The sequence below is a fragment of the Abramis brama genome, assembly GCF_963993115.1.
Source record: "Abramis brama genome assembly, chromosome: 16".
Classification (NCBI taxonomy): domain Eukaryota; kingdom Metazoa; phylum Chordata; class Actinopteri; order Cypriniformes; family Leuciscidae; genus Abramis; species Abramis brama.
Window position 1 is genome coordinate 17,135,391 of NC_139978.1, and position 144,179 is coordinate 17,279,569.

General features: G+C 38.1%; 1 protein-coding gene and 2 long non-coding RNA genes across 5 annotated transcripts in view; 1 reads left to right on the forward strand and 2 right to left on the reverse strand.

Annotated features, from left to right (window-relative positions):
* Window positions 1–4,266: 4,266 nt before the first annotated feature.
* On the reverse strand, window positions 4,267–121,260 carry ncor2 (nuclear receptor corepressor 2). Of its 3 annotated transcripts, XM_084086868.1 has the most exons (47): window positions 120,783–121,260; window positions 86,035–86,225; window positions 83,568–83,698; window positions 73,326–73,503; window positions 60,426–60,611; window positions 57,821–57,934; window positions 53,015–53,071; window positions 52,043–52,095; window positions 50,797–50,863; window positions 50,346–50,518; window positions 50,138–50,228; window positions 49,780–49,794; window positions 49,213–49,391; window positions 48,261–48,315; window positions 48,030–48,128; window positions 42,958–43,097; window positions 39,045–39,202; window positions 38,314–38,376; window positions 29,658–29,800; window positions 29,418–29,556; window positions 27,178–27,601; window positions 26,646–26,751; window positions 25,187–25,427; window positions 23,691–23,738; window positions 23,196–23,357; window positions 22,756–22,868; window positions 22,499–22,601; window positions 22,320–22,418; window positions 22,095–22,198; window positions 20,755–20,902; window positions 20,544–20,666; window positions 20,350–20,424; window positions 20,043–20,257; window positions 19,423–19,783; window positions 19,131–19,340; window positions 17,813–18,058; window positions 17,423–17,518; window positions 17,080–17,316; window positions 15,344–15,530; window positions 14,856–15,250; window positions 12,558–12,673; window positions 11,266–11,597; window positions 9,830–9,966; window positions 9,665–9,718; window positions 9,308–9,526; window positions 8,167–8,334; window positions 4,267–7,114 (listed from the first exon to the last, which is right to left on the reverse strand). In XM_084086868.1, exons 2-47 carry the CDS (start codon window positions 86,128–86,130, stop codon window positions 6,918–6,920), a joined length of 7,053 nt encoding a protein of 2,350 aa, XP_083942994.1. In that variant the 5' UTR covers window positions 86,131–86,225; window positions 120,783–121,260; the 3' UTR covers window positions 4,267–6,917. The 3 variants fall into 3 exon arrangements, with proteins under 3 accessions (XP_083942994.1, XP_083942995.1, XP_083942996.1); XM_084086869.1 differs by lacking the exon at window positions 49,780–49,794; XM_084086870.1 differs by lacking the exons at window positions 23,691–23,738; window positions 49,780–49,794.
* A 3,109-nt stretch (window positions 121,261–124,369) lies between these two features.
* The window catches only part of LOC311066515, a 54,731-nt gene continuing 34,921 nt past the window's right edge, over window positions 124,370–144,179 (reverse strand). The window contains exon 4 of the long non-coding RNA XR_014603095.1: window positions 124,370–124,590. This is a non-coding gene — a long non-coding RNA (uncharacterized lncRNA). The remainder of the gene's footprint in view (window positions 124,591–144,179) is intronic.
* LOC311065897 lies at window positions 128,637–137,533 on the forward strand. Its single transcript, XR_014602991.1, has 2 exons — window positions 128,637–128,925; window positions 137,340–137,533. It is a non-coding gene; the product is annotated as an uncharacterized lncRNA (long non-coding RNA).

Sequence of the window (144,179 nt, forward strand, 5' to 3'; positions counted from 1 at the left end):
CTAGATCCAGCCCACATCTGGTACGCGTGGAATCCACATGTACCAGATGTGGCCCGGATCTGGGCCGACTCTATGTTGCTGTCTGGGATAACTGATAATACTTTTTTTTTTTTTACGTAGCATTTGGATATTTGTCTTCTTTGAATTTGCTTTACATGATAGAGACTGCTCTTAAAAGTGTTTCCACTTAAATTTATTACCCATTTTATTATTGCTTTTAAGCATAAAATGTTTCATGTTTTTACTGTTCTGTGAACGGTAAGTTACATAAACACAAAACCTAGCTAGTAGGCTGCTAAAACAGACATTTCCCATTAACGCCGAGAAGAACAGTCAATCAATCAAAATGTGATGTGTTTACAAGGCTTACAGCTGATATATTTCCCTTCCGATGCAATATAACACATGCATTTGTTTACTGGACCATATTATATTTCTTTCTTTTCATTGAGCTTCCATCATAATGCAAGAAAACGTTAAACACAATTAAAGAAATATGAGGCTTTACTGCCTTGAAGAATGTTGACAATAATTCCTCTTTAGCTGCTTTTCATTCTTTCAGCTCAGCAGCATAAAACTTGTCTGTTAAGTGTCCGTTGTCATAAATTAAGATCTGCATGTAACCTGTGGTCATATGAAAGTGAGCAGCGCCCCCTCGTGGTCAACACTTGTCCTGTTGGATACAAAATACGTGTGATTAGACTGCAAAGAAAACATGTTTATTGCCCTAAAGTTTGTATATTGAGTATACTGGTGCTTCTAGAAGGTTAAACGTGGACAGAATTGCACTACTTTTTGACCAATGAATTGGCATTGGCTGGTCAAGCCTGAAAAACAAGCTTTTTTAACACTATTTTAACATGAGAAACGACATGTATGAGACAACTGTTGTCAGATTTCGCTCATTGGTGATTTCAAATATGAAATGTAATAGTAAGCTTGGTGAACAGCTGTGGAGAATTTGATGTTTCCCCATTCAAAGATAGGAGCTGTGTTTGCATGACTGAAATAGTTGCACGAGAGCCGTTGTCACCATGAAATCAAATTAGATTTTTTTTATTGCAATTTAATAGTTTTTATAAAATTACATTTTAAAAAATATATATAAAATGACTCATATCATGAAATGATTTTGGTCATATCACCCACCCCATCCCAACCTGTTCATAATTGTGAAAGGTTAGCAAATGTTAACATGATCGGTAATGTGATTGTTGCAAACAATCTGTAAGGACATTCACACTGTGGCATGTCATTATTATTATTTTTTAAATATAGGGGAGGGAATGGTCAAAAAGCAGGGTAGGAACACTTCAAGTGAGTTTATTTTTATTTTTTATAAAACAATGAATTTTAAGTTTCTTTCATATTATTCAATTACTTTTAGTGTTTTAGTTTTTTTCCCGTGGTATCGATTCAGTATCGGTATCGAAGTCATAATTTTGGTATCGTGACAACACTGGACTTTTAAAAAGTTATAGTCAACTGGGTTCAAAACCTGTCTAAATATGTTCACCTTGGTCCATTTATGTACATAATAGAGTATAAACTATAGAAAATTGCACCTTGGTAAGATGTCAACATCTATATATATATATATATATATATATATATATAATTTGTATCATTAGATACATTATATTATTTGAGTAAGTTGAAACACAATATTAGATTTAAAAGCGTAATACAGCAATTTCTCTAAAAAAATCCTATTGTCCCTGGCGCACAATGAATTTTGGGATAGGCTACACTGCGAAGGATCCATCCTTTCATTGCCTTCGAAACGAAGGACGTATTTTGAGGCCATGTTTGAAGGAGTCTTCGAATTGGGACAGCCTTCGTCACGCCTCGGAGACGCAATAGGCCAGAGGTCTTCAATCCTGGCTGCAGGACCACTGTCCTGCAGAGTTTAGTTCCAACCTGCTTCAGCACACCTGTCTTTGAATATTCAAGCGATTCTGAAGAGCTTGATGAGCTGATTCAGGTGTGTTTGATTAGGGTTGGAACTAAACTTTGCAGGACAGCGGCCCTCCAGGAGCAGGATTGAAGACCTCTGCAATAGGCCTTCGAAGGATGCAGCCACTGAATTGGGAGGCAGCAGCCATTTAATAGACTTTAGTCGAAATAAACTTCCCTCGTCCTCTTGACGAAGTTGAACACGCTTCAAAATGGCGGCGGAGATTCCCCAGAGGGGAAGTGCTTAGGGAAGTTCACGAGTTCATCCACTAAAAGTAGAGTTAAACAAAGCCTGGTAATCCTGAAGAAACTGATTATCTTTAGACGTGTTTGATTAGGGCTGGAGCTCAACTCTGCAGGACAGTGGCCCTCCAGGACCAATGTTGCCCATCCTGTAACTCTACAGTACCCTTGCTTCATTTAGTATTCGTGGATCAATTCAAATGCAAATTAGTCCCCGTCTCCACTCAATCACAGCAGCTCAGGCAACCTGATCCACTCGCATTGTAGTAAATGCTACTCAGTGGCAAGTGGAAATATTAGTTTCATTCAGCCATATATGTTTTACCAAAAACTGATTCATAAGTGGAAGCGTGAATTATACAGGCTCGTAAACAAGTCGATGTATCAGAATGGTAATGCGCTTTATGTATTGTTCTCTACAACATCGGACACATAACGGTAATTTATCTGATTACCCTTTTGCTTGACTACGTTGTCAATCAGCTAATAGAGTAGTCAAAAAGTACCCGGATGACCTACTTCTTCTGACGATTTGGACACTTCACTATCCCCTTGGGAAATATGGGAATCCGGCCACGGGAGAGGATTAATGAATGGCAGTGAAGTGACTCAACTGACGCTGGTAGGTCACATGATAATTACAACATGGTGGATATAGTACGTCAAGATTACATTCTATCTACACACAGACTCATATTATTTAAAACATACTTTTTTACCGGTCGTGGAGTAATTACTTATTCAAAATAAGTACCTATTTTGTCTACGCGCAACCACTGTGTTTGGTTTACTGCAGTTTTCAGGAGAAATGGTTTGTCTTAAAGCATATTAAAGGTCCCGTATTATGCCCCTTTTCACAAGATGTAAAATAAGTCTCTGATGTCCCCAGAGTGTGTATGTGAAGTTTCAGCTCAAAATACCCAACAGATCATTTTTTACAGCATGTTTAAATTGTCATTTTTTGGGGCTCAGAAAAACGCGCTGTTTTAGTGTGTGCCCTTTAAATGCAAATAAGCTGCTGCTGGACGACCCAGGGGGCGGAGCTTCATGAGCTCGCGCTCAGTCTCTCAGGACAATTTCATCTCACGGAATGATGATAATATCAGAAACTCTCAGTAACGGTGTTCATTTCGAGTCGGACAATAATGCCTACAGAGTCAGAGTGCTGTATAGAGATGAAACAGGTATAGTTTAGTAGTTTAATTACGGTTATTATAACGTATTTGTCATCTGCTTGTATGTATCCATTATTTATTAATAGCCTACAAGTCTGCTGTTTCGGACCAGGTCCGAATGATGATCAAACATATACTGATGAGTTTAATAAAGTTTATTGTACATCACACAAAAGATAAAGCGTCAGTTTTACTTAAGAAAATCACCGTAAGAGCTGACTGAGTAAACACAGGAAGTTATAAGAAGTGCGCAAGTAAGTTACATAAACGAATTTCGGTAGAGTTGAGGGAGCATTCCTGTGGGCGGAGGTCAGTCAAAAAACGGTTCTAGTGACGTCATTAAAGAAGGAAGTAGAGGGATGTAGTCCAAACTGGCCGTTCGATGTAGGCGACTTCTGTTAAATAAAATATCTCGCTTGGCATTGAACTTTGAGCTTTATATTTTACAGATATTATTTATACTCTAACAACAACATTACACACTAACTAAAGTTTGAAACATTTGATCACGAAGAACGGGACCTTTAAAAACACAGCACAGACATACATCACAGGTATTAAAACTCCCTGATAAAACTCAAGCTTTCCATGACCACGAGGACTCTTGCTGTATTCAGTTGTATAATATGTTCAGCATTAATCACTGGCTTTCAGGCTGTGTCCAAAATTCTCCCCAAGTGCACTACAAATAGCTGCCCCTTCCAAATAAATGAATAAATAAAGGGACCCTGTACTGGGTGATTTCAGACAGTGCCTGGCATGTTCAGAGCTAAGATACGCTAAATGACAAATAAATAAATAAATAAATACCAGTACCAGCAAATATAACATTCACAATGTAAATTCACAGTAGCACAATCCCCCCTCCCCCACAAAAAAGACAGCAAACAAATCAATGGCAATAAGCTTTTTATTTAAACATTAAGGCAGTGTCTGTTTTTTTTCCGGTTTAATTTTTACACTGCTATCCACAAAGCTTGCTGGTGGCCATGTTGAAATACAACAGTGTGAATATCAATCTTGCAGCAAATCACATAAATATGTACATCCTTTTAGGTCTATTTACACTCCTCGCTATAATACAGTGGGTCTTAATACAAAAAAAAAAAAAGGAATATGCACAAAATGGTTGTACAAAAACAGATGCCACCCAAATACCCACTTAACCTTTCTATTCTTAAGAGGGGCGATTACCGCTGTTTTCCCGTCTCTCTCTTCTTCATTTGTTTTAATCTCTCGGTTTCGTTTACGTTTATCGGTTACAAATGAAACGCCGCCTCATCTAAGGAAAGTGCAATACTGTCCTTAGCAAAAGGTCAAACAAACGGTCAATATAGAGGGGGAAAGGGGCTCGCTATACAAGAAAACACTGAACTTTAGAGTGACTTGTCCACTAAATACAATACTGTCTGGAGTGATATGTCAGAGAATGAGTCTCAAGATCAGAGCATTCCGAGATGTTTGTGTGGATGTTGTGGTTAAAAAAAAAAAGAATAGCTACTGTTTGCAGACCCCGTTCGGGGACCTTGATGAGAGTGTATTTGGGATTGAAGTGACTGAAGATAAAGCCCCATTTCACAAAACCACACTAGGTAGTGCACTAAAACTGTCCTTGACCACCAAAGCAACAACACAAGCCCCCAAACCGGATAAAACCCACTGTTGAACTTTAAGTTTCATCTTATAATTAGCTTCCAAAAATATCCCCAAAGTCTGGAGGTTACAACAGTTTGAACTGTTAAAGATACCTTTCATAGTAAAACCATGTGACAAATAAAAGTCAAACAATACCAATTAAAACATGTCATTATATCTAATATGCATGCAAAACAATTAGTAACCCCACAACTGAGGTGGTCTGAAAAAGAGGCGTTTTAGAGAGACTGACACAGTCAATGTCTCATTCACGATTTTAAATTGTGCCTGTGTGACAAATTGTACAACCCTGGCATAACAAGGAGCAAACAATAATAATAAAAAAAAAAACTGTTGTGCGTAGTCACTTGGTAGTTTTTAACTTCAGAAATGTATGTCAAATACATGGCACTTAACACTAGAATTATCTTTAAAACTGTACAGAGTGAAGGACTACAGGTTATACGAGGTGTGGCGTCTGCTCACCTCTTTATTCTATTACGCAGGATATATCATCGCCTCATATGAGCCCACGGGGAAAAACAAACAATCCGAACCCTTCGTTCAAGCACAAAGAGCGAAAGTAAAGCAGCTCTCGGTGAGTGTCGTGTCAAAGGACTGGCCAGACAGCATGGCTTTAACTCTTGAACACATAGGTGACGTGAAAAACATCAGGTTTGTTGGGACATTCAGACCTGATAAAGCAGCTTCCTCTAAAGACGCGTCCACTCGCTCAACTCTCTGCCAGTGATTGTCGCTAGAGAGTGGAACACTTGACAGGGTAGGTGAAGAAACAAATCAACAAAACACTGTAGAAGAAATCAACTAAATTAAATGCTGTGAAAAAGTTGCATTCAGGTCGGCATCTGTTGAAGGACACCAACAGGAACCGTTTGCTGACTAAGTGCTTAACTCATTACAAAACAACATGCAATCAAGGTTCATGTACATTAAAAACAACAATCCAAAATAAACTAGAAACAAAACATCTCCCATCAGCTATCACAGAGATGACAGAAAAGAAAAAAATTGGTCAGCTAGAGTTGTTTCTGAGTGTCAAAACGAAAGTAAAAAATGACGGTTTGATGTTATGTGTACCCTGTAAACCAATGATATGGTCGCCCATGTAAACTCTCTGAAATAGCAAGGTAAGGACAGAATGTTACAGGATAAGGTTTAGCACAGGGATCAGCTAACCTGCCTCTCTGAAGGTCTTGTTTCATCACACACACAATCGGATGGCCCAACAGCATCATGTTTGCGACACATGAACACTCCCAGAAACCATAATGAAGGGCTACAGATGCATACGAGAACTAAGAGGACGTACGAGTGTTTCTGCAGAGGATTCATCCAGCCTTTGCAGTATGCCACACACACACAAAACAAACAGTTTGCAGTTGTATTACAGTATAAGAGTATGTGTCCTGAGCAGTCTAATGAGGAATGCTCCAAAATGTGTCAACAAAACAGACGAGTCCACTCTGATAAGGCCAGCAATACTACACGAACAGAAGTGTGTGTGTGTGTGTGTGTGTGTGTGTGTGTGTGTATATATACACATAAAAACTAAAAAGTGATTTTTCCAACGAGTAGTCCTGGAGTGACGGCACACATGTGTGCGAATTCACAAACACACAGACACATCAACACACGTCTGCGGCCATTCACTAATGGCTTGAGTGCGTGCGCCAGCGGTCGATTACGGCATGTGTCTCTCTGTATGTATGAATACGTGTGTGTAGGTATCAGAGGGCATGAGCGCAGATGGATGCATGTTCCCATAGGTGTGTGTCAGTATGGACATGAGTACGTGTGTGTTCACGAACATCCCTGTTTACAGTAACAAGTTTCTGTTCATAAAGCAGCAAACGTTCAGTCCTATTGTACGCGGCGTGAGGTGTGTGTTCACTCGCTGTCTGACAGGGTCTCGTATTGAGAGCACAGCAGAGGTTTGGGTTCTTCCTCCCAGGTGCGGGGTTGAGTCTGGCCCTGTGTGGGCGCCGACGCGCCTGGATGTGTAGGGGAAGGCGAGGGTGCCGACATGATCCCGCTGGGAAGACGCATCTGCATGGTCAGGGGATTACAAGGGAATGGAGTGGGGCCTGAGAGGAGGAAACAGAAAAAAACCCTTCAGAAAATATAGATAAATACATAGATACTACCGTTCAAAAGTTTGGGGTTGGGTCTCTTATGCTCACCAAGGCTGCATTTAAGCAAAAATACAGTAAAAACAGTATTATTGTGTCCTTGCTAAATAAAATAATACATTTCCCCAAACTTCTGAATGGTAGTGTAGATTTGTAGATCTGCATTAAACAAATTAACCAAAATATATATTATATAATTAGAAATACTAGTCCAAATGCATTCAGTTAACCCTCTACCGCATGGTGTGGCCATATGGCTACATACTCTTTATGTTAATTTCCTTGCCACTGTCTCTTTAAGAAAACATTCTCGTGTTTTTTGTTGGAATGTGAAGACCTTAGTTTAGTCAGTGATGTGCTTTGGTAAAGTCACATGACATGCAGTTTTTTGACAGACTGCGGTCTCTTGTCTGTAGTTGCTGAAAGCAAACTAATACATCAGTAACAAACAAGGACCAGCCCATATCACATTCACAAAAAAAAATCGGAAACATCACCTCTGGTAAGTTATGATGACATATTCACCACTCAAAAAAGTTTTTATGAAATTAGTTTTTGGTAAATCGATCAAATGTCTGTGTTGCCAAGCGGCAACACTGTGCAAAAGTGGAATGACATTATTGCAATAGTTTAGCTAGCTAGAAAGGTCAGCTGCAATCTGTTAAGCTGTAACAATAACAACATTAATGCTAGTGATATTATGTTGATTAGTCATATGTTAAGGACTGCCAAGGCATTTGTATTATGGAGAAAAATCTAAATTTAAAATGGCAGGGTTTTTTGTCTAAAAATTTCCACTATTGTATGTTGTTGCTGTATGGCAACATATCATAAAATACCTTAAAATAATATCTTTTCCAATTTTTTTTTTTTTACAGCACTTCAAGTTAAGCCATTCTAAGAAAAGAAAAAGAGTCAAATATTTTATCATCTATCATATCATAATGCGTGTGGTAGAGGGTTAATTTAGTTGGCAAGTGTTGCTAACATTTAATTAGTGTGTGTACCTGTAGATGAGGGCCTGTCTTCCCAAACTCTGTTGGTGAGTGGGGTGTGACGGTTACAGTCTCCCTCAGAGTGGACAGAGGACACAGATGAAGGTCTCTCGCCTCCAGACAGACCAGGACCAGGAGACTTAGTCTTGCGACCGTTAGAGCGCCCCCCTTTGGATTTACCTGAACCCAAACACATTGCACACATCAGACATATTCAGACAAACATATATTAAACCTTTCTCTGCCATTTATGACAACGTTTCCCCGACACTGACAAGTTTTTCCGGCAATCCATGTTTTCATTGTTATATGGTAGGGGGATACTGTTACGGATCTTCTGAAATAGTAAAGCACCTCCTGATCCAAAAACAAGCGAAGCAGCAGCAGGAACAAGCGATAGAAGCATTGCTTACACACGCCTAACGCGCTCAATCATAAAACATTCAACAGCTTATAAATCAAAAATGCTTAAAACGTTACTGAATGAAATGTCGACCCAGGAAGATGTATAGGACTGTTCAGTCTTTGGGGGTGTTGATAGAAGTGATGTTTTGATATGTTTGTTTGGATCATCATTCTGAATCTGATCCAGAAAATCTGATTTTCTCAGCTTTTTGTTCAAAATGTTACTTTTTTTTTATGAAACTTACCCACATTCATGGTATGTATATAAACAAAAAAGAATACATAACGCTAGAATACATAAAGCTAGAATAAAATGTTTTTTTTTTTTAAAAGAACAGGCTTTGTTCTTTCTTTTGATATATTGTATGTTCAGATATTTGTAAAATAAAATATTCTGCGGGCCATGAAAGTATTGTGAAAATGATCAAAAATGGAAATGCAGCTTATATAAAGGAGAGACCATGCTTTTGTTGTAGACATGGAAATATTTTGGAACAAATTCAACTGTCACTTCGTAAAACCTAGTCAAATTAGGCAGGTGCCAAAACGGACAGGTTAGGTCACACCCTTTACCTTTACCAAAAAACAACAAAGCTAAAAACTATTAAATACAGGTTCGTTATTTAACAATGTGCTGTTAATACTTTATTATCTTTCTTTGTGGGAACATTTGGTCCAAAAAAGGTGTCAAAACCTGACACATGCTGCCATGAAGGTAGGTGAATTATTAAGGGTTTTTTTGGCACACCTGGCAGGGAGTAGGGGTCTTCAGAACGCCCATCCGCTGAAGCTGGCGGCACGACAGCAGCTGGTACGCCAGCATTTATCGAGTTGACAGAGTTGGACGGCGAGCGATCGTCCATCTGTTCATCATATTTGCCCATGAGGGCTTTCCTGATGATGGCCTCCAGACCTATAGTATTACCACTGGCCTCTGGTGCCGGGTGACTGCGCACGCTCACGGGTCCTAAAAAGAGATGTTACAGTGGTTGTGTTAAAGGAACAGGACTGTGTGAAGTGCCAAGCTTTTCTTGAGACACAGGAAAGCAGTTTAAACGGAACTTCTATTGTATAAAAAAAGACCACAACTGGCGGAGCTGCTCACCTGCATTCGTAGAGGCAGGCATGTTGAAGATTTCTGTCCCAGGTTGGCCCTGGTCTAAAACAGAGAAAGGAAGAGACAAATTTGAGACCTTTTAGCCTGAAACAAAACATGCACATCAATGCCAGTTATTTCTGTTAAAAAACAACAACAGTCGCATAAACTTACTGAATTCAGCCTCTGCTCCAACCACCATCTTTTTAATCATTTCCTTCTTACTCTTGACTATGGCGGAGTTGCTCTCAGTCAGTTTACTGAAGAAGGCTGGTGGATGAGAGCTACTGGCAGGAGAACGAGATCCCATACTGAGACACAAAAGTAGAGAACAATTAATGAAAATATAGGACGAAAGAGTCTGTTTATTTGATGCCCAATGTTTTATCATTTTATCGTAACCCTCATCCTTCCCTCGCACTTTGTAACAAATCTCTCCCTGGGGTGAGGTTGGGCTGGGGAATGGGGGGGGAATGATTCTGCATTGTAAATGTGTTCAAATCTAACCACTTCATATCTGTGTGCAGTCTGCATTGCGACGGATTTATTTTTATTTTAAAAAATTGAAAGGAAAAACCCCATTGCCCCGTTATATGTCCACTCATTCATTTGAAAAGGAATTCCTAGGTTTGTGTGTATGCGTGTGAATGTGTTTTTTTGTGTATTCCAAGTTCCAGTGCAACAAAAGTGCTTTGGTCTTGGACCACTCAGATGAACACTCAGATGAACACTCTTTGATGGAGATCTCGACATTGTCTTCCATCACTGTTTTTACTTTGTTCTTGCTGTTCCTATGCATTTTATAATATTTACGTGGGATTTGCTATTCTTTATTTCCTTAAAGAAAGTTCAAACTGTATGGGAGCGCTCATTTTAGCTATTAATGGAAATGTTTGTGCAAATGTATGTGTTGGTTTTATCTGTTCTATTTATCAATGTTTTAACGCTTGTTCTTAATCATTCTGAATGTCATCATTCTTAAGTTGTGATCTGTATTTCGTTGTGCTTATCTCTATTCTGGTCTTTTACTGTTCTGTATTCTTGTTACTCTAACCTACTACTATTGTTTGTCATCATTTTCTACCCTATTGGTGTGTTCTTGAGCACTGGAAAGGCGCTATATAAATAAAACTTATTATTATTATTATTATTAAATTATTATTATTATCTTGTGTACTTATTTATTAATCATGGTGAGACAAGAGTTAATAAAAAAAAAATGGTATGCTCAAATTAGTAAGCAGGAAAATGTTTGCCGTCACTAGTGGAAGTGAGGATTGGATGACGGATTATGGTTTGAGTAAATTTATACAAGCTTATTGTAGCGCTGCTTGAACGCACTGTAACTCTGGACTCAATAGTTTAAGAAGAGAGTTGGTACTGTTTTATTACCTAACAGTTCTAGTTTTTAAACTTTTTATTGATAACCTGTTTTATTTCTGATCTTAACCATATTTATTTGCACACCTGTTTGTAATAAACACCTTTTTGGATGCCAACATCGCTCCCGTGTTTATATCTTTGTGCGATTCTCCTTGTGACCTCTCGGGTCTCAATCACAGATTCTGACTTCCGTCGCTATTGTGTGAATGCATTTGTATGTTATATACCCTTGCTCTGCTTGTTCATTGGGGTAGGCAGCTCCTGGCGTCTCTGGCTCTGAAACCCCGGGTGGTGAAACCGGTTCAATCCCATCAGCAGACAGACTCACTGGAGATGCCTTACTCTGAGGAGGAGACCTGTCCCTCCCTCTCTCCCTCTCCGCAGCAGTGCCTTCTGGGGTGTAGCGTGCGTTGGGATCGGTGGGTGTCTGGGCTTGGGGGGCGCTGGGTGGACGGGTGAGATCCAGCACAGGGGAGTTGTGATACCCAAACTGCAGAGATGATTGACCTCCCATCTGGCCTTGCTGCGACTGGCGTGTGTAGTCTTTAGTGATCACCTCCTGTAAAAAGAAAACATCATTTTGGTGATGATGATGCATGGGACAAGTACACATATTTCTATTCAGAAGGACAACACTCTTGCTCATGTGATAGTTTAAAACCTTTAAACAAAGCCAGAAATGAACTTAAAGTTAATATATGCCCCCTGGAATTTATTTCCAGAGGCATTTTAACCTTTGTAAGGGCAGTTTTTATAAGTGAAGATACGAGTGAAGAAATTTTATACGAGTGAAGAAATTTGTTACATGGATGCTCTCTCGTGTTACAATAATGCACTCTCGACATTTGTCATCAAAATAACGCCCACAGAAATGGCCTCAAATGAACTATAAAAACGAGAAGAAAGTCGTGTCTGAAAGTTGCAACTGTTTTTTATAATTCTTATTGGTTAAAATGAATGGAGAATGTCTTGTGTTTTTCCATTGGTGCTCGACCATTTCCATGGGTGCTTGAGCCCCCGAGCACACATGGGATCGGCGGCTATGTCTCTGATCCAAAAAAATTAACTGAAATCCTCACTAACGGCCGAATTGTTTCAGTCCTTCAACATGTTAAGTGACTGTGTTGATTAAAGGAGAGATATTTATCCCTGTCTCTTCCACATGACAGCAAAGTGTGGAAACATGCCACATTTTTATTAATCAGCCAATCACGTCAAAGATCCAATTTGCAAACAAATGCACTGATATGTCTGAAAGAGGCAAGATGGTGGCATCTCTCCCTTGCTTCAATGTGTTTAATGGGGTCGTCCAGGTACCTTCACCTCTGAACGCAATTCGTAGAGGCGATGTAAAACCTGACTTCTGGAGGGCCAGCGGGGGTTTTTTTTAATTTATTATGTACATTCTACTTGAAAAGCAATAAAATACACAGAGTACCCAAATTATGCCCTGTCCGTTTTCTTTTTTTTCTTTTTTCTGACTCAACAAAGAAATGTCTCAATCTGACAAGACACTTACGCTGATGTGCTGGGCGAGGGTGACCACTCTCTGAGAGCCTTTGACGGCAGAGGATGGCTGCTGACCTGGAGAAAGTCTGTCCTCAGACCCGTACAGCTCCATTGCCTTTTTGTGAGCTGCAGAGAGGACAGGGAAGCACACAAGTGGAGAAGAAGACATGAAAGTGTAGATGAGTATGGTGTGACAGAAGCTCTGGAGCACTCTGAGGGTAAGAGCAGAGACGGGTGTGAAAGCGGTGCGGTCACATACAGGCTCTGGGATTACTCAATGACTTGCTCACATGTGTGTTCAGAGATCAAGCCAACATTATGGAGGCATCTGACTGTAGCGAAGCACTGTGCCGATTGAATGCTTAGAACAAAAATACAACGATAAAACAGAAGCAAAATGTGTGTTTAAAATAAGCTGTGAAGGTAGGAGAGGTGGATACATCTGCTTGATTACCAGGAGTAAGTCAGACATTTTCCCTTTTCCTGCAGCTGTCTCCACACTACACAGACGTATCTTTACAAAAGAACAAAGTACAGAACTAATGTAATAGACCTGATTGAAAATGAGGCTGAGGGACAGAACGTTTAATTGTGTACCACCTGATTGAGGTCTGATTCTGGTTCTGATTTGCCTTAATGATACTTATAGTAGTTTTGGGAAAATCTACCAAGTATAAAGGGTCCTAACAACATACTTAACAAAAATTTAATTAAATCCATATTTAAATCAACAATGAATTTAATTCTAATGGATAAGACAATCTTAATGGATTTTAAGCACATGCAAGAACAACATCGGTTAAATGTATGGATGTAAATCATAAAAAACAAATGCTTTTGGAATCATTACATGGAATCAGAATCAGATACTTGGCGATTCTTTTAGTATTTTTGCAGAACTCCCCTTTCATAAATATGATCCTAACTATAGCGTTCAAAAGAGAAAGCTCTTACTGAAAACAGTTGTGCTGCTTAATATTTTTGTTGAAACCATAATTCTTGTAACATTATAAATGTCTTTACAGTCACTTTTGATCAATGTAATGCATCCTTGCTGCATAAAAGTAAATCCAGAAAGAAAAAGAAAAAGTCTAAAATCTTACTGACCCCAAAATTTTGAACAGTGTGTACTAAAATCAATAACATGACTCATGTGATCAATGCTTGTGAGATTTGAGGTTTTAAACTGAAACCTTAAAAAAAAAAAGGTCCATAAGAGTCATTTATATGTCAATCGAAGTTTCACATTCATTTCAGACTGCAAAATTTCTGCTGTAGATTCAGTTAAATGTATTTTAGTAACATGTTCTGCATGACAGAAGAATGCAGATGTTCCAACAACCGTTAGGAACACTTTGAATTTTTTTTTAGCTCCAGATCCATCTTGACCCTTTTTCACTATAACTTGTGTAATTGTTTGCTTCAAGCAGTTATCAAACTGTCATAGTGCCAGAGTACCCTCCCTCCAAAACAAGAAATGAAACAGGAAGCAAACACGAAGAGCTATGAAATGTTCCTCAAATGGAGAAAAAAAAAAGAACGGGGGAACACAAGAGGCAAACCAATAAGGAAGTTATGAAACAATGAGCAACCACATCACTGTTGAATGAATGAGCTCTTAAAGTTCACCTCAGGATCTCTCTCTGGTCTAGAAAACCTTATCTCCAGACACGTCATTCTGGACCGTTAGGGCATAGAGTGAATTATCAGTCCACTAAGTCATACGCCTGTGGCCGTTTCAGAACAGAAGCTCTAATTGTTTAATGTGCTTCAATATTTTAAACTGTGGAAGTTTGGACCGAAACGTGCAGAATCTCCCCTGAAAATTATGTTTTGGCAAAAGGTCCAATGAGTTTAGGTGACACAAAACGGGGAGGAAAACCTTTGGTGGTCTTTAAGCAATGCTTCAGATGCCAAAAAGGATAAAAAGCAAAGGGTAGAAGCATATTCAAAGTAAACAATAATGAACCAAACCGAAAAAATAATGTAAATTGGGTTGATTCTGATCAATGCCAATCACCACAAGCGTGCACTAGGCCACAGACGTAAGGGGGCGGGGATGGGACAGGGGCACAGGAAGGGTAGAGGAAGGGTAGAGGGATGGAAAGGATTTGGGTGGATTGGTAGAGAACAGGAAGGATGGGAAGGGGAGGGAAGGTGGCGTTAACGGCCCAAAGGTCCCAGAGCGTCTTACCATCACAGGTGCCGTTGGTCGCGAGCGCACCAGTCTCTGGCATCGCCGCATCACAAGAAATTTGATGCATGATTATCGCGTTTATGAAGTTGGCCGCTGTCATGGTGGTCTTACCGAGTGCTCGAAGTTCGTGTTCCTGTACGGACATCACTTTGTTTTGAGTCTTTTCCCTACTTGACGCGCTGCTGAGACCGTCCCCGCCGCGGGACGGGATGGAACTGCCGCCGCTGTTGCTTTCGGGAGCCATCAAAGGGTGCCCTCGACTCGTGGACAGCACGTGGTGGCTGGGGCCACTGTACGAGTATGCCCCACCGGGACTAGCCAGCTTGGGGTCAGACTTGGATGAAAGGTCCTGATGTTTGGGCAGACCTCCTCGCCCATGGCTTTTGCCCCCATCTCTGCTCGAGTCTTTAGCATTTGGGTCTGTACCGGATGGGTAACCCTCGCTGGGTAAACCAGACCTCTGGAGGTGCCCACTAAAGCCTTGGTAGCGAGCAGAACCTGGTGGCCTGAGGAAAGGTAAAGATAAACAAATTTAAGCCAGCTTCATCATGTTTATCTCATTAGACTGACCATATGCAGTATGAGGGATAGAGACTTACCGTAGCACAGAGGGACTGTTGTGCTCAGAGTTGGTAAGGTTCTTTGAGCTGGTGTTGTGCAGGACACTGGGTCTCTGCTGCAGGCTGTCCTGGGGACGGGGGGAGAGTGGGGACGACTGGTGACCGATGAATGGATGAGAAGGGGGACGAGAACTGCTGCTGCTGCCACACATTTGTTCAGGTGCTCCTGTTTGGACACAATGTTTAGGCGTTTAGCAATAATGGTCTGCATTATGGTCTTGCAGATCAAGACTACTGACTAAAGCACACTGAACAACTCAATACTAATTAAATTATAACTACAGCTGTATATCAGCATTTTTAACTAAAACTTATTGAAAATATTTTTCGGGTAGTTTAACCCCTTAGCTGTCACCCCCCCTTTTGAGAATGGACATTAAAATGCACTATTCAAGCTTAAATGGTTGTAATTCAAGAATGCTTTGGAGTATATACCTAAGTTTGGTCTTGTTTTAAAGGTAAAAAATAGCAGATTATTGCTGAAGTGAAAGCACTTCAAAAAATTAAAGTATGAAAAAGTTATGGAAGTTTAAATTTACATTAAATCAAATATAATTTATTTAATATTTTTATTTTATATAAAATATATATTTTACAAAACATGTTTTACCAAAAAATTACTATAAAATCAAAGCCATATATCTAACCAAGTTGTGTTCCAAATTTGAAGTTGATATCACAAAAAATGAAGTTCCCATGAGATTTTGTTTAGGCGTATTACCAAAAATAGCCACCGGGTGTCATTGAATTCCATTGAATTTTACTGTATGCATTCTACCATAACAAATTAATAAATTTCTGTCCAAATATCACTTCTGTCACAAAATATGGAATCTTGAGACTCATACCTTTCTGACAATATGTGTTTTGTCAAGATTAGAAAATATTTTGATCATAAATTATGAAACATAATGATGCCCAAAAGGGGAGGAGCCTGATAAAATAATTTAGAGTACCGTTTCTATGGTAACACAATGTCCAATTTCAAAACAGTTTTCACAGGATGAATTCTGAGATCGTAAGCTTTCAAATGATACCTAATTTATGATAACTAATAAAATATGTAATATAATACAAAAAAGCGATAAAAAATATAATACAATATTTTAGAGGATAATATATATATTATACTTTTTAGAAGATAATATTATTTTATAATTTTTTATTGACAAATACTAGATTATATATTTTCTAATGAAATTTTAGCATAAAAACCAACATATCAATTATTAAAAGTGTGTGCGTCAACTTTTTGTGACGAAGGTCAGAATTCCTGTTATTATGTAGATTTTTTGAGGTGCACTCTTGTCATAAATTCATCTATTTCTGTTCCTACATAATTTATAACAAAAAAACAGTCCTAAATATCTATTTAGGAGCCTTAGAACTTTCCAACGATATATAGTTTGTCATAATTAGATTAGGATTAAATAGTAATATAGGGAAGTAAAGTTAGGCGTCCCGTATACGGGACGGTGACAGTTAAGGGGTTAAATAAAGCTGAAATAAAATAATAATAAAATAATAGAATGTAAATCAGCTGTAAATCAAATAATGATTTATCAAATTAATTATAAAATCTTCCAAAAAATGTTTTATTTACAATTAATCCCATATAAAAATATTTGTTGAGAAAAGCCCCAAAAAGTAGACAGTAAAAAGCATTAAACATATTCCAGAAAGTGGATTTACACATTCAAAATGAAGGCGCTCACCTGGTCTCCATATAGGGGCGTGCTCCACGTTACCATGACCGAGGGACTTGTCTCTTTCTCTGTCCCTGTCCCGATCTTTCTCACGCTCTCTCTCTCGGTCTCGCTCCCTGTCCCTCTCTCGCTCTCTCTCACGATCCCTCTCTCTTTCGCGCTCTCTTTCTCTCTCCCTCTCTCGTTCTCGTTCTCTCTCCGAAGACGTCAAACTGCCTTGCATCTTGCTCATGTGAGAGGCTCCCACTGTTAAGAGACAATAAAATCATGAAGTGACGTGAACAGCACTTTTACCAAAAATTTGTTTTTAAATCACCATGTGGTGTGTTTGAGTGAGTGTACTGCTCTCTACCTGGTGAGATGGGAGAGGTGTTGTAGGCTCCGCCGGGGAAACCTGGAGAGGTTCCTGGCATGTATGCGAGACGATCCATGGGAGATGCAGATGTTCCTGCAAATACGCAGTAAACAAAATGAACGTGCCTCAGACAATCATATGTTAATATAACATGTAATATTTAATATGACTGCCCAAATTTACATATCAGTGCCTATTTCTGTATTCAGCTAAACGAAAGCTTCCACCAGGTCACTAACATATAGGAATACTTACTCCAAAAACTGAATTCCCCATCATTTACTAACTCTCATGTAATTCTCAGTGAATTAATTACTTAAATTGTGCTCGATTTCTTTAGAGGACTTGTGAAGGACAAAAGCTATGGCCACTTTGAGGACCCCTCACCTCTGGGTGTGGGCGAGTAGTTTAGGGACTGTTCTCGAGGGGTGAGGCCTCTGAGCAGGTCAGGTCTCTGGGCAGCCATGGCAGCAGCAGCGGGCCACTGGTGCATCTGCTGGGAGGTAATGTAGTCATTGAAGAGCGTTTGTCGGTTCTCCAAAGCTGCTGTTTCAGGGAAACCTCTGATCAGATAGGGTGGATAGGGGTGAGGGTAGCCAGGAGCGGGGGCCAGGTGACGGGGCAGGTAATACGCTGCAGTGGAGACAATAAACAGAAAGTCAAACAGAGACAATACATTACATAATATTAGTGTTGTCAATCGATAATTTTTTTAAAACTAATTAATCGCACATTTTTCTGCAATTAATTGTGATTAATCGTACATACAATTAAAGTTTTTAATACATTTTTATGTTGTAATACCTTCACATTTTATCTCCAAATGAATGTAGAAAAAACAAAGACAGTGAAACATTTATGAAACTAACGCATGACGGAAATTTGGGCGTAAGGCCGTTTCGACCCAAAACTTGGCATTTATCAATATGGAGGTGAGCGGTGACTACGATCAAATCTCACGTCAGGTCTCAGCTCATGTACATAAGTTTTTAAGTTATCATGAACACATCACGCACCTGCAGTGCTTCTGTAATCCGAGAAAAACTAAAATTAAGTAGTAAAAGGAATAAAATAAATAGGACTACACAAAATATTTTTCACTTAAATAATTAACAGATTAACAAAATAAAATATAAAACTATGCGACAAGTAGTAGGCTATACGCTACGCTTGTTTTTGTGACACTCTAGTCTAAGGCATTGTAGTTTTCTTTATATCTTTATTAAATCCAACTGATCGCGCAGGCGCCTCACGTGCACACACAACATATCAGATATTCTAAAATTAATCACATGCTTTAATTTAGTCAGCCCTACATAATAAATGATATATTCAAATTAATGAATAATACATTTTCAGCAGCCATTACTCCAGACTTTAGTGTCACATGACGTTTCAGAAATCATTATAATACTAATTTGGTACTCAATAAACATTTTTTTTAATTATTAATGTTGAAAACATTTGTGCTGCTTAATATTTTTGTGATACATTTTTCAGGATTCTTTAATAAAAAGTAAAAAAACAACAACAAAAAAAACAGCATTTGTCTTTACGGTCACTTTTGATCAAATTAATGCATGTTTGCTGAATAAAATAAAAGGTAAAATCTGTAATTTTGTTTTCCACATTACATTTTAAGATTTTACAGACCTTTTAAAATTCCCTGTCATTTGTACTGCTAAATTGCAAATGCGTGAAATACCTGGGTCAATCGGGATGCCCCTGGGCAGAGATGCAGGGTCAAATGTTAGAGGTATCTGGCCACGGTACATCTCGGTTCCCAGCCCCTGCAGGATCCTCTCGTAGGCCAAAGACGCAGTGTGCTCACCCACCGTTAGTGGAGACTTAGTGGAGCTCATATCTCGAGGGGTGGGAGTAGACTTTCTCTCCTGCTGCTGAGCCTTACTAGAGCCTAAGACATAGAGCAACAATTTTTAAAACCTCATAAAACTCACACCAGCTACTAAATGCCATTGACTGGTAGAACATGATACCTTCATGTGCACGCTGTGAGCTTTCTCTGCCGGACAGTGGAGAGGCTCTGTGTGAGGGTGGAGGATAGCCAGATCTTTTGTGATCTTCATAGCCCACTGGACTGTGGTGGGATCTGCTGCTTTGCTCTCCACTCATCGTCAGTGGAGAGGCACGGGACAGAGAGCTGGGGGTGCTGACCACAGCACTGGGTCGGGATTTGCTCCCCATCTCATCATAGCGAGCCCTGTCAGACCCTCTGTGCTCAGGCCTGAGCTCTAGATGAGGGGGCAGTCCGGAGTAAGGCCGAGGAGAGCTGGCGATGATGGAGCGCACGTCATGCCGCTTGGATGAGCCGACGGGCTCTTGTTTCAGAGGGGTGCCCTGTAGAAGACACATTAAGTGAGCAAATATCAGTATTTAAAGCCTTGGCTTAATTTCATCAGCTGCCAAAGGCAACGTATAAATTACCAATACCAAGATACCAAAGCCAGACTTCTCGCATCAATCCAAACCTAATATGATTTTCGTAAACGTGGCAAGAAAAAGTGTAGTACTTTCAGAATTTTTACGGATTTAAATTAATTTGTGAGATTTTCCACCACAACAAGTAAAAAATGTCAAAGTCAGAATTATAAGTCACCTGGGTGATTGAGCCCTCTTTGGGCTTGCCTATTACGACCCCCTCAGGAGGGATCAGGTGGATGGAGCGTCCTCCCTCTTTGACAGTGGGCACCATACTCTCATGAGAGCGTGATTTAAGAGAATCAGTGGGATGACCAGGGCCACGGGGTGATGGAGAGCCCTCTCTTTTCATCAGTTTAACGTTTTGACGCTGACAGTCATCCCGTGGGATTCCTGAGAGAGAAAGAGAGAATTAAGACAATGACCACCTCAAGCTAAAGGAGGTCAGTCGAGGCTGTGGCCTGTGTTTCTGAGATCATGCTGACCTTGGGATATGGATCCACGGATGTGGTGTAGATGAGGACTATCGCGATCATGGGGCATTGCTCGACTAATCAAACCTGCAGCACAGAGAAAAAGCAATGAAGGAATGTAAACTGGAAAAACGGGAAACAGTGAAACTTCATGAGCGTGATTGATCAAAATTTTATAAAAAAAAAAAAGAGCGTGTTATGCTTACCTTCAGAGGCAGATAGTGAGTCTCTGATGGGTGGCACACGAGACATGCCAACATCCATCATCTCGTAGGACCTTTTCAGCCCACCCATGTCCCCACGACCCTCTTCCTTAGAATTTGTACCCCCTGTGTGATCAAACACACACAATAGTTTGAAACTAATTCTGCCTTTATCACTTAAGTTATGAGCATTTACATGTTTGTGTACACTTACGGTCAAATGAAAGAATGTGTCCACTGATGCCCTCGTAGACTACGTGCCCTTTAGAAGGAGTGTCTTCTCTGCTTCTTTCTCTGCTGGGGCTGTCCTCAGTGATTAGACGGGTTATTGTGCCCTTATACAAAACATCTGCAGGAGTGCCCTGAAAGAGATGAAAGAAAATGCTTTGTTTAAATTCGTCATGAAACGAAAGTTGCGATCATCTCTTCTTACATATTTGAACCGTATATCCAAGTGAGACAACTTGAGAAAGTCTTTTAAAAAATATGAAAACCTTTCCTTTACTTTTGACATGCAATGATGAATTGTTTACCATAAACTTATGGAAATTTACTAAGATAGCTACTGTGGTCAATTTATTTGATGTTGTCTTAAATGTATACTTATGTAATAAGCATAAATACTTTAAAATACTTTATAATTTGTACAGAAAATGAGTAAAAGACTACAATGCACATAGGAGGGTAAGACTTCCTCAAGTCTGACCTGGTTTGACCCTTGTGTTGTGAGATCAGAAAATTCAAAGCAGCAAGCGCTTTTTTGTCTCTGGTATTTCATAACAATTGTATTTTTAGGTTACAATACTGAAAAATGGATGCTAAAATGTGCTTCAAAAAGAGGCTGGAAACTTTTCAAGTTTGTTGCAAGAAATCACAGCAGGACAAATTATTTTTAAAGGTTTGACTTTTAATTGGAAGTTTGGATGATGTTTAAGCTTCATGAATACTTGTTAAAAATACCATGTTTCATACAGCTGCATATGACTAGTACCTGTATCAGGTAGACAATGGCTCCTTATCTTCTAATATATCTGCCAATAACTCTTGCAAATGTCAGAGATAAACACAGAGCTTATCTCTACACACAGACTTGACCCCGGTCTGATTAAACAGCAAACAGCCCAACAACATTCTGATTTGCGTGAGCATGTAATATGCGCCACAGTAGGTCAGTTGGCACATTGAGTGCGTGTTTGAGTGATAAGTAACATCAGGCTGCGATGAGACGCGTAAACACATTAATAAAGGGAGAGAACAGAATTGCACGCTGTGTACCTGTTGTTATGGCAACTGATTACCAGTTATGTCATAATATGACGTGGTATGGCTGTGACGCAAACTGCCTGTTCCATTTGTTTGTTGAAGAGCCATTTATCTGAGCTGACTGCTCACTGTAATGTGTGTAAAATTTCATTCAATTGTTTGTAAGTACATTTTTGATTAATCAATGAAATGTTGCAGCTGCAAAAACAGATTTTGGAAAACTTTCAGTGCCACCTGTCTTCGACAAAAGAATTAACTGAAACGGCTTTTATAGGGAGGGAAGCTTCCTACCTGAGTGATAGAACCTCCTCTATATGATATGGGAGGTTCTTGGTGCACACGTGTGCCAGGGATGCCCTTTGTGATGCTGCCACCCTGAACAGCTGGCATGGTGCCTGTGAGAGAGAGTTAATACTGTTTTCAATCTATTCGCGGTATAAGCCCTATTTCTGCATTTTAATCTCTTTGAACCAAGACTGAAATGAGATGAGGGATAATGATTTGGCCAAAACTCACCCCGTGATGCAGCACTGTCCTGTGTGGAGAGATTCTCAGCCTGAGAGGAGGCAGAGCTACGTGGAGACAACTGCTCTTGTTTAACCACTGGAAACCCTCCTAAGGAGACAGAAGGAGACGTTGGATATGGAAAACGGATTGCTGACTTATGATTGCTCGCACTTACGACTCACACTCACCCATTTTCCTCTGGTCCATCCAGGAGAGAGCCATGGATCCTGGTGCTGGGATTTTCCCGTGGTCGGAACCATGAGATGGGTTGTGTAATTGCACTGGAGTACCCTGCAATACAAAACAGCATTAACACCAACATGTACATATTAAAATGCTTTTAAAACACTTTGAAGCACTATACATAATATTAATGATCGGTCCCAGTAATACCACGTCAAAACAAGATTCATTGCTACTGTGAGAGATTAAGTGCTGCTCTTACCTGCGTGATAGAGCCGCCAGGTTTGGCAGAGGAGATGAGAGGAGGGGGTTCTGGGATATGTAGAGGCCGCACTGCAGCCATTCTCTCCTGAGGCTGTAGAGTGGGAGCCAATGCTGAAAGAGAGTGATTAAAACATTTTTTATACAGCACTGAGCAAAAGTTTTAGGCACGTTAGTATTTTCACCAAAAAAAAAAGAAAATGGTTTTCAGCCAGTTATTTATATCTTTTGATGTAGTGTGTCAGTAAGAAATATCATCTTAATAATATTAATAACTAATATTACATTTAAATTAATAACATGTATTGTTATTTATATTCATGTATTTTAGTTAATATTATTTTATTACATTGTATTAAGACAACATATGTATTTTATTATAGAATATTATCTGAAATAAATGATATTTTTGAGACTTTAGACAGGGCAATATTGTCTTACAGGGATTGTAGTGTAGCAGCTGTTCATGGCTGAATTTGGCCATGTCTCTGGGCGAGAGCTGGTACGGTGACATCACTGGTCGGCCTAGACCAACAGCCCGAATGTCATCAGCCCCGGGAATCTTTTTGCCGTCCGCAAGAGGAGAGAACGCCCGGGATTTATCTGCACACATGCACAAAAACGTACAAAGATGACTGTCAAACAGATGATTACTGGATAGCAGTCTATGTCACTCTTTTTTGGCGAAGGTGAAAATGACAAAGCTCAAATCATCATCACAACCCCTGCATCAAAAGCAGCAATCTCCAGTGTGAAAACACACAGATAGCAGTTATTCCACTCATCATAAGGCTCATCAACACTGTAAGCTGGAATCTGCGAGCGTAGCGGCATGCAAACACATCTGCGAATCATTCACACTCCCAGAAATCAACACGCTTGATTAGAGTCTGATCTAACAGTGTGTGAGTATGCGCGTGTGGTGTGTAAACCTACGTAATCCATGTAGCAGAGCCTGAAGCCATCTCTCGTTCCACTCCAGCTCTGCAGGGACAGACACACTGCAGCTCATCACATGGCCATGACCCAAGACTCTCTTTCTCTCCAAGTACTCAAAAGGAGCAGTTTTGTGACTTAACTTAGTGCTGAGTGCCCACATTTAATACCACCACAACCATCTTTGCTTAATGAAGTGAAATTTCCCTGTTGAGGACTCCTATTCATGGCGTGTAGTGATACTGAGATAATCCTACCCTTTCCAGAAAAAAAGGACTTTCTCTCCCTGTCCTCATCCATTTATCTTCTCTTTTATTTCAAGTTTAATCACTGACAAAAAATAGGCTTTCAATGATATTTTCATGTTACGGTCGATATTAAAAATCTACACCGATGTGTCTGCACTCTTAAAGGGATGCATTTAAATAAAGAATATACAGAAAACAAAAGTTTCAAAAAAAGGATAATGCCCAGTCAGTCTAAATATGAATACAAAATAAGAGGATTTTTATTTTTATTTTTTACTTTGAAAGAGGCCACAGAGTGATACAAGAGACTAGCACAGCTATGGAAATCAGACTTTTTTTTTGACAGCAGAATGCTGCAACTGATTTTTTAGACTCAATTGTGCCAAAGAGCAGAGTAACAAATATGAAGTAGTTCCTGATGGACATTATACAAAAAAAGAATAACTTATCTTAGCTCATACTAATATGGTAACAAATATATTGTGCATCCCTAATTTTATGTGTACGGAGAGTAAAGACTAGCAATGTTATTATAAGGTTTAAACGTTACAAAAATATTTTGGTTTTTAATTTCAGTTTAGTTTAAATGGTTTAGTTTTAATGATTCATAAACAGTGCAAGTTCATTTAGATCATAATAGAATTAGACACTTTATGCAAGATTTTATTGAAACTAAACAAGATTTCTGTTTGGGTTGTCACATTAGCAACATTTTCAACTTTCAATCATGTTCAATAGTGTAGCGATGTATGAAGCACAGCTCACACTTTTAAACCAAGCATTGTTTTTATGGTTAACACGGCAAATCCGGGTGACTAACTTGAACCCATTAAAGATAGCATTGATTTCTATTGAAACGGCTGGATTTTGCTTGTGAAAACTTGCCAAATAATGTTTAATGTGCACATCAGCCTGTTACTAAGGTAGCATTCATTTCAGATCTGCGCGTGCCAGGTAACAAGGTGAAATGCTGTTGGTGGTTGTTCACTACCTGTCTGTCTAGGTGGTCGGGTCTTGACTGAATACACCATCTTTTTTTACTATATTTACAACCAACGCTCTTCACAGCACTCAAAAATACAACAACCCTACCACTCACATGTGCACAGACACACACATCAGAACTTGCTTAACTGGTGGGGTTGACACAACCGAGGAAAACAATGGTGGTTGAGAAAGCTGAGGAGGGAAATGGACTGAAGGAACAGATGAAAGGATAATGTGGGATAAGGAACATGAGCAGCTTACCCTCTCTCTCTCTGTCAGAGACACCAGGGCTGCGAGTCCTGACCCGTGGGCTACTCGAGTCCCCAACCCCTGGATAATGCTGAGATTTGGTTGGCTGTGGCTGCTGCTGTTTGGCCTCTTGGGAGGATTCATGTGCCATGGTAATCTGCTGCTGGTACAACGCAAGAGCGTGGGGCATAGCCTGCTGCTTCCCTAGCAACCCAGGCCGGTTATCTCGTCCTGCTACTGACACCTCTGGCATCTACACACAAAGACAAAATGCTTATTTTATGCTTACTATAAACCATTACACAAGACATGTACATGTTTATAATCTACTTAAATGTGCAATATAATGAAAAACTAAATTAACAGGAAAAGGAGTCATTAAGAAAAACACAATGTTTACAATATCACAACTACAAGCACATTAACATGACCGCCAAGGGTGTGCAATATTGACGAGGTGGGGGGGAAAACGGACAATATTTCCCCCTTTAAATTGATGGTAACACTTTATTTTAAGGTGGCGTAGTTACACGTTACTACACGTACTTACTATAGTAATAACAGTAAAATATGCATAATTACAAGTAACTAACCCAAAACCAAAATCCAACCATAACTCTATAGTAAGTACACGTAGTTAATTAATATTACTCAGTGCTTATTTGAAACGGATAATATTGCATCTAAAATGTAACTCACAACGTTAACTTGTTTATTGAACTGTTGTATAAAATCAATATCGTATTTGCAATTGTGGGGTTAGGGTTAGCAGACTTTTGATCATACAGGGGCATTTTTGGGCATTCTAACTGAATTATAATAGGCTACATCACACAGCAAAAGTGTTCAATATCAAGGTATGATTTTGTTTTTTCAAAGTGAGTGACATACTCGATAAGGTCAGCTTGCACATTGTTAAAACAGCAATTATGATATTATTGTAAACAATAAATATTGCATACCCCTAATAACCACCCATATCCACATCACTGACTTCAGTAACAGAGTGGGTGGTGCTCACATGCAAAAAACTGCTAGTCAGTTATAACGGAGGTAATTTACAAGCAATCTTAAATGGACAGCAACAACCAAACCCATTTGAGCCATGTTAGAAGTCAGGGGGAAAAAATACGTCCCTTTAAAAATAGACTAATAAAGAAGAGGGAAAATACGAGGTCCTCTTAAAACACCACATATCAGTTTCCACACCCCTTCTCTCGCCAGAGCTCAGACCGTTCAGTCTTCTGTAAACTCATCATGAGTGTCTGAATAGCTAAGAGCAGAGGTGGAAAACTAGCATCTCATGGGATTAAAAACAGCCTTAGTAACCATGGCAACATGGAGAGAAGATGCTAATCTGTGTAATCTGGCCAGATATGGCTTGGGTTAAAAACCTCATGAAGTTCAAACCACAATTGACTGAACATGATTAACGGCAGAATGAAAAGCAGATGAATGTTGGCATACTCACAATGGGAGGTATGGCGGCCGCTCTCTGCTTGAGCGTTTTGAGGTCCAGTGGTTTCTGAACTGGAGAAGAGATCACTCCATCATGGGCGAAATTCAACAAACTCGGCCTAGGAGACGTCATTGTGTTGAGAGTGAGAAGTGTTATTGCTTAATATGGTTGTGGTTCTCTCTTATTTACTGTCTTTGTAAACAGCCCATTAATGCCACAAAACCACAAACACACACACTTAATCATCATCCCACCACACATAAACAAATATAGATTTTCCACATGCAATCGTATGGAAATGTAAAATGCAAAATACACGAAAGATAGCCAGACAGACACACACACACTTCTCGCTCTGTTATGTTTGGCAAGCTAACAGGGTAATGTTTCCCCTGACTCGGCCAACATATACAGTGTTTGCTGTCATGGAAAAAATAGAGTCCTACAGGACAAATCAACAATCCCAGCCTCCTTAACCAAAAAACACATCAGACCCCACCCAAGCAACCAATCAACCCTCACTGCCAAACACACACATTCTCACCTGTTCTTTTCTGAGCTTTCAGTCTCCTCCACCTCATCGGCGCTGCATGTGGCGCTGGAGTCGCTGTCGTGAGCTCCGCTCTTTCCTCCGTGCTCTTTCTTCTTGACCTCTTTCTTGCCTTCCTCCACCTCCAGGGCAGGAGGCTTCTTATCCTCTCCTGCCACCTCCTTACCACACTCCCCTGGTTCAATCTTCACTTCCTGCTTCAATCCTCCCTGCTCCCCTTCTCCCCTCTCCACTTTTGGCTTCTCATCCGGCCCTGTCTCCACAGCTGCCATGTCCTTGTCCGTGGAGGAGGAGGAGGAGGAGGAAGTAGCGTTGGGTGCAGATTTGGGCCGTGCCGAGCCCTCTTCTTTGACCTTACTGTCATCGGATGAGCGTGGGGAAGGGAGGCTCTCAGTGTCTGAGCTGTTATTGGCTCCACCTGAAAAAAAGGTGATGGGAAACGTTGTAAGATGGCATGACATGGACGGTAGCTGATCTGTTGAGTGTGGTTTGGTGATTGGGTGATTAGTGGCACTTCTGACTGCTTTAAAGTGGTTTCAGTTTGTTTTATCCATGTTAAATCATTTCTCCCATGTCCTAGAATAAAGATCTGATTATGGGCTTGATCAGCCTTTTTTGGTAAAATACACTACCATTCAAATGTTTGTGCAAGGTAAGATTTTTTTTATGCTGACCCATGCTGCATTATTTATTTGACAAAAACAGTAATATTGAGAAATATTATTACAAATTAAAATAACTTATCTATTTTTAGATATTTTTATATTCATGAGATGACAAAGCTGAATTTTCAGCATCATTACTCCAGTCTTCAGTGTCACATGATCCTTCAGAAATCATAATAATATGCTGATTTGGAGCTCAAGAAACAGTTCTTATCATTATCTATGTTGAAAACAGTTGTGCTGAATATTTTTGTGGAAATAATGATACATTTTTTCAGGATTCTTTGATAAATAGAAAGTTCAAAAGAACAGAATTTATTTGAAATAGTCTTTACTGTCACTTTTGATCAATTTAATGCAACCTTGCTGAATAAAAAATATTAATTTCTTCCAAACTATTGAACGGTAGTGTGTGATTGTGTGGAATTTGTATATTGTGTATGATGGTAATGACATTTCACTTTTTGGAGAAATAGCTGGATAAACATTTAACAAAAGTTAGCTAGCTGTCAATTAACTTAAAAAGTTTTAGAAAAACTTGATTGTTCTCTAAAATGATTAGCATGATGGAAATGACAGCAGTACTTAAATTGTTTACATAAATACAAAATATCACTTTAAAAAATAATTTAAAAAAAATTATAGTAATAATACTGAAGTCCAAATATAAGTCCAAAATAATGAAACTCTGACAAATGTAAGATTTAACAATATGAAACTTCCTAATAATATCATCCTTTGGCACAAAAGCTCCTAAATGAAAGAATCACTCTTATCTAAATCTAACATGTTCTTTGTCAAATCAAAAAGTAAACATAACTAGTAAATACACAGCAGAGGATTATGATAAGCCTCATTTTCCCACTGGCATAACAAACCCCAGCCGTTGAGTGTGCTCTCCCAGCTGGAAGTAATTACACAATAACCATAACATAATAAGCACTTCCCTTGCTGGCTTTCTTTCACAAGCTTTGACCTGATAAATGTGGCTTTATGAACGCTTACGAAAGCCATTTATCGGCAAGCCACACCTGATTGCCAAACACACAGGACAAAACACTCATTTCATAGCTGCCTGGCGGACGTGTGGAAGTACAGCTCCAAAACTACAGCTCCAAAACTACATCCACAGCACGACACACACTTTGACAGCAAGACACTTCCCAAAATGCAGCTCCCCTGAAAAAGCAATCCATGTTCATGCAGAGTGTCGCCTCTTTCTCAGAACTTGACAAAAGTAGGTCAGGGTTCTATCACGGGTGAGGTCATAGGTGAGTCTCGGCCACGTGTTCCTGATATTCTGAGAAAAGCACGAGCTGCTGTGGGATTTCCTGGCAACCGCAAAACCTCAGAGGTGTTTCATTGTGACTTGTTTCATAGCTACGTCTGATAAAAAATTACTGAACTGCTAATTTGTTTCTCAGATGTTACCACTGAGTTTCATTACTTCCATTAAACAGTCAATGAGTAATGTGCAACAAATGACTCTGTTTGAATGGAAATTAATCATTTTAAAAGTTACTGCATGATGTGGCGGTGTGAGTCTCAAGTGTTTGTGTGTGTACGCACCCTCTCCATCCTCCTGAGCCTCTTCTTCATTGCCGCTGACTCCCGATCCCTCCATCTCCTCTTCCTCTGCAGCAGATGGAGCGCTGGCCTCCTCGTTCTGAAGAGCTTTACCTTTACGCCTGGCTTTACGCTCTCTCTCCTACAAAAAAAAAAAAAACACAACATGAAACCAATACTACTGACAATTATAAATAATTAATCCCACGCTCTCTAGGAAACGTGTCTGTAAAAGAAACTGACCGATTTTATTTTATGCTGTTGCAGAATCTCATCCAGTTTCTGTCTCTTCTTGTAGTTGAAGTAGAAGTTCTTGCACTGAGAGACAGTTTTGGAGCCCACCATCTTGGCAATGGCGGACCAGTTTCGACCATACTGGAGCAGACCTATGGAGTGAAAGTAAGAGAAGGAACATTCTCACTTTACTAATGCAAAAAAAGGAAGTAGAGCTATAGTTATTTTAGTTATCATAGTTACTTCTTTGCATGAGAAACCGTGTCACTAACTGCATGACGCAACTAAAACATTTCTCATTTTATTGATACATAGAACGGGAAATGAGGAGGAGAAAAAAAGGGGAATGAGACCTGGCGAGGGAGACCAGTATACATTGTATACAGTTTTCAATGGATTTTAAACATTTCAGTTTTCTTTTTTGTGAATTTTGAGTAAAACTGTGTAAAATAACTGGCAAATTTAGTAATTAAACTACAGTTCAAAAGACTGTGATCAGAAAGAAATTAATACTTTTATTATGCAAAGATGCATTAAAATTGATCTAAATTGACAGTAAAGGCATTTATAATGTTCCAGATATTTAAAAAATAAGAAATATTTCTTGTGCACTAAAGCAACATATTAGAATGATTTCTGAAGGATCAAGTGGCACTGAAGACTGGAGTAATGGCTGCTGAAAAATCAAGCTTTGCCATCACAGGAATAAATTACATTTTAAAATATGTTCAAATAGAAAATGTAGCCTTGGTTATCATAAGAGACTTCCTTCAAAAACATTTTTAAAACAATCTTACTGACCCCAATCTTTTGAACAGCAGTGTATGTGTAGGTCTCACTTATTTTTCCCTACCTGGTGTCCCACTAAGTCTTATTCACTCAAAATAGGGCAGCACCAAGGCTGTTACAGTTTAAATAAGATTTATATTGCACACTGCGGAACAGACAATATCTTTCAACACTAACAAACAAAATCCTTGTGTGCCAGTTACGGAAGCCTCAAGCGTTCCCATCCGGCCAGCCTTGCGTCGTCATTAAGGAAAACCTCAATAAAAGGTCAAAGATCATTTGCTGCAGCTTGCCGTCTGAAGAAGGAAAGTGGGGCAGCAACCAGACATGAACTGTTCTCAGTCATTTAACACCACGCTAACGCTCAGCAGACACCAGCCAAGTCGTAGGGTGCTGTTTAGCTTCACATTAGGAACCTATCTTGTCCAGTCTAAATAGTTGCTTTGATTTATATCGCTAGTGACCACAATAAAGCACTGCTGCCCTCCACATCAAAGCTACAATTTAGCTCGGACAGGGATAGAGAGAAAATGAGATGGAGAGATAAAATGAAGAGTGTAAGTGCATTGAGCTCAATAAAAAATGCTCTTGGTAACAAACAAACAAAGCAAAGCAAAGCAAGACATCACTTGAAGTCTGATTTGTTATCCTCACCATCTCTGATCCTTGTTTCTGTCTCTGTTTATTCCTCAAACTTCCAGTTGTTTGTCAGAAACACACGCACATCCTAATCTATGTAACATGGCAAACACCCGCTGACAGTGCAAAGACTGTTTAAATAAAGCCTGCTTAGCAATTCTTACACACACAATCACCCAGAAGTACTTTTACATGGCAGGTCAAAAGTCAATGAAACTCTATTATTGCCCAATCCAACAAATGGCAAAGTTGCAGTTAAATCCAGTGAAAGCCCAATCAACTTCCTGAAATGAAGTTTTCATCCATCTTCAATTTCAAAAGACTGGATTTTTTATTCACTACACAATCCAGACCTCCAAATATAAGAGTACTCCAATAAGACGATGCTGTCCAATCAGCTTTGGTAATTCAAGAGCATGTGCCAATGCTGCATCCAATCAAAATCCTCAGCACTGGCCCACTGTGGATCGTCCAATCAGGGAGTTGCATAAAGAAAATATGCGGTCCACTGGTCCACTCTTCTCTATCGCTCCATCTGTCTTTTCATTTCGCCCACATGATCTCCATAGAAATGCACAGCAGAGGCTCTTGGAGCTCCAGCACAGCGTGAGGAAGAGCAAGAATTAAGAGAGAGAAAAAGGGAGTGGTGTTTGGGAGGGAAATGAGCTCCCCATTCCTCTTCTGATAGTTGTGCTGTCGTTTCTCTGATTCTCTCTAAATGCAGCAGCCCTTCTCTTTTTCCTCTCTCTCTCTCTCGCTTTCTCTCTGTCTATTTATCAAACTCACATGCTTTCTCTCGCCAGCCCTCTCTCTTTCTGTCTCAAGGCCACAGTTTTTTTCCACTCCTCTTCACTGGCTGCCGCTTGGCTGGACTTTAACAGCAAAGTGAAGCTGAGATGCAGTGACTCCACCTCCCTAATGCCCGTCCTCCCTCCCTCCCTCTCTCCCTCCCACCCTCCCTCCACAACCTCATTTGATCTCTTCTATCATTCTGTCTCTTCTACGCTCTCTAATGCATATTATCTGCGCCAAAACGCTTCTACGCTCTCTAATGCATATTATCTGCGCCAAAACGCATCTACACTCAAACACTAAAGCAAACAGACAATAAGACCAATAGATTGTGTCAGGAATAGAGAGAAAGGGATAGAGATGTGAGAGGTTTGATGTTGATATCATGAGAAAGCAGAGGGAAAGCAATTCCTCCTAACTGACCTGCTTTTCTTCTTCAATGTGACCTCTACACACAGTCCTTAACAACAGTGTGTGTGAGAGAGAGAGAGAGAGAGAGAAACAGGGAGGCTTGCCAAATCCTCTAATTCGTGCCAACCCACAATTCAGCCACTTCCTTTCTCTCTGTACTCCAACAACTGAATCTAACCACTCACTCAAAGCTACAGAAAGAAAGAAACTGAAAGACTGAAAAAAGACGGATAGAAAGACGGTAAGAGACAGATAAAAAGAAAGACAAACATAAGACAGAGATATAAATAAAGAGAGAAAGAGAAAGACAGACAAAGAGAGAAGACAGAAATAATAATATGTATGTATGTATGTATGTATGTATGTATGTATGTATATATATATATATATATATATATATATATATATATATATATATATATATATATATATATATATACAGTGTTTCCCACAGAATTAGATTCTATTTGCGGTGGTGTGGTGTTTGGGGACCGGGGACCGGGGACCGGGGACCGGGGGGGGGGGGGGGGGGGGGTGATTAAGTTAAATATATCATATATATATATACATTATATAATATATATATATATTAATATATATATATATATATATATATATATATATATATATATATAATGTTTATATATACATCATATATATAAACTTTATATATATATATCATATATTTGTATTGACAAGTACACATTCCCATTGCCAACAGTTAGTGTCAGATAACTTAAAGACATAGCCATTGCTACACTTTCTATGCTATGACTGCTCCACAGACTTTTTGTTGCTAATTTTGCTCACACACAAACCTGGAACTGGACACACACACACACACACACACACACAAACTCACAAACTTACTGACACACTCAAACACAGGCTCACACACACACATTCAAAAAGACTCACACACACACAGATTCAAACACAGACGCACACTCACACACACTCAGACCCAAACACATACTCAGACACACACAGGCTCACACACACACACACACACACCAAACTGGACCTGGAGGTGGACACACACAGACTCAGACACACACACACACACACACGCACACCTGGAGATTGAGGTGGACAAAAACCAACACACACCAACCTGAACCTGGAGATAATAATAATATAATGTCTAGTCTGGTGGCTGTGATATGAACCTACCAACGTCCGTTGCAATGATTTTTGGAATGACTGATCGCGAGAGGAACAAATTACGTTTTAGTCGCATAACATCGGTTAATGGAAACGCCGTCATTTCGCAATAGTTGTAACGGATATTTAGAAGAAAAAAAATCGCAAAAGTTTTGCGCGAATCTGTAATGAAACGCGACCGCGCTTAACATCTAGACAACTTCTCAGAGTTGTGTTGAGCAACAGTGTTCATTATACTAACCATTCAACTCCGGATTGATTCTGGAATCTTCTCTGGGGGAATAAGCATTAAGCACCGGCAACAATCCGCCCTCTACATGCTCATGTTTTGATTCAGATCGTGCGGTAAGAGAAGGAGGGGCTAGTCGTGCCTCCATTGTCAGTTTGTGAGAGAAAGGGGGAGCAAGCAGCGCGAATAAAATACAATTTTACCCATATTAAATAGTTAAAAAATCTGAATCAATCCGTGGCGGTCAGCATTGATATGTGGCGGGCCGCCACAAATTAATGAATGTATGGGAAACCCTGATATATCTTTATATATATATAAAGAGAGCGAGAGAAAGAAAGGAAGACTGAGAGACAGAATGAAAGACAGAGAGAGAAAGAGACAATCAGAATGACAGTGACCAAAAGACAAGAAACACAAACAGGGAAAGACGGACAGGAATAAAGACAGAGAGAGACTGAATGAACAGAATGAGAGACAAGAGAGAAAAACTGAAATACAGATGGATAAAAAGACAAACCCAGCATAAGACACAGGAATAAAGACAGAGAAAGAGAGAGAGACAAATAAACATAGAAAGGAAAACAGAAAAATAGAGCCAGGCTGATGAGTATTTTATTATTAATCTATTATAGTTCCTTGCAAAATTTCACATTCACCTTAGTAAATTCACTCAGCAGAATCCCTTATTCATTGTTTTTAGAAGAGAGGTCCAACAATACATCCAAAGCATTTTGTTATCTAAGAATCTTAAAGCTCTTAAGACAATAAACTTGTTTCAACTTTTTAATTTATTTCATTAAAGCTTTCTGGTCTGTTCTGTGTTTTTTTTTTTTTTTTATGGGCATATGTACAGGCTATATGAATGTATGTATGTATGTATATATATATATATATATATATATATATATATATATATATATATATGCTGCTTTGCTTTCTTTATTCCGTTGTATGTAATTTGTACATTTTTGCTATGCAAGTTATATTTTTGATACCTTGGCATTAATAAAAAATAAAAAAAAGAAAGAAATTGAAGAGAAGAGTACTTAGGCATGCGCGAACGCACGGGACACAGTCTAAGCACATACATGCTTACTTTAAGCAAAGAGGAGAGATTCGCGATTGCACTGAACACGTTTTAAGTGCAGGCATATTCTCTGAGCGAGCCCAGAGAAAATTCTTACAAGAGCAATGTGTATCTGAGAGCGCGTGCCCAGTTCTCGCGCGCAAGCAGAGAGATTCGCACTCGGCACATTATATTCCGTGCGCGAGCAGAGAGATTCGCGCTCGCGCATTTATATTCCGTGCGCGAGCAGAGAGATTCGCGCTCGCGCATTTATATTCCGCGTGCGAGCAGAGAGATTCGCGCTCGCGCATTATATTAATGTACTTTCGCGCTACAATAATGCGCTCTCGACATTTGACTGGATAATAACGCCATACGCCTATGTTCATGGTTGCATAGCAACGACAGACGCCACGGGAGAGCAAGCGCTTGTGGAAAGGAGAAAGCGGTGCGAACTGCGCTCTCCATGATAAGGAGGAAGTATCAGCAAAGAATTAATTGATTTCTAGCCCTTGCATTAGCTTTACTACTAGATATATTTATGGAGATGAGAAATAAAAAGCCGTCATTATGTCATTATAATATCAGTCCGTCAGAAAAGCAGTTCTAGGCTTATTCTTGGCTGGATAACTCTTAGCAGGTTTAAAAAGCCCTTTTCAAATTAAATATGAATGCAGTTTTGGATTAAATAAAAGTAGTCAAGTCAAATAAAACACGTTTTATCTCCTGTATAGTTTGGTAACACTACAATAAGATACCATTCATTAACATTACTTAATGCGTTATCTAACATCAACACATTGAGTGAACAATATATTTTTACAACATTAATTAATGTTTGTGAATGTTATTTAATACAAACACTTGATTGGTCATGTACACAATGCACATTCATTGTGCATTAAATTGTGCATGTTAACTTTTGATTTTAAAAATGTATTTTTAAATTAACCCCAAGGAGAATAATTGCGACAGTATATAACTATTGTTTATTGTTAGGCCATTTTATCTAATGTTATCTAACAAATGGAATCTTATTGTAAAGTGTTTTTAATACTACAGTTTCCATCTTTGTAACCGTGATATACACTTTAATATATGTAAATTTAATCTAAATTAAGCTTTGGTACTGAAATTGGTACCGAGAACTGTGGATTTTCACTGGTATTGGTACCGAATACTGAAATGTTGGTACCGTGACAACACTAATACATAGTAGGGCTGTCACTTTTGTGAAAAAAACCTGTTTGATTTTGAGACATAAGTGTTCATTGAATCGATTGTAAAATCGATTTTCCATGTCTAAAGACGTTTCCATTTTAAACGCCAAATATGGGCAAATCCACGGACAACTAACAGGCATTAGGACGACCGTAAAGAGGGCGCTTGAGACGAGCACAAGTCAGCAATATTTCTGATGATTTATTGGCGTGAAGTTTCGTGCACAATGACAAACAGGAGTGCAACATTCTCGAAAAACAATAAGCAGAGTGGACCACCATAACATCAATGAAAAACATTACTGCAGGCTTCAACATGGCTGTGTTTACGATTAGAAATGTCAAACAAATTTCGCCTACGTAGGCGATTGTAGCCCGTATCCCAAATCTGTATCTGTATGCATGAGACTGTCTGAATACCGGCAGAATTCACATTTTTGTAGTAAAAAGAGACCCATTATGCAGAGGTATAATTTGCTGTTATGCATGTTTGTCAGAGCCTGCAGTTGCTGTGTGATGCGCGTTTGCTGCGGGAGTATCGTCACGAGCTGGATGCGCTCCGAAACCGTTAAAATCGATTCCCTATTTTCGTTTTCGAAATTTGCGTTGGTTGGTCCGATCGATTGTGCAATCGATTTTCGAACATAAAGTGACAGCCCTAATACATAGGCCGCTATCCTGCTATGAAGTGCCCTCACAGCCACATTCACACTTACTTCCCCTTATTTACTCAGAGACGTGCACACAAGCGAGGCCACCCTGCCTTTAAAAGGCCGTGCCAGCGCGCATTAGTCACAGAGAAGAGCTGCTCTCTCTCTGTGCAGGAATGTAGCGAGACAGCCAGGTGCCATTAACATATATTACTGTTGTCTCTCTCTTTCTCACTTTAAAAATGATCACGGATAAACACATTAGCATAGAGAGCTGTAAGCTGCTTTATAAAGGACAGACGGGGTATCTGACTGGCATTAAAAGGGTCAAGGGATGAGGGGTGGTAGGATATTTGGGGACAGACTAGAAGATAAAGCGGGTACACTGACGTTAAAAATAAATAAGACTAAGACTGAGGTATAGGCTTTGATGGTGTTAATGAGAGACATGTTAATGACTATGAATATGAGACTATGTTAATGAGAGACACATCGAATCCATTTATAATAAAAATGCAAAAAAGTTGGGGAAAATTAATGAATGAATGAATAAATAAATTATTATGTAAATGAATAATGAGTAAATAAATGAGTAAATAAAAATAGGGTTCTTACACCAAAATAATTTATTTCAATATTTAAAAGAACAACTAAATACATAAAGAAATTAATTAGTAATTAAATAATTAAAAGAATAAACATGGTTCTTGCACAAAATAATTTAAATATATGAATGAATAAATTAATAATAATAATAATACATACATAATACATAAATTAACGAAAGAATGAGTAAATTAATAAAAATAATATTTATTTATTTAATTAAATAGGGTTCTTGCTTTAAAAACATTTAAATGTTTATAAATGAAGGACAGAGCGCTCTTCAAAAAAAAAAAGTGAATATCTGTAAAATGTAAATCAGATTCAGATTCTACATTACATAAATGAATACTTGAGTTCTTGTGATTGTAAACAACAAATCTGATTTGGCTCAGGGGACTTTATCATTAATGAAGTGTTATTAAGTTACAGATCTTGTAAGCCAGAGCAGCGTAAGGCAGGCGGCCCGATGGATCAGATATGTGCCGGTGCCAGATAAACACAGAGCCGTTAACAGAGTGACGTGGAAGTAGCTCATCTGAAGTAGGTCAGCGGAGCGGCCGTTTAACACACTAACAGTCTACATTACAGTCCAAACACGAACAAGAGAAGATTAGACCTTTGCTCTTTACTCAAGCTTTCTGTCCTTTTCCCTCAAATACAATCCCTCATGAAGACGTTTCAAGGTCCAGTAACGAAGCTCTGTTTGTTAAACCAAGAGTAAATGAAAGCAGCAGATCTGAACAACCAGCTGTCATGTAAAGACACAGCACCCACATTTAGACACATTATTATGTGTATCACTGAGTGGATGTGTGTGAAATGAGGCCAAGGGCACAGCGTGTGATTTAATGCTCATGTAAATGTTTGTGGAGTTGCTAGGCTGAGTGTTACATGTCTTATCAGGCAGAGTTACATCTAGTTAATTTGACACAGGGAAATCCTAACCGTCAACATCCTATGAAGACAAACAGAAAGCCCATTATGACCTTTTCTAACTTAATTGTATGTGCACAAATGGATTCATCCAGTGGGCAAGTTGTCTATTCAATAAACACATTGGTGACAAAATACACAAACACACAAAATAAGTACTGACCTTTCTTTGCCGTCTCCATCTCCTCTTCAGTCCAGCGAGAGCTTTCGTTCATCTCCAGGTTTGCTAAAATACAAAGAAGAAAAAGTCTTTATAAGGCAAGTCAGCAACCATCTTGGTAACAACCTGAGCAGCTATTTTCTGTTTTCTAATTTCTAAGCGCAGGTACCATCTAATTAAATGAGTAGAGATTAAAAACTACAAAACTGTTTTTTATGTTTCGATAATATATTTCAATCAACAACATTTAACAAATCTGAAAATAAAAATAAAGAAAGAAAATAAAGAATTCAAACTCGAGGTGAAGCGACCTACTACCCTCAAATAGTGCCCTTGGCTTAGTTTTTTGGCTTTGACGTCAACCCGACTTTCATTTCCAACCAAAATCCAACGTCTGTCCGACGTCGGGTTCTGGCGTAAATCTGATGTCGGGTTTTGACGTCAACCCGACTTTCATTTCCAAACCAAAATCATCCCCTGACTGACGTTACTACTTTCTACTCAAGGACCTTGACAGAAATGTAGTGGAGTAAAAAGTATGATATTTGTCTTTCAAATGTAGTGAAGTTAAAGTAAAAAGTTTCCAGAAAAGATAATACTCAAGTAAAGTACAGATACTCAAAAAGTGTACTTAAGTACAGTACTCAAGTAAATGTACTTTGTTACTGTCCACCTCTGACGTGACCTCAGAGACCCACTGAAAGTGTCAACGGTATGTGAGTGTGTTTGCTAACCTAGCTCACTGCTGAGAGGTGAAGTGTTCTCTTCCTGCTCGTTGGTCATAGAGCGAGTGACTCGTCCTTTCCGGTGTCCGCGGCTGTTTGCGGTGCGACGGCCTTTAACGGCTACAGGAGGCTCTTTCTCCTCCCCGTCCTCACCAGAGGTGTCATCTCTGCAAAAACACACAAAAAAAAATCATCATCAAAGTCACATCCTACGTTTTGCTTATGCAGTAATCACATTGTTCATTTCATAATCTGCTCATTGATTTCCCCCCAAAATTGAATAAATATATTAAATATAAAAAAATATATAAATCTGCTCATTGATTTCCCCCCAAAATTGAATAAATATATTAAATATAAAAAAATATATAAATAACATAATATATACAGGGCTCAACATTAAGCCTTGTTGTGTGCTCGGTCATTCACTTGTTCAAGTAAAAAAGGAATTTTTTTTTTTTTTTTTTGTGGAATACATTTAATTTATTTTAAAGCAATATTATCATCAGTGTTCTATCAGCTCTTACTTAAATCAGCATATTTGTTATATTTGCCCACTTAAATTGATTTCCAAGGCATTTTTTAACTTTATAAAGAGCAATATTCCCTAACCTTATTAAATGTATGCGTCACCGATTCATTCAAATGGCTGATTCATTCAAGAATGAAAAAAAGTCTTAAAGAATGGGTTGGTAAATCATTGACTCACCCGATTCATTAAAAAAACACTGAATCATTCCATAGACCTTATTCACAGCAGCGCCATCTTTGATTTTTAATGGGAATGAAAGCGAGGCTGTGAGGGACAGACATGCATCTCTTCAATGGGCTGTACTGTTATTTAATGTGTTTTTGGATTGTTCTGCTCATGAAACACTGGAAAAATATCTTTCCAAGAAATTTCAGTTGACAAAAAACTCCCGACAATATAAGTTGTGGAAATTTAATCAGCTTTTTACAGCGGATGCCATTGGAAACATGGCAAGTCTATCCCTCACAGCCTCACTTTCATACCTGTCATGGCGCTGCACTGAATAAGGTCTATAACGCAGCACTGCTGTGTGTTGCTTGGACACGCACAACAGTTCTGCTGTGGCTTTGTTTGGAACCATTTTCATTTGCGAAATAGAGCAAAAATAGTCAATAGTGTATAAAATGTAAGTTACTTAATATTAACCACTGGTTTATTGAAATGGCATTTGCAATCGTGCGGATATTCTGGAAAACAGCACTTTTGGTAGTGTGAAGTTGCTTATAACAGCGGTCCCCAACCTTTTTTGCGCCACGGACCGGTTTAATATCAGACAATATTTTCACGGACCGGCCTTTAAGGTGTGGCAGATAAATACAACAAAATAAAATTATACGACCGGCATAAAAACTGGGGTATTTATTAAATATAATAATAATAAACGTGACTCCAATGTGTAGGCCTACTCGCAACTTTATTAGCAGCGTCCTCGTAACATCGCGCCTAAAGACAACTGAGAAAGCCTGAACACAAACAAAATGCCCCCCAAAAGAAAAAAATCTCCATGTTTTCGGTGCTGATGCGTTCATGTAACATGTAAGGGTGGCGCTGCCAATAAAGCACCTAAAAGCTGTCACAACGAACCGGCAAAATTAATGATTATGAATATGTAAAATATAGCAGGAGACATTTTAATTGTTTACTAATAAACCAGTTTTTGTTATGTCAGTGTCGGCTGGAAAGATGAAGTTGACGATGCTGACTCGCGATCTTCGCATGTAGTGAACGCGCCAGAGAGAAATGCACACTTCATACGGATTACATAAGCAGAGAGCAGTCTGTTTTCTTTAATTTTGAATTGCTCTGACATTTCAAGCTTTCTATATATGTCTCAGGTCTGTGAGGCAAGTAGGCTACCTTATACGCTGAGTTTCGGTTAATTTATGAGACCAGCTCCAGCTCACGCGCTGGCGCCTCCCGTGTCGTGATTATCTATTTTTTATATATATTTTTTATATATTATATATACTTCTTATTTATTAAATCCAGATAATTGGTTGATGAAACATTGATTAAAATTAAGATACAATTAATACAAAACGAAATTAAATTTAAAGACAGGCTTTGTGCTTTCTGTTTGAGGTCTCTGTGAAAGTTTTAAAGCAGTCTTTCAGTGCCGCTTTCAGAGCGCTCACCTCCGTAACGGAGAACTGTCCCGTCTGTAACGGTTTTTTTGTTTTGTTTTGTGAAATAAATTTCTAAATAAATGCGACTTATAGTCCAGTGCGACTTATAGTCCGGAAAATACGGTAAGTTATTTATTATTTCTGTGCGGCCCGGTACCAAATGTCCCACGGACTGGTACCGGTCCGCGGCCCGGGGGTTGGGGACCCCTGGCTTATAACTATAACTATATTATGTTATACATATAAAACATTTTTACCACAGTATGTTTCTATAAGCTACTGTGAGTTTCCTTGCGTGTGCTGTTGAGCTCACTTGTTTTGATTTCTCCACAACATCTCTTACAAACAAACAGGCTGCGTGAGCCTCAACTGGCTTGACTATGTCCACTTTCTATCTCCATTTACACTAAATGTAATAAAATCAGAATCATTCTCGCTGAATTATTTTTTTTTTAATAAGGCAACTTGAGTTGGAGCCGATAGCCTCATGGGCAGTGCTCTGACATATAGTGCAATTTCACCTCCGGAGACCGATTCCCGGCTTGAGGTCCTTTGCCGATCCCATACCTCTCTCTCTCTCTGCACCCTGTGCTTTCCTTTCTTATCTCAACACTTTCCTATCCAATAAAGCCATAATAAAAAGGCCAAAAATTATGAATTAATCAATAATAAATCATTTGCAGTTATGGGTCTCAGTCCAAATTCTGAGCACCCCCAATAGAAAAATTAAACACATACATGGAAACATATGAACACACTATGCAAATTTTGTCTCTCTAGCAAGTTCATCCCACCTTCAGGAAGTGGTTGTGGGATGAGCAGACCCTCATTTATCTTACCTGCACATTATCCATCTTGCAGATACAGTACTAAATATAGGAGCAGCAGCTGTGCCCGCAGGTTGAGAATCATGGGGGAAAAGTCAGAGAAAGGCACAGACTCGGCTTAATGTACTCCTTTAATGTATAGCTGGCGTCCTGCGGTGCATACTGAGGGCTGTGTATTCGGGCCAGTGCTAATGTGCTCTAATCACACCCTACAGCACTGCTGACTGCACAGGTTTAGTTTAGAATAATACACGGTTACCTGTACTTCCCTGGTGTATTTTAATATAGGTTGTGCACCTGTGAATGAACTAGCATTCAGAAACAGCTTATAAAATTAGGCTGAAATGATACAGAACCTGCATCTGTACATAGCCATTGTTCTGTGGAAACTAGAATGCTGTGTTACCAAAAGTACCAGTCGATTACATTGTTACTATTAATCAAACAACTCAACCATGAATTTTGAAAAAGACCATGACAAGAAAAAGTATTACTCTAAAACGTATTAAATTTAAATAGATCTTAATATATATATATTTTATATGCAATATATTATTATTACTGACAGTTTACTTGATTAATTGAAAAACTTAAATTGAAATTTAAGAAAACATTTCACTGGTATTGACTACTGAAATTTCTGTATCAAGACCACAGTTGTAACCTAGAGTCTGTGACACGCAAACGCCTCAAAAGAGCTCTGAATCAGAGGACTTTAGCACCAGTGTTGAGTGGCAAGTCAGCAGAATGCTTTTTCCACCTGCCGGTTATGTAACTGTGCCTTCTCTGTTTAAGCTGAATCACAGAGAAAAACAAGCTGTAAGGCCACAAGTTCAAAGGATTCGATGAGAGAAAACGCAAGGAGAAAAAAAAACAGCTGACAGACTGATGTGAGATGAGAGGAAAAGAAAACGATTAAAAGAGAGAAAGATACTCACTTCATGCCATCCTCTTTTTCCTCTCCTTCTGCTTTTTCCTCCTCACGTTCTCCCTCCTTCTCTTTCTCTTTCTCTTTCTCTTTTTCTTCTTTCTCCTCCTGGTTGTTGCGGTTCACCTGTTGCTGTGTCTGTTGGTTATTCTGTAAGCACAGCCAATCAAAACACAGCAAATAAATAAAAAAAGCATAAAAAATATAAGCATGCTTCCTCTCAAAAAACCTACAAACATAACTCTCCTATTTGCAGGCATAAATGAACATAAAATCCTGATTATATAGAAAATGTCCATTCAAGCTCAACTTCATCTAAGATGCCCAAAAAGCTGTCTAGAACCACAGTGAGGAAAAAACACCCAGAGGAAGTGGTGCCCCTATCACCCAGTTCTCACTTCTATGTATCTGGGTTTTCCTTCACATAAGAATTCCATTTTGAGTTATGAGGCCCAATAAACCATCTATTTTTGTCAGGAGAGAATATGCTCCACTATGGCTAGTGCGAAAGGGAAAAATGGATGACAGAAGGATGAAGGGGGAGGGGACAGAGGACAGAGAGATCAATGAGTGAAAGAGTGCAGGAAATTCAGTGCAAATTCAGTTTTTCCAAGTAAATATAATATAATCCATGTAGGCTCTCAATTAATAATGAAGTCATGAAAACTGCATGCACAATAATAACACAAGATTGAAAAACAGTTTAGAGTAGTTTTAGATGGAGTTTAGCATGTCGACATTTCAAGTCTTATACCTGATTAGCAACACTTTTAATGAACTCCAAGAGTGCATAAAAATGGCAAGACTCAATAATTGTTGACAATTTTTCATATCTTAGACTAGCTTATGTTTTTAATATGCATGTAATTATTTCATTATTAGTATATATTTTTCTTAAATACATTTATATATCAATCTTTATCTTAATAATACATATAAATTACATAAAAATACTGACACCAAACTTCTGAAAAGTCGATACATTTTTGTATTTCACATGAGGAGTATTGCCACACTATATTATAGTTTACACATTTTACTTTTAATCTGAATAGATCATTTTGAGCAATATAAGAGATAAAACTGAATGGGCTTTTTCAGTACAATTAGATGTCAAGTCAGTTGCCCACATCCCTCATTACAGTGCTGCATGCACACACACTCAGTTATTCATGCACAGTTAAACACACATATACAGATGCACTCACCCACACTGTAACTTGCTTTCTGTTTTTCTGTCTCCCTTTTGTTCATGCTCTCTCTCACCCATCAGGCTCATCCCATATATCCCTCGCTTTCTGTGTTTGTGGCACTGGCTGAGAGCATTTTAATGCGAGCCCATTAAGATCAGGCAATATTTAATGACCTGAGCAGAACTGCTCCGGCAGCAGAAGACCAGTAAAACAAATGTGTTTGGTCTGTGGGCTCATTATTCTATCAGCTTTTATTGAGCCTGCTATTATTGCAGGCAACACACACACAGGGAGAGCTCTCTTTCTAACAATTTCATCTTCTGCTCTCTCTCTCTCAACCAAAACACAAACATTCATACATTCACAACGCAACAGTGCCGTGACTTTGTGTGCGTGATCTCTCTCACACACACGTACAGAAATTAATGAGTGTGTTTTAGATCAGGAGAGAATCATGGCGGACTCCAACAGGGCAGAGAGCTGGATAATTACCTCATGTGGTTTGAGCTCACTTTGAGGTGTGTGCCTGTGATATTTTTAATAACGATTAATTTTTAATAACACAAACTCATTAAAAAGACAAGCCAAATTCACACTGCCACTATAAACACTATAATCATGACTAGAGGTCGACCGATTCATCGGTTTTGTCAATATATCAGTACCGATAGTTGATTGGTGGAACTATCGTTATCGGTAAAAATCCACACCGATAGTTTTTCCGGGTTGCATCCGTTGCTGGAGCGGCTGAGAAGAGTGTGCTGTCATTACACAGTATCAGAGCGCTGAGAAGAGACTGCTGGCATTATACAGAACGTGGCCTCTAGAGGACAAATAAAACTATCACTGGCGACTCGTGTTGTTTACCGCAGCACGGAGAGAACACACTGCACGGAGAGCGCTGACACTTCAGATGCGCATCTAAAACACTGACAGCGAAATGGTATGAATACAGAACACTCCAGTCCATGTTGCCATATCATTATAAAGTAATTAATTTGTTGACTAGATGCTGCATTAGCAGAGAAAGAACAGAAGTATGTTTGCCGTCGAGGCTGTGAGGACTCTAACATTAGTCCCTCAAGTGGTTAAAACAATGCGACAAAAACACGCAAACCTGACCCAAATGTTTTATGTTGCAATTGTTACCATCTATTTGCATTAGTTTATATCCAGCTGGCCACTTTTATGAATTCATTAGCTGGGGAAGTTGCATATTTAAAGCTAGTAACTTTTAAGCATATTTAAAGTTGCATATTTAAAGATATCACAACACTGATATGTTCATGCAGCCGACACAAACAATTTTGTTTAAACTATTTTTTGATTAAATAACTTTTTATCACTGCAATACATTGTTATTTTGATTAGATAATCATCAAGTGTTCTAATATAGAAGCAAATTAAGTGAGAGACTATACATGGTAATATTCATTTATGTAATTTTAATGCTCTGGCCTTTGCAGATATTTAAAGATGGCCATCTTTAAGCATAGCAGACTCTTTAGATTTATATGAAACTAGTGCAAAATGCCCGTGCAAAATACGTTTTTAAGTGTGTTTTTAGTAATTGTTGGTTTGGTGTGTTTGAGTGCACATGATTGTTACAATTACACAGCAAAAGTTCAGTGACATTTTTATTTGTGCATGGTAGAAAGCACACAGTGAACTCGAGAAAACGCTATGCTTGAGGAAACAGTTTGTGAATAGGCTACTACAAATGACGCCCGTGAAAGAGACTGTGAACACATTGAAAAGGATATGTTTAGTTGGTGAATAGCATTTACACAGTAGCGATAACGTTAAGCGCACCAGAATGAAATATAATATTCAGAAGTAAACAGCATAGCTGACTTACAGATTCAGTTAACATCCACAAATGAATAAGCGTGTCGATTCAGGGAGCAGTGCAAAGTGCCCGTGCAAAATCATTTTTTGTGAGCTGATCGCCGTCAAAAAAGTTCAGGAGATATTTCTTAGCGATGGCTGATTTCAACAGTTTCAATATGATAGCATTTTGAAAAAAAGTGTCATGAATTTATTGCATTTTGGGGGGAAAATAATCAGTTTTTATAATAAATCTTTGAAAATCAAAATCTGGATTTGAATTTTTTATGTTATTATAACCTAAAGATGCTATGTGAAAGTTTGAAACAGAAAATAGTGGTTTTCATCTTGCCACTTTCTTGGTAAAGAAAACACATTTTTACTCAAATTAATCAAAATGGATTTATCACGTTCTGGAACCAAACTATAATATTCAGAAGTAAACAGTGTAGCTGACTGAGTGTTTATGTCAGAATGTTTATTTTTAAACCACAACCTTCTTAAAAATGATATATTTAACGATATCTTTTGCGTTTGTCATCCAAACAACGTCAAACTTGGCACTGCACTTACTCGTGCTCGTAGCGAGACATCTGGCGAGTTTGAAATCCATCGGACTAACGGTTCGAGAGATATGCGAGTAACAGACAGACAGACACACACACACACACACACACACACACAGACAGCCAGACAGGCACACAGACAGCCAGACAGACGTTTCTGTAATTTATAGATAGATGGTTTACAACACTTTACAATAAGATTACATTTTTAGCATTAACTAAGGATAATACATGATGTAGCATTGTTCATTATTAGTTTGTTAATTTCAACATTTACTAATACATTTTAAATTGAGTTTTAATTTTAATTGTATCTGTTAACTTTAGTTAATGTACTATGAACTAACATGAATGATCAAGGTACAATTGTATTGCTCAAATAATAATACATGCAGTAAAAATGTTTATTGCATAATGCAAATAGTTCATGAAAGCTAGCTAATACATCCTTGTTAACAAATGGGACTTGCAAAGTGTTACCTATGAAATTTACGTATGTTTCTAGGTTATAGCTAAAGAAACCTGTAATAGTTTAATGTTTAAATAATTTTCTGTAGAATTCGTTCTGTAGAACTTCTCATTTTAATATATTCATATATATATTTATTTAATTTAGCACATTTTAGTTCAGCACTGTTTTAGTGTGAGTGTTATGTTTGTTTTTAATACAGTATTCATTTTAAAAAATATGGTTGATTGATCGGTTATCGGCACTTACGGTCAAACCTAGTTATCGGTATCGGTAAAATCCACTTACGGTCAAACCTAGTTATCGGTATCGGTAAAATCCACTATCGGTCGACCTCTAATCATGACGTAAATGCTGTAACTGAGTGGACAGAACCACAAGCAAATAAACAATGTTTATACTATTTAATATAACATAATGCCATAGACAAAAACGCGGGTGAATCTGACTGCAGTAGATGTGAAAGATATGAATAAAAATGATGTTATTTCAGCCAGCGCACATACCTGTATTTACATCCTGTTTTCGGTCGAAGTCCATAGTAATCAATTGTCGAGTTCACGCGCATAGGTTTAGTACCTATGATCACGCGCGTGAACTCGACAATCGATTACTATGGACTTTGACCGAAAACAGGATGTAAATACAGGTATGTGCGCTGGCTGAAATAACATCATTTTTATTCATATCTTTCACATCTACTGCAGTCAGATTCACCGTGTTCACTCTGAAGGAATCACTCACATTGGCTGTGCACTTGTAATGACACATCAAGGATGTTAAGAGGCTAAAAGCAGGTTTAAAACTTGCCCCATTGAAGTCAACAGGATGCAAATTTTAAAAAGAGGATAACACGGTGTAGGCAACACCGATTTTTGTCCTTGTTCTCTGTATTGACAGCACTCTAAATTTACAAAAAAATGAGCTCAATGTTAAAATTGACCGGAGTTCTCCTTTAAACAACTTTGAATGAAACGCAGCATTAAAGTGTCAAAGTGCAGGATGGGAGATGCAGTCTCAAGCTTACCTGGCTCCTGCCTCGGCGACGGTAGTTCCTGCGAACAATGTTCTTGTAGTTCTCATTCTTCTTAGTCAGATAGTAGAACAGGACACACTCAGCCACCGTCTGTGAGCAGACACACAAACACAAACCTTACTCGTTCAGCTCATACTCTCAGTTCATATTCATGCAGTGCACACAGCCTGCAGTGCAAACAATGAGATGAAGAGGATGGTATTAATAAAGACGCAGGTGTACCTTTCTCTCCAGAAAGGAGGCTATCAGGCCAAAGTTTTTTGGGTGCTGGATAAACCTGCAGTGGGGGAGAGGAAGAGCTGTGATACAGAGCAAACACAACCTTCAAATGCTATATTTAACCATTTCATTATTTGAATGACTTTCGTGACTAGGTGGATTCGTCTGGTAAAGTTCCTCATCCACTCAGTAGAAGTCATGCTTAAGAACTAGACTAGATCTCTCTCTCACTTCCTTCTGCTGCTGACCTCTGCATCATGACCCAGTGCTTTACAGAGCCCCTCTGCTGCCACATAAAATCAAATTCGGTGCAGATTGGTAGTGATGCACTGAAGTTAAAATCTATCTGCAAAAATGTCCACATCATCACATCCCTACAATGTCAAGTCAAACTTGAACTATAAGTGGTGTATATGTTTTTTTTTTTATTGCAGAGGTGGTGTAGATGTGGTCACATTTACCATTGTTCAGCAAATTTTAAATAAGAATACACAAATTTTCTGGGCAACATTTCCCCACACAGATTTCGCAACTCTTTCACAAGCCATGTTGACTAACAGATTTATTAGTCATACTAATCATATGGGCTACTGTTATAGTGCTTTTATTTTGTCCTTTTTTAAGCTTTCAAAATGAAGGACAGCTCATGGCCACTAAAACTCTATTGCGTGTTTATTTCAGTTGCATGATATTTTCAGTTGGCCCGTAGATGACTGGAGAAGTCTGCTCAAGTAGTCGTGCTTACTTCAGCATAAGCACAGATTTCAGTTGTTCGTTTTTTGTTTTTTTCAACTAGCACTGCATCTCGAACAAACATGACCACATGCACAAAAACTGCTGAGCTCTTGAAAGCTCTTGCTGGTCCTACAAGCTGATGCATCTTAGTACAGATTTTACAACTCATTCATTCATGCAAAATCAACATGCACATCCACACAATGAGCGCAGAACGTACTTCTCACGAAAAGTGTCCTTCTCCTGTTCACTCCACATGTTCATGACCTGTCTATCTTTGTAGACCTTCATGGGATCGTCCATCAGCCCGTTCATGTTGATGAACTTTATCCTCTGCTGTTCGGCATCAAACAACATGGGAGGAATGACGGCTAACTGACGCATCTGCTTCTCTGAGTTCTGCAGAAAGAGAAAGAAAGGCAAAGAAAAATAAATATGTAAAAAGAAACAGTCATTTCACAAGCAAAGTCAGAAACAAGCAAATATGTGGACACTGAATCTGTGTCTGAGTTTAGGAAGTAGATCAGCCACAAAACCCTCCTTGTTGTGCAAGAGACCTTGAGTTTTAAAGTCACTTTGATATCTGTGCACTTTCCAGACAGGCACACATACATTTTATTTTCAAGAGTATGCTTATCTGTTGTGTGTAAAAGGCATTTCCTATAGAATCGTTTGCAGCCCCTGAGTGTATACAATACTGTTTAAGAAACATACATACACTACCGTTCAAAAGTTTGGGGTTGGTAAGATTTTTTTAATGTTTTTGAAAGAAGTCTCTTATGCTCACCAAGGCTGAGGATTCCTGAAAGTTCAAAAGAACAGCATTTATTTGAAATAGAAATCTTTTGTAACATTATAAATGTCTTTATTGTCACTTTTGATCAACTAAATGTGTATTTGGTAAATAAAACTTCTTGTTTTTTTAATTGCCATTCTAAACTTTTGAATGGTATAAGATTTGATTTATTGATTCATATTTCAATAGATATTTTTTAACAAAACGTATCTCATCAAATTCAGACTGCAAGCTAACTGGTGTGTAAAGCTAACTATGGTAAAGTGTAATCTTCAGCTGTGGTGCTGTAGATTTGACACTGAAAAGCAGTGCAGGAAACGCTATGTGTTTATCAAAGTTGCACTCCTACCTCTTGCTCTGAAATGCCATCGATGATCTCAGAAACCTCATGTTCGCTGCGGGCCCCTGAGGCCAGACCTCCACCTCGCTGAGCCACTCTACTGTAGAAAAACGCACAAATACAGACGTTAACACATTCCTATCAGCCTGAGCTTATGAAACCACACATGATGACCATGCAAAAGTCTCCAAAGCTCAAGATGCATATGACCACTCACTTCTGCATGCGTTCCTGCATCTCTCTCTGTTTGCGGATCTCAGGAAACTGCTTTTCATAGTACTCCCGCACTTTGCTCTCTTTGGCTCTGCGGCGTGGGTTATTCTCAATGCGCTCGACTTTCTTCTCCCAGGCCTCCATTAGCTGGTCGTAGCGCTGACAGAATTTCTGTTCCTGAGCACACCAGTCAGAATGTAAAGGATGAAAATCAAAATCTAGATAGAGTACACTGCAGTAGAGTCATCAAGAGAGGAAACATTCAAATGAAACTGATTACTGACAGCTAACAGTTCCAATGTAATTTTAACCACCCCATCATTCAATAACTTCAATGACATGATCACTTCAACCACCTCTATGGACAGCTATATGCTGGTTGCCTAATATTCAAGTACAGGGACCTCCAACAATGCCGTCCTGCTGTGTGTTTGTGTTTGAATGCTTTCACTTACCCACTGCTTCCGAGCATGATTTCTTCTTTTGAAATACAGAATGAGCTTCTTCCTCATTGCCTGATTTCTGTAAAGGGGAAAGTTAAAACATTAAACTTAACAAAAATGACCAATTCTAAACTTCTGCTGTAAAGCATCTTTTATCAATATTTCCATGCTCACATCAAGAGAACTTCAAGCCCAAGTTTACAGCTTTTTGTGAAAGAAAGGAACCCTAATCATAAACATTTTGCATACCGGCCCAAGATAAAAGAGCCCTACTCTATGTCCATAGATATGACTTGGGTCCCTCCTTCAATGGCAGAGAGTGAGCTAGTTAGCTAGCAATGCAGGTCAGATTAGTAATCAGCATTAATTCTTTCACTCCATACCGATTCATTCCTGGCCGCCAACCTCACACACGATAAAGGTCACGACCATTAATCTACTCTCATCCTGCATTAATGATTGATTCCTACATGAGGGTGTGTGTGCGCGCCTGGTTTCAGATATCTCTCAGACTGTGCATTTGACATGTACTACTGGTGCACTTAGATCTCTTTAAATCGTTGGTTAAAGCATGTACGTGTGCGAGTGAGATTAATTGTGTAGCTGCAGAGGTGGCACTGTAAGCTGCTGTACGAGACACACTGGAACCTAGAATGCAGCTCAACGCCCATGATCTACACACATCACCTCTTACACAAATATTTATCACTGGTGCTGCTCAGGTCAATAAAGGACTCCTGAGTAAAAAAAACTTAAATTGAAAGGTTGAAATATGTATTCTCTCTCTTTCTTACAGTCTGAATATTATGAGGTCAAATAAGCCAAAACATCATAGAAGGATTACAGAAAATTGGAAGTAGAGGATTTGTTAGCCACAATAAATAAGTGATAATATTGTAATATTAAGTGATAATATCTGTGCAACCAAGAGAACCGTTCAAAAAACCCAAATGGTCTTCAGCTGCATGATGCACAGGGCTCAGAAGCAAAATTACAAAGACCAAATAAATTCTGCAAACGAAGGACTAAACGAAAGAACATAAGGAACTACAATATTAGAATATTAATTGGGCTCTATGCCTGTGTGCCAACAATGCTAGTTCTCAGTTTCAACCCTCAATAATTATAAACTGCAGTAATTGAGATGGAAAATAAGCATGATTGTAATTGGTTAAGCTTCAGATTTCTATATCTCTCAGTGGACACAGTTGTTTGAGTTTTTAAGGAAAGAGAGGGAGACAGAGAGAGGCATACTCACATCTTGATGTTCTCATGGTACTGTTTGGTATCAGACGGCTGGTTGTACAAAGGCTGTAGGGGAGACAGATGAAAGCAGTAGAGTTGAGTTTCACACACACAAACACCGCGGTCACATCAAGGCAGCCCAGCTCTGGGAGAACTTTTCTTTTTCTAACGTCCCATTTTTCAGCCAAGCCCAGAAACACAAAGAAGATTGTCCTCTCCAACACCACATCTAAAACCTTCTGCTATCATCATCATCATGCACTAGTTTGAGAGGTCAAGTGAAGGATTTTGGATGTGAAGGAAAATGGATGTGTGGCAGTAAGTCTCTTCTCTGTCACAGAAGTCTGGAGCATTTGATCAAATGGGCGGCACTAGAAAGGCTGCTCTATCATCTCGATTATCAAGACATTGGAGGTCACTTCCTGTTTGGTTTCTAATGTAATGGATGATGAGTGGAGTTGTGCCAAACGCTTCTACACGAGGTCAACAGCCATGTTGTTAACAAATAGGCAGCAGTGTATCCAGTCAGACAGACTCGCAGGCTGAAGGAGTTCATATTTCAATTCACACTGTGGAGGTCATGTTACAGCAGTCGGTTTTCATACACCTCAAATGTGAAGCTCACATAAAAAAAATTAATTAAAAAAAACTTTTTTTTAATGATTTGAGAAATCAGCTCATTCATTTTAGAAAAACCTGTTAAATATTAAAATATTGCGATGGTTTTGATGTATGTTGTCACAGAACATGATGACAAACTGAAGACCCTGTCAATGTCAACTCTAACATAACTGGCTAATGTGACACATGACCTCATCTATCTTTGAAAAGTACACTGTGCAAGAACATGAGCTGAGCTGATACTGCAATAAACGAATATATTGGGATCAGCTGACACCTTAAGTTATTTTTAATAGAGAAGATTGCTGGGGAAAAAGAGGGACGATATGTGAAAAAAAGGAAGGAGATAAAAATGTGGACTCACCAGCTCTACTCGGGGTCCGAGTCCCTCCAGGATCCGGTGAGCCTCCTCTGCTTTTTTCTGTTCAAAAAACACACAAGGCGCACATGTCAGCAGCACATCACCACAGCAACACACCTTACACTCTCTCTAGTGCACACATATAAACAAGCAAGTGTATAAGGGATGTACTATTAATAGAGGTCTCGACAGAATACACTCGCTGCCCTCTGCCATCTATCTCTCTCCCCACTCTTTATGAAAGAGGAAGAGGGGGGGAGAGAGAAAGATGGCTGGGGAGGTAATCCAATTAGATGCAATAAAGAAAGAAGAATCTATTACATTATGTGCTGTCCTACTCAAATACAGAGAAAGTAAGAGAAAGAGAAAAAAAATGGAGACCTAATAGGGATATGGTGACAAAAGCAGCAGATTGTTGGCAGTTTTGTGTGGCTTGTGTGTCTCTTCCATACAAAAGCCCGTAGAAGTACATTATCTTTCTCTCGCACAAACAAAACTGAAAACTTTTAAGAATAGTCACACACAGGTGCTAATGCACACTCTAAAAATAATGGGGTGATTTTATTCCATTACTGAGATTGGATAAATAGAGCACTTTCTACTATCCATTGATGCTTACTTCATTTACCTAGAGTATGCAATATATTCTTGTTTATGACCTCACTAAGAGCAGCTCCAAAATAAGTAAACAATCAGCCTGTCATCATTTTAAAGGGGACGCAACATGGAAAACAGGCTATTGGAAACCCTTACTTTCACAATACTAGGCACACTCCTTATAAAAACTAAACTGAGTCATTCAAATATCACTGATTATGACGTCAACCATGAGTACATACAATTATGACCACCCACATTTACATAACTATTCAGAATACAGCAACTTCAGCTGCCCTGACTAACTACTCGTTTCATATAAGTAGGGCTGCAAACAGCATCTGCACTGATAACTGATCATTCTATTAATTTATCTTTATTTCATATTATGAAGATTTTACGATTTAAAAAACAATATGTAATTAATAATATTACTATTAATTATTAATAATACTACATTAAAATATAAAGTAAACCATTGGTACACATATTATTCTAAAAACTGATTAAATAAAAAATATATTTATACAAATAATAATTCAATTTATTTTCATATGTAGGTGCAAATTTAAATTACAAAAAATTATTTAAATAATTAAATTATGATATACCAATGTATATTATTTAGGGATGTCCCGATCCGATCACGTGATCGGAAATCGGGCCCGATCACGTGGTTTCAGACTCGATCGGAATCGGACGTTACCTCCCGATCAGGACTCGGATATATATGTATATATATTCTCATTATTATTTAACACATCTATAGTTATGCGGTGGCACAGAGTTATGCCGGTTTCACACTGCACGCGTTAGCAGAGCGTAAGCAGCGCAGGAGCAGTGCGTATGGTGAGCAGGAGCAGGACACGCGCGTTTTGCTTTCACACTGGCAGCGTTTGTCACGCGCGGCTGAACCGCGGGTTGTGCACAGACAGAGTACTCTATAATGGATAAGTTGGCATTGCTTTATTTCGTTTTCAAATACATTTAAGAGAAAATACTTGTCAAGAAGCTTATTTTATTAATAATTTCATAAATATAACTTTTGGTTCATCTTTGTTTTTATTGTTCTGGCAACAAGTTTGTTTTTGGACATTTGTTTTCTTTTTAAATTGATGTTGGTCATTTGATCGACTGTTTAAAACACAATAGATATCATCAAGGCACTTTTTGGATAAAACTGCGGTGTATTTTGGCCATGATCAATGCATATCACTTTAATTCAGCGTAAGCGGCGCAGCAAAAATAACGAAAAATAACTGCGCCGAAACTGTTATCTGTTAACATGGGCGGCGAAAAAAATACGCGCTGCACACTATGCTAACGCGTGGAGTGTGAAACCGGCGAGTGCAGTTCCTAAAAGCACATTACTGGCTTTGCAAACACTGTGGCACTTTATTTTTTTATTTGTTTACATGCCTGCTGGGTGTTTTAAGTTGAGGTGCTATTTGTTTATATATTAGACTTTTTTTTATATTTACTGTTGCACTAAGTCCAAAAGTGAAGAATTTATGTTATTTATTACTTGATTGTTCAAGCTACCTCACAGAAGTGCTCTGTTTGTTAACAGAGTTGTTGAATGTTAAAATAAGGTGAATTAAATAAAAAATAAGGAACATCCTGGATCTGTTTTTTGCTCTTCTTTATTCTTTTTTTATGTATTATAGAAGTATCGGATCGGGACTCGGTATCGGTAGATACTCAAAATCAAATGACTCGGACTCGAGGGCAAAAAAACCTGATCGGGACATTCCTAATATTATTGGTCAAAAGCAATGCTCAAAAAATGTCTTTGTCTTCATTTGGTTGACATATGCATGCATGCTTGCTTTATGAAGTATTTGTATTTTAATGAATACTAGTTTACTGTTAGAGCAAACTTTTCATTGATTAGCTGTTTTATTGATTTGCCCAATGCAAATAGGTTAGATAATCATAACAGGTTATTTACATAGAGGTGTATTAAAAGGTACTGTAGTCAAATTATAGCTCTTTTATTTCCCAGGGAGAAAGGATACAAAACCTGTTTTCCTGCTGGAATCTTGTCCAACATTATCAGTGCACTTCAAAGGAAAACAACAAACTGGTACTGTAGAACATGGCACCTTTAATAAGACAATTTCCTCTCCCACTGTGAATCGCCGTGATACTGGCACTTTAACAAAACTAGCTTCTGTATTCTATCTCATGGATTTCAGAGAGCATCGAGTGCTTCCTGGAAGAGAGCAGGAAGGAGTGAGCCCTCTTCGGCAGTATCGCAGCATGAGAGACCTTAATGGATTAAGAGATGGAGGGTGTGATTAAAAGATCACAGCAGGACGGAACCCAAAACCACCTGACAGAGGAAACGAAAGTTCTGACCTGGATACACTTGAGGTAGAGAACAGTAAAAGGCAGATTAAATTATGATGGAGATATGCAGAAATTTTGTGCCAAAAATGTGCCAGTAATCTGATCACTCAAACCTCAGGAGGTGGTTTGAGACGCAACAACCAGAAAAGAAATGAAATAAAAAAACAACCACCACATTAACAAACAAAATGTGCTACATAGTGGACTCTCAGATGGCCCAAATACTGGATAACTGTCATCATGTTTTTTGTGCCTTTATAATCATATGTTAACAGATTATCACAGCCAAAACTCCATTACTAACATATCTGTTAGTTACTTGAAGTAAATTTCTCATAAAAACAAGATGCAAATAAATATTTTATATTATATATAAGCCCTACCCCCGGTTTGAGACTGTCTTCTTTAATCCTCTAGTCTCTCCCCACTAGAGGGACCACTAGCACCACAGACACATTGTATACTGTGTGACTTTCTACAACTGCATCCTAATTTACATAGAATCCATTGTATATAATACGCAAGCTTAAGAGTAGTGCACCCCAAATCATAGTGCCTCAAAGTATTTCAAAGGAGCCTAGATGGAATGCTATTTCCATTTGGATTTTCTGTAAAGGTTCTGTTTGGACTTTTTCATTAATTTACTGTAGACAAGTACAGGCAAGGAATAACGTCAAAATTTCCAGCTAGAGCCTAATGTTATAGTCGCATCAATACACAAATGTATGACAAGGTGGTACATGCCAGTTTTGGTGTACTGTCTTTATACAAATTAACAAGTATGTATTATGCTTTTAACAGCAATTTAGTACACAGTGTGAGAATTAAGATTAGCCAATGGTTCTGTCTGAGAGAGTCTCTGGAGCTGGAGAAGTGGTGTGATTCAGCATAATGGACTGTGTCTCTGAGTCAGGTGGTGGTGGAGGGGCTGAGTTCACCACCAATTGACTGCAGCACCTCATTACACATTTAACAGCTCGTTTCTCTCATTAAGATCTGTCACAGCTGTTTGACTTACCTGTGTCTGTTCAGAGATGTCTTTCTCTGAACATCAACATTCATTTGTTTAAAATGTGTGTGTACTTGTCTAACATAGGAATATACACACATATATATATATATACATAGTACTGTGCAAAAGTTTTAGGCATGTTAGTATTTTAAAACAGCGGTTTAAAACAGCTTTTGTCTGAGGTACACTTTTAGTTTTTCAGGTAGCTTTGTAGGCATGTTTCCATTTTTGGTGTGAAAATACAAAATACTAGACTTTTGCACAGTACATATATATACACATGTATGTATATATATATATATATATATATATATATATATATATATATATATATATAGACACACATATACACACATATATATATATATATATATATATATATATATATATATATATATATATATATATATATATATATATATATATATATAAATCCACGGACAACTAACAGGCATTAGGACAAATGTAAATAGGGCGCTTGAGACGAGCACAAGTCAGCAAATATTCCTGATGATTTATTGGCGTGAAGTTTCGTGCACAATGACAAACAGGAGTGCAACATTCTCGAAAAACAATAAGCAGAGTGGACCACCATAACATCAATGAAAAACATTACTGCAGGCTTCAACATGGCTGTGTTTACGATTAGAAATGTCAAACAAATTTCGCCTACGTAGGCGATTGTAGACCGTAGCCCGAATCTGTATCTGTATGCATTCTCAGTTTTGTGGTAAAAAGAGACACATTATGCAGAAGTATAATTTGCTGTTATATATATATACACACATACATACACACACACACAGTATATAAGATGCAGTATGCGCAGTGAATGTTTTTGTTCTCACCCTGTTTTCATCATAGATGATCTGGACAAGGCTGCGGTGTTTGGCTTCACTGGGTGGAGGTGAGATGGTGCGCTCTGGCTCCTGGGGTTTCGCAGCCTCTTCCTCCAGTTGTTGCTAAAAGAAAATACAGAGCATGAAAGGCCTTCCTAACAACGGCGACTGCCATAAATAAATAATGACAAAGATTACAAACTAAAATAACTAGTGACGCACTGATACTACATGTTTCCACCGATAATGATAGCCGATTTTTCAGAATGATATCTGCCGATGCAGACATCAATAGTTTGATTTTTCTTAAGGAAAATAATGCTGCAAACTATACAGGGAACCTTCTCATTTGGTACACTATAATATTATAGTTTACAAGTAACAACAGAGGTATTATATTCAACTGCTATTTATTTTCAGATATAATAATTACACGCCAATAAAAAGTGTTTGTATACAACACAGATGCACATAAGCAGTTTTAATAAGCACTTGTCTTCATGGGAAATTTATTCAAACATGCATATATAGTTAACTAATATAGTTTTTTAGCTAACTAATGAACTGTGAACATCGGATAACTTTCCTGAGGTAAATGCAACATTAAGTGACATTGTTCACAAGCTGTTAGATTTATTGACATCTTTCCACGGTTGAAACAAGTGATTACATGAGACAGGTTTCGGTTGTACTGCATCTTTCAACATACATGAAATCCATGTATGTTTTTAAGTTATTTTATAACTTGTAATAATGTGGAAGAAAAGACTTGTGCTCTGGCTGCCGCTTAAACTGAGGCACTACAGCCATCTGTCACGTCACATTTAAGAGTATCAAAACACAATTTATTGTTTAAATTTCATAATAAAATGGACCGAATTTGAAAGATGACACTATGTTACGTATCAGAAGTAACAAAGCACAAAGCTCTTTGAAATTATTGGATGGGAGGCGCACTACATTAACTTGCCCTCAATTCAAAGCGAGACATTTTCTTCACACACAGTATGAGTTGCAGTCCGACATGTTTTTTCCGCACCTAATTGATTGACAGGATATAATCGGCCCTGATCGTCGGCTGTTTTTAAACAACCGACTAATGGCCTATCCATCGGCGCATCTCTAAAAAGTAACTATACTGAAACTCTTATTTATACTGATGAAAGAGGACTAATGTAACTACTGAAATAATCAGACAGACACAACAAGGACCCAATATTATGTGAGCTCATTTTAACGCTACCTCCACATCAGAAGTAATGACAGAAAAGTTATCTGATTGGCTGAAGAGCACTAACGCTTTAGCTAAGAGAGTCAGCGAGACAACTTAATAGTCAAAGATTAATGATTTTAAAAAAATCATTTACACACAGATGCACACACAAACACAGAGGCCCTGGCTGCAATGAAATCCTGAAATGGGCCTCCTTGCAAACATAAGCCCAAACTCATATGGATCAGCTCTAGTGCAGGATCAAGATGCTGTGTGTGCGCTGAGTTAAAGAAAATAAACGAGCCGCCCCGCCGAGCTCACAGACAGACAAACACACGGTAATCTGATATTCTCACTTCTCTCTTCCCTCCATCACTCCCCCGCTTTACGTTAAAGTTTACCGCACCATTTAATTGCCCCAGATGTTTTAATGCTTGGAGCAAACCTGAGGGGAGAGGAGAGAGATGGACGAGGTCCGTTACCTCACTGAAAATAGATGCCAAATCTTTCAGAAAAAAAACAGTATGGGGTTGTGGGGCAGATGAGGAGAGGTTCATTTTTCTTGGTAGCGTGACTGTACTTATACAACCACTCAGGCTCAAAGCCGTTTCACTCCCTCTTCAATCCTCCATCGACCCCACAATGGACTAGCCCATGGAGTGCGCAGGTGGCTTCGATTTATTGAGCAGCAGTTTGGACACGGTCCAAAACCTCAAGTGAATGGGGGGGTCTGTTTTACAAGAAGACAAGGTCTGCTTATATATTTTCTGCAATGGCCCTGATAAAAAAAAAGAGACTAGAAATATCAGAGAATAAGTTCTAATGCAACCTTATAAAATTGTCTTATTATACATGCATTTACTCTTGTGCAAATTAAAACATATGATAGTTGAATGTACTTGATGCAATTATTCCGCTGAAATAAGTGACCTAAAATTATACTGCTGCATTAACGTTTGAAGTAGACCACTGAGTAATGGCACTGCCAAGAGAGAGAAAGAGAGCTTGAGAGGGAGAGAAAAAGGAAGGAAGGAGACCGAGAGGAAACAGAGGAAGTGTGTTTGTAGCCGTGTGGCCTGCTGAGGCAATAACCACACAATAATCACAACTCTGCTCCCCGCACACACACTCTACTACTGCTACCAGACTCAAAGCGTCCAGATTACATAACACTAACTCCACTGTGGATGAAAAGTATCTACTTGTGCTTATTACTGAGCTGTACTTAGAAATAAATCCTTGTCCTCTTCTAAATAAAAAGCTTTGCAATGCTTTCCTGGTGCTTATTTTAAAAGGCCAACAATAAATGGGCAGAATGTGCTTGGCGGGGACGATTCATAGAGTTGCTATCTAAATTTCTCTACATATTTACAGCTTCAAGATAACTGGGGTGAAGCTTACCTGTTTTTTACGCAGTTTGCATATCTGCTGCTCCACCATGGTGATCTCACGGTCCACACGGTCCATGTTCTGGATTAGCTCCTCTTTGGAGAGGCGGGAGGGAACCAGGTCCAGGTCAGCCTCCATGGGCACCGGGCTCACAGGAGAGATGGGCTCAATCTTTCCAATAGAACTGCTGCTGTGCTCCTGCATAAAAACATCATTGTACTCATTCAGAACTTGTAGATGCTTTGTGGTGTTTGTCAAAGCTGTGGGCTTAAATGACTTTTCCTCTGATTAATAAGTACCACAAACAATAAGCGCATTTGTGCGTTTGAAACGACTTGCGTGTCAAGGTTTCATTCACCTTATTTGAACAAACCCCTAAGCATGAGCAATAGCAATAGTGATGCACGCCTTGGCAAGCACCACAAATGAATACAATTCAGCACTTCAGGTTTTTTTTTTTTTTTTTTACATTTTGGGTTCTTGGAGATAGATACAATGCACTCATTCTTCTCTAAAGAATGATGGTTACAACACAAAACCGCTTAGAGACTGTTTAGCAGTAAAACTCTTATAATAAACTGGTGAATGTACACACAGCAGATCAGTGGTTGAGACTACTGGAAAATCAGCTAGTTTAAAGTGTGGTAAAGAGCTTCTGGGTTCATCCTCTCACATGAAGAGAATGTTATATAAGAGGAGTGATCGGGGAGGGCGCCTGCTGTTCTCTCTCTCATCACCCCTTAAAGATCACTCAGGCAGAGCAGTCCTCAAGGCAAATGCCTGGACTGTGTGGACAGAATCACCAAACTAAAATACAATAACAATAACCACCAACAACATTTTTACTGGCATCTGACTTTACTGGCATCTGGCTCACGTGAAAGATTATGAGAATATAGACAAAGCAAATGCTATGTTCCACAATTAATCTCATCTTCATGAAACCCCTTTAACATTAAAATATGTGGCTAACATATCCAATTCCAGGATGTCTATGGAAAGAGAGAAACAAAGCCCAAGGACCAAGGACACCCTGAGAGCCTTGCTAATGTTCAAAACATCCCTAGGGCCATTCCAAACTTCAGGCGGGATTTAACACTTGAAAGAGGATTTGACAGAGTCACTTTAGGACTCAAAGCTGTATACACACACATACATACACTCTCTCTCACTCACACATACACACAGAGTGTAGAACGAAAAGTGAAATGAGTGCATGAGAATTAAAACACCAAGCTGCTTTATATAAACAAACCTGTGCTAAGAAATGGATATGCACTGCAGTAACCTTCACACAAACAGGTACAAGTGCCAAAACACACACATTCTTGTACATCTATCTTTGTGAGGACGAACCCCTACCCTAAACCTACCCTTAATCTTATTATAACCTTATCCCTGAAACCAAGTCTTGACCATCAATCAGAACTTTAAAGGGGTCTCAGAAAGTGTGGACCAGCCAAAATATCTCTTCACAACTTTGTGAATCAAAACTACTCCTTTCCTAGTAAAAAATAAAATTTTCTAAAGTCAATGAATAAGCAACAGCTGAAACCAAACCAAACCAAACATGTCAATCTCTGTGTAACAATTTATTTAAGCCACAAAATAACTTCCTTCCATAAAATAAGTATAATGAACTACGCAAAAAAACATCTGAATGTCTCCAGCATATTTATAAGTACCCAAATATAAAACATATTTCACCCCTCACAGACATTATCACATCCGTCAAAAACTTTTTCTGGCTGTCCGTTGGAATATTAGAATTAAAAGCATTGACACAACACACTAATGGGCATTAACAACTTCACTGAATACTAAGAAATAAATAATTATTATCTTACGATCCATCTGTTTTCAAATCCACATCGTTTGAATATCAGAACATCAATGTCTGCGGATGCAAGTATAAATTTGATCTTCACTCGCTGAAATTCAATCGGAATGATCAGGAAACAGATAGAAATACTTCCCACTACATTCGTAAACGGAATAAACGGCAATTGAAAACTTCACCAGGTTAGTGAATTTTTATGCACGAACAAAACCAGCAATGCAGGTTTGACAGGTAGCACCCCGCCAAATCTCACGAGAATCACGAACTGCTTTACGGCACGACGTCACATACATCAACAACATATGAAGCAGCCTCTATGGAAGACACTAGCACGCATTTCAGACGTGAATCATGGCAGAGTCGACGAAGAAAACGAAGAAAGCGCGGTCGGAAGAGTGCAGAGACGGCTCTGCATGAGTGGTATTTACGACAGTAACGTTACTCCACAAGTGCTCCACAGCGACTCTAGGGGCCTCTGTTTGAGAAAAACAGAAACTGCATAGTGTGCCTTTAAAGCACAAAAAGATTGTTATTTAAATTCAGTGTCTGCATGTTCTACATGTCTGAGTGAATGAGTGGCAGTTTTGTCTACTACACAAAGTTTGGAAGTTCTTAAAGAAATAAAAATATATCACTATTGTAAAGTAGTACGTACTTAAAGTAATAATAATACAGTTTATTAAAACATTTAAAGGAATATCATAGAATGTAATTTTTTTGTAAATGTTTTATTTAAACTGTAAATCTGTTTTGTGAAGCACCTTGTTAAAACATTTAAGGAATTTTTCTAATCTAATTTAATTAGGCTACATTTAAATGTTAAAGTTTTATGCATTCATCTGATTACCACCGTTTTGATAACAAAATTGTATATATTTTCTGGATTCTGTGTTTCATGAGTTAAAAGAGACAACACAGAATTCCTAAAGAAACATTTTATAGCTTACTATTACTCATTTTAAGCTTACTATTACTCATTTTTATAAATAGTTCGTTTTTTTAAATTTTTTTTATTATTGATTAGATGGTCTTTTTGATTATGCAATTAAATCATTAAAATGGAATGACAAAATTTTAATCTGAAAACCTGGAATTTTGGAAAAAATAAAAAAAGATTTCATTCGGCCCAAGGTGAACATAAGAGACTTCCTACAAACAGAAAAAAAATATATATTTATCGACTCCAAAGTTTTGAACGGTAGTGTATATTCAGATAACTCATTTTCAAAATACAAAAGTCTTTTTGATATACAAATTTATCTCAGACCTCAAGAAAAAAAATCTCTCAGATCACGATATGACACTTGCTGAACTAATATCAAATGCAGTGCCATTTTGACTGCGTGTCAGTGATTATGGGATGACTGGACAGTGTGTTGTGGTGACATTTCAGCTCTCAGCTGCCATGACAACAGCTGTGGCAAAACAACCCACCACAGTGGACATACCAGTACATGCGTGTGTGTATTTGCATTTCACTTCTGTTCCAGGACCATTTCATGCAATGATTCACATTACGGACATGAATGATACCTCAAATCACATGGCTTGAAAATTAAAAAGCATTACTAGAGCAAACAGAACTAGGAATGACTACTAGTGACCAAACAGTACAGCAACTGGCAACTGGCAGTATGAATGTGGTTTTAGTGATAAGATTTTTGCCAGGCCGACGGTTAGGGCTGGGTATTGTTCAAAATTTTTCTATTTCGATACCGATACCTTGACTTCGATTCCGGTTCCTGAATGATCTTCTTTTTTTTTCTATAAGAATTTTATGAAATCCGTTTTAAAAAGATTACATTACATATTACCTAAATAAAAAAATAAAAGTTTCATTAAATTTTTTCAGTTTGTTGACTTTTTTACAGACTCAATGATTTATATAGGCCACTGGGGGGAGGAATATATGCTTTGTACTCAAGCGCACGCATAAAGTTGGCGTTGCTGCGCGCGCCTATAGAGAGAAATGCACCTTTCATTTGGATTACATAATGAGAGAGAATTTGTTTTCAATTCAAACTGATTCGTTTAAAAGTAGACAAGGCAAGTAGCCTATACGCAGAGCTTCGGTTCATTTGTGACGCCCTCCAGTTCTTCTTGCAGTCGAAGACGGAGCAACTTTCTGCTCTTAAGTTTATTCCATGCACTGTCAAGTGCTTCATCAGATATTATTGAATATTTAAATGACTACAATAGTGATTTCTTGCTAGAAATTACATAAGTGGAAAATATTGATACATTTTTTTTACATTTACATACAAACTGATGACCAGCCACAAATTTCAGACGCCATCTTTATTTTTCTAGCTCAACTGTCACAGAATGGAAAGCACAGGATTGTGGGATATCAAAGGCAGCAAAGGATACATCTATGCTGCCTTCAAAAAATCGATCAGATGAAGGTATCTCAGGAGACAGGAAGTGAAACTAACACTGCATTCGGACGTGTCTTGATGCCTTCCGACCTTGGAATGCGTCCTCCGAAGGCAGCATTTATCAGTTATCGGACGCAGCTAGTGTTTTTCTTGATTCCTCGCCACAGCCTGTGCTGCATCATGCTGCATGCTTATTGGCTCACTGACGTTGACGAGATTAACCCCTTAGGCATCGAAATTTGGTACCGAACGACAAGCGATTTTTTGATAATCAATGGTATCGAAGCAATTCAGTTGGTGCCTTAAAAGTATCGAACTCGATACCCAGCCCTACCGACAGTACAACAATGTAAAATCCCATAGATTTTCACTGGATTGGAGCCATATCTAAAGACTTAGAATGAGCCCTTGACTTGACCCAGTAAACAACTACCGATCAACCACCTAGAAAAACCTAGGATCGTGTGGTACTTCAGAATCGATTGTTCATCTCAGTTAGGGCTGGGTATCAATACCTAGCCTATGTCCCGATTCGATTCGATTCGATTGTACAATTTTCACTGGCCCCGCCACAAAATAATAAATGAATAAAATAGTTATTGTTTGTGTTATTTTTGACTCATGTCTCCTTATATTGTAATAAATAAGGTTATGACACCAACATTTTAGATACCAGTGAAAATTAACAATTCGATTCCAATTTTCCAATTCCACAGCTAAAACTCCTACCCAACTAATATAAATTTCAAAGATTATTTAAGACAAGTAAACAGTCATTAATAAAAAACAAAAACAAATAATCCAACCACAAGGAATAGCACAAATAAAAAAATACAATAGAACAAAGATACAAATGAAATAATCATTTGGTAGATGTACGAGCAGTTTTCAGGTACAAAAATTGAATAAAGAAATCAAAATGTAAAATAATACTGCATATAATCTTCACTGTACAAATTAAATAAAAGGTTAATCCTTATTAAAGTTACAAAAAAGTTATTCAGTGAAAAGCAGGTAGCAATATCCTTGTTTTTTGTAGTTTGATTAACATTAAAACACAGCAGCAGGAATATCAGGCTGCTGTCACTAAGACTAATGCACGGATCCAATATAATGATACATGTGTTGTCTTTCTCTACTGTTCTCGAAGTCATAACCGACTATGTTTACTAGGATACTCGCCAAAGCGGGCATTTTGAGATAAACCTGAGTGAATTTATCCGTTCAATCACAAGGAGACGTGAAAGAGAATTAATTTTATTATTTGCATGCTGTCTAACTGAGACAAGCAGCTTTCAGTGTGTGCTTCAGATGTGCACACACAAAACTTCTCAAACAGTGCACTCAAGTTCTCTTTCATGTCTTCCTGCTTAAGTTGACAAGGTGTGAAAACGCATGCTATTGATAAACTTTCGTGACAATGCAGCACTAGCCCGATCAGGACAGTTCCTTCTACTGTCCTGAACGTCTTTCACGCTGAAAAGCGCACCAGCATCCGCCATGTTAAGCGCTGAAAGAATGATAAGGTCGGGTAAGGATAAGGATAACGATATCATATTAAACGTCTGTGGAAATAAATACGGAAAAAAGATTGAGAATCGATATCGAATCGACCACATTTTAAAAATCTAATTTTTTGCCCAGCCCTAATCCCAGCACAGATCAGCATTAGTCAATCTAAAGAGACGTGAAGAACATGTAAAATCCAGTTCTGAGCTCAGACTCAATAACACGTTTATGAATCATGGGCTGTCAGGGTAACACGAGTCATCTGACACCCTGAGCTGTAACAAGCCATTAGACACAGATGTGCTGGTTCACACCTGTCAGTGCATTGCAGGTATGCTGCAAATCGCATACACATCCCACAATAGTGTATGTGAGAGACTCTTCCCCACCCTGCGCTTTCAGTTCCACTCGCTCAGTTTCATGAGTGTCATCGAGTAATGGCAGCTCTTACATAAAGAGAGGGAGAGATCTCCTCAGTCCACTTTGACTTGAGTGTCCTTCCAAAAGTCCCACTGCCTGTCTCTCACCCAAACATGCTCAAATCCTCATGTAAATATCCTCTATCGCTCAACCGTCACATCTAGGTCAGCTCCATTACTAATTAATTACTGTTGCACAATGGTTTCCACCTACACACACACACACACAGTTCTGCCTGCAAGCCCCATATTGTCATAGCTGCTAAAAATAGACAAAGGCTTTAGGGGGAAGTCATAACAACTCAGCACAACAACTCTGGATTGAGAGCGTGATCACACTGACCTTAGAGCACAACTAACACAGGCTCGCTCTAAGGGTGTAATCATTCTGCCCTTTATATCACGCCACAAGCAGGAGGTGTGATTACAGAGACCTTAATCATCCTGCACACACACACACAAACTCAGATGCACAATAAAGGGTAGGGCTGTGCGATTAATGTAATTGATTTTAGATTTAGATTTTGGCTTCCAATGATTATGAAAACAAGATAATCAAGGTAAAATGATTATTGTTCTGCTGTCACATTGCGGGTTGTTTCATTCCTCCCCTAAGCCAAACTTAACATCCAAATCAGCCGAATAAGTGAGTGTTGTAAAATGCAGTCTACTGTTGCTACTGTGTCATTAAAAGAGCATTAAGCCATGAAAGAGATACTGTTCCCCAGGCGGCTTTCTGTGCACAAGGTCCGAGACGGAGCGGAATGCACATAGGCAAAATATACTGCGGTCAAATAGCCTACACACAAAAATGTTAAAATGCCATTTTGGTAAGAATCCTTGTCGTAAACACAGTCAGTTATGTCTTAAGTGAATGTAAACAGTTGAGAAAGAAAACGTGTGTAACAGTATAATGGATCCGTGCATTTGGTCTTAAAGGGGACAGCAGCCCAAATTACTGCTTTAGTCTGTGTCATTCATGTTAATCGAACAACAAAAGACAAATATAAAATCAATCACTGCTCTTGAATGAACAACTTTTGTAGCTTTAATAAGGATTAATCTATATTTAATGTACACTGATATGCTGTGTTATTTTACATTTGATTACTTTATTCAGTTTTTGTTGTAGGCTATTACTTGAATACAACTGTTAGTACATCTTCCTGAAAAACTTAAAGCAATGTTTATTTAGTTTCTTTGTTCTTATTGTATTGCTGACTGTTTACATGCCTTCTGTAACTGTTTTGAGGACCTTTTACTTGCTATTTCAGCAAAAACTAATACTAGTAATTGTATTGCCTAACTAATAACTACTAATGCAGTAAGCTATAAATTGTGAAATTTTTATATATATATATATATATATATATATATATATAAGACTTTATTATTAAAGACTTTAACAAATATTTATCTATATTTAGTTTATATAGTAAACACTATGCAGTGTTATTTTACATTTAATTATTACATTTCTGTACCTGAATACTATTATTAGACCTTACTTTATTTGTAACTTTCTTATATTGTATTTATCTATGCTTTTAATTAGTGTATTTGTTGTTATTCTTTAACTGACTTTAATAATGTTTGAACTTTTTGCTGGTCCGAAAAATGATCTTATCCGTGAGGCCAAAAATATTCTTGTTTGCCGTAACCCGACCGACCCTGTCAATTTAGGACCGACCCAATTATTTATTTATTTTTCCTTTAGTCCGACGACTTGCCGGTTGTAAACTTGCGTTAAGACCGGACACATTTTTTTTACTTTTCAAACAACGAATACAAATGCAATAAAATTAATTATATTTTAGTAAGTATTGTGAATATAAATTACCTAGGCCTACATACAAACGTAGGCTACGTTCTTTCTTTTAAATAAAAACCCGTGGCATCATCTATGATTATGTTTACACCATTGGTTTATGCATGTCACACTATGGCCTGTACATTCGCTTCGTTTCATTCACTGACAATGGTTCGCACTTGGTAATGATGGCTGTGGCTGCGGCTGCAGTAAATAAAATGTTCGCGGTCACCGTTCAAAGTCATACGGGTTCGGGCACCATAATACATCTAAAAATGCATTAAAATATCTCGACAGCACTTTAACTTGGCACGAAGTTCTGGAAAAACTGTACCCAGATCTTTTCCCATCCCATCTCCCCTCTAGTCTAACGGTGACCGCGTCGACTGACCTGAAGGAATTTTGTGAATTCTAAAGTCCAGTGTTTCCCCTACAATGTATTAAGCAGTGGCGCAGCGATCACGTTAATGTCACGTTGCCATAAGGGGCCGTTCTCATTCACGTTCACATACAAATATTTCAAATGTGGGCGCGCGGCAAGCGACACGGCGCGCTCGTTTTCTCAGGCGCGCCTCTGTTCATGGTTGCATAGCAACGACAGACGCCACGGGAGAGCGAGCAAGCGCTTGTGGAAAGGAGAATCTACATTTAAATATTGATGATTACAAGTTTGGGGGAAATGCGATTAAATGCGATTAATCACAGCAAATTGTGCGATTAATTAGTTAATTTTTTTAATGATTCCCAGCCGTAATATATATATATTTTTTACATATTGCCCCTTTCTTACATTTGAGCCCCTGCCCCTGATGAACTCTTTGCACATCCCTGGAGGTTAGTGAAGTAAAATAGGCTATGGAAGCTAGTCACCTTTTAAACTAATGAAAAGTTTCATTTGGATTTTAATGTTCAAAATGTCTACAGGATAAAATAAATGAAAGTACTGGTTACATGATGATGTATCTAAGTGCTAAAGTGTGTTACAGAAAAAAAGATCAGTAGTGCAGGTGAGGGAGGAAAGAGTTTAAATTTTTCACTATCAATTTCTACCTTACAGCTGAAAATTAAGACAAAAGAAAAACATGAATAATCCTGTCCTAATCCTGTTTGTGACCAGTTCAAGGTGTGCTGCAATAATCATGCCTTCTGTTGATGGTATGTCAAATTTGTATGTCTCAAAATGTCCATTTCTATCCACAAAACTTGCCAGAAATTATGGTTTAAGGGGTTATTTAAAAAAAAATCTTCCGGGGATGCATGCCCCCGGACCCCCCGCGAGCGGCTTGGTAACAACCTCCGGCAGGTAACAGCACCGCTGCTGGAAAAATTTATAGGGGAAACATTGAAGTCATTTTGATTTATTTGTTTCCCTCTGAAAATCCACTTTCATTGAAATCTAGTGGCTTCTTTTTTCTTGATTCTGCCTCATTTTTTAAAATTAATGCAATAAACATGTTTTTTGACAAAGATTTCAAATTGTTTGTGGTCTATATAACCTGCATCAGAATGAGGTTTGCAAGTCAGTGACGTCACGATATGCAAATTTGTTTAAATTCATACCTACGTAATCACCATGACCAAAATTGTACTTTTTTTTTTTTTTTACATTGAACCTTGAAAAAATATATATAGACCTGCCTACCGCCCCTTTTTATTTTTATTTTTTGCTGTTACTGCAAACCAGAATATTTTTAAGGATGGCCTGACTCAAAAACCGTGAGTTTTCTGATACGTTGCACCACTGCCACAAATTTTAAATTTTGCTTTAAAACTTTTACCAACAGCATCGTGCCTCTTTCCGCACAATTTGACTCCTGAGTCTTATTGTTCCTCTGAGGAAGAGAATAGTGCGAATCGCAAGCAATTGAGCATCTCTCAATAAACACTCTCAGTATTGGCTATGTGATGTACACTTGGCAAAACCTGATACAGTCTGGTGACACCTACAGTTGTAAAGCAACAGAAATGAATCTCACATGGTGTGAGGCAGCAGTATGTTGTTATAAAGAGGCTGCATATACTCCACCTACACACACACACACACACACACACACACACCCACCCTTCACAGAGCCCCTGACCTAGAAAAGAGAGTTCTTAAGATGTTGCAGAGTTATTCCAAACATCTGCCTGTGCCGTTTACCGTTACACCACATTCATTCACATATTCATTCCTTCACAACCTAACAAATAAAGCCACAGCTGCCAGAGTCAGAAGTCAGAGATTCTGCTATTACTGACATAACTCTCTTAGATGCAATCTTTTAGACACTCACAACCCAAACAGTATCTAGACACACATATCTGTTCAGTGTTTCCCACAGGATTTTTGTTAAACTTTGGTGGGTGGTCCTCTGTCCCTCTAAGGGGGTCCGGGGGCATGCCGAGCTTTTATTTGGACAGAAAATGAAATCAAGCTTTTATTTTGGTGGAAAACAAGTTTAAAAACTAATCTAAAATTACAAATCTAGTGAAATGCTGTAATTGACAACTATGCAAATGTGAACAATAATGCGTGACTGCATTCCTTCATGCAAGCTAAACTCAGCACTAGGGCTGTCGCGGTAACCGCAATATTGCAGTACCGCGCTACTGACAAGCCAACCGCAGAGGAATTCAAGTAACCGCAGCAACCGCGATATTCACGTGTTTTCTTTTTTCATAAGCCTATACCCTTCTTGTTTTGAACTTCGGGCATGTGTATTGAATGTTAAATAAGTTAATAATGATAATAAGATGCGGCGATCATGGTTTTATCATGGTGATTTGTACAGAGGCTTCGTGGATTTGCACTTAAGCCTAAACAGACAGTGAATGAGAGAGATCGACTGAGCGCGTGCGATTACCTGTGTCTGTCTTTGAGGTCAAGTCATATTCGTGAAAAGGTTGCCGTGTCCAAGGAAAGTAAAATATTTGTCCTGTCATCCTTTTAACGTTTAAAATAAAGGGTATTTACCATGAATGGCATCAGCGACAACGCTGGTCAGCATCCACAGGAACTCGCGGACGCGGGAAACAAAACTCAGTGAGTCACGCATTGAATCAATGCCATTTGTCTCTATTAAGTGAAGCTTCAGCGTTACCCATGCGACGCATTGCTGGTCAGCTGAGCCTTGAAAAGTGGAGCTCAAAGTTAAAAATAATTAACCTTGTTTCATTACTATCTTTTAATGAATCAATCAGCGTTTTTGAACGTGTTGTTGAATGAATGGTTTAATGACTCAGTCCGTTGCCGTAACAACTGCGCGCTGAGTGACAGGCTTTCAATGCGGAGAGACGCTGTTTAGTTTCGGTTTATTGGTTACTGAAAATGTACTCTTTTTTTGTGCATGCTGATCACATCGTGACACTTATTTATATAGCAACAAATAAATATAAATAAATCAAAATAAATTAATAAATGCGGTAAAACCGCATATCGCGCTATTGAGCCACTCAAAATTACCGCAAGGGAAAATCCTTCACCGCCCTACACATGCACAGTTCACTGCATTCATTCATTCATGAGGTGATCACGTGCTGATACCACAGATAAATCAATGTATGAGAAACACTGCTGTTCTTAGCAGGCTTGTGTGGTGGTAAATGGCAGTGTTGACCGGGTGATAAAAACTCAGGCCAACGGAAAATGACAGGCTGATTTATGAGGCCAATAAATATGGACTAAGTGATAATCTGCTGAACAGACTTATTATCACTCTTCTCTACAGTCAATCCATGTACAGCATGCAGCATCCTTTCTATAGCCTAATCCCACAATAATCGCAACACACAAGCCTGAGGATTCAGAGCCAGAACGTTAACTTTAAAGCTTCTTATTCTCCCATGCATCACGATTCTGAATTTAGTTTTTTCCCTGCATGTGTACAATAGAGGCAGATTGTGTGCCATATTGTGCTTGCTGCCAATCACACAAAACCACTGAACAAATATATACCTTTAAGCAGTTTAATGCATCAGTGAAGTATTCATTTAAAAAAAAAAAAAAAAAAAGATCTTACTGACCCTAAGCTTTTGAGTCGTAGTGTAGATTTGAGACAAAAAGTTAAAACAAGTTCTTGGTTGTAGACTGTAACTGACCCTTCGCTAAGCCACGCCCGAAAACCACCACAGGCCAATCGTGGCTTAGCAACCGTAACTAGGCGCGGGAGGTCTGGCAAGCTTTCGAGCGAGGGAAACATGCCGAAGCGTTGTGCGTATGGATTGTGCAAATCTGATACCCGGTATCCTAAAAGTTTGGACAGGGGGGTGGAATTTTTTCCCTTCCCGATTCCTAAAACCCAAGGGGAGAAATTCCGGGATGACAGGATTAACAAAAACACCTACGTTTGCTCCACGATGTGTGAGCAGTAGCCTGGCGCGCTAAAAATATTAGCGGGAGAATGTTATCATTGCAAAGTGGTCAGGCTAATGTCTTGTGTTTATTCCACAAGATTTATGGATAAGATGTTTGATTTATAATTATTATATTATTTTCAACTTTCACTCACCCTGCTGTGCATGAACATAGCTGTTCCTCAATTTGTGTGTTTCCCATTTTGATGGTCAGCGTACGAGGCGGCTGTTGCTTGCACTGGGACCTATAGGCTTAGCTTAAATTTTTATTAAATTATTCTTTAATCGGTTGCATATTATGTCGTGGATATATCCCTCGAATGCATACTGCAGTCCCTTTTGTCTTGCTCTCTCAGATATTTCACCTGTTCGCCAAAAATTACTAATTATCTCCTTGGGAGTGTCTGACACCGGTGCATTCATACTGTAATAGACGTGCCAGGCGCGAAAGCTTGTCAGGCGTAGCAACAGTAACTAATGAGGGCGGGGCTTAGCGAAGGGTCAGTTGGCAATTCACTGGTATCTTGATTCCAGCCAAAGGCAGAAATATCCAGTAATTAGCAATAGTTACTAATCTGGCATCTGGGTTTTAACAACAGTCTGTAAATTAGATTTGCTGACCTTTGCCATTTCCTCAGCTCCACCCACAGTGAGGGGCTGACGATGGGCTGAGTGACGAATAAGAGAATCCGTCCCGATTTCCAAGCGTGGACGCTTCATCTCAGAGTACTCCACTTCTGATTGGCTGCTGTGGTCCTGCAGGTAAATGTGTTCATATCGGATGTGGGACTCTTGACCTCTGTAGAGGAAGAAAAGAGCAGGAGAAGTGAATTAACCTAATTTCAAAAGAATGGATTCATCATTTTTACACATACTTAAGTTGACATTTAACAGCAGTTACATCAACAAAACACAACAGACCTCAGATGGGTGAATATGATTCCAGTAATACAAGACACTTCATATTCATAAGGAGGGCAAGACTTCATTTTATTCATTGGGAATTAATTGGATAATGAAAAAGTGGGTGATTCATACCAGAATGAAGTCAAACTAAATGTGTAACATCAACTAGCAATTAATAATTACTGCATTAATCAACAAAACTTTGGAAAGGCTGCACTGCCTAAAAAGTTGACTTTAAACAACACTCATAACGTATTTATTTCTAACAATTGAGGGAAAATAAACATTGTCCAATAAAATCTACAAAATACAATCCCCATAGACTGAGAATCCCCATAGACATATGAACCAGCACTTATCACCAGCACTAGACATCCATTAAGGATGGGTCCAATGAAACAACCAGTAATACAAGACCAGTCAGGACAAGTCATGATCTCTGCAATTACTCCACAAATCTTCGGATAAGTACAGGCCTCTCGGACCAAAGATGAGTATAACCATGGCAATGTTTGAGTGCTGGAGGCAACAGTGCCTTGCGGTGCTTGGTACAGGAGTGAGCCTTTTCACACAAGAGTGCGAGTAGTGAACTGACCTTGATGGTGGTGGAAAGATTGTGCGATATAAGAGGAAAAGAGACGTGCTTGAACCTCACACAAATACATTATTCACATCAATCTCACATACACTCATCTCTTGTTCTCACTTTAAGTCAACCAAACATCTGTCCTTCCTGTGTTATATCTGATTCTACAGCGCAGCAATAATACTGAGTGTGATTGGTTGCCAATGTTTCATCCCAGACCAAAGTTTGGGATTATATATTGATATGATTATAAAAAGAATAATATTTTATTATTATTATTACCATTATTATTTAAATAAGATATTACTATTGTAATATTTCACGGTCAAAAAAGAAACTAAGTAATAATTGAACAGCACCCCACTGAGAGAACAGTACAACTGTAAAATTACATTACTTATGGTTGCCGTATGTTGAGTTCCCAAATGCACGTTATAAGCGACCCAAACTTATATTTTATTTTGATTAATCGTGCAGCCCTACATGTACGCACTTTGATTGAGGGCATTAATGGGTGATTTTCTGTACTTTGTGTGATCAAGTGGTTCACAGACCTTCCTGTAGCTCAGACTGATCAAGAGCAAACACATATACACACATAAACCCAATAACCCTAAACGGCAATAGTACACATCACACTAAAACCACATGGACACACACAGCTTAAAAAGACTTTCCCATCCTGTGCCAAAGCCAGAGATCAGACACATATGAACACACTAAAAATACACACGTGCACGCAATACCCCTAGACATCTACATATCCGCATTAGTTTCCCCACAGATCTGGCACACTGCAGACTGTGTCTGTTATACATTTATAAAAACTAAAATCAACAATATCTTGCACATACTTTGCATTCAATAAGTAAGAAACAATTAGAGGTGAAATAAGGTCATTAAGATTATTAAGACAAACTAGACAATTGAGATTTAAAACTATAGCGCTTGTGTATAAATGGGTGTGCCTAAATATGTGGATTGTACTCCGTTGAGAACAAGAATGGGTGTATCCCTCATATCAATTACATGGTCTACCCAGCTTAAATAAACAGTACACACAGACTCCAGCACAGAGCGTGATTAATACAAACAAAGGCTGACGTAAATGCATGCGTGCGTGCCAGTACCACACCACACAGACAATGAAACAGAGAGCAGGAACATTATAATGATATATGAATACTACAGTACAGGCAAAACAAGACACTTTAAGAGCATTTGAAGCGAGGAGAGGAAAAGATGTCAGACCGCGTTCCTTATTATATAATCACACACAACTGCTCAATCCTGGCCTGGAATCAGAGTCAGACAGTTCAAAGAACCAAAGTCACATTGGAATTGGTTTTGATTGAACTTGCATTGTGTGAATAACCATTATTACATCAAATTGTTCAAACTGAAACAATATGGTTTCTATAATAGATGATATCAATACTGATAGCTAGAAAGTAGGATGGCCAATTTCATACAGATATATATAATTAAAAAATGCCAGCAAATAAGATGTAACTGGCCAAGTCTCCTTTCTCTGCAGAATGCGATAAATCCGCTCAACCATTCACAGCGCACCATTTCACGCACTGTAACGGCGGCGCTTTGAATACACCCGGCATCCTAGTTTTCCTTATCTACTTTGTACTTTTTGATCAACAAACAAACAAAAAAATTAATACATTTGACGGCATGGATGAACCTGTGGTGGCTTCTGCCGTAGGGAAGAAACATAAGCCATCGAAATTTAATCATTTACGTGAGGAGATTAAGAAGATGAGGCACGCGGGAGGAAGAGAAATGCCGACTGTTGCTTGTTCTCACACGACAGCGTCAAACTTCTGTCACGCTGACACGTTAACCCCAGGGGATCTTTTAGAAAACTTTCAATTCTTGTACTCAGTCAACGAAAACCGAGCAGGACCAAGCAGGACCATTTTAAAGCTGATCGCCGTCAAAAAAGGTTCAGGAGGTATTTCTTAGCGATGGCTGATTGAATGTATGTTTAGTCCAGTGCCTGTAAGTTATATAAGATTAGTATTGACCGAGTTCAGAAGCTGTCATATGTGGATCAACTTACTTTGTTGTGTATTTTCAACCGTTTCAATATGAAAAATAACTTTTATATTGATTCAATGGATTAATTGCATTTTGAAAAAAAAAGTGTCATGAATTTATTGCATTTTTGGGGAAAAATAATCCGTTTTTATAATAAATCTTTGAAAATCTAAATCTGGATTTGAATTATTTATGTTATTATAACCTAAAGATGCTATGTGAAAGTTTGAAACAGAAAATAGTGTTTTTCATCTTGCCACTTTCTTGGTAAAGTAAACACATTTTTTACTCAAATGAATCAAAATGGATTTATCACGTTTATACTATAATATTCAGAAGTAAACAGTGTAGCTGACTGAGTGTTTATGTCAGAATGTTTATTTTTAAACCACAACCTTCTAAGTGCTTCTTTTACCGATATATTTAACGATATCTTTTGCATTTCTCATCCAAACGATGTACTTGGCACTGCACTTACTCGTGCCCAGACAGCTGTCGAGTTTGAAATCCATCGGAGTAACGGTTCGACAGAGATATGCGAATAACAGACAGGATAATTAATTCCAATTAGTCGTTAGATTAGTCGACTAATCGATAAAATAATCGCCCGACTAATCGTTTAATTAATAATCGTTTACCCCAGCCCTACATTTATTTGATCAGAATAAAAAATACAGACAGAAACAGTAATATTGTGAAACATTACTACAATTTAAAATAATGGTTTTCTATTTTAATATACTTATAACCTTTAATACTTTTTCAGGATTCTGAGTTTAAAAAGTAAAAAAAAGAACAGCATTTATTTAAAATAAATATTTTGTACCAATACACTACCGTTCAAAATTTTGGGGTCAGTCTTTTTTTTTTTTTTTTTTTAAAAACCACTTGCACAGTGTTATATATTTCTTTCAATTGTGTACTTGCGTTATCCTAAATATTTCAAAGAATTTGTAAATTCAGAGAAATTCACAATTTTAAATAGTGCCTGTCCCTTGTCACTCGTCGCCTGTCAATGACATAATATCCGCGTTATCCCTGGTTTCCGCTTGTACTACCATATTAACCATGGCGACAGACGTGGACAACTGTGTAACGTCTCTAGCGGCACGCTCACACACTGTTGTTGTTTCGTTCAAACATTATGGACCATGGCAAGCAGACTTTGGGACAAAAAGAGAAATAAAACAAGGATCAATATCGACGTGGCGTTTTCGAGATGCCGAGAGCTCCACGTCCACGACAAACTTCGACTTGACAGAGATGCTGCTCTTGCATGTACTTTATTAGACAGGTGAGCAAATGTACATAAAACGAATCAATGTTATATAGCTCAACGTGATGAAATGTTAGAATATGATCAGTGTGTTATTCTAATGTTGATCTAGCTTACTGCTATAGTCTCATATAGCCAACAAATTAACACATAGAATAACATTATAACTTTCAACACACTCAAATGCAGTTTAGTATGATAGTGTAGACCTAGTGAAACAGCGCTGCGTTACCTCACAATTTCAATTTGTTACATAAACTGACAAGTTTGAGTAGTAATTCAGCACTTGCGGGTAGTTCGGTAGAAAGAAATGTCCTCATTCCTTTATATCCGCGGGACTCGTGTGTGGCGCTGATATCTGTCTCTTTAGTGATTGTGACCTGCTTCATACCACAGTCATCTTAAAAAACATGAATGTATTCACTCATCCATAAACATTATTTTCCATTAACATTTTTAGATCAAGTTCCATGATTCCGCTTATTATGCATCATCAATCTTCGCCTTTGTTATTATAAGAGGTTAGTGACCCCTAACTTTTGCTGCGGTTACATTGCTACGGTTCCTGCCGTCCACATTACTCCAGAGTTTTTAAACCCTCGAAAAACGGAGACTGACCCCCTCAGTCAAGTCCGAAGCAAGTGACAACCCATAGCAACGCGTTCTGGCAACGACACCTCAGACTGACAGAAACGTAAAGTTTTTTACACATTGTCATGTTAATTATAATCAAAAGCATTTTTGTTAGATGTTATCTTTGATATTTGTTTGAGAGGAGCACTTTTGATTAATTTTGAAAAAGGGCAGGGGCTCACTCCATGTCTCCTGATATAGTGCGCATCTTATGATCCCATCTTACTCATGCTGTTCACTTTTCATATAATCAACATAGATTAAATAAATAAATAAAAAACATTATAGGCTATTATTTAAACATAAATATGAAACTAAAAGTGTTTCTTTAATGGCTACAATACGTTTTGTACAGTACAGAGAAATGTAATGTCGGAGCGCGGTCTGAGTGAACGCTATTTTACCGGTGAGCATGTGGGGGAGGAGGTGCAATTTTCGAATAAAAATAGAATAATTCCCAGCAATCAGAGTATTATTTTTGCTTGAAATGGCCATCCCTAGTATCCATAAGTTTTGCCCAGTTATTTACGGGATGATGCAATAGGCTATTTCGTTTCGTTTTTGCGTTGAAAAATTATAATTATTAATACAGGCTAATAAACATATTAACAAAATTAAATAATATTTATTTATATAACTTTGTTGTTGTTTTTTTCGATATCTTTTGAGATTAATAGTTATTATGGAACAGTTTTTGTCATCGTTTGTAACCCATTTTTGTACAATAAATTATTCAAAGTTTCAACAAGTTGCGTTTGGACTGTTACCCGAAAAACAACGTCTAAAGAAATAGGAATCGAAGTTTAGCCCAACTCACCAGAACTAAGCAATGTTGGGGCATGTTGAGCTCAGCTTGTTCTTTCAGTAGCTTTCTATTCTTTTGTCAGTCACTAATGTTCTGTTTGAATAATGTCATCCGGCTGCTAGCGCCGTTAACTGTAACAACTTAGCCTATACCACATAAGAGAAGTATCGCTATAAGCACTTGCAATTAAAATCTAACTCCAGCTGTTTATGTTATGCTTTTGTCTTTTATGCATTTGTTTGTGTATTTAATGGAACATTATCTGTAAAAAAAAAGTTAAATAAAAATTAAATAAAAAATAAAAAAAGGTGCGGTAATGACCTCACCACCGCGGTAGGCATCTCATTACTGCGGTATTGCGGGAATGCGGATATCGTCACAGCCCTAATTAAAATATCATAATTCCAACGGAACAGAAGAAAAGAGTGACAGGATCACATCAAAGCCCTGCTGTGTTTGTGTCTGGAATTGAAGTGTGTTCAAGTTTGTTTGTCTCTCTGCACTGGTGAATTCACTGGTGGGTTCACTGGTAGAACTAATCAAAACCAAAGCAAAGGTAGCACGTACATTAGCAAAACACAATCTGTGAAACGGTGTGTAGAGGAAAAATACTGAAACACTATAACCAAAATCACCCAATTTCAATAGGTGCTTGGCACTTACATAACATCATTTCACACTGCAGCTTCCATCCATGCTCTCGCTCTCTTTCTGTGAGAGGGCAAGATAATCTGATCTGCAGGCAGGATTCGTCATACACACAGTCACACTGACAAGAGAGACACACAGAGAGAGGTTTAACTGGCCCCTGACCTCATTCTGAATTGAGGACAGATCATGCGTGCTGAGTGTTTGAACTATTGTAGAGGAACTTTGCTCTTGTACTGCTGCCATGCTCTCTGTCTCTCCTTTTCTCCCTCTACCATCATTCCATCTCACTCTTTCACTAGCACACTTTCCAACCCTTTTCCTTTCCATCCATGTTGCTTTGATCTCCCTCTATCCCTTATTATCTCTCGTTCTGCAGAGGATAAAAGGTGATTAGACCACAAAACACTGTTTCAACCCCTATCACTTATGTCATCACAAAACAACAAAAAAAGGCTTATGTCTTTAAAAGACCAAAGGCAGACCACAATTTACACAGCCAAAACTTGACCAAAATAAAAGGTCTACAATTGATCCAGGTGCATTCGATCCTTTGATTCATATTGTGCAGCCTTACTACTCCATAAAAAAAATATTTTGAACTGTATAAGATGTAAATTTTCATTTGCACTAGTTGTTTTTCATTTTACTGTTGAACGACCATCAAAAAAGCAAGCAAACAGTTCCGCAGTGGGGAAGAGCAGACATACACATCTTACCCACACACAAACACTTTAGCATTTAGCATAGGTTTAAGATCATTTTTTTATTACATTGATCTCACTTAAATGTTTGCTCACTCATTGCATTTTTACAATGGGGTAATTTTGTTAAGAGTTTACACAACACAAGGAAGCCTGATTTCAATCTTTGAATTAAATTGAAAAAAATAGCACAAATAAATGCAATAGAATAAAGATACAAATAAAGAGAAAAGTTTTTGGGTAGGTCTAACACTAGTATTCAGAAACTGAATAAAGTATTCAAATGTACAATAACACTGGATAGTCTTTTAGTCCTGACTAAATTATATACATATAATAGGCTATCAATCCTGGTTCCTTACAATTAAAGCTATCTTTTGTTGTTTTGACAACAACAGTAAAGACAGACACGTATGGCTGATGTCACTTTAAGAGCTAGTGCACAGATCCATTACTGTTTTCATTATATTGTCTGTCACACTGTCACACATTGTATGCCTATTTATAGTAAGACATAACCGACTGTGTTTGCGAGCATACTAACCAAGACCAGAATTTTGACACAATTTTGCCATTTTTTTCCTGTTAGAGCAATATAATCAGCGAAAAATAACTTTTGTTACTGGCGAGCTGTTTGTGTGCATGCAGTGAAAACCATCTCTCAGAGAGCGTGTGAGTACTGAATAGTTTAAAATCGCTTGAATGTTTAACCTGGTAAGACTTAAAAAGTGAAAATGATCAATTTTAGTTACGATGCAATGCTGGCCCAATAGTGCAAGCGATCATTCCGTCATGCCCTGACTCTTAAACGCGAGAGTGTAGTATCGCTTGACACTTGCATTGTGCAACCTATTTTGAGAGACTAGAAAGAGAAGACGAAGCCACACCGCTAAACACTCACAGTGTTTATGAAATTGCATCTCCAAGAAATTTTTTTTAAATTATTGATTTGATTTTATAATCTGTGTGGATTAATTTACTCATACAATCTACATGCTGAAATGAATCAATGTTTGCAGGAATTTCCCGCATTATGTGGGAGACTTGCGGGAATTATTAAAATTATGTGGAAAACCTGCAATCCCGCACCGAAATTTGAGCCCTGAAGCCCAAAGTATATTTCGGCCACACACCGAATGCGTCTTTCCGTGCTCACGGCCAAAGTAGTATACTTTGAAAGGCTTGCGCACTCAACGTGGAAAATTAAGTAAACCCGAGCCTTAAGAAAGTGGTGGGGTTTGATTGGATTAAATTATTAAATAACAAGTCTGGCATACTTCACCAGAGGGAAGTCTGTCGTTTCATCAGATCAATAATATCCATTTAGAAAATAGGGTAAAATTTTAATTTCATGTTGCCTTTAAAGCCCAGGACACACCGTCGGGGGAAAAAAGCTGCACTTGAACACACCGAGAGAACTATAGCCAACTGTCAGCTAGAATGTTCTGTGCCTGCGTGTGAATGAGACAACTGTCTATTTCTGAAGATATATTCATCTATATTTGTCATTCAAAAAGGGGAAACCGATGCTGCAGGTTGCAGATACCCAAACCATAAACAAAGCAGTGCGTGCTTACCGTTTTGAATATCATTATTTCTAAACGCTTTCTTTATTCCACTCCGCTCGTGTTAATATTGAAATATTCGCCAAGGAACACTCAGGTAATATGACGTAACATTAGAACAGCCTTCTATCTGTACCGTTTTGACTTTTTTTTTTTTTTTTGCTATTATTCTCATGCACCGACTCGTTCACTAAGCTGACCAACCAATCAAGAGTTCTCTGTCTCACCGACGACCCGACGCCGATTCAACATGGCCGAAAAAAAGCAGACGAGGACCAATTTCAGCCGACTGTGCAGAACCGTGCGGAACACACTGAGAAAACTTAGTCGGCCGACGCACAAAAACTGCCCGACGGGTTGGTGTGTCTCGGGGCTTAAGTGAAAAAAGAACTTACTTAACTTAAAAACTATTGGTTTGAGAATGTTTATGGCAACATATGCAGACTAAACAACTAATATGGCTTCTTCTTTGTTAGGATTGCACAGGCATTCCCACTGGAGTAGCACTTCAGAGACCACGCTAAAAGAAAATTCATCCACTCATATCAAAGGTGACATTCTACTGTGTCATTGCATAAGCATTAGGGCTGGGTAAAAAAATACTGATTTCTCGATTTTAATCGATTCTCATTTTTACGAACCGATATCGATTCTTAAATCCCAAGAATCGATTAGTCATCCTGTTTTCAGTTGATGAATGAATGTAACATTGTAGCGCGCATCCCATCCAATAAATAGCAATAATCTTTGTCCTTTGTTACTATTGATATGAAACAAAGTCTCAGATTTCAAATTACGTCCATTTTCTTACGAAATTCAAAAACATAAATACCATTTTGGCGCTGTGGCGTGAGATCGCTCTGGCGCAGCTCAGCTCTAGAGCAGCAACAGCGCACGTGATCTTCTCTTCCGCCTTAATACCAGTTACCGCGCGAAATAAACATGAATGAGCATCTGAAAGTGTGTTAAAAGGTAGAGTACAACTTATCGAAATCCGTATCATGTGACATGGAATCGCTCAATCAGTGTTTCAACCGTGGAAAGACGTCAGTAAATCAGCTTGTAAACAATGTCATGTAATGCCACATTTACCTTAGAAAAACCATGTGACCATAAACTCGTTAGTCAGCTAGAAAAATGAACTGTAGAGAGGAGCATTTTGCTAAATATATGCACCATATTACATATTCATTATACTTTTTAATTTTCTTCTAGTAGGCTAATGAAGCCTAGTAGGCTACCACTGACTCCCATAGTTTACAGCATTAGTTAAGAGATTTGTTTTCCTTGAGAAAATTTGTATTGTACCTGATATTCAAAATAATCAATATTGAATCGAAATCGAATTGAATTGCAAGCTTGTGAATCGAAATCGAATCGAATTGTGAAATTTGTGTCAATACCAAGCCCTAATAAGCATTACACAAGAGCAGTAGACTGCTTCAGTCACCTCCTTGAGCCAAGAATGCAGAGTAAAACTGACATGGGCAGTGACAAAACAGGACGTTATGTCCAGTACTACTAAATGCTTCCCTAAAGCAGCACCTTGAATGAGAGTGAAAGTCCCCTCTATTTTTGGTCATTGTGTTCACAGCCATAAATGGACAGGACTGAACAGACAAGATCTCAATGCGAAGCAACTGTGGCAGTCACAAAATGTTTGTTTGTTTGTTTGTGTGTGTGTGTACCTTTCACTGCCTGGCTGGAATTCAGACAGAAGGGATGGTCTACGGCGGTGAGGCTGGGAAAGGGATCCATGGGGCAGATGGGAGCCGTAGTCCCGAGCGTGAGGGTGGTAGTCCACCAGTCCACCAACATCCTAAAATGAACAACACATTTCACAAACTCAGAAAATAAAAATTGCATGAAAAATATGACTAGCTGAAGTATAAACTATATGTGACCCGATCTGGCGAAATGAGTCGGAAGTCGCAACGTTCCATTTTAAGATATGGGCCGATTATGTGGAAAAACAATGAAATAATAATTTGAAAAAAAAAAATTTTTTTTTGCTAAATTTCAAAGAACAGACATTCAAAAATAATCTCCTAAAGTTTCGTGGTCCAGATAATTGAGTAAAGGTATTTAAATGACTAATAAAGTTTACAAAGTTTTACTAAATTCGCTGAAAATGAATATTGCTTTTCTCAACTCCTCTCATCACGTCTGAGCATTCCCCGGGAATCCCCTCAAATGTCTCTGCTCTCCAAATATGGTGTTTCACGTTGTATAGAACCAATCAAAAAGCTTAGAAATGTACACAAACGCTGATCATTTGTCAATGGGAAGCCCCGTTTCGACTGACCGGCACGCGATTGGTCCAGCCATCCTCCTGTCAGACTCGTAGCGCTATGTGTAAACAAGCTAGCAGATCTCCTCAGAAAGATTAAATATTATTAATTTGAGAAATGTCGCTGTCAAAAGAGAGCAAAGTCGCCAAAAGCGTTGAACTCACTAGAGGCTTCTAACCTAAGCTCTGCTGCGGGTCATCAAGAGTATCTAAGGCTAGTCAGTGATTATTTTGGATCTGGAGACGTGTCATCCTCTGATGACAGCGACAGCAGTGACAGCCCTGTGGTATTTATCTCGTGTATGGATGTGAGTGAGTGCAATTATTCTGTGAGTGTATTTATCTGCAAGGAGAATCCATTACAATGTGTTTGATTTATTTTAACCCAATATTTAACTGTTGGTATCTCCGTTATGAATGTGTTACACTGTTATTGTCAACTAGCCTACACAAAGATATTGCATAGGCTAACATTATTTTGTTCTCTGTTTCCTTGTCTCTCTGCCTCTCTCTGCCTCTCTCTCTCTCTCTCTCTCTCTCTCTCACACACACACACACACAGACACACACACACACACACACAGAGAGAGAGAGAGAGACACACACACCCTCTCAAGGAAAACTGTAGCACCTCTGTTCAATCTTTCTGATTTTAGTAAATGTTTGTAAAAGTGCCTTTTAAATTATTTATTAAAATAAAAACTTTAAAATAATTTGAGCTTCAGTCTGGTTTAATAGCATATATTTATGTCTTTGGTCAAATTAAGCTGTACAATAAATAGTTCATCCCTTTAAATGCAATGGATTTTGAAAGATATCAACAAAAAAGGGGCAAAAAAACTTTAAAAGCGATTTTCTCAGGTTTTCAATTGGAAAAAGAGGACAGACGACCATAATTCAAATGTGTATATCTTTACAACCATTCAAGGTATGGTGACTTGGATATCATTTGAAAGCTTATGTTCTCCTCTTTCCATTAATACCAAAATCTCAATTTTGAAATTTGGGTCACTATGACTCATTTTGCTGGATCAGGTCACATATGATACTTTTCTACATTAAATGAAATGTTTCCAGATTTAATCATGCTCCTTACAACATGAAAAAAGGGAAGAAAAAAAATCTCAGAACTCAACCCAATGCTTAAAGATATCGTACAGCCCTTTAGTTACAGCTTAAAGTCTTACTTTTAGCATGAAATTGCTCACGTCATATCAGTCATGCACCTACTCCAGAAACTGGGCTAATCCATCAATTACAATAAACTTTAATAAAGAGTCTCAAACTCTGAAGTGTTACACAGTTACTAGTTATATTGCTAGCTTAGGCTAAATTTTATTAAGACTAATATTAAGAATGACCAGTTTTTGGAGTCAAATGGTATACGAAAACAACATCTGCTTTGTGTCCGACAAAGGACATATTCCAATATGAACAAAGGTTTGGATGAGGAAGTGTTCTACTTTACTGGCTAGGGTTGAGTCCCACTGATCTAGATGTCAGTGGGGTTAATAAGAGCAAACGGTAATCTGCAGAATGAAGATGTTGGCTGAGGGTCAAATCTCACATGATTAAGAGGTCATATCCTAAGCAAGATAATCCTTTGTTAGCAAATTTGAGCCAAACACCAGAGTCAATGTTCAGATCTATATGTACGTTGCAAAAGTGTGTGCATGCTTAGTAGGGTGTATAATAGCCACAGACACAGATTACTATAACATACAGTATAACAGTGTAACACTTTTTAGCTCAATGGTCAAAAGTGACAGAGGTAACTTGTTAGTGATAAATAATGCTTTTTTTTTGGATAAGAAATTAACACGCAAAAAAAAAAGTTTTTGTTTTGTAGCCAGTAAGTGCAGTACCGTATGGGCTCTCAGCTGTAGAGGTACAGAACTAGCAAGATGACGAGCGTCCACAGCCCTCCGCCCCTGAGGCACTGGCTGAGGGTGTGAGGACATGCTGACGATGCAACTTCCTCTACACTTTAAAAGTGGGTGTGGTCTTGTCACAAACGCTGTGCATCATGGGGTGTTGACTCCTGGCAGTCACAGACCTGGAAGGAAAAAGAGCATGGTAGATTAATTGTTAATAACAATAATAATAACATTTATTGACACAAAAACAATCTCCTGGGGATTAAGTGCACCTAATTTAAGAAAACAACGAGGAAGGGCAACTGAGAGTTTGATCACAAGTGAGAAAGAGGAAAAAGCCCCTTTCACACAGAGATTCCGGAAAATACACAAATAATGTGTCCCGGGATCGTTTGATTTTGGTTCATTCACTCTGCCAGTGATTTTCCGGTATCTGTGAGTACGTTAACACTAGGGATGTGCAAAGCAGCCGGTATTTGTATCTGTATTTGTATTTGTTGAGGGGGGAAAAGTATTTGTATTTGTATTTGTATTCGAGTAAAATTCTAAATAGGTGTAAAAATCCAGTTTTTTTGCATTACACTTCTAATTTACGTTATAGTGTAAGTATTCTTTAATTATATCCATTATAATAATTATGGATATGCAATATTGGTTGATGTTTTTCCTTAAATCCAGCAATGAACATGTAACAACAAATGTCATTAAAAAAAACAACAACAACATAACAGCCATTACCTACGTTAACGTTACTCTGTCAACACAGCCTTGTCTAAATTACCGAGCTAACAGAGCTACTAGTGCTGTCACGGTACCAAAATTTCAGTATTCGGTACCAATACCAGTGAAAATCCACGGTTCTCGGTACCAATTTCGGTACCAAAGCTTAATTTAGATTAAATTTGCATATATTAAAGTGTATATCACGGTTACAAAGATGGAAACTGTAGTATTAAAAACACTTTACAATAAGATTCCATTTGTTAGATAACATTAGATAAAATGACGTAACAATAAACAATAGTTATATACTGTCGCATTTATTCTCCTTGGGGTTAATTTAAAAATACATTTTTTAAATCAAAAGTTAACATTATTTACGTTAACATTATTTAATGCACAATGAATGAAGTGAACAAACATGACCAATCAAGTGTTTGTATTAAATAACATTCACAAACATTAATTAATGTTGTAAAAATATATTGTTTACTCAATGTGTTGATGTTAGACAAAGCATTAAGTAATGTCAATGAATGGTATCTTATTGTAGTGTTACCAAACTATACAGGAGATAAAACGTGTTTTATTTGACTTGACTGTACTTTTATTTAATCCAAAACTGCATTCATATTTCATTTTAAAAGGGCTTTTTAAACCTGCTTAGAGCTATCCAGCCAAGAATAAGCCTAGAACTGCTTTTCTGACGGACTGATATAACATAATGACGGCTTTTTATTTCATTTCTCATCTCCATAAATATAAAGCTAATGCAAGGGCTAGAAATCAATAAATTCTTTGCTGATACTTCCTCGTCATCATGGAGAGCTCAGTTCGCACCGCTTTCCCCTTTCCACAAGCGCTTGCTCGTGGCGTCTGTCGTTGCTATGCAACCGCGCCGCTCATTTGAAATCTGCACGCGCAAAAAACGCGCTATGTGAACGGCCCCCGTATGACAACGTGACATTAGCCTAATCCAAAATATTTCCATATGTGGCTCTTTCCTCCTTTCTTATCAACAAGTGGATTTACAGCCGCCACATCAGCAGCACCGCCGGTCAGGAAACGCAGCTTTTTGAAATAAAGTTTTTCTTGTTTCCGAATACAAATATTTTTGAAGTATTTGTTCGAAATAAGTATTCGTAAAAAACACATTATTTGTGCCTTTCCGAATACCGTATTCGGGTTCGGCTCCACCCCTAGTTAACACACATCCCGTAAAGATCCCGTTAAGACACGTGACGTCAGGGTGTGTTGTAGAAAAGCCAGTCTAATCTTCCGCTACCGCTCTTTCCAATGTAGTCGTGCACTTGGTGGATTTTTTTACGCAGCATCTTAAGTTTACTAATGATCTGCGCTTTCGATCTCGAGTAACCACGCTTGAGCATTTTTTTCCGGATTCGGTCGTACACTAAACGGTACAGCATCGCGTACCGTTCCACAAAGCTGGCGAACTATATCAGCTTCAGCGTGGATAGTAAGGAGCTCCTTGGTCTCTGCTTAATTCTAATTTGCAGACATTTTTTCGTTCTTTCTTTTTTTTTTTTGAGAGAGAGAGAGAGAGAGAGAGGAGAGAGAAAAAACACCTGCTGCTGGCCAGATACATGTCGGCAAACTGTGGGAATGAATGGATCACTCTGTATCCCCCTCTCATCTCTTTCTATCCTCATTAGGGCAGATGGTGAGCTGTCCTGCATGCTAAAACTCCCCTTTTCACAGGTACAACAAAAATACACAGTATGGCTAAACAAAATTAATGTTCAAAGTCCCTTTAAACCAAGTCAGTTTAATCAGCGACTATCTTGGTAACATCCCTGGCTAGCTATTTTTCTATACAACTCTAGCCTACTTGAATGAGGACCAACAAATCAAACTAAACAATGCCTGGATCATATAATATTGATGCACTTTGTGAAAACAGGCAAAAGAGCTTACTGTAATACATATGCTTAACTCAAAAGACCATCCAGTTATACAACATGTTCTATTGAGATGGATTAGAAAATGTGAACTGAACTAGAATAAAACTGCAGCAAAGAAGTACTTTGCATTTATCTCTATATTTCCATAAAATGCATTTAATCCATGTTTTAATCTAATATTTAATATACATGTTAAGCATCACTGAACAGTCAGGCAGGAGAGACTGGAGAGCCAAGAACGCACTGCAGTCTTAACATTTTGATAACGTCAATCAGAGGTGGCGTTTCCTCATCAACACTGTTTTCACCACAGTGTGAACTGGAGACAAGAAAAGCAAAGCACCAGGTGTTGAGAGTGCCAACCCAGCACGGATGAATCCCAAACACACCAGGCAATGCTCATGAATTCAATGGACATGAATACAATGCTCATGCAAAAATGTCACAAGCAAGTGAGACCTACAGGATGGGTTCACATAATGTTAAAGCAGAGACCTTACAAGAACTATCGTAAACAGATGTTAGCCGCAGGGTTGCTTTATAACATGATGCCAAGTAGTGTGACTTGTTTAGTCAAAATACAGGCCTACTTGTAGTATGATGGATGCTCCTACAGCTCAGAAAGCTGAAGTAAGCTACAGGTGAAATAGTAGCAGACCATTTGCCCTTTCACTTGGGTTTCACTAAAGATGTCTTCAACAGGTGACACAAGACTAGAGATAGTATTAATCAAACAACATTAATATAATTAATAAAAAAACTATTTTTTAAAAATGTATTAGAACATAATTAAGTGCATACATTTCAGTCATGTACTTGGCAAACAAGTTTTGTTGACTATGCATTTAACGATTGAAATCTTAGACGAGTGTCTGGCATCACAGGTGTATCTTTCTTACTTCTCTTTGCTTAACCGTTCCATTCCATTCCAATCACACTACTATCCAACCTCTATTTGTGGACAACATGATACTTCGGCATTATCTGTGCAAATTACCGCTTCTTTTTATGTATCTGTATTCTGAAAGAGCAAGCACAATAAAGGTTTGCCTGAACGTGTCCATCTTTGTTTTCTGACCTGTGCACTGGAATATGGTCAACTTGGGGCAGAGTGTGATGCCATTTACAGCTACAACATGCCTCCTCCGAGTTAGCAGCAAAAGACAGCCCATGTGAAGCAAAGTCTCTTGGGAACAGTGACGACATACAGATCTGTGGTGTTCAAGTAGAAAGTTGGTAGATCAACCATACAGTTACCTCTTTGCCACTGGACGTCCAATGGAATGACATTTACAAGCCCTTTAATTCTATCAGGCTGTTCTAGTTAAAAGTTAAAGAATAGCTCTTTACAGTCTATGGCTTCAGATAAACTGGAGGTAGTGATATCACACTAATAAAGAAATGCAAACAGACACACTTCTCTGAATGGGCTTTTCCCCCTGTGGTTGCTGCGTGTCATTAGCCCTACTGCTCAATAAACACACAAACCCACTGCCATCTCAAGGGGCCCCATGACCTCCCTCTCACTGACACACAAATTACCATGTGAGAGAAGTCTGTCTCTATACATAGAACAGTTGTGGGTCTACTCTGTACATTACAACCTAAAACAAGGTCCTTGAGTGTTGTCAAATACGTTGACATTAAAACGAAGTCAGATCCTCTGCTCTAACCCCCTGTGGCTCTTATACTACACAAAGAGAGGCACACTACCGTCCTTCTTCCTTCCTGTCTGTCACTGAATGATTTACATGGAAAGAGCAGAACGCTTAGCTGTGCTTTACTGTGCTGGGTGTATGTGTGCTGGGGGAGGAGATTCAATAGTCCAGGAATGTTTGGAGCTCTGAGGAGAAACAAAAAGTCTTTGTCATCCTGAAGACACATTGTAGACTCAAACACATGAACCCACATGCAGTGTCAAATCAATCACACATAACTCACAGACAACACAAGTCTGTTAAGTGTTTCTTGTTTTTGCAATAAGACCTCTTCTTAAAGGAAAACTCTGGGTTATATCTATGATTGTGATGTTGTGATGCTAAAGATAATCACATATAACTTCACTGCATCCAAACAAAAGAGATACACTACTGTTCAAATTTTGGGGATCAGAAATATTTTTGATGTTTTTGACAGAAGGCTCTTATGTTCACCAAGGCTACATTTATGTATTTATCAAAAATACAGTAAAAACAATGCTATTGTGAAATATTACTAAATAAATAACTTAAATAAATAAATAAATATAAATATAAATATATAAATATATATATATATATATATATATATATATATATATATATATATATATATATATATATATATATATGTATGTATGTATAGATATGTATTTATAAAACCATTAGTTCCAATCCTTGATTCTGATTGGTCAATAGCTGTGCTTTATTCACGCTAAAACACGGCTATGACCGCTTCACCCAACTGTTCTATGTATCACTACACAACACCCCTAGCAACCACTCTTAGTAACTTAAAAACGTTTGATCTCATTAATATTGTTCATTGAAGCTATAGTAGAGTATTGTGAGAGATCGAGTAAGCGAGTGTACCTGCATTTACAGTAGATATAGCATTTTCCTTCAGGTCAGTCATATTCATAATAAAAAAATAAAAAATCCGTTTGAATGTCCGCTGCGATATCTTGTCCTTTTAACAGTTAAGGGGTTTTTCCGTGCCCATAGTCATCTGTCAGTTGCGTCTTCCTTCTCCGTGTTCACAAGTTTGATTCCTTTTAATGTAAAAGTCTTCTCTACTGACTGACTCACTCATAAAGACGGTCTTTTGACATCTATTGGCGAAATAATGTATGTAACTTTTGTTGCTGTTTACGGTCAGGGACTATTTTTTCCAGCGGAAGGAAGGCTTTTAGTGATTTTACTTCATAAAAGTTGCATAGATACATGTTTTTCGGCTTTTATAGTTGTATTGTGTGATAACCGTTTTATAAAAGCAATAAGATACTCGAGACAAGTGCTGTATCGTGTTTGGTTTTTTTTAAATGTAATTTATTCATGTGATGGCAAAGCAGAATTTTCAGCATCATCCATTCTTCAGTGCCACTTGATCCTTCAGAAATCATTCATATTATGCTGATTTAGTGCTCAAGAAACGTTTTCTTATTATTATAAACACTTGTGCTTAATATTTTTGTGGAAACCATGATCATTTTTTTTCCCAGGATTCTTTAATGAAAGTTCAAAAGAACACCATTTATTGGAAATAGAAAAGAATTTCTAAAAAAAAATCTAAATTGCATTTTAGATTTGGAACTTCTCTAGATGGAGGAACTTCTTTATTATTAACACAATTCCTGCGGATCATAATCATCTCTTCATGACACATTTGCATAGACGCAAAGCAAATGTATTTTGCTAGCCATGACAGAAGATGCTAATTCTCGTACATCAGAACAGACTTTCAATGAAATTACGCTGAGGTTGTTATCTTACAATTAGCTTTGTTTTTGAAATTGTTTACAATTAGCATAAGTTTTGCATTATAGGCTCATGTGCCTGTTGACAGGATTCACATACCAGACTCACAGAAATGAGTCCAGAGAACTAAGATTTATTTAAAAAGAAAGACACTGGGTGTGAATTGCACATGTGTCCGGTTTGGTTGATCTACTGGCACAGTGTGAACTGTGGAAATCTGGAAACAAACTTACCACTGTTCTGAGTTCTCTGGCATCATCTAGCTTTGTGAACAAAAAAACACAACTGCTATAACAAAGAGAGAGAGAAAGAGGGAGAGAGAAAGAGACTGGGAGAGAAAGTGAAAGATAACAAGAAAGGAGGAAGTGAGAAAAGAGAGTAGGAACAGCAAAAGACCTGGAAAGTATTCCTGTGGAATGAGAAAGAAAAGGGGAGATATCTGTATGAGAGAGAGACAGAGAGTGAGACTATAGGCCCTCAGACAGAAGGGGAAACACATGCCCTGGCACGGATACAGACGCCCACAGGCAAGCTCATGGCTGCCTGCCAACAGCACGAATGAACTCACTTACCCCTCGCTCTCTCTCTTTTCTCTCGTTCTCCCTCTTTCAATCACAGCACTCACTCATTCCCAACTCTTTATTCTCCCTTTCTAGGAGTGGCTGGCTTTTGTATGATCGCACTCGCTTTTTTTCTCTCCACCTCGCTCTTGCGTTACATCTCTCTTCCTACCTTTTTCCGCCTCTCGTTCTGCTGATAAACACTCAGCTTGAAAGAACTGGAAAGAACCAGAGCTAACTGCCTTACCATTAACCACTGTTTATTTCTATCTTTCAAACACACATTTTAGGCTTTGAAATCTTGCGATTTATAGACTCTCGCAAAAGCTGAGCTCAGTTCTTCTGTCTGTCATGATGGATGTAATAAACGTGAGGTGTTAGCAATGGAAGAAAGGCATCAGCTGATGAGCTGGGATCAGGTCCCTCCTGCAGGCCCAGTAATGTCAGAGACAGCGTGAGATGGGGTGGTCGTGTGCACGTTCCTTCCCATCCATCTGCATCACCACAACATCTCCCATAATCCCACGGCACAAAATGCCACTTTAATCAGCACTGTCCTTATCACCTCTAATTTCCCACCTTCAGTGTTTAAGCTCGAATGTTCAGTCTGGGTTTTGGTTTGAATCTGACACTCTCTGTGAAGCATGTTGTGTATTAATTAGTGCACCACATTTAGACAGTAGAAATGTTGTCAATCTTCTATCCTCTGAAGACAGGCTGTATATCATCCTCTGGTGGAAGAGGCAGGACTATATACTGAGACACAGCTCTTCCTTCTCATTCTGTCAGTAGGGATCAATCTTCTTCCAAATAAAGCAACTCTTCACAGATTATATGGATTTTTCTCATTCAGCCTTTCTGCCGAATGGGCCTTTCCAGTTCTGGCATGGAAAAATTGGCTGCTAAAACCTGCTAGTTTTGAATCAAGAATAACTAACATCAGTGGTTGTTTGATGGAACAATGTCCACACTAGGGCTGCAGCTAATGATTATTAGTATTCGATTAATCTGTCGATTATTTTTTCAGAATAATCACATTAAAAAATCTAGAAATTCTTATACATTAAAAATGTATTTGAATTTTAATCCATTATTTTAAACAATGTTATTCCACATCCTACCCAATGCTGTCCTCCAAACAATGTGTGATATAAAAGCCTATGATAACAAATATAGTGAATGTATCTATGTAGGCTATGCTGTACAAAGATTCGTGTGACACCCTTAATTGATACAGTCTCAGCAAGCATAATAATCGCGATATTTAAGTGTATCAATACTTTTTTACACCTCTATGAGGTACCTTTCTGCAGTTAAAATGCTCTTGTTAGTGTTTGTGTGAGCACTCTATGAAGTGTCAAAGGTTTCTATTTATTACAACATGTTTTTGCAGCGTTGAGCTTTGGCTTCCAAGGATCATAAAAATAAGATATTTGAAATAAAACTATTAAAATTAAGCCGTATTCCATCTACCGCAACTTCCTTCTCTTCACATCTCTAAAACCCAAACTTAATGTCAGAATCAGCACAATCGGGATTGTTGTAAAATGCAGTCTCTACTGTTGCTAAATTGCGGTACGTGTTTGATAATAAAAAGAGCTATTAAAAGCACAATAATCCGTGCACGAGACACTGTTTCCAACAGTTGGAATCCAACTTCAAGGCGGCTTTCTCTGCGTCCGAAAAGGGCCGAGACTAGACAAGCAAATTATACTTTAGGCTTTGTGTGCGCATCTAAACAATCAAATACACACAAAAGGTGTCAAAATGACCGGCTTGGAGAGTATTCACTTAAACAGTTTAAGTATGTGTATTATTTATTGCAGTCACGTCAAATTACAGCACTGAATAACGCATTTCTATTGACAAAATGCATCTAAATAGTGGACGAAACAGAGTGAGCTGGTGCTGGAAAGGTATGTGATCCAAGCTGCTAACAACATGAGAATTCTTTAATTTAATCGTCAATAATGCATTAGCGTGATGTTTAACAAGGCTGTCAGGCGCTTTGACATGCGTATGCTGTTTAATATGAGACATTTTTCCTCCGCGCAAAAAGCATTAGAGGGGGCATTCAAGGGGGAGACAATTAATATTCAGCGCAAAAAAAAATCATTTTGCTGAAATATCTGTTGTTGGACATCAAATTTAGGTTTAAAAGTCAAGTTTTTTTATGAGAGTGGTAACTGTAAAGGGATAACAGCGTGTAACTGAATATAGGCCTAAATGTAAGACGTTTCTTACATTTAAAGGATAAAGAAATGTCCAGAGTGAATGTGTGTGTTCCTGCAGAACAATGAAAGCTGAATCTACATCAGTGCTGATAATGGTATATCATCTATCTTTATTTATTGGCTTAATATTTTTTTACTAACTTTTCAAATCAGTCACACAGTGACTTTTACAAAAATCTGTAAATTTTTAAGCACTTTGTTTTATGATCTGTCATGACAGTTATTGTTTTTTATTTCATGAATAAATAGGATAAGTTAATATATTACAAACTGTTTCTTTGCATTCATTTTTGATTTATTGATTGATTGATTTTGTACTGTCTGTGTGGATAACTGTGTTCGTCGACCACCACCAAAGACCATTGTTGACCCAGGCAACGACTTTAAAGGTTTTAAAAAGGTCTCCTTCCTGTTCTGAAGACCCATTCACAAGATGTTAAAATCTAAAACGCAAATGACAAAGCATTTTTTTTTCCTCATGCAGGTTGATATTTTATTTACATTACACATCAGTAAATGCAAGCTTTTGTATCAACAAACCATGTGCGAATTTCTTGGAATGAGCCTTCAAACAGGAGCAGTATTTATGGTGCTCAAACACACACAAACAGACGCACTCGTCGAGCAGGATGAATGGCATATGACAGCTGTTAGGATGCACCTTCACCTGCATCCAGCAAAGCTTTTAATATCACTATTGCTCACAAGCAACTCAGTGACTGCCAGCAGATGAAGTTATTGTGTCTACAGTGGGCTCGCTGGTAATGTGTGTGTGTGTGTGTGTGTGTGTGTGTGTGTGTGTGTATGTGTGTGTGTGTGTGTGTGTGTGTGTGTGTGTGTGTGTGTGTGTGTGTGTGTGTGTGTCAGACTGTATTTCCCCTTTTCAGTGCCTCTTTCTGTTTTCTCCTCTATGCCACCCCCTTTCTCTCCTTTCCTCCCTCTTTCCCCTCTCATCTGACCTTTCCATTGTTCTTTCAGTCAGTGGCCCCTGTAGGTTATTTGGGGTCATGGTGCAGGGCAGCTGTCTGACCTCTGCGACGGGCTGTGAATAAAAAACACCTACCCCCTCCTAACACAGTTAAAAACTCTCTATACTGTCCGCATTCTCGCACCACTTTAATCCATATTTGGACCCGGGTCAAATGCTTACAGCTCTGTGCAAAACTGTGCAGAGCGATGAATGCTCATCATATTCACCTTCAAATCTCATCATCAGCCATCTGCCTTCCAACACTGCTGATAAACCACACTACCATAATTCATAGGAGTTTCTGAATGGATGCCAAATGGGAAAAGGCCATTAAACTATATACAGAGGTTTTCAAGTTTGACCAAAAATAAATAAATGAAAGATTTAAAAAAGAGAGATATAAATACCATAATAAACAGTGGCACACTAACATCGCATCCTGATTTTTGAAGCTACACAGTCCAAACCACGGGAAATACCACCATTTCCTAATGTTTCGGTGTCCAGTAACACTAACCACACATTTACAGCACACTGGTTTACAACCCGACATCCTGACAGAGTATTTCCACTCGGCTCTCAAATACATAGACATCTTACCCATCCCCCACCTCTCAAAACACCCGAGTACGGACACAACACCCAGCCACCTGTACATCAACGCCTAGACCATTTTCAGCAAAAAGCAACATGAAAAACCAAACAGAAGATCCCCAAACAGCATGTATGAACTCAACCTGAGTGTAAACAAATAATCTATAACAGGCCAACAAGGAACAACTACAGTTACTATACACTCATGAGCCAAATACATAGAAGCACGCATACAGCCTGGTCCCTTTAACAAGCACACACAATGAGAGAAGAATTTCTGTTGCATAACGGCAGAGTGAATGACTTACCAATAATTTGCAGGATAATCTACTACATTAATCCTTCCTGCCTGCCCTGCATCATTCACGATCAGCGTCTTTCTGTGTGAGAGAGCAATACCGTGACTGTTTTGATCAAGGTCACATAATGAACCACAAGGTTCCACTTGTCTGTGAAGGCAGGGTAGAGCGTACACAAGCAGCTATAGAGGTAACACAGGATGTAGACAGCCTAAAAACAGTGATGCTAGAATCTTAAATGCACACACAATGCAACTCGTGTCACAGTGTGAAACATAACTAGGAATGGTGTACAAATGGCAGCTGAGAACACTTCATTCTCACCACAAATGAAACAAACAGTTTATCATTTGCTCATCCAACACGCTCTTACAGAGAGGGTGTCAAGAAACCAAATTGCTTTAAACAAAGATAGCAAGACATGATGCATTTAATAGCCAAACAAGTCCATGTAGCTTATGTTATGTTTGCATGCACCTTAAAAATTGAGATCAGTCGAACTAAAATAAAAATTTATTTATTTAACTGTTTTAATCCATTTTTTCTGAAGTTGACCTAGATGTGATGGTAGCTTGGCTTTTTCCAGCAATTTATTCAATTTCAATTCAATTTATTGGAATATGACAGCCCTTGTAAATAATTACTAGATAAATCTGGCAAGGTTTTATAAAATAAACACAAAGCAACAGAAAAGTAATCATTTATAAATAAATAATCGAGAATCAACAAACACAGTAATGTTTTTCATTTTATTTCTAAACTTTTTTTTATTTGATCTTTTTCATGCAATGTTTAATTAAACAATATTTAAAGGCTACATGCATGTTTTAATGTATTTACTTATAATTTTTAATACCATTAATAATTAATTAATTTTATTCATTTTATATTTTTATTGTCAAACAGTTAAATAAAAAAGTGATTAAAATAAAATGGTTCCAATTATGAATCACATATGAATCGTGATTCTATCTTCTAACAATTCGAATCGATTCATACTAGAGCCCGACCGATATGGATTTTTGGGCGCCGATGCCGATACCGATAAAAAAAAGCCAGATACCGATATATCGGCCGATATTATTTGTGTGTATATTATAATACAGTAGCAATATTATTTATGTGTATTATAGTACAGTAAGTTTGGACACACTTTCCAATTGGTGTGTACAAACTTTTGATGGGTACTGTATATATAGAATACACAGTATAAACAGAATAAATATATAAACGTTTTGCAATGATCACTCAAATGTGGTGATCAAACACTTGTGTGACAAAGATATGCAATGGAGGCAGGGTGAATGATAGAATGAGAATTTGAGCTGTAACCAAACTAGTTTGCATTGCATTTTATATTATATTATATTCTAAATACTCTTCTATTTTTAATCTTAATTTAGTGGAGGAAGAACTCAGATCTTTTTAGTAAAGTAAAATTAATAATATAATGAAAACGTTTATAATTACATATGTACAGTAGTTTTATACTATTTTAAATAAGTAGTAAGCAAAATGTACTAAACGTGAAACTAGGCTACAGGGCTGGACCCGAATATTCGTTCGGTGGGTTAGTATTCGATTTGAAAATTTGACATTCGAATATTTGTTGTTGTTTTTTTTTTTCACATCTGGGATCCCCCGCGAAACGGTTCTCATTCGCGCTTGAATAAGGCCGGCGACACACTGACTGCGTGGCATGGCCGTTTTTATTTCGGCTCCCATGTTAACAGGTTGGAGTTTGCACACTGCCTGCGTGAGACACGCGTCTCTCAGGCGCGGCTCGAGCCACGCGGAAAACGCGTGCATGCCAGAAATAGAACCGACGCGCAAGTCTTCTCTGGCAAGAGCTCAGAACAGCGGAGTTTGTATGGACCAAAGTGCATGCCTGAGCTTGTGTTTTGGATTAAGCTGCTGTTGCTTTGACATTGTGGAAAATAGAATAATAGAAACAAAATGTATTAGACTTTTTACCCGTTATTATCAATCTAAATTAATCTCGTTTTTTAATTTAACTTAATTTCGTTTTTCTTTATTTAAATTTCGTTTAATTTCTTTATTTAAATTTCGTTTAATTTCTTTATTTAAATTTCGTTTTTCTTTATTTTAATTTCGTTTAATTTCTTTATTTAAATTTCGTTTAATTTCTTTATTTAAATTTCGTTTAATTTCTTTATTTAAATTTCGTTTTTCTTTATTTAAATTTCGTTTAATTTATTTAAATTTCGTTTAATTTCTTTATTTAAATTTCGTTTAATTTCTTTATTTAAATTTCATTTTTCTTTATTTAAATTTAGTTTTTCTTTATTTAAATCTACCCTTTACTGTGTCAGTAATTTTGTTAGTCAGAAAAATATTAGACTACCTTAAAAGTATTGCTTAATTTAACAGACATGTGTGTGCGTTTTATATCACTAACAGTGTCCGTTCTCGGACGCGTTCTCTGCCCGCGTGAGGTGCGCGCTTCCTGCTCGCGCTGTTCTGTAGTTTACTAAAAGTGTATTAATTCTGAACGTGTCGCGTCTCCATCTGGCTACTTTTAATGCAAAATGGCCCTATATAAAGTGTTATAATTACATAAATTATTGGAATATTGCTTTATGTTGTAACGTAGCAGAATGAGCTTTAACACTGTGTCTACACCAGACGCGGCCGTTATTTTTTTGCCACTTTTGCCAGTTCTTTGTAACAGCTTTTAGGTGCTTTATTGGCAGCGCCATTCTTACATAAATCACTGCACACTGCATTTTTTTAAATATTAATTTATCGGCCGTTATAAATGCCGATACCGATAGTTAGGAAAATGCCTAATATCGGCCGATAATATCGGCCTGCCGATATATCGGTCGGGCTCTAATTCATACATTTCAAAAATCGATATTCTAAGCGTCTGTTAATAACGTGATGAACAAAGAACAGTGAATAAAGAAGAAAGAACCCTTTCGTGTGAGCTACTATCCTAAAATTACTAATAAAATTACTAATATTACTAATATCCTAAAAAATTCAAAGCACGAAAAGTAATTTATTATGAATAAAATGACCCCAAGAATCGTCATTTTAATCGAATCGTGAGATTCCAGAAGATGCCCACCCCTAGTTCCAATAGTTTTTGCTATAGTGTCAAAATGTGTCAAAATTAGAACTGAGAAATTTGACTGGTATTGGTACAGACTACTGAAATTATGGTACCGTGACAACAGTAGTTTAAAGAATATTTTACAACGGCTTTGAATGCAGCTCAGCCAATCATAATCAATGGACACAAACTATTTGTTATATAACATGTATTTAATCAATCAAATATTTGATTATGCATTGTCACTTGGACAAAGAGATGAAGACGGTAGATAAACTATGCAAAAAACAGGTTTTAACTAGGGTTGTGCCGCTAGACGATAGTATCGTGTATCGATGATAGTCAGAGATATCACTGATGGCAGATGGCTTTGACGATATCAATACGATAATTGGCTTTTTTAATGTTTTAAAATGTATTAATGTAATAAATTATTATTATTATTATTATTATTATTATTATTAATATTATTATAATTGTTATTAAATTAATATTAGGACCTAAATTCATAACAACATCACCACATAACCACACTTGCGACATCACGACATGCGCATATGAGGACTCCTCAAAGAACATGTTTTTAAACCAGACTACAAAACTACATCCCACATCAAAATTGAATTGCAAGGTGATCCATTCACAAATTGTCAAGAGTGCTTGTTATAACAGACGCATCATTCTTATACAGTTGTTGTTTGAGCCAAGATGAAAACGGCATCGCTGTTCGTCAGCATTTTGTTTCCATAGCACTGTTCCATTATATAGGCCTAATAACAGTCTTTAGTTCACAAACGCTGAGCGCATCCGTCTTTGGCTCAGCGCCAGCCATAGCGCGAAAGCAGAGTTTGAATCTGGCAGTCATGTCACGTCACTGTACATTCGCTTCTTAGTGGTCAGCTGCTGCAAAGCGTGCCAAAATTTAAATTGCTGATGAGATGTAGAGGAAAATATCTAGTGGAAAATGAGAATGTTACATTACCCTTTACGTTAAAATTATTAATTTCTGTACCTGAATACTACTGTTAGACTTTATAACTTTGTTATTTAGTATTCATCTCTGCTTGTAATTAGTGTATTTGTTCTTATTTTATTACTGACTGTTCACTTGTTTTAAATAATGTTTGAACTTTATCAGTTAGGCTAGTAGTTTTTGATGTAGTATCGAAGAACTTCAAGTGAGCTTTAAGTTATAAATGAAAAGCAAAGTTATGAGATATATGAGATTAATCAGATATACATATACAAAATAAACATATTACAAATGATATCTGCACAAAATGACGCAAATGCACAAGTTGAACTAACCTTTAACTAAGTTAGTTGCCATTCAAAATTACTCTCGCAACTAAACCCAAATAATTCACAATGTTTTATTACAATATTGTTCTCCTTACAATGTTATGTAATATGACAGTCCCAATCATAGTCATTATTAGTCGTGCATTACCGTTTGAGCTGAAGCTGATCACCGGCACGCTTTACTACAGTGTTAATTCTGAACCAAATTCATCCTGTATGAGATAAATCAGATATAGATTTGACTACACAAAAACACAATATTAAAACTTACATTTGCACAAAACAAAAGGCTGCGAATGCGTGCTTTACATGTTTTGTGGTTGCGCATGAACCTGCTTAATCGACGATCGATAAGTTATCGATTAAATGTATTATCGACAATTAATCAATCGTCGATTAATCGTTAACATCCCTAATATATATATGCTGATCCGAAAAATTATCCTATCCCTGGCTCAAAAGCCGTAAATGATCTGAACCGTGAATTTTGTGATCCATTCCACCACTAATACGTACATAAATAGTCTTAGGTGCAGATTAAAAGCCACTGAACACCACAAACAAACACAGCCATGCACACATCTCAATCCCTCCCACAAGATGAATGAGAGTTGCATCAGGTGTGCTTCTGTGTGTGTGTGTGTGTGTGTGTGTGTGTGTGTGTATGTGTGTGTGTGTGTGTGTGTGTGTGTGTGTGTGTGTACGTTTGATAAACATCTCCACCCGCTTCCTCTCACCAAAATAAAATAAAAGGCACACAGTTAGCAGGGGAACACCAGCAGTCTCTCTCCTAGCACTCCAAACCCACTCCCGCTGGCTGTCGGCAGAGATACCCTTTGTCTGCCAAAGCTGCTTCAAACAATCATTTTTCAGCAGCGGCCGAGCAGAAAATGAGATTCCACCATCAATAACCTGCAAGCCTCTTCTTAGCAGTCTGGAATTTCCCCCTGAGCCAAGCGCTCACATCCTCCACAGTCTGGAGAGAGAGACGTCACCGATGAAGAGTTTACAGTAAAGCTATGAATGGACATTAGAGAGAGGCTGGGGAGAGGGGCCTTTGGAATTGGGAAAGTCTCAATTCTCTAAATGATTTTGTCTGCCGTCTTTTGTGCAGAAATGAAACCAAGGGTCAGGGTTGCAGAAGGTAACTCACAATCTCTCCACTCCCCCTCTTCTTTTCTTAAACCTCCTCTGCTTGATGCTTGCTGAGTGCATGTGTGTTTCTAAACACGGTGACCAAGATTTCTTCTTCTCTCTTTGCAGTTTATCAGTAACGTGAGCTCAAATGCGTGTTTGTTGGAGTCAGCTAAATTAATGCTTATCTGATCACATTTTCTGCAAAGATTTCCACTTTTAGGCATAAACCAAAATCAGCTTTTGTTAATGCTTCACATTAAGGTTTCATTCGTTAACATTAGGGCTGTAATCAACCAAAGAAAATCTTAGTCCTGACATTTTCGACTAAAAATCGACTAAAAATGATGTTAGAAAAAAAAAAACGTTAAATTAATTAGCTGCGCACTGAGCGCAGTACTTGGTAGCCTTGTTGTCTGCCTAAATGAATTATAAATAAACATAAAAAACTAGTAGGCTATTTGCAGTATATTAAATCATTTTTGACCTAATTATTTTGGACTGAAATGAGTCTGACAGACGAGTCTGTCGGCTCTGACAGCGTTGCATCACGTGCACCTGCGCAATATCATAGCCTATGATTTCTGAAAATAGTACTATGTTGTCAACTAGTGATTAGTCTCGCGTAGCCAGACCTTCAGACTGACGGCTGAAGGTCTGGAATTCATAGCAGCTTTCTTTGGCCAAGGCCCGCCCATAAGGCCGTTTGACCGACATGTCAAACAACCAATTACAGTTCGTTTCGTTCAGCGTCACGTTTCGGGCGTGGAAATGTCCCCACAACAACAGACCGGCGTGCAACAAGTCAGTCAGGATAGAAAATCAAAGAAGGAGAAGAAAACAAGCAGTAAGTCATTGATCTGTTCGTGCACGTGTACTTTTGAGAATCCTGCGTTTAGCTGATCTTGATAAATGGTCATTGTCACTCATGTAAACACAACAGTTTTTCTTCCGCAATCACACGTCTGCGCTTTGTTTCCCGGCTGACCGAAAATAAACGCGACACTCGCGCCCCCCGGAAATCCGATAAAATTCAACCAATCAGATGACGACTTCGACATTCCTGAAGTGTTTCCAGTTAAGTGTACCATATGCATCAGACGTTTAGCCAACGTTCCGTGGGCGTGACGTCTGAGGCTGAGACTAACTAGTGATATCATCACAAGAACTTTTGAGGAATATGCAACAAAATTTAGACAATTGTTTTTGTCATATGTATTATAATAACTGACAGACACTATCATTTCAGGCTGAACATAGGAGCTCAGCTTCGCGGATCGCATTTTCCTCAGAAGAAGAGCGGGACTCCGACAATGAACGTTTGCATTTTAAATAGCGACTTGATCTAGCCGTGGATTTCAGATGAGTACGTTTTTATTTATATTCGTTGGATTTTTCCAGACTTCTATTTGGATATTTTTAAAATGCAATTTATTCCTGTGATGTTAATTATTACTCCAGTCTTCAGTTTTACATTTACATTTCTCATGAAACATTTCTTATTATTATGAATGTTAAAAACTAGAGGTCGACCGATTCATCGGTTTTGTCAATATATCAGTACCGATAGTTGATTGGTGGAACTATCGTTATCGGTAAAAATCCACACCGATAGTTTTTCCGGGTTGCGTCCGTTGCTGGAGCGGCTGAGAAGAGTGTGCTGTCATTACACAGTATCAGAGCGCTGAGAAGAGACTGCTGGCATTATACAGAACGTGGCCTCTAGAGGACAAATAAAACTATCACTGGCGACTCGTGTTGTTTACCGCAGCACGGAGAGAACACACTGCACGGAGAGCGCTGACATTTCAGATGCGCATCTAAAACACTGACAGCGAAATGGTATGAATACAGAACACTCCAGTCCATGTTGCCATATCATTATAAAGTAATTAATTTGTTGACTAGATGCTGCATTAGCAGAGAAAGAACAGAAGTATGTTTGCCGTCGAGGCTGTGAGGACTCTAACATTAGTACCTCAAGTGGTTAAAACAATGTGAAAAAAACACGCAAACCTGACCCAAATGTTTTATGTCGCAATTGTTACCATCTATTTGCATTAGTTTATATCCAGCTGGCCACTTTTATGCATTCATTAGCTGGGGAAGTTTAATTTTTAAAGCTAGTGACATCGGTCGACTTCTACTGAAAACCGTTGTGTATGATTTTTTTCAGGATTCTTTGATGAATAGAAAGTTCAAAAGAAATCTAATGTAACATTATTCACAAAAAAGTTTGGGCTCAGTAAGAGTTTATTTTTTTGTTGCAGTTGTTGTTTTTTAAAGAAATTAATACATTTATTCAACGAGGATGCCTTATATTGATCAAAAGTAACAGTAAAGAAGAATTTGTTTAATGTTAAAAATCTTTCTATTTCAGATAAATATTCTTTTGAACTTTCAGTTCATCAAAGAATCCTGAAATGTTTTCAACATTGATAATAATCAAACATGTTTCTTGAGCAGCAAATCATATTAGAATGATTTCTGAAGGATCATGTGACACTGTAGACTGGAGTAATGATGCTGAAAATTACCATCACAGGAATAAATTGCATTTTAAAATATATTTAAATAGAAAACATTTATTTTAAATTGTAAAAATAAACAGTTTTTGCTTTATTTTGAATCAAATAAATGCAGCCTTGGTGAGCAGAAGAGACTTCTTTAAAAAAAATAAAAAAATAAAAAATAAAAAAAGGACAGATCTAAAACTTTTGAACGATAGTGTAGGTCTAAAGTTTTTAAGTAAAGTCTTTGTGTAAACAAAATGTATAGTCAACTTACTTTCAACTTAAACTTGATTTTGTGAATAAGCCAAAACAAGTATTCAATCATTAAGTCTCCTCACATTCATTGATATTCCCAGGGGAGGGTATTTGTCTCTTCAGGTGCGAATCACAGCATTATTCATGATGTTTCACGCCCTCCCTGCATATCAGCCATTCTGACAATTAGTGTCTTACAAAAGTTAAATGACTATATTGTTTTGTATGAAGTGATCAGGATGATTTTCACATTGTTTTGAAGAAAAAACTCTAGGCAACAAGATCCAGTTTTGAAAATCCTTGTGAACAAATGTTTACTATGTGTTATATGGCCTTATTTCAGTGACTTAAATTTGTAAAAAAAAATTAAAACCACGCATAAACATTATTTTCTCAAAACTACAAACTTGTATGTACATGTTGCTCACATATTACTGTATCTCTGTTTGTGCTGAATACAGTTTAGACTTTAGCCATTGTCAAATGTCAGGGCATGTCAAAACTTCTTCAGGGCCCCAAAATATCCTTATAGGGCCCAGTGGGTTAACTTAATAATCTGAAGACCGCAAAACAGTGCATTTTTGCTCACCCTCAAAAAGTGACAACTTTAAAGGTCCCGTATTATGCCCCTTTTCACAAGATGTAAAATAAGTCTCTGATGTCCCCAGAGTGTGTATGTGAAGTTTCAGCTCAAAATACCCAAAAGATCATTTTTTACAGCATGTTTAAATTGTCATTTTTTGGGGCTCAGAAAAACGCGCTGTTTTAGTGTGTGCCCTTTAAATGCAAATAAGCTGCTGCTGGACGACCCAGGGGGCGGAGCTTCACGAGCTCGCGCTCAGTCTCTCAGGACAATTTCATCTCACGGAATGATGATAATATCAGAAACTCTCAGTAACGGTGTTCATTTTGAGTCGGACAATAATGCCTACAGAGTCAGAGTGCTGTATAGAGATGGAACAGGTATAGTTTAGCAGTTTAATTACGGTTATAACATATTTGTCATCTGCTTGTATGTATCCATTATTAATAGCCTACAAGTCTGCTGTTTCGGACCAGGTCCGAAATTTTGATCAAACATATACTGATGAGTTTAATAAAGTTTATTGTACATCACACAAAAGATGAAGCGTCAGTTTTACTTCAGAAAATCACCGTAAGAGCTGAGTAAACACAGGAAGTTATAAGAAGTGCGCAAGTACATAAACGAATTTCGGTAGAGTTGACTCGGGAAGCATTTTCTTTAAAAACAAAATAATTCCACCTCGTCTTGGCTGCCTCAGATTTCTGGAGTAAATAGAGAGAGCTATGTGGATTAATACATCCAGCCACACAAAACCAACAACTCTTGGGAGACATTCTCATTAGTGCAGCAGCTGTGAACTCGATCAGGGCGGGTCTATGTTAGAACGGCAGTGTCTGTCAACACTCGTGGGCGGGGCCTGTGCTTAGTGACGTCACTAAAACAGCATTCTGAAAACAGGTCGTTGGGAGACACTGCTGATGATTTATGGGGATTAATAAAAAAGGAGTGGATTTTTATCACTATTGGCTGGTTGTGTACACACACTGCCAACACACATTTATGTCCAAACAGCATGCAAAAGTGAATTTTGCATAATAGGGGACCTTTAACATTTACATTTACATTTTTTACATGCTATATAAAAATATCTGTGGGGTATTTTGAGCTAAAACTTCACATACACACTCTGGGGACATCAGAGACTTATTTTACATCTTGTTAAAAGGGCATTATACCACCCCTTTAACACTGTCTACATTATGAAAACCGTTTAAAAAAAAAGAAGAAAAAAAAACTTCTATCAAACATCAAAACAGTGAAATTTCTATGAGTAATTCCAATAATTCCAAATTACATTAATGGTTTTCTATTAAAACAACAGCAAAAAAAAGACTTTTGTTGCATATAAGAACATTTAGGCTAATCCACAACCACAATTGTAAACAACAGTCAAAATCCATGTTTGGATTTATTGCGGTTCATCACGGAGAAGGTTTGATCGCAGATTTAGTCGCAGTGAACAGCGCAAGTGGCTGATGATAAAACACAGACTGAATATCTCAATGGAGATCGCTGAACTCCAGCCATCTTGTTTGTCAGTGCATGCACATGTTTGCCAGATTACAAAGATTACTCCTTTTAACAAAAAAACAAACATGACAGCTCAAAGTAGAGGCTTGTACATCAGTCTGTAATATTTTGTCTATTTGTAATGTTTGTAATGTTTGTCCGGACAAAAATAGAGGTAAAGTTAAAAAAATTTAACTAGGCCTACATTTTAGTCTTGTCTTTTTCGTCAACGATATTGCATGTTGACATAGTCACAGTTATCGTATAAATGAGTCCTTATTGTCGTCTCGTCTTAGTCATGGGAAAAAAGCTTGTCAACGAACATCGTTCGTCAAGGTTTCGTTAACAAAATTAACACTAGGCTATATCTAGAAGCTGAAGGAGTCTATGTGAAATGTGCAGCTTTTTGTGCAACCCAAAAAGAAAATGTTACACTATTTAGCTTGAAATACACCAAACTAGGGATGCAAATTATCGATTAATTCATTAATCATTAATTGATTGACCTTATCGATCGATTAACGATTAACTGATAAGCGGCTATTTTACTGAGAATGTAAATTTCTCACGGTATCAATAGTGACTTTAATATAAAAAGCAAAATATTGCTTATAGGCTACTGAATAAAAATGCATGTTATATTGCTCAATTGATGTTTTATTGTAACAGTTGGGATACGGTACAGATAATGGCATTTATGTAGTTTAACAAAATAAATTATCTACAGAAAATTAAAATACATAAAAAATAATTGTGCACTGGCTCACCTGTTGCATGTGAAACATTAAGCAACATAAAATACATTTTAAATAAAAATCTACATGGGTAGGCTTAGCCTACAATATTAAGCCTACAAATAATAATCTATCTGGTAAACTACTTGAATGAAAAACTTGAAACATTAGCAGCAGCAGCACTTATAATCCCCCTTGGTCTGAGAAAGGTAACAGTAAGATTACTAGACCTGGAAACTTCAAATATAGAACTGAACACAACTTAAATCATCCCAGAGGAAGGTGACAGTAAAATTAGAGGGCGTCCCTCGTTTACACTGTCAGTGAAATTTTTTGCTCACATGTGACACAGATCCGATGTGTTCTATGACAGTGTAAACAGGAAAAAAACGCATGCATTCGGATATATCGAGATCGGTTTCAGGCCTCATTCATATGTGGAAATAAATCGGATATGTGCCAATGTGACTGTCATGTAAACAGGCAGGTCGGATTTTCTGAGGCATTAGGCAACGTCTCCGCGGTTTAATGACGAGAGAAACCCACGCGCATCTGCAAAGAGACGGATGACCCGACGAAACGTTGTGTCGTCGTAGGAGAGGAATGTGGACAAACGTTGACAACATATTGTTGTACACAACAAAATTTCGGACCCACTGCTCCTCGTTAAAGCCAATATTTAAAGCCAGTATGCTCCCACCAGTCCTGAGATCTCTCTCACACACAATAACTGAAGCATATGCGCAATGGTGGCACTTTTCGTCCTCCTTCACCTCAAATTTAAAATGCTCCCACACTCCACTCCGTTTTGACCGCCTCATGTTTGGTTTCTTTTTTGCCGCCTCAGGTTTGTGTCGGGTCTCTCGCCGCCCGCGAGAATCTCGTGTCACGTTTGCAATGTTCAATTAGCCGACAATTAATTTAATTGAGTAAATTCTTGTCGACAATTAATCGATAATCGATTAACCGTTTACATCCCTACACCAAACACTTCTTTTTGAAAAGTCTGCTCCTCACAAACAGGTAAATGAAACATATCTTGCTAAATGCATCAATCTGACCAGATGGATAGAAATCATAATCAAATCACATCGACTGACAAGCATGACCTAAAAACTCAAGTCAGATTTTGTCTAACAATGTATTGTAGATGGAGTGTACCTTTTGAGCAGCTATGACTAATTTAACAACAACATGTATACATACCTTGGATTTTCTGTGTTGATCACTGCCAAAAACATTAATTTTGAGTGAATGGCTCTGTGCAGAATGCAGTCACGTGTTATATTGAGGGGAAAATAACATCTATTATCAGTTCATATTGGCAGATATCTGAAAGCTGTTGTCGGTGCTGATTAACATAGATAAATCAGTCAACCTCTGCTCACTGTAGACTGCTGCTCATATTAGATCAACAGACACTGATAGAAAGCACAGCTTCTCTTCCAGTAAAACTTGGGCACTCTTCCACATGAGTCAATACTTTATTATGCTGCCAGAAACTCACTCACACGCATTGCAAACTCATACTGGAACCAACTACCATACAAAATCCACAAGCTACAGCCCTCGTACAAGACACCAGGTAAAGAACAGACTAAAGAATTTATTACAGCTTAAGAACAAGCACTTGGAGATTTAAATGGATGATGGTAAAGACATATTTAAATCCCAAATGCAGAGCTGCGGCCAGCTCACATCTCTAAATGGGCCACTCTGGACATCCTACAGGCTTGCGAAGAAAACAATGGGACATAGGATGTGACAGAGGGATTTTTCCAACAGGCAATTTCCACTGTCTTGCCCATGGCCATCCTTCATCTCAAACCGATTACTTTTCCTACCTCTCTTGATTTTTAACTGACCCCCATGCTTTTGTTCATTTGAACAGCATAAGCTACACTCTAAAAATTAATTCAGTGACTTAGTAAATATCACAGTAATAATTAACTTTATTAACTTAATAAAATCTCTGAATATAATTTACTTGATTGTTTGAGTTAAACGTACCAAAATAATTGACACAAAATCCAACAGTTAATTTTGTCTCAAATTTACAGTTATATTTAAGTTTTTTTCCACTAAAGGAATTTATTAGGCCTATTTGACTAACCAATTATTTATTTATAATACACTTAATATATTTGTGAAATTTCTATCAAAATATTTGAGAATGGAGAATAAAAATGATCTGTTTCAAGAACCCCAAAAATATTCAAATCAATATTATTAATATATTTAACACATTCTTAAGAAATTGAGTAAGTTTCCTCAATTAAAATAATGCACCCCTCCCCCACCCTCTGAAGTGAGACAACTCAACGGTTGAGTGAGCGCGGGCTGTTTGAACTCTCTTCAGTCTCCAGAACAGACTCTTCTTCTCAGCGTCGCAGAATTGGTGCATTTCCTATGTGAAATTCAGGTGTGTGCATGTTTTATTTTATCTATAAAATCATTACTGTGCAAATCATTTTATTTAATGCAAAACGACATACTGGGACGCAATGTGAGTCACCTAAACAAGTGTCACATTGTCTTTTCGCTGATTGAAATGCCTGATGCCTTCACGACTTTATTCCTAAAGATAATGAATATAATTAATTTGGAAATGTCCTCAGAACTGTGCACTGTTTGTTTATTGGCAAGTTATGGAGTCAGTCGCGTCGCAGCATCTTTCGGATATGAGTGAAACGAAAGTTCACCCGCAGAACGCGTGTCCATCTCAGGCACGAGAACCAGCGCTGATCCGGTGGAAATTGGATAACAGACCGGTTGATTACACTTGAATAACTTTTTTTTTAAATTAGTTTTTAACTTCTAATATTTTTGTTAGCCTATATGAGTTTAAATGTAGGCAATGGTGTATAGATGTTAAAACAATATAAAATATGCTGTATTGCTGTACTCATCAACAATAGAGGCCGATGACATGTATAACGTTACCTGTGGTTGTGTGGAGTATTTTGCAAAGGTTTACAGGAAATTAAAAGTTAATATTACTCATAAATAAAAACAATTAATATTACTCATAAATATTGTTTTTTTTTTTTTATGTTTTCCTCAATTATTGTACTTGCGGAAAACAAGCTTTTAGTAGGCTACATGGATACAATGTTACATCACTGGGCTAATTCAACACACTCAATATTTCCTATCTCGTATTATGCAAAGAAATCCTAAAGCTGGCATTTATATTTGAGAGTGACTTGTGTGGAGAAAGAAGATCCTTGAGGTCAGCAGTAAGTGGCTGATAGCAGGAAGGTGCAGCCTTTTTCTATTCATCTTCACACGCATCTGTCAATTTCGCCAGCTCTTTCACACACACAGCTGCTATATGCTCTGCTACGCAAAATCTGTCCACCCCTCACATCCTGTTTCATGAGCAGTTGCTTGTTTCATAATGGGCCAGTGAGTACAAAACCCAGAGGCAGAGAGAGTCACCACCAATACACTATACCCGTACAACTGCTGCTGAGGATAATGTAAGGTAATGAAGAAAACACATCAGACAGATGACAGTCGGCCCACACACAGCCTTAACTCTACTCTGATATTCAGGTCGAAGTGCAAAAGGGTGTCGCGAGCATTCTGAGAATCCAGAGAACAGCTGAGCTTAACTCAAAACACAGACATTAGATACAGAGACTGGAAAAAAGATCCACTCAAAGAGATGATAAAACAGGGAATATAAACACTGTATGAATTAGTCAGTTAAAGAGTTAAAATCACATGCAAGCTATAAAATAACTGAGTTGCTCAAAAGGCACAGTCTGAAACCTGAGAGATACATCACCAAACTAATACACTTAAGCCGCGTTTCCACCGAAATTACCCGGAACAATTTGTTCCAGGAACTTTTTTCCAAGGAACTTTTTTTGCCCCAGACCGGTTGCTTTCTGCGTTTACACCGCGGTCTAAAGTACCGGGAAGGTAAACTGCGCACAACTGCTCCTCCCAGTCTGCGACTGACAGTAATCAGTTTTGAGCGCCACATTTATAATAAGTATGGAGGAGATTCAAACTGTGCTGCTGTTATGTATTGGTTTACTAACGAGGTAATTAACAAAACAAAATAGACGAGCACTGATACTAAAGCAAGTAAGGGCTACCTATATACTTTACAGCATTAGCAGAGATAATTATTTATCCTTAAACTTTTAATTATAACTGAATTCATTTAAAGACAGGAGACACAATTTGTTCAGTAAACCACTGTTTAATAAAAAAAGGCAATTTTATGTTTAGTTTTCTCCCCCCTGCTGTACCGAACCATACCGAACAGTGATATCAAAACCGAGGTACGTACCGAGCTGTCAGTTTTGTGTACCATTACACCTCTAATATATATATATATATATATATATATATATATATATATATATATATATATATATATATATATATATATATACACATCATTTATATATAAATATTAATTCATTTAATATTTATATATAAATGTATTTAATATATATGTATATATATATATATTTAACTTTCATTTAATATATATATATATATATATATATATATATATATATATATATATATATATATATATATATATATATATATATATATATATTTATTTATTACATGGCTTGGTTGAATTCCAATGTAGAATGCGGTCTTATTTCTTGATAACAGACCGCTGCTAAGTATAACACACCGTTGCCATGAAAAACAGAGTGTTGCTATGGACGCAGGATTCTAACTAACCGTAGAGACAGAACGGACTATTTTCTTTAGCTGTAGCAATACAATTGTTTTTAAATCAATAAACTCCTTTTTAAATCAATATTTTGTGTCAAATTATTGATTTATTTGGTAAGTAGCCATGTAATAAGCAGGATAATGTAAAGCGAGGCGGTTGATATAGCGACTACAACCCCTTCAGGCTACATTATCCCTTACATATATTATATATATATATATTAGGGCTGTCACTTTTGTGAAAAAATCCTGTTCGATTTTTGAGACACAAGTGTTCATTGAATCGATTGTAAAATCGATTTTCCATGTCTAAAGACGTTTCCATTTTAAACGCCAAATATGGGCAAATCCACGGACAACTAACAGGCATTAGGACGAACGTTAAGAGGGCGCTTGAGACGCGCACAAGTCAGCAATATTCCTGATGATTTATTGGCGTGAAGTTTCGTGCACAATGACAAACAGGAGTGCAACATTCTCGAAAAACAATAAGCAGAGTGGACTGCCATAACATCAATGAAAAACATTACTGCAGGCTTCAACATGGCTGTTTACACAATTAGAAATGTCAAACAAATTTCGCCTACATAGGCGATTGTAGACCGAATCTGTGTATGCATGAGACTGTCTGCATACCGGCAGAATTCACAGTTTTGTTGTAAAAAGAGACACATTATGCAGAAGTATAATCTGCTGTTATGTGTGTGTGTCAGAGCCCGCAGTTGCTGTGTGACGCGCATCGTGACAAGCTGGACGCGCTCCGAGACCGTTAAAATTGATTCCCTATTTTCGTTTTCAAAACATTTGGATAATACAAAATGCTTTCTGACATTTTGACAGAAAAAAACAAAACAAGCAAGAACAAAATTTAAACTTAGCCCGTCAATTTTTCATTTTACAATTATCTTCTCTCTCTGTGTGCGTGCGTCCGTGTTTGTGAGAGAGAGAGCACTCGCGCAGCACTGATACAACGGTAGCCTACTTTTTAATCCATAAGTAACGAACGCGCTAGTTTTCATACAAAATAAATATGTAACATAATTAGGTAGGCTACTTTAGTTATTATTAACACAATAACGTAACACATGAAGGCTACGTTTCTCAACACTGAGAATGAATAAATAAACGCCTGTTTCTCCACTCGCGCTTATCAGTAATCCACAAATCACACGTGCTGTCACTTTTGAGAAAAATCTAATTCGAACGGGTATCAAATATCAAGCAATATATTCAAATATCTACGAGTCAAAAAACGATCAGTCAAAAATGTGTCATGAAGAGGAAAAAAACATAAGTCGCACTGGACTGCGTTAACAATGTTACGGACGGGACAGTTCTCCGTTATGGACGCGAGCGCTCTGAAAGCGGCACTAAAAGACTGCTTTAAAACTTTCACAGAGACCTCAAACAGAAAGCACAAAGCCTGTATTTAAATTTAATTTCATTTTGTATTAATTGTATCTTAATTTTGATCAATGTTTCATCAACCAATTGCCTGGATTTAATAAATTTAAAGTAAATATAGTAGAAAATTAAGAAAATTAAAATTAACATTGTATTACTGTAATGTGCCTGATGGTTGGATGTTTCACTTTTGAGTTTATGTAATGCTAATAATCTCAATAATGATTCTCATAAATGTAATATTGTTATTATCAAATAATTAGTATTATAGGCAGTAACATACCAATATGTTTACGTATTTTACAATTCAAATTTATATGTCTGATTTTTGCTTCATCAATGTTTCATCAACCAATTGCCTGGATTTAATAAATAAGTAGAAGAAAATATAGTAGAAAATATTTAATCAGGACACGGAGACGACGGCGCGTGAACCTGGAGTGCGTCTCATAAATGAAACGAAACCTACCTGCCTCACAGACCTGAGACATATATAGAAAGCTTGAAATGTCTATTTTTAAACAGAACAATTCAAAACGAAAGAAAACAGACTGCTCTCTGCTTATGTCATCTGTATGAAATGTGTATTTCTCTCAGGCATGTTCACTACTGCAAAGATCGCGAGTCAGCATCGTCAACTTCATCTTCAACTTCACACGTCAAATATCGGCCTGTTCACATCGGACATATTTTGACATCGGAACGATACCGATGTGTAAAAAAATGACCATATCGGCCGATATTATATCGGCGGCCGATATATCGTGCACCACTAATATATATATATATATATATATATATATATATATATATATATATATATATATGAAGAGTTTGGTTCCAAAACGCGATAAACGCCATTTTTAAAAAAATTTAGTTCCTGCAAAAATCTGTATTGTATAGGGTCGGTATTGAAAAGTCCATTTTAAATTTTACGTAAAATGCGATATCCGCCGTGTTATTGTGTCATGTTTTCTCCCTTTCTTTCCAAACCGCGACAAACGCCAGTCTCCTTTCTCTGCAGAATGCGATAGATCCGCTCTCAACCAATCACAGCGCACCATTCCACGCACTCTAAACAGTAACGGCGGCGCTTTGAATACACCCGGCATCCTAGTTTTCCTGATCTACTTTGTACTTTTTGATCAACAAACAAACAAAAAAATTAATAATTTTGACGGCATTGATGAACCTGTGGTGGTTTCTGCGGTAGGGAAGAAACGTAAGCCATCGAAAATCTAATCATTTACGTGAGGAGATTAAGAAGATGAGGCACGCGGGAGGAAGAGAAATGCCGACTGTTGCTTGTTCTCACACGACAGCATCAAACTTCTGTCACGCTGACACGTTGACCCCAGGGGATCTTTTTAAAAACTTTCAATTGTTTTACTCAGTCAACGAAATCCGAGCAGGACATTTTACAGCTGATCGCCGTCAAAAAAGTTCAGGAGGTATTTCCTAGCCATGGCTGATTGAATGTTAGTGCCTGTATTATAAGATATTGACCGAGTTCAGAGGCTGTCATATGTGGATCAACTTACTTTGTTGTGTATTTTCAACAGTTTCAATATGAAAAATAACTTTCATATTGATTCAATGGATTAATTGCATTTTGGAAAAAAAAGTGTCATGAATTTATTGCATTTTGGGGGAAAGATTACCCGTTTTTATAATAAATCTTTGAAAATCAAAATCTGGATTTGAATTTTTAATGTTATTATAACCTACAGATGCTATGCGAAAGTTTGAAACAGAAAATAGTGGTTTTCATCTTGCCACTTTCTTGGTAAAGAAAACACATTTTTACTCAAATTAATCAAAATGGATTTATCGCGTTTTGGAACCAAACTCTTCATATATATATATATATATATATATATATATATATATGCCCAAATTGGATAATTTTGAGATTATTTGCATAATCTGTGTCCACTAGGCTGAATAACTAAACTGAAGAAGCATCTCGTTTCAAATCGGCATTAAATTGAAGTTGATATATACTTTTCCCTATGGCGAGCTAGGGTATATCTGAGTAAAACAGCTTCTCGAACAAGAAAAAATATTTATGGCCGGGCTTGATTTTATCCACTGGGAATTGATTGGATTGATGCTTGACAGGTTGTCCCGCCCTCCCTGACGACAGTGAACACGTCATCAGAGAAGAGAAGTTACTTCAAGAGGAAGTTATTTTGATTAAAGATTATGAGGGTGTATGAATTTAAAAAAAAAAAAAGATATGCACAGATACACAATTTATAATACTGCAATATTCAAAAACGAGTTTCAACATCAAACGACAGCAGAACCTTCAACGACAGAGAAATGCTCATTCAATTTAATAAACAATTCGGTTGCTCTACAAAAACAAGAGCCTGCATTCATACTGTGCCTGCAGTCAACTCAATGTCAGGAACGCAAAGGGCTCATGTGGCTCAGTAGAACACACAAATACATTCTATCACTCAATACAGTCTATCCCCAGCACTCGACACCACAATCACTATCTGAATACATGCTGTACTTGACACCCAGTGTCACATGAACGCATAATGCGTACACCTACATTTTTAGTCCCTCTAGCTGGCTTCTCTCCAGATTACTAAAAATGTCAGAGAAGTAGCAGCTGCTATTGATGTGGTTATGTAGACAAACACTGACTTTCTCCACAGACCGCCACCACTGCAAGACCACTTGCACTTGACACCACTGCTGACAACTACAGAACTCTTACAAAGAGCACAAACGCTGAGTGTGCACCCAAACACGACTAGTTTAATACATCAGTACACTACAGCCGCACTACGGACATTCACTTTCTTAAGAGAATCTGTTTTTAAACAGACTGATTAAACATTAAACATTTGAGGTGAGAAGATGATCAGAATGCATTCTGATCAAGATTGCTCACTATTCATACACACAGAACAAACAAATAAAGCTGTAGGTAAAAAGGAAGTTGTAATAGCTCTCTTTTGCTTAGCAGGAACTACTCACAAAATGCTGCTGTGCTGATGTGAATATGATGGGTTCATGTGATAATCAGCTTCTACAGTCAAATCAAACAGGGTAAACCTGTCAGCAGTGCTTGGATAAAATTCTCATATCGACAGAACGGGCATGCATACATTTGCTTATATTCAAGTATATGCAGGTCAAAATCAGCAGTAAAAATCTGAAAGACTTTGCTGTTATTTTAAGCTGTGTAGCAAGTCACCATTGTGTAACAAAGAAAGAGGAACTGATTGTAGAGATAAAACGGGAGGCGTCTGAGAATAGAGGAGAGGTGAGTAGTGTCTGTTTGCCCAATCCCTGTGAAGGGCTGCGGGGAGTATTAGGACCTCCAGACAGTGCATTTGCTGAACTTTAATGGGGCACTCAGCACTGGTACTCCATTCTGACCACATACAAAATTGATGTCAGATCAAGGACTTCTTCTAAAACACCCAGAAGGCCTCTGTGCTATCCACTCCACACTCCACCAGACACTTGAGATCAAATGACCTTCTTATAATGCATTCAAATGATTCAAAACACCACCCACCCACTACCGACAACGCCAACATGCACATCCCTTGCAGTAAAAACAAAGGCTCCACGACCTTTGGCATGTAGCCATTAGTCAAATAGTCTTAATGGTATTTGCAGCCTATTTACTCTGGCCTTTTTTTAGCAATCAAACACTTGGCCATGGGCACATGTTTACAACACTCACTGACCACCACTAGTGCAGGACAGATGCCATGGGAGTTAGTCCAAGACTCTGCCTTAGCTAATGGGATCAGTCAGGCTCAATTCTGATCGAATCAAGTCATACATTAAGATTAAGTAACATTCTGCAATAGTGCATTTTGTCTAAAAGCAAACAAACTTGACTTTACAGCTTTATTACCATGTAGTTTTGCTCCAATATATAGAGATTGTCCATTTCACCCTTCAACACTCACACTAAAACTATAACAAAAACAAGCCTTTTTTTTATTTTTATTTTTTTATGACTCCAAATAGCAGAACAATGACTTTATCTCACTCAATGCATGTCAAAAGGAAATAGACAAATATTTTGGACCTATACATGACTGATCTGCATAAACGTCTCTCCAGATATGGTGCCATCAACAGCAGATACGGGGTACTATTGCCTCACTGAGCTAACAAACACAGCAGTGTCAACATTACACACACAGCACACTAGTGGTTACGTCATGCTGATAGCACTCCACCACTGGGGGAACTCCAGCAATTCTGTCTTATCTAACTGTGCCTGATATGACACAACTGATGCTGATAGCAGGCAACAGAGCTCAACACAAAGGTGGGTGAAAGGAGAATGCTTTTAGCCTGTCTTCTAACAGGGCTTTTCGCTGACCAGAAACACCTGTAAACAGTATTTAAAAGATAATTATAGTAAAGTGCTCTTTAAAGCAACAAACTTATGCTAATTAACTACAACATGACGCCGGAAATATAATTTGGGCTTTAGTGAGCATAAGAGATTTTTCAAAATTAAAAAAAACATTAATGAGCTCAAACATTTGAACATTAGTTTAATATATAAACATTAATAATGTGTAAATATAGTCTACATGGCTGATGATGATGAACACCTCTAATGAATAACACAAAACAAAGCTCTCTTCCACAATGAAACAATAACATTTGCACAGTGATTGCAGGAGCAGATCTTCTGGAGCCTTAGAGGCAGCACTGCAATGGGACAAAACCCACCCATTACAACACAGCCAACTCAGCAAAGTGGTCCACCACAGTCAATACAAAGAGTGACAGCATGATGGGAAGCCAAGAAGTCTGCTTACAAAGAAAGCATTCTGCATATAGTTAATTTCCTTCGATGCACCAGTCTAGCTGCTCATTTATCAAAATGAAGAATGGTCAAGGATAAACACTTCATATGCTATCAACTCCTTATCTTGTCCCTGAATACTACTTGAGCATGTTCCGCAGTTCATACAAGGAGAAACAAGGCATCTGACATAAATTAACGAAAAGGCCTGCTGTAATAAAGCTTGCAGCTGCAAAACTGCTGTGCACCATGTATTAGAGTTTATGCAAAGCATTTTGAAAACGGACAGAGATAAAGTGGTAAACTAGCTCCACATTTCACCAGACAATGCTTAAAGACAAACTCGTTTATTTGCAGTGCTTATCACTAATCTGAATGGAGCAGAGAAGAGAGGGAGAAAGAATATCATTACTCAAAACTCAACACAGAGGGTGGAACTGGAGCTGATGCGAGTCCAAAACAAATCTGTTGTTTTCTGGCCATGAGTCCTGGCGGCCCTGCAGAGCAAAGAGGTTGTCTGAGGCCAGTTATGTTTTGGGTTCAGGCATCTCGCTGGTCCACTTATGACACTGTGCTTTGTTCTCTTCTGATGTACAGTGGGAAAGAATGCTGCTCAAGAGAAAGAAAAAAAACCTCCGCTGGCCCATGTCCAATTACACTAATACACTTAAGCTGTGTGGCCTTCATTTTTCGCATTCCACTGCCTTTCATGTGCAAATCAACAGCTGTTGACAAGCATTTGGTATCCACTATGATTTATTGAGCCTTAATAACAACATCCGAGAAATGGAAAGCGAGCGAGTATAGTCGCAGCCTCGTCGAGAGCTTTGTGAAGGGGCGGGGAGGTGCACAAAATATACCATCGTGTTTATGCAAGACTTCAGCACTTTCTGAGCGATATTTACAGTACAATGAAGGAAACGTCTCTGCTTCACACGAAAACAATGGAGCAGTGAGGCAGTGTAGAGACTTGTGAAGTGCTACACAAATAATCGCAGTTCAGTACGTCACTGCACGAGCTCCAGCTCTAAATATGGGCTCACAAACCACATATTGTTGAAGTCTGTGAAGGCTATTCCCATGCACTAATGCTCTTTAGCCCTGTTATCTGTATAGTGGGGGATAAACATTTGATAGGCGCTATATATATATATATATATATATATATATATATATATATATATATATATATGCATGCATGTATATATATACATATATACATACATATACACACACACACTTATTTCTTATGTATATTTCATAAGATCTGTCAATCTAACCCAAAATTATTTTACTAAATCAGTAGAGCAGTCAATTAACAAAACGATTTTGTTCGAAGCTCTATAAGAAACAACATTGTGTAGCGCTATTCTTTCTAAACCAGGACCATGTTGCAGCACCTAGACACGTTCAATAATGAGAAGTTGACAAGAAATCCTAAATAACACAGATCTAATCTGATTAACAGCGAAGACACATTCAAAACAGACTGAAAATACACGCTTCATCCTCTGCTTGCACCCGGCAGCGTTACTACAGAACTAACGTTAGCTAGTTACATAGAAGCTAACTCAACTAACGTTAGCCCAAAACAAAAAAAAACGCTCAACGGTGACAGTGTGCTTGGCCAAAAACATTGTATATAATTGTAGAGAGCTAGCTGAAAACATAACGTAACGCACCGGGTGAAATTTAGCGACATTCCGTCTAACGTTAAAGCATAAACACTGCTAGCTATGCTAACTAGCCGAATAGTCTTCATGGAGGGGTTGATTTCCGCCTTGCGCAGCGACGCTCATTCAATCTAGCCGAGGGTCAGTGAAGGAATAACGACCGTTAGCCCCCGACAGACCCGGTTTCTCCGTCAAACGGATCGGAGAACTCTCGGCGCCCTTAAAACCGATAAACTGCTGACAGACTCGTGGGCAAAACGTCTTGTAGTAACTTACCTCTCCGCGGAATGTGAAGGTCTGTCGCTACTGGAGATTTATGTAGTTTCTGAGGGAAAAGAAATGAAGAAATGTCCACGAATAATCCACATGTACGGCTTGCTACGGGCGTGTTTTCGTCCTCGTTGCTTTGAGCCCCAAATCCACTTGAGCGCCGCGCTTCTGTCGTGTGAGAAACTAAGCTGCTCTCGCGCTCCCTCAATGGTTCGGCCTTCTCGCGCTCCTCGTCTGTTTTTCTTTCTCCGCCGTCTGTTTTACTCGCGTTTGCGCCCTCTTATCTCCAATCGGCAGTTATTCGAGAAGAGCAGTTCCTGCCCATTTTGTCTAGTTGTTTTTCGCAGCAGTGACTGTAAATACACGAAGTGACCGAACGAGAATCTCTGCGGATCAAAGATGACTTGAGTCCGTGTGTGTGTGACTGACTGACTGCTGTGCTGCTTGCAAAGCGATAGTCTGCTGGACGTCAAGTGCAGCTTCTGAGCTCTTAAAGGGCCAGTGCGTTTAAAATAGGTCCCACTGCTATGTAAATTACGAACGATAGATAGATAGATAGATAGATAGATAGATAGATAGATAGATAGATAGATAGATAGATAGATAGATAGATAGATAGATAGATAGATAGATAGATAGATAGATAGATAGATAGATAGATAGATAGATAGATAGATAGATAGATAGTTTTAAGAATGTTGTAAGAAAATTAACATGATAATTTCTCTAAATGGCTCCTCAAATGATAAATCAAATGCTTAAACTCAGTTTCAGGTAGCATAAACTCTACTCTTTTTTTAACTTAATTTTGTTAGGAAAAAACTTCCATCATCTAATGTCTAAAATCAAAATAATACTAATTACTCTGAGAAGGTTCTGCAATTGAACTTTTTGCATATACAGTGGGGGAAATAATTATTTGATCCCCTGCTGATTTTGTAAGTTCGCCCACTTACAAAGAAATGAAGGGTCTATAATTTTCATGGTAGGTTTATTTTAACGGATAGAGACAGAATATCAACCAAAAAATCCAGAAAAACAAATTATATAAAGGTTGTAAATTGATTAGCATTTTTGACAGCAAGAATTCTGCCTCCCACAGATTGGTTATGTGGCCATGTGGAACACAGAATGTCAGTGGACACCTGGCTGTCCACAGAGACTGTATCTTCTATTCCATCCTCTCCACCACCATGGGCAATACCAAAGAGCTGTCAAACATCAGGGACAAGATTGTAGACCTGCACAAGGCCTGGAATGGGCTACAAGATCATCAGCAAGAAGCTTGGAGAGAAGGATACTTGTTGATGTGATTATTCGGAAATTGAAGAAATACAAAATGAAAAATCAATCACCCTCGGTCTGTAGCTCCATGCAAGATCTCGCCTCATGGGGTACGAATGATCATGAGAAAGGTAACTACACAGGAGGAGCTTGTTAATTATCTCATGGCAGTTGGGACCACAGTCACCAAGCAAACCATTGGTAACACACTACACTGCAATGGATTGAAATCCTGCAGCGCCCACAAGGTCCCCCTGCTCAAGAAGGCACATGTAGAAGCCCATCTGAGGTTTGCCAATGAACATCTAATGATTCAGAGAAGGCTTGGGAGAAAGTGAAGTGGTCAGATGAGACCAAAATCGAGCTCTTTGGCATCAACTCAACTCACTGTGTTTGGAGAGAGAGAAATGCTGACTATGACCCCAAGAACACCATCTCTACAGTCAAGCATGGAGGTGGAAACATTATGCTCTCGGGCTGTTTCTCTGCTAAGGGTACAGGACGACTTCACTGTATTGAGGGGCCAATGGACAGGGTCAAATGTACTGTCAAATCTTGGACGAGAACCTCCTTCCTTCAGCCAGAACACTGAAGATGGGTCCTGGATGGGTCTTCCAGCATGACAATGACCCAAAACATACCTCCAAGGCAACAAAGGAGTGACTCAAGAAGAAGAACATTAAGGTCATGGAGTGTCCTAGCCAATCTCCAGACCTTAATCCTACTGAAAATCTGTGGAGGCAGCCGAAACATTGAGTTGCCAAACGACAGCCAAGAAACCTTAAGGGTTTAGAGAGTATCTGTAAAGAGGAGTAGAACAAAATCTCTCCTGAGATGTGTGCAAACCTGGTGACCAGCTACAAGAAATGTCTTACCTCTGTGCTTGCCAACAAAGGTTCATCCACAAGTACTAAGGCCCGTTTTGCTTGGGGATTAAATACTTATTTCACTCACTGAAATGCAAATCAATTTATAACCTTTATATATTGGGTTTTTGGTTGATATTCTGTCACTATCCATTAAAATAAACCTACCATAAAAATGATAGACCCTTCATTTCTTTGTAAGTGGGCAAACTTACAAAATCAGCAAGGGATCAAATGATCATTCCCCCCACTGTATGTCTATTGTGTGAGATTTAATGGTATAATCCACCCAAAAAATGAAAATGATGTCATCATTTACTCACCCTGTGTTTCTTCTGTGGAACATAAAGGAAGATGTTCTAAATAATGTTGGTAACCAAACAGTTTCGTTTCCCATTGATTTTCATTGAATGGACACAAACTAAAATGGGAACCAAAACTGTCTAAAATTCCCAAATACGTCTATTTGTGACTAACTTATTTAGACCACAAACCTTGGTCTGCATAATGATAGATGGCCAAACAAAATATCAGAGGTTCTGTCATCCAACTGAAATATGACTGCACTTCCAGAAAACACATGCACACTTTCGCAAATGGCTCTTGCAGACACTAATGTGTTGTACCCCCTGAGCGGTCTCTCCAGGCCCTCCACATCTGGGCTATTTGAAGCCCGTGGAGAGACAAGCTGTGGATACAGTGTTTTAACATTGAAGAATAGTGTCAGAGAGATCACACTGTTGGCTCAGTAAATGACCTGTGGTTTCTCTAATGATCTGAATCCTTTTCTCTGCAGCTCAGCCACCCACGGCCATCAGGCACCGACAGTTACGCATCCGTGACACTCCAGAATTAATCAACCTTTCACACACAATCTTCCCGAGGAGTCTTATATGTCAACAGAGTATCATTTCCATACCTCTGTGTAAATGATGTTGACCCGCTAGGGGCATATTGTTTGTGTGGGCAGCTCCTTTATTCAAGCCCTTGTGTAATCGGCGGTTTTCACTGTAAGCATCCGTAGCTTTGCCTGCTCATTACATGTGATTCCGCTTTTCTAAAGTATAACAATATGGCGGTGATCTCACAGGATGATTCTCTGACACACAGCCACCTCATATCTTTGCCCTGTGGTGCTAATCTCTTGTGTGTGAGTCTACGGATTTGCATGTTGACATTTACAATGGATGTGTGTCAGGATAACCTTCAGAGAGCCAGCGGAAAAAGAAAAAAGAAATCTCTGAATTGGCATTCATAATCATGAGTCAGTCGTTTTTTCACATCGCCTCAAACGCTTGATGTTCCACTGCTCTTTCGCCTCGAGGGAGAGGCCAAATGACTGAAATGAACTCAGGAATAATGTTGAAAGAATGATTTCTAGTCAGATTTGATCAGATGAAATATATATTTATGCCAATCTGATCTGATTATTTACATGGAATAGTGTCTTATGTGTAATACAATAACATCAAGGCCAGGTTGGGTTGACCTACATTCAGTTTCCAAATTACTCCATGATGTCAGAAGGGTTTGTTTTTCTTTTGCTCTGTTTTTCTCTCTGCTCCGCAGTCTTTTCATTCTCTTTATCCATCCAGTTTTCCACCCATCCATCCCGGCTGCACCACCATTCCTCTGTCTTTCTCTCTCTCCTGGGTCACCCGCCACTGAAGAGGAAAGAGGGTTGTGTATTTTATCAAAGTTCCCCAGAGCCTAAAGTGTCACAGTGTTATCTCACCCAAATCTCTACAATGCCAATTACTCAGTACTGCGATAAAGTTAAAGCAGTTAAAGTTGCCTGTGTGTGTGTTTTAACAGAGAAGCAAACCCAACGGGGTATATCAAATATTGCAATCATATTCCACCGACCATTATAACTTTGTCTTTTTATTGTTTTGCAATAGATTGCTATGTGGTTTCCTTACAATAAACTGCTCATGGAAAACAAGTTCAGGGATTTGGATGAGAAGTGAAAGATGAACTGTGCAACAGTAAAACAGAATGTTCAGCACACACACAAAAAGCAGGGCAGGAAACAAATGAATGGTGAAATATGGGCATTACAGAATGAATGCAAACTGAATTGCCAATTGGCTCTGGTTAACATTAGGATTAATGGCATTTTTGCACAAAATTTACAATGGAAGTCAATGGGAACCAAAACTGTTTGGTTACCAACAAACTTCAAAATATCTTCTTTTGTGTTCCGCAGAAGAAAGAAATGCATACGTCATTTTTATTTGATTAATATAAATGATTTGATCTCAAAACATTTTTTCAAAAAGTAATATACATAAATGAAACATTCACATTAAGATAAGATTATCATGCATTTCGAAAATAAATAGTGAATTTCCATTTCATGCGACTTAAAACATTTCTTGAAAATGTGATAAAAGATTCTTCTTCTTTTTTGAAACCAACATGAATACAAAGAATACATTTCTTAGAATTTTTAAACCATATATAAAAATAAAAAAAATCTTTATCATGGCCAAAAAGAAAAAGCTTGTTTCCTAAGAATAACACTCATCCAATAAGACCACAAACATGTATTTAGAATTTAAATACAGTCCATTTTTTAATTTCTATCTTTAACACTTCTTTGGGGGAATTGCACTTTCAGTTGTCTCTGCATATTAAACTAAAAAAAACATTCAGATTCAGATTCATTGGAAGCAAAGCAATGGAAGTCCCTTCTCACCACAATGCCTTCCCTCTTCTGCTCTTTTGTTCTGTCAGGCTTCGGGAAAAAAAAAAAAAAATCTGCTCAGCTGCGCACACACATTTATATCTAAGCCGGCATCAAAGTCTTATCCCTGCTGGTTCTTCTGCAAGCAAAGTTTTAGCTACAAGCTATTGATTTCAAAGCCTCTAAATTGGTGGTTATCTAGGAGAGAGCCATTAGGCTAGCTCAAATTAATGATGAGCAACATCAACAGAGGCAGCGGGTGGAGAGAGGGGGTTGGAAATGATGGAGGGCGCTCAAAGTAGCTCACCCTGTTGATACAGCTGAAGACATTACCATGGCACAAAAGTGACAAATGAATTTGGCTGACAAGAAAGAGAAAAAGAAAACGCCGCTTTTATTTAGATACGCTCAGGCGGATGGTTACTTCACACAGCCACATCTGTGATAACAATTCCACATGCTGGATTCCTCGGACAGATCATCTACATTCCAGACTCTCGCCACACAGTTTACTCAAAGTCTTCCAGCACGCACACACACTCTCCGTTACGCTTTTTGTTACTTCCCATCTGCGGAAATGAAGCCACCCGTCAAAACTTTGAAAGATGGACCCATTTTAGGCATTACATAATTAGTCTACAAGGAAAAGTAATAGGAAAAGATTTGAGCGGTGATAATAAAAATGAGGAGACATATTTGGAACAGCGTGTGAGTTATATATAGCATCATTATAATTATATCACAAATTCTCAATCAGCAAAAGAGGGACAAGAGAGAGAGAGAGAGAGGTGTGTGTGCACTCTTCAGGTCTAGACAAAATTTTACGTACCAGAGCTGGCTTTCATTACCGCAACCAACCAGAGAACAGGGGGAACATTCCAGAGAATTATCCCTCCCCAGCCGAGAAAGAAAGAGAGGGAGAATAAAAGAATAGAGGATATGAGGAGCAGGTGACATTTGCTCAAAGAAAGGAGGAGAATGGACAGAAAATATATCTGTATGAAATACAACATCAATAAAAGTGAGGATGTTGGGTGGCCTTTAAATTAATCTCACATCCTCCAGCCCTCCACACACACACACACACACACACAGAAGAGCTCTGGCAGAATGGCTGTAGGGTGTGTTGAGTAATGGTAGAGATAAATCATCAGCTCCTCAACGTTTCTCCCTCAGAGGAAGAGCTTGGCTTTAGGGTCTAGAGTCAATACGTTTTACATACACAGATCTTATAAGCTATTTAAGTGAGAATGTCTCATAGACACACACTGTAAACATTTCAACCCACTATAGTTTAGTTCAATTGCCGCCTTAAAGGCACAATATGTAATTTTCTCCGCTAGAGGTCGCTTATTCAAAACAAAGGTGTAGCTTGATGACGCCGCGAATGAGTGTGGAATCATGGGAGTTGTCGTCTTCACCTCCACAGACGACGGATAGGAATCCGACGGACTCCGGCAGAAATCATGTTCATGGATGAGCTAATCTAATGTATTAAAGTTTTATTAAGCAGGGCGGGCCGAGAGCCGTGTGAGCGGAACGAGGCCGCTGGAGCAAATGCTAATGAGAGAGACCTGCTTCCACATTAATTCATGTGCCCATGCAATCGTTAATAAAAAAAAAAACTTGCCCAGCCTCTTGCAACAACATCTCTTTTCTCCCCTGATGACGTGTTTACTGACGCGAAGGCGGGACAACCTGTGACTCACGTCACACGACACGAGATCCACAGCAAGAGCAAACCACAAAACTCCAACAAGCCAACCAATTCCCAATGGTCCTGTCCTACTTTTTTTCTTGTTCAAGAAACCGTTTTCACTCAGATATATGTCACAATAGAAAAGACTAGCGCAACTTCTGTTTCATGCCAACTTCAAGGTAGCTGACTTATTGCCTCGCTGCCTTATCAGGTATTGACTTTGCAGGCAGAGCTTGCGCACAAAGGTACCTCACGAAACTGATTTCAGACACACTTCTGAGGCAGCATAACGGTTTAATGATCTACAGCAAAATAGGGAGAGTAATCAGTCTTTCAGAATGATTATAGCTGATGAGTGGTGAAAAAAAAAACCATTGACAGCCAATCCGAATTAACCTGACTTTAAAGAGTTTGTGCATTTAAAGTGGCAGGCGACATAACTAAAGCGTGCGCTTATAATAAACAGAGCGTTATCGTCTATTGGTGAGAACCCTAATATAGTTAGCTATCATCATATTTATGGTCGTGGCATCACTAGACCATTTTTGTTATGACACACACACAAAAAAACCCTCAGTAAAATATTACTGATAAATTCTCATCAGATGATGGAAATTACCGTATAACGACTGGAGAATCATTTCCCCTGATAATGTGGGGGAAGGATAGAAATACCGTTTATGATTAAAACATTTTACAATGCAGTGGTTTTCATACTAAGAAGCTACAGCTTAACCTTAACCCGGCTGATCAGAAAATTTAAAGTAAAACATACTCACAAGTCATTTTTTTAAACATTGCATTATATTTGTGAGGACATGTTCATGTTTATTTAGCCATCTGAATGAGGGCATAGCATAGATATCTAAATGTTTTTATTTAAAGATAATTATAAACAGTATGGACTAACCCTAACCTAAACCCTAAAAGGAAACTTTTTGCACACTGGTGTCCAGGGCCTTTAGTGTAATCATTCTTCCTTCTTTTCTCTCTCTCTCTTTCTTTGGTTCTTTAGCAGGCATACACAGATGGCCCTATTGACCGCTTGCATACTTGACATTCCAGCCTGTATTCCAGTGTCTGCCTTCCTCGGGCCTGCAGCCAGCACCCTTTTCCCCATTTCTTTTTTTCTGTCTCAAGTTGTTATGTTCAGCACTCTTAGAAAAGTGTCTTTTGGTACAAAGCACAGCCTGGTAGACTGCAATCACAGCACACTCTCTACAGCAGTCTGTCACACACACACACACACACACACATACACATACAGAGAGCCAGAAAAAGAAACCACCCACACTTTCGCTTCCTCTAAACACTAACAGAATTGGACAAAGATACTGGTCATGTCTTTCCATTACAGACCATGTCAGCTGGAGTGTTTGTATGACTGTAGAAACAAGTTTACATATATTTAAAGTAGCCTATAGGGGAGCGCGGGACACAACCTAACGCGGGGTTAAATGTAACACGGACCTTTTACATAGTTTGTCAGGGTCAAGCAGGTTGTGTTTCCGCTTATTTCCTCTCACTGCCAGAAGACGGTCTCCCGCTGATTTGTGGAAAGTTTTGATAAGATTTCATGAAGATTCTGGACAAAGAATGTTTTGACACCATGCAAGTACATTTTTTCATCCTACGTTTTTTTGTTGGGTGTGTACGTCACCAAATCTAACTTTATATTACCTTAATCACTGTCTTGTTGGCTAAAACATTTTGAAACATATCAGCAACTCCTAACTGTTAGCTAGGCTTAAAATATATTTTTTACACAGCGGGGTTAGTTGTAGCATGTTACAACCAAGCCGCCAAGTGTACAACGATAATGAAATGAAAACAGGGAGCCACACAAATGTTCAGGTTTCAGTATTTATTTATATATTTATTTAGCCACATTTAACTGTGTTGGACTTTCACAAACAATGTTGGAATGATGTCAAAGTATGATTTTTTTTTTTACATTTGTTTACTGTGCATTGACCACTTGTTTATTTATTAAGAATATAGCCAGTTTGTCATGCAATAAACCCTTTAAAATGTGATTTTAAGCTCGTTTTTATTATTATTACTGTTATTATTATTAATAATAAAAATAATTTTGCATGCAGCTGCCACACACAAATATAATTCAATTGCAATTACAATATTTAATGATTTAATTTAATTTATTTATTTATTGCAAAACTTTGCAGCCCTTTCCTATATCTCTATCCATGATATTGATCCATAATAGAAGGATGATTGGATGAGGGATGGATGTATGGATATCTATCTACACAGATGTACAAACAATATCAAACTATACAGATAAAATATTACTGAATTACGTGTGTTACACACAAGTGTTACAACTAACCCCTCTGTCTGTTACAATTAAAGCAACACTAAGGAACATTTTTTACCTTAAAATAATGTTTCCAAAATCGTATCAGTGGTTCATCAAGTCGTAACAGGGTGAAAGGCACTTCTGCATTCGCTTTGCAGCCCTATATCTGCTATTTATTTATTTATTTATTGCACAAGTCAGATAAATTCATCTATTCATTCATTCATGCATTACGTGCATGAACGAATAAAAAATAAAATAAAAGGAACAGGAAGAAGAAAATCTTATGGTACCAGTCGCTTATTTGTGCACATTAGAAAAAAATAAAAAACAGCTGCTTTATAAATGGATCAACCCCAATCCTCACCCCAAACACCAAATATTTTCAGTAATACCTATCCTAACACTTAATTATCATCATTTTAAGCATGTTAGTCATCATTTTTCTTATAACATTCCTGTATTTTTTTCTTATACAAATTCTTAAATTTACAAACACTTTTGCAGCACTTCAGTTCATAGTCCAAGGTGTTCCACAGTTTAACTCTGTAAATAGACACACACATCTGTTTCTGTGTAGTACGTGCAAAAAGAGTTTTAAAATGATATTGCCTTCTATGCCCATCTTCCTCTGATACAAAGGTAAATAAATTTTGCAAGACCATAGGCAGAACTCTCTGCTTAGCTTTCCACATAAAAATCAAAATCTTCAAATCAACCAAATCTTTAAATTTTAGAAGTCCAGAATTTACAAATAAACTATTAGTGTGTTCTGTGTAGCCTGTCTTGTTGATAATCCTTAATGCTTTTTTCTGTAACAAAAACAGAGATCTTGTGTTACTAGGGTATGTATTACCCCAGACTTCTGTGCAGTATCCAAAATATGGAAGTATTAGGGAATTGTACAACATATGCAATGAAGAATAGTCTAAAACATCTTTAACTTTATACAAGACCCCAATACTTTTACAAACTTTACTCTTAATATAAACTAGCCTATGTGCTCTTTCCAATTCAATTTATCATTCAAAATAACACCTAAGAATTTTATCTCATTAACTCTTTCAATTTCATTTCCTTCAATTGCTATTCTTACGTTTTCATTCTTTTTACAATTACCAAAAATTATGTACTTTGTTTTCTCCCAATTTAAACATAATTTGTTTTTGTCAAACCATTTCTTAACTTTTCCCATTTCTGAATTTATATTTTCTGTAATTTCTGACAGATTATTTCCAGAATAGAAAATATTGGTATCATCAGCAAACATCAAAAACTGTAATACTTTAGAAACTTCACAGAGGTCATTAATGAACAAAATGAAAAGTAATGGGCCTAAAACGGACCCTTGTGGAACTCCACATATTATATCTTTTAACTCAGATCTTTGACCATTAATTTGAACAAACTGCTGTCGATTGTTGAGATAACTTTTGAGCCATTGATGAACTGGACCCCTAATGCCATAGTTGTATGATTTTGACAATAGCAGACTGTGATTTATAGTGTCGAATGCTTTGCTTAAGTCGATGAAGTGTTAACACTGTGTGTTGCTTATTCTCAGTTGCAGATGTTATTTTTTCTATGAGTTCAATTAATGCCAAAGCTGTTGATCTTTTTGCTCTAAAGCCATATTGTTTTTCAGTAATCAATTTATGTTTTTCTAAAAAAATATTTAGTTTTTGAGCAAACCACTTTTCAAGAATTTTAGAAAACTGAGAGAGCAATGACACTGGTCTGTAATTATTAAAATTATGTACATCTCCATTTTTGAAAAGTGGAACAACTTTAGCGACCTTCATCTTCTCAGGAAAGACACCCGAATGTATAGACAAATTAAAAATAAAAGTCAGTGGATTAATAAAACAGTCAATGGTCCGTTTTACAATGGTCATGTCAAGTCCATCACTATCAGTAGAAGTTTTATTTTCACATTTACTAACAATAGATGAAATTTCATTTTCCTGAACCTCACCCAGGAACATGGACTGCATTATTCTACTTTCCATTCCACAGGAAGCATTTTGACTTTGGTAAGGTATATCAATTGATTTGGCAATGTTTTCCCCAATATTGATAAAGAAATGAGTTAAATTCATTGGCCACATCTCTGCTATTGTTCATAACAGTTTCATTATGCACAAAATATTCAGGGGACCTATTATGCAAAATTCACTTTTGTATGGTGTTTGGACATAAATGTGTGTTGGCAGTGTGTGTACACAACCACCCTACAGTGATAAAAATCCACTCACTCCTTTTTTTTTAATCTCCATAAATCAAAAGCAGTCTCTCCAAACGACCCGTTTTCAGAATGTGGCTTTAGTGACGTCACTAAAGCCACAGGCCCCGCCCACGAGTGTTGACTGACACTGCCATTATAACTTAGACCCGCCCTGATCGAGTTCACTGCGAGTTTACACATCAGCCATTGCTGCAGCAATGCACTCACGAGAAGCGTCGAAGCATCTCCCAAGCATTGAAGGTGCTGTAGCTGGATGTATTCATTCACATAGCTCTCTCTATTTACTCTTGAAATCTGCCAGCCACTGAAGACGAGGTGGATTCATTTTGTTTTCAAAGAAAATGCTCCCTCAACTCTACAGAAATTTATGTAAGTTACTTATGCACTTCTTATACTGTTTACTCAGCTCTAACAGCGATTTTCTGAAGAAAAACTGATGCTTCATCTTTTGTGTGACATACAGTAAACTTTATTAAACTCATCAGTATATTTTGTGTCATTATTCAGACAATTAGATCGTCAGACGGAGTCCTACAGCAGGCTTGCATTAATAGTGTATACAAGCAATGCCAAATAGGTTATAAACGTAATTAAACTAAACTATACCTTTTCCAACTCCATACAGCATATATTCTCTGACTCTGTAGGCATTTTTATGGTCGAAATGAACACCAATACTGTGACTGTCTGTTTTATTATTATCATCTTCCCTGTTCTAGCTCTGATCGCGGGATTTGCGGCTGCTTAGGCTCCGCCCCCTGTGACGTGAACCAGCAGCTCATTAGCATTTAAAGGAGAAGCACTAAAACTCTAAAACTCACAGACCCAAAAAATGATGATTTAAACGTGCTGTAAATAAAATTCTGTTGGGTATTTTGAGCTAAAACTTCACATACACACTCTGGGGACATCAGATAATTATTTTACATCTTGTGAAAAGGGGCATAATAGGTCCCCTTTAATATGTTGTGAGTTTGGTTTTATTATATTATTTAATATTTTCCATGTTATTTTCATATTTCCTTTGTTATCTTTTAATCGTTTATTGTAATAATCCCTTTTGGTTTCTCTTAAAATTGTAGTCAATTTATTTTTGTATGCTTTGTATATGGCCTCACAATTAGGTGTCCTATTTTTTATAAAGTCTTTATACAATCTACTTTTCTTTTTACATGCTTTAATTAATCCTAATGTCATCCAAGGTTTATCACTTTTAGGGGTTTTCTTTGACAGCTTTAGTGGACAGCATTTATCATAGCTAGATATATACATGTTTAAAAAGGTTTCATATGCTGCATTCACATCATTCACATAGACACCTGACCAGTTCTGTTGTGAAAGCTCACTCCTAAAGTCATTTATTGTTTTCTCGGTTCTCACTCTAAAATATAAAGGCTGATGTGAACTCTTGTATATCTCAGGTTGCATGTCATATATGGTAAAAACAGGCAAATGATCGCTTAAGTCATTTATCAATAATCCACTTTTAACAATTCTTTGAACATCATTTGTGACAATATTATCAATTAATGTGGCACACGAGCTAGTGATTCTGCTAGGCTGTGTAATTAGAGAAAAAAGAGATCTTATATACAACGCATCTAAGAAATCTGAGGTAAACTTACATTTAGATTGATTAAGAAAATCAATATTGAAATCACCACTTATTAAAAATGTTTTGTGATTATTCTGTGTATCAAGTAATTGTTCAAATTTGTCCTGGAAAACATCTATTTTAGATCCTTGAGATCTGTAAATACAAGCAGCAATCACATTCCTGTTTTTTCCCATATCAATTTCAACAGCTACACATTCAAAGATTCCCTCAATTGCAATAGACATTTTTTCAACAAGTTTGCATTTCAAATGACTATCAACATACAACCCCACACCTCCTCCTCTTTTTTCTGTTCTATTTACATGGTATAGCTTGTATCCATCTATTTCAAAGTCTACACCCTTTTCATTACTAATCCATGTTTCAGAAAGAGCTATTATTTTGAATCGACTTGTAAATGTAGTGATATAATTCTTCAATTTGTTGAAATTTGCATAAAGACTTCTGATGTTGAAATGAACAAGTGACAGACTGTCCCTTGAATTAGCGTTTAAATTAAATTCATAATCAGTATAATATTTAGAGGTGTCACATCTTTCATTCAACACATGGCTATCAGGGTCCAGGTCCTTATCAAAATCATGCATGCTTTGCTCTCTAATATCAAATCTTGTCAGTGTTGTACCTATCTAGTTTTAAATAATAACAACTAAAAATCTCCATATATTCAAAAATATTTTCCAAAGACAGGTAGAAAACAAAATATTGGTGATTGAACATTACACATTCCCTTCCCACTCTTCCCCTGCTTATCCCCCTCTCCCCTCTCCCCTCTCCCCTCTCCCTCACCCTCTCCCACTCCCATCCCCCCCCAATACATCATACTTTCATGAAATCATGCAACATACCTTGTCAGTGGACATCGTTCATTCCAAAGCCGGTGCTAGATAAACAGCGAGTGTGTGTGCGACAGTAGGCTGCGGGCGGCGAAATTATTTACGACAGCGGTAATGGACAATTCCCTTCCAACCTGTAGGGCGACCAAAGAGGAAAAGTTCCTTAGTGTTGCTTTAACCCCGCATATGTAAGTTGTAACATTTGCACTTCCGCCACTTTCAGTGCAACTGTACGAAAATGGTAGGTCCTAGAAAAAAACTTTAAGTGTTCATTTTTAGCAGAGATGTCTAAAAAAAAGATTAATCTAACTTAATTATTTTTTTAATAATTGAGCCAAAACCAAAATGTGTTAGGTTGTGCCCGGCTCTCCCATAGATCGCGCGTGAGAACCCATCATGGCAAGCATCCATTAAGGCAGCTGCTATTTTTGTCTTTAAAGGTCCCGTTGCATGCGATTCCATGTTTCAAAGTTTAGTTAGTGTGTAATGTTGTTGTTAGAGTATAAATAATATCTGTAAAATTATAAAGCTCAAAGTTCAATGCCAAGCGAGATATTTTATTTAACAGAAGTTGACTACAAAAAACGGCTCGATTGGACTACACCCCTCTACTTCCTTCATTAGTGACATCACCAGAACCGTGTTTAGACTAACCTCCGCCCACAGGAATTGATGGCGAAATGTCAACAGACGGTTGATGTTTATCTATAATCGGATACCGCAAAAGTTTAATTCGAAGTTGTTAGTTTGCTCTGTCCATTTCACCACGGACTGTTTTTCTAACCTGGGATAATATCAAGCAGGCTTCTCTCAGCGTTTCATACTGACGAAGGGGGCAATTTCAACTATATTCCAGCAAGCGGTAAGTAGTGATTTAATATGGAAGTAGCGATCAACTTAACATCGTTTCTCTTAGTAGGATGAAAATAATCTTACTTAAACTGTGATTAATATACAGAAAGCGATCAAAGAACAATCCCTTTCCAATCGTCCAAGCTGTCAATCAATCACACAGCGCGAGTTTATCTGGACACTTGCCAAAACTCGTTATGAAATAAATGACGCTGTTACACTGCACAACGAAGCTCTTACTGTATTTATATGCCTCATGTTTGCATTGGTGAAATCATTAGTGAGTGCAGAAACTGCGTTGCAATGATAAGATCTTTTTTCACGCGATCAACAGACTGTCATCTGCTCAACGCTCACTGCAATTTTTTATGTGATTGAAATAGATCTAAATACTTAAAAAACTTCTCACGATTCGTTAATCCCGATAGTTGTAATAGTAAAAACGTATAATAGCTGTAATAGTAAAAGTTTTCCAGATAGTTCCACATGTAATGCCAGATATTTCATATGCAAGCATGTCAGCCAATCACAGCAGTGGGCGTTTACACTGAAGTCTCACAGCAGACATGCCCCTTCAAACAGAGTGTTCAAACCAGGGAATGAAATCAGGCTAGGAAATATGCCTTTTATTTCTAAATTATAAAAAAATTTGATCTAAAAAACATACTAACATTATAAGGGCACCCCTGGAAACATGATAAAATAATAAAAATAATCCATGGAATGGGACCTTTAAGAAGGATAATATGCATATTCACACAGAACGCGTTTTTGCTTTGAAAACGGGAGACGCGGGCAGTGGAATGGAACTGCAAGGTCTCGAGACGCGTCTTTTAAAAGTTTAACTTATTTTAACTTTAACAGAGCGTTTTTAGAACACCATGCCATGCGCGCAACGGTCAAACACTTCCGTCTAGCGTGTGTTTACATAGAAAAATAATGGAAAAGTAGCCAGTGGAATGGAAAAACGCGTTCTGTGTTAATGGCTCCTAAGAACGTTTTGCTAACGTTCCAAAATAAAATATGAAAACCTTATTTATGAATGTTCACTGAAAGTTCAAATGTCCAGTTTTTTTAAATGTTTTAAAAACCTTTTTTCTTGGTTACTTGAATGTTAAAAGGAACGTTTATGAACATCCAGGGAAAACGTTCCATGAACGATGTATAGATAATGCTTTTGTGCACATTAATAAAGACAAGATAAATTTGAATGAACATTATAATAACATTATTCAAATAAACTTTGAGAGAACCTTGTGCCAAAGTTTCGAGAATGTTCCCTGTTAGCTGGAAACTGAGAGATGAGGAAAACAAGTGAATGATTATTACTTCTGGGTTACTGATTTGAACCTAAATCTATTACCCTAAATCTACCTGATCTTACCCTGAATATTATTGGCGGACTTCCATACACTAATTTAAAAATGCTGAAGAGAAAGATGCAGATCAAAATGTCCAGAATGCAAAAAAAACAACAAAAAAAACCCCACATGTGCTTACTTGAAGTGTATAATAATAATTATTATTATAATTTTAATTCACACAAATGATGATGAAAACAGTTTCCAAAAAAATGGCTATAATATGCAAAGACAAAGTCATGTGACTGTCTCAAGTCATGTGATTGAATAATTCACTCAGAGAAGACAACAGGGCTGCGTTCAGCCCCGACAAAAAGTTGCGGTGGTGAGTTGTACACACTGTTCTGATGACGTAAGAGTTGCAACTATGGCAGCTGAGAAGGCCATTCTTTGTATTATTTTTGAAGAATTTTCAGAGCCTGATGAAATCGGTATAAATATGTTTAATACTGCAAAATACGCTCGATGTTACAGTTACTGCCCTTGCCGTCCAGAATAAAAGGGAACATCCCAATGAGGGGATTTGTAGAAACTATGGTTCCTAATTATTGTGATCCAACATTTGCCTCGCATTTCAGGATGAAAAGACAAACAGACGGCTCCATATGCTTTCGAATCGCTCTCGCTGTACTTTGATGTCATATACCCATCGGTGTATCGTACACACCTAATGGGTCTCATTCAATAACTATACATACGCACAAGTTTGAGCGCAATATCTACATTTTCATGTACAAATAATGGTTTATTAATAATGTTTGTACTAAAAATTATTCTAAATAATTTTTTTTAGGAACAACTAACAAGACTGATGGCAGAAGGTCTGGACTCTATCGCAGCTTTTATTGACTAAGGGCCGCCCAAGAGGACGTTTGACTGACATCATGTAACGCAACCAATCACAGTGTTTTGTTCCGTGAAAATGTAAAGTCCATGTCCCTACAATAACAGACTGGCGTGCATCTAAATAAATGATTAATTCAAGAACGTTGTGCATGTTTGGGAGCCGCAAACTTCACATATACTTTTGGTAAGCGCTCATTGACACAGTTGTAAACACGACAGCATTCTTCTTCCACAAGGGTGTTTGGTGTCACAGCATTTGTTTCCAGGCCGACAATTAAAGAACACGACATGCACGTCTCCAGGAAATCCTGTAGTATTCAACCAAACAGATGACGACTTCAAAAATCCTGAAGTGTTTCCAGTTAAATGTGCCATATGCATCAGACGTTCAGCCAATGGTCCATTGTCTGAGGCTGAGAACAACGAAACCCACAAGTACGGGAAAAAATCACTCTTGGTGGCCTTAAACTTGCTTTGAGGACAGCACACTTGGCACTTGCTCGAGAATTCTGTTGCGCATTCTCTTAGAAGAGAGTGTTGTATGTAACCCCTTATATGGAAATGGGTTGTGCATGTTTTATGCAAATCAGTAACCTTGCAAATCAGTAACCTTACTGATTCATTTAGAATACTCGAAATTCATTAAGGTAAAGAACAAATTCATGTACACGTGTTGTAAACATTTTTAGTGATAAGTGATCTCCTGTGTGTGTGTAAACGCATTTAGTCTGTGCACTTCAAATAAAAAAGCCACAACTTTGGGCTGAGATGGAAACGCTCCTTTATTTTCAAATAGTTTAAAGGGGTCATCAGATGCAAAATTCACTTTTATATGGTGTTTGCATTTAAATGTGTCTTTGCAGTGTGTGGACACAACCACCACACAATGAAAAAAATCCATTCACTCCTTTTTTTTAATCCTCAAAAAGTCTAAACACTCTCAATAATCAAGCCGTTTGGATTTTCTGAGCAATATGATGTCATATTGCTCATGCTCCGCCCACGACCGCTGATGGACTGTCCCGTATTAGCATATTTCCACCCTCAGCCATTTGTATACTGTCCACCAAGGCATCACTGGAAGAGAGGGGTGGGGTGAGCAGTTGCTCATTATCATTTAAAGAGACATGCACTGAAATGGGTCGCTGTGAACAGAGCTAAAAAGGGTGTTGTTTTACACAACCATTGAGGAATTTCAACCAAAGTATGTTACAAACTTTACATGAAGACCCTAAAGAATCATACCAACTTGTGGAAAATGGGCATCCGATGACCCCTTTAATTTCGATTTATCGGATCAATTAAATTTGCAACTTGGATGGAAACAATCATGGACATGAATGATACCTCAAATAGCACAGCTTGATGAGGATATGTGTGCTTTTACAATCAGATTTGTGAAAAAAATCCATATAGGGATGAGGAATATCGTAAAGTACTGGCATGTTGGTTCTTTTCACTTAGGCCAGTAAGCAACCACCCAAAACACCCAGCAGCCACCTAGAATATTCACAGCAACCTATAGCATCAAGCTCCACATGCCTTTTCTTTTCATTTCCAACCATTGTGCCACACGAGAGTACAGTTGTTTGATATTTCCACAGGCTATTTTTGAGTTCACAGTCAAGGAAAAAAGAGGTTTGAGACGGTTTGTCTTCCTAGCAGGAACTTGGCACAAAACACGAAGGAGAGAAGATTGACAGCCTTTAGATAGGAAAATCCCATATTCATCAAAGAGCTCACATTAAAATGCTCTACTGCACCCTATAACTCTGCAGGGATCAGGAGATATCTGGGAGTACAGAAGGGAAAAATAAGGACACCGCGTTAACATTTGGGAAACGGATGATCTGCCGCATATAAAAATGCAGCAGGCAGGGAAGTAAATCTTCCGAGATTATCAAGCTACGATCCGCTGAATGTATCATAAATATTTATGCGGTTACAGACATATTATCTCGCTGCATTAAAACAAGAGGGCATCATTCACGGATCTCATACCTCTGCACATTCTCCCCTAGCTGAATAAAATAACTCATCCCGTGCGATTTTTTTACACCGCTCTGTCAGTTTACTTGCGATGAATTAGGTGGAGATCCACAATGGGAAAAGATATAGATTTAAGTTCAAGGATGGAGGAAAAAAGATAGGAGAGCTTGCCAGGATTCTGTGGGAGGATGAAAGAGGGAGCAGGAGAGAGAGAGAGAGAGAGGGTCATCTAGGGGGTTTGAGGGCCATAAATAAGGCTAATGAAATGACGTGCTTTAGATGGCTGAGGCCCAGGCCTTTAGCCTGATTTACTCTGATTGTGTCCCAGCTTGCAGCAGACCCATCTATCCACCTCTCTCTCTTTCCTCCTCTTTTTCTTTCACCCACCCCCACCCCAGACACACATCCTATTCCAGGGTACTAATATCATGTTGCTCGCATATATCTAGCACCCACAACCATGAGAAGAGGGCGTAAGAGCCAGGGGTGTAAATTAGTGCAATAATTGTGCTTCATTACTATAATTAAGCTTTATTTTGGGCAATTTGTATACTTAAGCACTATTGAAACTTCACGTTTGTACTTTTACTCAATTACATTTCTAAGGTAAAAATTATACTTTTTACTCCTTATAATAGACTCTTTTAACATTTCCAGCATTGGAACTTTCAGGTTAACTATATAACAGGGTATGTATATATATATATATATATATATATATATATATATATATATATATATATTGAAAGATGGATTACAGCAGACAGAAAAGAAAAAGCAGCTCTACCAACAGCATAATTCAATTATATATATATATATAAAAAAAAAGTTAGCTAGATTTAAGATAAGACGTAAATGCGTCATCGCAGTCTGTGAAAAGGATCTATTTGTGGCCAGCAAACCTCCAAGAATGCCACAGAATGACAGAATTAGGGGCCATTCACATAGAACATGTTTTTGCTTTTACCTAAAGTAATGCATTTTCATTTTTATCAAACCCATCACTGAAGATGAACTTGACTGAGTGTGAACAGTCTATAAAATCTATATTGAAGTATCAATTATAATATCAGCTGCGGGTGAATTTAATGTTTAACGATTTCAGTTAACAGGTTTCAGTTTAACGTTTGGTGTGGAATTAAATGTGGAATCGTATTACCTATCACAGTTACGTTTTTGGCTAGACACTTTGGCCCGGTTTCACAGACAGGGCTTATACTAGGCCTGAGTTCAATTAAGGCATTTAAGTAGCTTTGCTTTCATATACGTACGTGCCCTAGAAAAAAAACATTACTGGTGTGCATCTTGAGACAAAACAATGGTTAGTCAGTGCAAGTTGCTTTCAGTTAAAACCGCTCAAACATGCATTTTAGCCTAAGACTAGCCTAAGACTAGCTTAAGCTTTGTCTGTGAAACCGGGGGTTTGGCTCTACGTATTATTCCTAATTATTTCCTGTGTCTCCTGTTCATGGGAAGGTTTTTCATCTTCTCTGTCTAATACGTGCCAGCTTAAAATCTCAGTCGGGCTGCAGAAACCCAGGAGGATTTCTCTAAAGCGACGACACACACTGGATTTATGTGTAATACTGGCACATTCGGAGCTCTTTGGATTTGATGTGTGTGAGTGTCTGTGCAGCGACATTATTCATCACAGGGCTTGTGTTTCATCCATTTGTAAGAATCTTTCTGCCTCTCTCTCGTTTTCTCATAAACACATATCCAGAGCTAAGATGGATGTCTTAACATCACTTTGAGATATAGAGCTTCTATTTCAATTGTTATGTCTTTATCGGCTCTGCTCCTCTGTGCTCTATGTGTGAGTGTGTTGTCAGAAGATATTAATAACAGGCCCTCGGGCTGCTTGACAAAGACTCACATGAGTTATAATTACCAGTCTTATCGAGGGATGTAACAGGAGAATCAGTTCAAACTCACGCCAGTTGTTCCTCTCCACTTGTATTAAACCTCTGCTTAGTGGGTTCTTGCAAATCAGTGATGCATATGTTTTTTGTTTTTTTTGGGGGATTTGGAACAGTGTATGACATTTATTTAGATTTTGTCTTTTGGGCAGAAACACAGGTACGTGTCGTGAGAAAGTGAGAATGTGATCATGACAAGGCTTGAACTTGGATCACTCACATGAGCACCATGGCTCATCAACACGCAAAACTCTTTCCAGAGTTTGGTATTAGCTAATAATGCGATTATTTGATAACAAGGTTTTGAGCCATTCAGAAGTCAAATAATATTGCCTTTGAATTCCTGAATGTAAATTGTGGAAACAAATAGGATATCTGAAAGTAAATTCAAATATAAATTGTAAGGATTTACAATTAAAGTTGCGATGAAATAGAAGTAAGTAACAACAGATGTTTTCTTCTGTATTTTGACGTACATCTGAGTGAAACGAAAAAGAAAAAAAAAGTATGGCAAGGAATTGGTTCTTGTTATTGATTGGATGGAGGCACATCAGAATGCAAACTTGCAGTTAATTAAAAGAAAGGGGTGGAGTTTAAGCGGACTAAATGACTGTGTCTCAATTCAAAGACTGCGCTCTCAGCCGTACTTGTCACCTGAGCACATATCTTTGAGGATGTCTCATTTCAGAAAAATAACCATTATAAAAGTGATTTATTCTCTGTGATCGTAAATTATTGTAGTTTCTTTCTTTGGAATGTAATGGTTAATTTTCTGAAATAAGGCAGCCTCAATCAAGCAAGTGGCCGACAAATGTGAACTCTGGAGGATACAGCCTTCGAAATGAGACACAGCAAATGATCGGAGAAGTCTTGCATGCTTCACCAAAGTCTGTCTTTTCACAAACATCACTGTCAAATCAACAGATTCAATTTTTATACAAATATTTATTTTAAAAACTGGGTTTGATGATGATTGTTTTGATTATATCAGTGGATAAACACGCATGTAATTATTTATGTTGTGTTGCTTGTGACATCCCGTTGTTTCTGGCTAATTCAATTACAATTGCAATTAATGAATTGAAATAATATGCTGTTGGTCTTCCGCGTGCTGCCAAAGCAGCGCCGACCCGTCGAGGCATGGAGCTGAAGGTATCCTGTGGTATCTGGCACAGATCTATCTGTGGTTAGCAGCAGATCCATAAAGTCTTGTAGGTCACGAGGTGGAGCCGCTGTGGATTGAACTTGTTGTTCCAGCACATCCCACAGATGCTCAGATGGATTGAGCAATGAGTGCAGTGTGGCAGGGTATATTATCCTGCTGAAAGAGGCCATTTCCACCAGGGAACACCATTGTCATGAAGGGGCGTACCTGATCTGCAACAATGTTTTGGTACTCGGCACGTGTCAAATTTACATCCACATGAATGGCTGAACACAGGGTTTCCCAGCAGAACATTGACCAAAGCATCACACTCCCTTCACCCGCTTGTTGTCGTCTCACAGTGCTGGTGCCATCACTTTCCCAGGTAAATGGCGCACAAGTACAGTGCTGTCCATGTAATGTTAAAGAAAACGGGACTCATCGGACCAGGCAACCTTCTTCCACTGCTCCAAGGTCCAGTTCTGATGCTTGCATGTCCATTGTAGGTGCTTTCGACGGTGGACAGGGGTCATCATAGGCACTCTGATTGGTCTGTAACTACACAGCTCTTCTGTCAGCTTTTAAGTGATTATCACAGATGACAATATTTCAAAAAGTTTGGCTAACTGCTTTCCTTGGCCTCTCACTTAGGTACTTGACAACCTGCATTTCCAATAATGGTCAGCGTTGGTTGAAGCCAGCTCCATTTGACTTAGCTCATGCTGTGGGTAATTATACAGCAGAAAATGAAGTGTATGAAGTGGCGTTCAGGTTATTCAAAGAGCCGTGAGCTGGCAGACAGATGAAAGAGGTAGAAGGCGAGAAGAGGAGAAAAATAGAACACCTCAAACTGCTTTCAAAGGATCTCCATCTGTAAAAGAAGCGAATGGCAGGGACTCATGTGTGGGAGGTCTGGAGAGAAAAAGTGGGACGGAGAGAGAAAGAGATCAGAAAAATAAAGAGATATCTCTTGGATGGGTAACTGTTCATTTTTACGCCTTTCTTCTCCTTCTTCTTCTTCTTCTTCTCCACCACAGAGCGTCATCCTTCTTTCTCTGAGGGTGGGCTGTTTTTCTCTCAATGTGAGTGTTGTATGAGTCAGTGCAGTGGGCCCACGCATTTCCCTCATGCAGGACAAAGGACAAGAAAAGAAAGAAGAGCAGGCTCAAGAGGTTTATATGCTCTACTGTTGCTAGACAGATATACCTTGAACAAACTCTGAACCAGCACCAGTAACATTTAATCCCTCTACACCAGGGTTCACCAATCTCGGTCCTGGAGGGCCGCTGTCCTGCAGAGTTTAGCTCCAACCCCAATTAAACACACCTGAACCAGCCAATCAAGGTCTCATAGGCATACTAGAAACTTTCAAACAGGTGTGTTGGAGCTAAACTCTGCAGAGACAGCGGCCCTCCAGGACCGAGATTGGTTAACCCTGCTCTACACTCCCATGAGCACCATGACACCGTGTGACGTGTACACCCCTACTGTGGTGGTGCCATGGTACATATGAAGGTATCAGATGGTTATACTAGGGATGTTGAAACTGAAATTGCAGGGACATATTATAAACCTTAGACCATAAAAGTAGATTAGCCTACCTCACATGCACTCTTAAAATAGCCTCTTAATTGCCATTTATGGTTCCTTAAAGAAGAGCCATGTAATCTTTCCATTGCACAAAAGGGTTTTGGATGAAAAGGGTTCTTTAGATTACTAAAATGTTCTTCACACT

Excerpts from the sequence above, each read along its gene's own strand:
- ncor2 (XM_084086868.1), bottom strand. The coding sequence starts at position 86,130 with ATGTCCTCACACCCTCAGCCAGTGCCTCAGGGGCGGAGGGCTGTGGAC. Across the intron at positions 83,699-86,034 it reads TACAGCTGAGAGCCCATACG|GATGTTGGTGGACTGGTGGA; the intron begins GTACTGCACTTA and ends TGTTCATTTTAG. Across the intron at positions 38,377-39,044 it reads ACCTCTCAGCAGTGAGCTAG|CAAACCTGGAGATGAACGAA; the intron begins GTTAGCAAACAC and ends TTTGTATTTTAG.